General features: G+C 43.8%; 2 protein-coding genes across 6 annotated transcripts in view; one reads left to right on the top strand and one right to left on the bottom strand.

Annotated features, from left to right (window-relative positions):
* The first annotated feature begins 16,655 nt into the window (after positions 1-16,655).
* Positions 16,656-71,639, top strand: elavl2 (ELAV like neuron-specific RNA binding protein 2). 4 transcript variants are annotated; one of them, XM_029667161.2, is made up of 8 exons: positions 16,656-16,977; positions 34,533-34,623; positions 45,168-45,411; positions 51,507-51,610; positions 60,144-60,297; positions 61,741-61,966; positions 63,845-63,883; positions 69,596-71,639. In XM_029667161.2, exons 2-8 carry the CDS (start codon positions 34,552-34,554, stop codon positions 69,924-69,926), a joined length of 1,170 nt encoding a protein of 389 aa, XP_029523021.1. In that variant the 5' UTR covers positions 16,656-16,977; positions 34,533-34,551; the 3' UTR covers positions 69,927-71,639. The 4 variants fall into 4 exon arrangements, with proteins under 4 accessions (XP_029523021.1, XP_029523022.1, XP_029523023.1 ...); XM_029667162.2 differs by lacking the exon at positions 16,656-16,977 and adding an exon at positions 18,744-18,927 and having other exon boundaries at positions 61,741-61,927; XM_029667160.2 differs by lacking the exon at positions 16,656-16,977 and adding an exon at positions 18,745-18,927.
* Positions 71,640-123,081: 51,442 nt separating this feature from the next.
* LOC115133681 (glucosidase 2 subunit beta-like) overlaps positions 123,082-144,179 on the bottom strand; it is a 321,308-nt gene continuing 300,210 nt past the window's right edge. For both annotated transcript variants that reach the window (XM_065021985.1, XM_065021984.1), the window contains 2 exons: positions 127,486-127,585; positions 123,082-123,699 (listed from right to left, as the gene is read on the bottom strand). In XM_065021985.1, coding sequence (XP_064878057.1) covers positions 123,562-123,699; positions 127,486-127,585 — 238 coding nt within the window. In that variant the 3' untranslated portion in view covers positions 123,082-123,561. The remainder of the gene's footprint in view (positions 123,700-127,485; positions 127,586-144,179) is intronic.

Here is a 144,179-nt window from a genome sequence, read left to right on the forward strand (position 1 = left end):
AATGATCAGGATATCCTCAATGTCTCACAAGAGCGAGAGGGGAAGGGCAAGTGTTGAAAATGATCAGGATATCCTCAATGTCTCACAAGAGCGAGAGGGGAAGGGCAAGTGTTGAAAATGATCAGGATATCCTCAATGTCTCACAAGAGAGAGAGGGGAAGGGCAAGTGTTGAAAATGATCAGGATATCCTCAATGTCTCACAAGAGAGAGGGGAAGGGCAAGTGTTGAAAATGATCAGGATATCCTCAATGTCTCACAAGAGAGAGAGGGGAAGGGCAAGTGTTGAAAATGATCAGGATATCCTCAATGTCTCACAAGAGAGAGAGGAGAAGGGCAAGTGTTGAAAATGATCAGGATATCCTCAATGTCTCACAAGAGAGAGAGGGGAAGGGCAAGTGTTGAAAATGATCAGGATATCCTCAATGTCTCACAAGAGCGAGAGGGGAAGGGCAAGTGTTGAAAATGATCAGGATATCCTCAATGTCTCACAAGAGCGAGAGGGGAAGGGCAAGTGTTGAAAATGATCAGGATATCCTCAATGTCTCACAAGAGCGAGAGGGGAAGGGCAAGTGTTGAAAATGATCAGGATATCCTCAATGTCTCACAAGAGCGAGAGGGGAAGGGCAAGTGTTGAAAATGATCAGGATATCCTCAATGTCTCACAAGAGAGAGAGGGGAAGGGCAAGTGTTGAAAATGATCAGGATATCCTCAATGTCTCACAAGAGCGAGAGGAGAAGGGCAAGTGTTGAAAATGATCAGGATATCCTCAATGTCTCACAAGAGAGAGAGGGGAAGGGCAAGTGTTGAAAATGATCAGGATATCCTCAATGTCTCACAAGAGCGAGAGGGGAAGGGCAAGTGTTGAAAATGATCAGGATCTTCAGGATGTTTCACTGAGATTTCATGCCCTATTTACCCCACGATCCAAACACTCGCTCTTTACACCACAAGCAGGGGAATTCCCCACAAGATCAAGATGAAAGAAACTGTTTTCAGGGATTATTTGGTTGTTTCTTTAAGGACTTTTTTTTTTTTTTTATCAGAGCAGAACAGCTTTTCAATGAGATGTGCCTCTTTTATTTAGTATACAAAGTGCCTGTGTTTTTATTTTGTTTATCTGAAAGTTGCTGAATAAATTAGTCCCAATCAACTATTGATCAAGGCTCACAGGACATGGAAATAACACCAAGCTCCCATCACAATTTATTAGTCTGCATGCATGGATTTGTCAAGATGGTCACAAACATCTTTTACTGCTCGCAAGCTCTTTGATGAGGTAACTAAAGCATTTGGAAGCCCAAGGCTCCAATTTTTTAAACTGTGTCAACAAGTACTCGTCTCAACAAGTGAATAGAGCGAGGTATATATTGTATGCTGTTTTGGCATTATGATAGTCCCTGTATGCTGTTTTGGCATTATGATAGTCCCTGTATGCTGTTTTGACATTATGATAGTCCCTGTATGCTGTTTTGGCATTATGATAGTCCCTGTATGCTGTTTTGGCATTATGATAGTCCCTGTATGCTGTTTTGGCATTATGATAGTCCCTGTATGCTGTTTTGACATTATGATAGTCCCTGTATACTGTTTTGACATTATCTCAACAAGTGAATAGAGCGAGGTATATATTGTATGCTGTTTTGACATTATGGTAGTCCCTGTATGCTGTTTTGATATTATGATAGTCCCTGTATTCTGTTTTGACTGTATGATAGTCCCTGTATACTGTTGTGACATTATGATAGTCCCTGTATGCTGTTTTGACATTATGATAGTCCCTGTATGCTGTTTTGACATTATGGTAGTCCCTGTATGCTGTTTTGATATTATGATAGTCCCTGTATTCTGTTTTGACTGTATGATAGTCCCTGTATACTGTTGTGACATTATGATAGTCCCTGTATGCTGTTTTGACATTATGATAGTCCCTGTATGCTGTTTTGACATTATGATAGTCCCTGTATGCTGTTTTGACATTATGATAGTCCCTGTATGCTGTTTTGGCATTATGATAGTCCCTGTATGCTGTTTTGACATTATGATAGTCCCTGTATGCTGTTTTGGCATTATGATAGTCCCTGTATACTGTTTTGGCATTATGATAGTCCCTGTATGCTGTTTTGGCATTATGATAGTCCCTGTATGCTGTTTTGGCATTATGATAGTCCCTGTATGCTGTTTGGGCATTATGATAGTCCCTGTATGCTGTTTTGGCATTATGATAGTCCCTGTATGCTGTTTTGGCATTATGATAGTCCCTGTATGCTGTTTTGGCATTATGATAGTCCCTGTATGCTGTTTTGACTGTATGATAGTCCCTGTATTCTGTGTTGACTGTATGATAGTCCCTGTATGCTGTTTTGACTGTATGATAGTCCCTGTATGCTGTTTTGACTGTATGATAGTCCCTGTATGCTGTTTTGACTGTATGATAGTCCCTGTATGCTGTTTTGACTGTATGATAGTCCCTGTATGCTGTTTTGACCGTATGATAGTCCCTGTATGCTGTTTTGACCGTACGATAGTCCCTGTATGCTGTTTTGACCGTACGATAGTCCCTGTATGCTGTTTTGACCGTACGATAGTCCCTTAAACTATCGGTTTACCCCATGCTGTGCATTATTTGGGAAAATCCTTTACATGCTGTAGTCAAAGTCCAGGATGTCTTACAGGCCCAGGATGAATATGTTCTTCTCTGTGATACCGAGTCCTTCCTATGTAAGCAGGACAAATACAGTACAACGTATCAGATGGATAAATTACCAAAGATAACCTTGCTCTATAAAACAAATATTTATATACATGTTGCTGTATACATCAACAGATTATGTTTCCATTATACCGTTTTTCTCCATGCCGATATGATTATATTTTTCAAAAATAATGTTCAGATGCTTTTTAAAACCCCTTTGTGTTTTTTCCGCTATGCCCATATCTACTGTACTTACAGTATATTTGTGACCAGACATGCCTTCTCGCTCTCTCTCTCATCCCTGGTGTGACTTCACTCAAGCTGTCCATAATGGCCACAGTGGGAACTCTTACATCCCAGCAGGAGCCACATTGCATGTGCTACAATCAATGACATCGTCCAGCATCGACCAGACCTCCTAGGGAGTGCCATAGAAGGAAATGATCTCAGTTCCACCTCAACTCTCTGAGCCATTCAGGGTAAGGGAATAATAACGACATGAAATAGGGGCCCAGGGTCAAAGGTGACTATATAAATCAAAGCCCTGTTCTAATGTGTCCGTCCTTGTTTCCTTGATGTGAGCACATAATGCATATTCAGTGTATATACAGGAACGTATTCAGACCACTTCCCTTTTTCCTCATTTTTGTTACATTACATTATTCTAAAATGGATTAAATTAATTAATACATTTTTCCTCCTCAATCTACACACAATACCCCACAACGAAAATGCAAAAATTGCAAATGTATAAACGAAAATAAAGAAAATACCTTATTTACATAAATATTCCGACCCTTTACTATGAGACTCGAAATTGATCTAAGGTGCAGACTGTTTCCATTGATTTATCCTTGAGATGTTTCTACAACTTGATTGGAGTCCACCTGTGGTAAATTCAATTGATTGGACATGATTTGGAAAGGTACACACCTGTCTACCTGACAGTGTATGTCAGAGAAAAAAAACCAAGCCATGCGGTCGAAGGAATTCTCCAAAAAGCTCAGAGACAGGATTGTGTCGAGGCATAGATCCAGGAAAGGGTACCAAAAAATGTCTGCATCATTGAAGGTCCCCAAGAACACAGTGGCCTCAATCATTCTTAAAAGGAAGAAGTTTGGAACCACCAATACTCTTTCTAGAGCTGGCCGCCCGGCCAAACTGAGCAATCGGGGGAGAAGGGCCTTGGTCAGGGAGGTGACCAAGAATCTGATGGTCACTTTGACAGAGCTACGGAGTTCCTCTGTGGAGATGGGAAAACCTTCCAGATGGATAACCATCTCTGCAAAACTCCACCAATCAGGCCTTTTATGATAGTGGCCAGACTGAAGCCACTCCTCAGTAAAAGGTACATGACAGCCTGCTTGGAGTTTGCCAAAAGGCACCTAAAGGACTCTCAGAACATGAGAAACAAGATTCTCTGGTCTGATGAAACCAAAATTGAATCATTGGCCTGAATGCCAAGTGTCACGTCTGGAGGAAACCTGACACCATTCCTTCAGTGAAGCATGGTGGTGGCAGCATCATGCTGTGGGGATGTTTTTCAGCGGCAGGGACTGGGGGACTGGTCAGGATCGAGGGAAAGATGAACAGAGGAAAGTACAGAGAGCTCCTTGATGAAAACATGCTCCAGAGTGCTCAGGATCTCAGACTGAGGCAAAGATGCAACTTCCAAAAGGACAATGACCCTAAGCACACAGCCAAGACAAAGCATGAGTGGCTTCGGGACAAGTGTCTGAATGTCCTTGAGTGGCCTAGCCAGAGCCCCGACTTGACCCCCGATCTAACATCTCTGGAGAGACCTGAAAATAGCTGTGCAGCGACGCGCCCTCATCCAACCTGACCGAGCTTGAGAGGATCTGCAGAGAAGCAAATGGGATAAACTCTCCAAATACAGGTGTGCCAAGCTTGTAGCGTCATACTCAAGAATACTCGAGGCTGTAGTCGCTGCCAAAAGTGCTTCAACAAAGTACTGAGTAAAGGGTCTGAATACTGATGTAAATGTGATATTTCACATTTACTAACATTTCTAAAACGCTGTTTTTGCTTTGACATTATGGGGTATTGTGATGTTATTGTATGTAGATTGATGAAGGGGAGAAAAAAAAACAATTTCATCAATTTTAGAATGAGGCTGTAACGTAAACAAAATGTGGGAAAAGGTCAAGGGGTCTAAATACTTTCCAAAGGCACTGTGATTGGACACCTGAAAGTAAGGTCATTCTCCCTTTTACATTAATCAATCCAAAATACAATGTGATCTGTGATCACTTCAAGGAAGGATGCATTTCAAACAGGCCGCAAGTCATGTTTCCTTGAGTGCTGGGGCTTCCGTGAAGATGAAGATGAACATCAGGTTAAAGTTGAAATACATCTGGCATCGGGTCTCACTCACTTCATCACAACCACATTTTCTAAATCTAAACTGAATACAAAATAACCATTTTAATGTACTTGTATTTTGTCCTTCACAATGAAACTGGGCAGGGGACTGTGGATCTGTCTCGGTCCGTTCATTTGTACCGTTAGTCACACTCAGGGGGCGCCGCCGGGGATTGTGGCCACTATGAAAATATATCACATTGGGCCCCACCACCACAGGCCACACCAACCTTGCGAAATTGCTGGAACCACACACCTTCAGAACCCAATCGACCCATTCGAAGCTTTAAATAACTCCTACCTTTTGCAGGCTTGCAGCTCATCTTGTAGGTCAATATTTAATGTACGATATTTACTGACAGTGAGCTGTGAATGTATAACACTGTGCAGACATGCATGCAACAGTCTGCATACAGTGGAATTCACTAGCTGATGGAAGACTGATGCCTAAGGCCATCTTTTTATATTGTAAATGTCATTTTAATGGTAAAATGATTGAATGGGAAATTCTCTTAAGATTAATGAACAACTTAAAATAAATATAACTTTAAATATACATTAACTCCTCTTCAATAAAAATTAAATAACAATATCATCTATAGAACGATATAACAAACAAAATAATAAAATCAGCAGCAGATTTTTTTGAACTACATACCAATGAGACAATAATCAGCTGTAAAAGTGGAAATGGAAAATGAAAAGGCCTGATGGTGGCGCTAGAGGAAAGGTCAAGAGGTCACCAAACCAATGGAAATGAAAAGGCCTGATGGTGGCGCTAGAGGAAAGGTCAAGAGGTCACCAAACCAATGGAAATGAAAAGGCCTGATGGTGGCGCTAGAGGAAAGGTCAAGAGGTCACCAAACCAATGGAAAATGAAAAGGCCTGATGGTGGCGCTAGAGGAAAGGTCAAGAGGTCACCAAACCAATGGAAAATGAAAAGGCCTGATGGTGGCGCTAGAGGAAAGGTCAAGAGGTCACCAAATCAACAGGTGGCGGTCTTGATTGTGCACAGCACATTTTTATGGCAATCCAGCCATTATCTTGTTCTCAGTCTTGTTCTCAGCCTGTGGGCATTGTGTGTGTAGTGATTCAATATCCATAGCCATGCCATTAAACAGTTATCACTGGCCCTCGCTCAGCCTTTACTCACCAAGAGCCCAGCGCCGAGCCTTCTTACTAGCAAAGTCACTGATCAAGTCTTTGAAGTCCAGCTTTCTAGCTAACTGACTTTCAATGGACAGCATGGCAAGATTGCAAAGCCTGTCCAGGGACATAGTGGACCTCAAATAGTTGTTTATCAGTTTTAGCTTACTGAAAGCTCCCTCGCCACAAGCAACAGTCACGGGCAGTGTGCAAAATATCCGTAAAGCAATGCACACTTCTCCCAAAATGCTTTGCAGCTGCATCTTACAAATTGCATTCAGGAGACCAAGAGGGGACAAGTTAGGAGGGGAAAGTGTCAGCATATACAGTGTCCAGGTGTCAGGAGACCAAGAGGGGACAAGATAGGAGGGGAAAGTGTCAGCATATACAGTGTCCAGGTGTCAGGAGACCAAGAGGGGACAAGATAGGAGGGGGAAGTGGCAGCATATACAGTGTCCAGGTGTCTTACTTCCTTTTGAAACAACAAAAGTGTAAGATCTCTGGAATACTTCATGATCAGTGGTTGGTTGGCACACAGAAGGGACTTTATCCTCACTAATCTGCCCAACTTTCGGAACGGCAGGAAATTATTCTACAATTTTTTTTTTTGCAGTGGTGTTGAACCTAGTGTTCAAGTCAGTTATGATGTTGTCCATAGCAGTAAAGAACACTGTGTTCCAAAACACCGTTGCTGCACTGTCCTGAGCCGTCTCCTCTTGAGAGGTCGCATCATGGAATCTCTTCCTTTTCCTCTGGCGACTGTGTTCCTTGATAAATTGAGGTGCAACATCCATTTGCGTGGCAATCAGTGTTGCCTCAGACAGGAGAGACTCTCATCCATCTCTAAGAGCCTGCATCTCTCTTCCTTTTAAGGCTCCGATATTGGCTGCCTCTGTGTCAAGTGAGATTTTTCCTGACTGGAGAATCACATTCGTGTCCTCAATGCATTGCTGTACCTGCAATTATGCCAACTGATGTGTCATTCAACACAATGCTGCTCACCTCCTTCAGGTGGAAGTAGGGCTGGTTCAGGGGTATGGGGATGGGGAGACAGGGCTGGTTCAGGGGTATGGGTATGGGGATGGGGAGACAGGGCTGGTTCAGGGGTATGGGGATGGGGAGACGGGGCTGGTTCAGGGGTATGGGGAAGGGGAGACAGGGCTGGTTCAGGGTATGTGGAAGGGGAGACAGGGCTGGTTCAAGGGTATGGGGAAGGGGAGACCGGGCTGGTTCAGGGGTATGGGGAGACAGGGCTGGTTCAGGGGTATGAGGATGGGGAGACAGGGCTGGTTCAAGGGTATGGGGAGACAGGGCTGGTTCAGGGGTATGGGGATGGGGAGACGGGGCTGGTTCAAGGGTATGGGGATGGGGAAGGGAGACAGGGCTGGTTCAAGGGTATGGGGATGGGGAGACAGGGCTGGTTCAAGGGTATGGGGAGACAGGGCTGGTTCAGGGGATGGGGAAGGGGAGACGGGGCTGGTTCAAGGGTATGGAGATGGGGAAGGGGAGACGGGGCTGGTTCAAGGGTATGGGGATGGGGAGACGGGGCTGGTTCAGGGGTATGGGGATGGGGAGACGGTGCTGGTTCAGGGGATGGGGATGGGGAGACGGGGCTGGTTCAGGGGTATGGGGATGGGGAGACGGGGCTGGTTCAGGGGGATGGGGATGGGGGGAGACGGGGCTGGTTCAGGGGGGGGATGGGGAGACGGGGCTGGTTCAGGGGTATGGGGATGGGGAGACGGGGCTGGTTCAGGGGTATGGGGATGGGGATGGGGGATGGGGATGGGGGCTGGTTCAGGGGTATGGGGATGGGGAGACGGGGCTGGTTCAGGGGTATGGGGAGACGGGGCTGGTTCAGGAGTATGGGGATGGGGAGACAGGGCTGGTTCAGGGGTATGGGGATGGGGAGACGGGGCTGGTTCAGGGGTATGGGGATGGGGAGACGGGGCTGGTTCAGGGGTATGGGGATGGGGAGACAGGGCTGCTGAGCCTGAGGCTGTATCTGTTGGGCCTGGCACCAGGCAGGGGCAGGGAGAACTGATTTATTATGAATAGCTTGCTAAAAGTTTTCCTGCATTTTATTAAATGTCGACTAAAATAGGAGCGAAATGTAAACACTCAGAATTTTCTGTGAAGATATTAAGGAACTGAATGTCAGGGGAGCAAAAGTAGCCTATTTCACTACGGACTAAGCTATCAGGTTAATATCCACCACTCACGGACCTTCCTTTGTGAAACATTGGTTTTCCTTTCTCTCTCCTGCCTTTCCTTTTAGTTTTTGGAAGCCAGATTCTTCTTCAGGAAGCTGAGACATGATGACCCACCGGCACTCCTCACTTGCATTGCAATTCACTGCTAGCGAGTACCGCTCGCGTCTGGTTTGGGGGGCAGGACCAAACCTTTTCATGTAAATAGAGGGGAGTTGGGCAATGCAAAGACTCTCTGGATGTTAACTGTTTTGCCAAAAACAAGAACATAAAAAGAAACCGTTAGTTTTATTAGGCACCCCTAACCCCCCCATTAGGTACATAAAAATGTACCTAATGTTGTAATCATTTGATAGAATCGTCCTAAAGGCGATAACCCTAAGGTTATAGGCACCCCTAACCCCCCTCCCATACGGCACCCCTAACACACACCCCCCATACTGCACCCCTGGTCACATGCAATATCTCAGACAGGACTGGGACAAATTTCACGAAACTTGGGTGAATGGCCCAATGCAAGAGCTATGGTAATTAACAGAAATGTGTCAGTAACACTATCTCAATTGGCCCAAGTGGGAGAGGGGATACGCTGCTTCATTCATGGGAGACAATATGTTTACTATTGTCATTTGATTTTGATTTACTGTTTGTTAAGTTAATCAAATATTCTCAGAGGTCACCCATCAAAATCTATTACAGTGGGAAACCTTCTCACAGCTTTACCTTTTCAAATCTCAATTTGACGGAAATGTACGATATCTCATTTCAATTTCCCTCTGGTCTGTCTCTCCCTGTGTATAACACCCATCGTGATTATTGCCTATAAGGCAGCCAAGTAACAGGCTCTTTTTAAAAGCAGTCTTTAACAATAATTATGCTCATTATCTCCTTCAGCCTTCTCAGGGAAGGACACTGACATATTTCCCTCTGGTCCCAGTGGGGCACATTGTAATCACCTGAATGCAACACGGGAGCCATTGGCACTGAAGGGTCTCCAATACAGAGCATGCTAATGTCTCAAAAGAACGCTATTGATATTGTACCTCCTCTGCGAGAGTCTATTGGAGACGGGGGGAACGGAAAGGATGCATGAAGGATGAAAATGCTAATATAGGTACCATTGACTTGCATTGGATTTGTGACACAAATGCTGAAAGGTTAGCATTTGAAACAGTGTACTGGTAAACAAAACGAAAGCATGGGTTGTTTTCATACCTGGTTCATAAACGGCTTACAGGGTAAGAAAACCAATATGTCATTTTATTTGGGTTAACTGTCCCTTTAAATCAAATCAAATGTATTTATAAAGCCCTTCTTCATCAGCTGATATCTCAAAGTGCTGTATAGAAACCCAGCCTAAAACCCCAAACAGCAAGCAATGCAGGTGTAGAAGCATGGTGGCTAGGAAAAACTCCCTAGAAAGGCCAAAACCTAGGAAGAACCCTAGAGAGGAACCAGGCTATGAGGGGTGGCCAGTCCTCTTCTGGCTGTGCCGGGTGGCGATTATAACAGAACATGGCCAAGATGTTCAAATGTTCATAAATGACCAGCATGGTCAAATAATAATAATGACAGTAGTTGTCGAGGGTGCAGCAAGTCAGCACCTCAGGAGTAAATGTCAGTTGTCTTTTCATAGCCGATCATTCAGAGTATCTCTACCGCTCCTGCTGTCTGTAGAGAGTTTAAAACAGCAGGTCTAGGACAGGTAGCACGTCCGGTGAACATAGCCGCAGGCAGAACAGTTGAAACTGGAGCAGCAGGTGGACTGGGGACAGCAAGGAGTCATCATGCCAGGTAGTCCTGAGGCATGGTCCCATTTAACAATTGGGGTTGGGGGGGATTCTTTAAAAAACAACACCTAATAGCAGGAACAGCACCATCTAGTGGTCAGAACCTAGTAATATCAGAACGTAGGATGGGACATACACACTGTTACCGAAACACCGTTGCTGCACTGTCCTGAGCCGTCTCCTCTTGAGAGGTCGCATCATGGAATCTCTTCCTTTTCCTCTGGCGGCTGGCTAAACCCAAAAAGCTAAATGACTAATTTCTCTGAATAGGGAGGGGAAAAAGCATCACCGAATACATTACATAGGATGAAGAAACAATACTCTAAGCCGCAGCTCCATACTACTTGTAAAACATAGAGAACTGATACTGTATACTCGTTGTTGAGGTGGGATTAGAGTGGAGTGTGGGGGGTGTGTGGATGGCTTTTGACTACTTATTTGCATTCCTCATGTCTTACTCATTGTTCGAAAGATGTTTGGTCCAAATCGAATGTTAGGTACTAAAATGATTGAACATTATATGAATCCTATAACTGAAAATGGCCCATTTGGGTGCAATCAATTAGCTTAATTTCTCAGATCTTGTTATTTGTCAACAAAGAATGTTTCCGAAATGCTCATTTTGATTCCAACAACAGAAACGATTTCAGAACAATCTGAGGTGGTGGATGTGGAAATCCTCTTTATTCTGCTTTTTGAGGTGGAACGACCCACCAGTTAATGACACAAAGTGTGCAGGTACGAACTTTGGGAGAAGGGCATAGAATCAGGATGGAGCCAATGACTTATGGTGAGAGGACTGGATATGTCCATTTAACTCTTTGTTTTTTCGGGGTTTTTTCTCCATTTTTTTAACAGTGGTATTAAAAATACTGAGATCAGAAACTTTTTGATATCTCATATCGTAGACTTCGATGAACGAGGTCTGAGCATATCGCTAGCAATCCATGCGACATAGACCTTTCCTGCAGTCAATGACCCAAAACACCCTCTTTTGCCTCATGGGTGGAATGTTTATTCATATTTTTTTACAATTTCTCAATTAATAATGTTTTTTATTTTTATTTTTAACACATATGGTGTTTCTATGTCAAACAGTTTCGTTATTTTTCAGTCTTCTGTGATGTATATAAAGTGTAAAATTGGGATGTAAATTGAATACATTTCAACTCTATATATGACACAGTACAGGTGTCTTCTTTTTTAAGTCCATAACCATGCGTGTGAGGTGTGTAGTATACTTTTGTTTCAAAGTAAATTTGCTTAAGACTACCCAGAAACACTCTGTGTGACCCTGATTTAGCCCCACAGCAGTTTAATCCAATTTTTAGATGCTAACACCTCCCCCCCCAAATAAAAATCTAACAGACTCCATGTTGTGTTTTCGCTTTGCATTTCACACAAGCATTTCGCTACACCCACTAAATATGTGTACAGTATGTGACCAATAAAAGTTAATTTTGACCTCTTTGTCCGAGCTAATCAGCCTCACAGTATGGGCGCCATGCTGACAGAGACAGGAAGTATAACGGAGCATGTGACTGATCTGAAGCATCCAATTGGAGAACTGCTCTGTGATGTAAAGGTTGCCAATTTCATAATAACCGTCTACAGTCTATGGATATCTTCCCACGTGGGACACTTGCTGCTTAACAGGTACAGTTAACTCAAACCCTACTCCAATGTTATTAAGAGGGGATGTTAGTTATCATAACTGTACCTACTTAGTGCATTTATAAAGTATTCAGACCTCTTTTTCACATTTTGTTAAATTACAGCCTTATTATAAATTGATTTAAAATGTTTTTTTCCCCCTCATCAATCTACACACAATACCCCATAATGACATCACAATACCCCATAATGACATCACAATACCCCATAATGACATCACAATACCCCATAATGACACAGCAGAAACCAGGTTTTTAGACATTTTTGCAAATAAAATAAATAGACTATCGCATTTACATAAGTATTCAGACCCTTTACTCAGTACTTTTGTTGAAGCACCTTAGGCAGCGATTACAACCTTAAGTCTTGGATATGACGCTACAAACTTGGCACACCTGTATTTGGGGAGAGTCTCCCATTCTTATCTGCAAATCCTCAAGCTCTGTCGGGTGTTTTTTATACATTTAAAAATATATATATATTTCACCTTTATTTAACCAGGTAGGACAGTTGAGAACGTTTGAGAAGTTCTCGTTTACAACTGCGACCTGGCCAAGATTTTTGATTGATTTTACCTTTATTTGTAAAGCAAAGCAGTGCGACAAAAACAACAACACAGAGTTACACATGGGATAAACCAAACCTACAGTCAAATACACAACAGAAAAATCTATGTACAGTGACAGGTTGGATGGGAAGCGTGGCTGCACAGTTATTTTCAGGTCTCTCAAGAGATGTTTGATTGGGTTCAAGTCCGGGCACTGGCTGGGCCACTCAAGGACATTCAGAGACTTGTCCCGAAGCAACTTCTGCGTTGTCTTGGCTGTGCGCTTAGGGTGGTTGTCCTGTTGTAAGCTGAACCTTCGGCCCTGTCTGAGGTCCTGAGCACTCTGGAGCAGGTTTTCGTCAAGGATCTCTCTGTACTTTGCTCTGTTCCTCTTTCCCTCGATCTTGAGTAGTCTCCCAGACGTGGCGCTTGGCATTCAGGCCAAAGAGTTCAAACTTGGTTTCATCAGACCAGAGAATCTTGTGGTGGCTTCTGTCTGGCCACTTTACCATAAAGGTCTGATTGGTGGAGTGCTGCAGAGATGGTTGTCCTTCTGGAAGATTCTCCCATCTCCACAGAGGAACTCTGTCAGAGTGACCATCAGATTCTTGGTCACCTCCCTGACCAAGGCCCTTCTCCCCCGATTGCTCAGTTTGGCCGGGTGGCCAGCTCTAGGAAGATTCTTGGTGGTTCCAAACATCTTCCACTTAAGAATGATGGAGGCCACTGAGTTCTTGGGGACATTTTTGGTACCCTTCCCCAGATCTGTGCCTCGACACAATCCTGTCTCAGAGCTCTACAGACAATTCCTTTTACCTCATGGCTTGGTTTTTGCTGTGACATGCACTGTCAACTGTGGGACCTTTATATAAACAGGTATGTGCCTTTCCAAATCATGTTCAATCAATGGAATTTAACACAGGTGGACTCCAAGTTGTAGAAACATCTCAAAGATGATGGAAACGGAAACAGGATGAATGGAAACAGGAAACAGGATGAACCTGAACTAAATTTCTAGTCTCATTTCAAAGTGTCTGAATACTTATGTAAATAAGGTATTGCTATTTATTTATTTTTTAATAAATTTGCAAACATTTCTAAACCTGTTTTTCGCGTTGTTTTAATGGGGTATTGTGTGTAGATTGATGAGGATTTTTTTATTTGATTTTTTTATTATTTTAAAAAAATCCATTTTAGAATAAGACTAAGGCAACAAAATGTGGAAAAAGTCCTGGGGTCTGAATACTTTCCGAATCCACTGCACATTTGAGTCATTTAGGCAGACAGGCTATTAAAGGGTGAAGTGCCTTGCTCAAGGACACATCGACATGTTTTTTTTTTTCTTCACCAAGTCGGCTTGGGGATTCGAACCAGTGACCATTGCTCTTAAATGCTAGGCTACCTAACATCCATATTTATATACTTGTGGGGTTAACCTTTTTGAGTGTAATCAGAGAGGGTCATGGGTAAAAACAGTTGGGTGGATACCTTGATTTGACTCCTCCAATGATGAGCAGTTGGGTGGATACCTTGATTTGATAGGTTACCACTCTATCACTTTCTGAAATATAACTAACTTGTGATTTTCAAGGAAGGAGGGAAGCATTTTGAAAAACAATTCAAATGCGGTCAGATTTTCTTTCATCTTCCTATCAGCACCTTTTTTTTAAATGTCCTTTTAAACTATTTGAGAATATAGTCCAATTTGAATACTTTAAAAGTGTTTCCCAACCCTAGTCCTCCAGTACCCCCAACAGTACAAATGATAGATGTAGCCCTGGACACAAGGGCTTGATGATTAGTTGACAAGATTAATCGTGTGTGTGTGTGTGCGTGTGTGTGTGCTTGTCCAGGGTTCAAATAAAAATATATGTACTGTTTGGGGTGCTGGAGGACCAGGGTTGGGGAAACACTGCTTTAAAACATTATTTTCTCCCTTCCATGAACTAATCCCAGATTGAGCACAAATTGATAGGTGTAAACACAACCAATCCAGCCATGTCACATCAAGAATTTCTTTAAGGAAAGCAGAAAGGAGAAATGTATTCTTAAAGTATTCGAACGAGGCCATTGTGTAACATAATTCACTGTTATGGCTGTGCCAGTGGAACTTTCTGATGCAATTTGAAATTGTCATTCAGTACAACAAAGCAACGTGCAGCACTTTGACGAATTACCATCAGGTTGCATTACCTAAATAAAACACTGAGTGCTCAAATTAATTCTGATGTAAATGCAGACGAGGCTTATATTATGTAGGCCTGCTTGACGACCATCTTGAGAACATGAAAAATGCACAGGGTGATGCTGATACTCAGATTTATCACTTTAAAATGTGTCAATTGTGCTGTCGGTGCCGTCATTCTGTTACCAAACTTTGCATCTGCACTGTTCTTCAAGTAAATGTGTTTCTGTCAAATGTTCTGGGGAAATTGTTAAAGGTTCAATGCAGCCATTTTTATCTCAATATCAAATATTTTCTGGGTAACATTTAAGTACCTTACTGTGATTTTGTTTATTTTTGACCATTTTAATTTAAAACAAATAGCTTCTTAGCAAAGATCAATTTCTCAAGCAAGAATTTTGCTAGGACTGTCTGGGAGTGGTCTGAGTGGGGAGGGGAGCACTGAAAACTGTTTGGAATTCTCGTTCTTATTAGACTACTAACTAATTTACAGACAGGTGATGTCACCAGGCAGGCCAAAACTCAAACCTTCCAACAGACTTAAAAATTCCAGATGGTCTTTTCAAGCAGCTCTTACACTAAAAGGGCATTATATCATCATTTCCACAGTATTATTCCAACCTCATAGTGTGGAAATGTATATGAAACACAGGTAAATCATGTTTTGGACTGCACTGGGCCTTTACAAGTCTTCTGTGTGGATAAAGTTGTATAGTATGTTTAACTTTGCAATCACTGGTTTTTGATTGGCATACATTTTAAAGTGAAAAATCTGAGTCAATATCATTCTGTGTTGGAATTGCCCATCACTAAAAGACAAAGTAGTCCTATATATTCGGCCTTTCATAGCTGATCTAGGATCATGTTTCACGCCCTTATCCCTGCCTTTAACCATTGCACAGATAAACAACAAAACAGGTCTTGGACCTGTTGTTTGGGGGCAATAACCTATTATAGGTTATGTAGGTTTCCACACACAGTATAGTTATCCATACCATTTTTGATGATGCACAATGTAGGTCTATCCACTATTCAACATGTAGATCTTTTGAAAACGCGACTTCTACTTGTACTGGGGTAATGCTTACGTACACCTTGTTATGAATAACATAGCTAAAACGCTGTGGGGAAAGCAGTAGGCGAAATGTCTACACCCGCTTAGGAAGTACAAAGCGCATAGGAAAACCTCGTGTTCTCTGTCAGAACTGTGGTTCGCTGTCCTTGGTGCTGAAAGCTGTGGGGCTGGATGCGGATTTCAGGATTTCTTCGTGCGGTGTGCATGGAAATACGACAGCAATGCCTCTTATTCTACACACTATTTTGCGTTGGTGCAACATATTGGCTTTTATAATGTGCAGTAAAGATCTGTAGGATATAGCATTTTAATATCGTAGACATATGGCACACGGAGTAGACTAGGCTATATTGACTTTACTTCACAGCTTTTCAAGTTGGCAGTTTAGATGCCTCAACGAATAACGAAAAGTTGAGAGGGGCTTTAGATTATAGCCTACTTCATTCAATTGAAAATACGTTCCCACGTGTTGGAAATGTGTCCTTACATTGACTCTTTCAATAGGTAAAGGATCTTACTGTAACCTAATAAAACGGCAAGATTCTAAAGCGTATTTTTCTGTTCAATCCACGACAAATTAATTATCAAGCAAGACATTTTGTCATTCCTGCGTGCCAGATATTATGTGGCAAGTCAGTATTGTTAGACATCAAATTCCATATTAAGGAAAAAAAAAACTTGATCTTTTTGAATGACATCAAATAGAACCAATGAGAAGCCCGACGAGGACGCGTTATAGCCAATTACATTCAGGCACCTCGATGCATCACGGTGAACGGAGCTACTCCGGGTATACTTCCGCGTGCATGCGTGCTCGTGTGTGTAGGTTGAATGGATGAAACAACGAGAGCGGAGAGGTATAGCGTTGCTGTGATACGGCCCTATATATTTGCTGACAGGACTATCTTCCTTTTAAAGACAACCTCCTCCTTACATTGGTTTTCACTTAGTGATGTCGCGTATTTGTGTGGTGAACCTGTAAAGAGCAAGACAGGCAGAAGCCAGCTTTTTTAATTATTTGATTCATTTTATTTCTTCAGTTATTTTGATTTTATTTAATCCATTGGCTGAAAGGGACTCATTTCTGTATTTTGGTTAAATAAATATTTAATTTAATCATTTTATCTTGTTTATGTGTTGATTTCTGTTTCCAAGTTTGAACTAAGAGAAAGGCCGAATTCATCTTTTTATAGCCTATTTGCAAGTGTCTTCTTCATTCTCTATTTTTAAAGAGATTGTTTGGCTAAGGACGTCCGTAACTTTCATTTGTAGAAACGGTAAGACATTTATTCATTATTAGCCTATGTGAAATCGATATTTTGTGACTTCCAAGTTTTATAACAATATGATTGTAGGCTATTGTTTGATATCGTAGCCTGCACTCTCATCGCATGAGAACCATAGCAAAATGTTCCAGTTACATTTTTGTTGTGGTCTATTTTTTTCCAGAGATTAATTGTGTAGAATTGCGATGCATAAATATGAATATCTCGATTAGATCAATCCATCTGCGCCTAGATTCTTTGCTACCCATGTCAAGCTACATTATGTGTGAACGCGAATCTTTGGGTTTCGCATGTCTTATTGGTAACCAAGCCACGAGTGTGAATACTACAATATGCATTTGATAGGCTATAGGCAGCGCGTTGTCTTCAATAGTATTGGTTAAACTGGTTATATATTCTGTAGTCTTCTTTTCTATACAATGGGAGTGTCACATTTACTGATAAGTAAGCCGGTCTCTGCACATGGATGATTATTTATCTTATTACCAGTTTACATGATTAGGGTCGCAATCCCAGACCCTATCCTACGTAACTAGGATAGGTTATGGTCTAAACTGCACGACAAAAAAAGTGCCATAGCTTTTTTTTTGGGGGGGGGGGGGGGGTCAACTATGGATTTGGTGGTAGCCTTGCCTGCTTCATCGATTTAAAACTTGGTGCATTAATCTCTAAATACACTAATTGATAAATACAACTAAACACATGTAATTTATGCACTCACTCGTTTGACAATACGATTTGGATTGGCAATTTTAAACAGGCCCTGGAATTAATTGAAGAATCGATGATGTAGGTCTAAGGTGTGAACCATTTTGCTTGCGAATTCACGTGCGATTTGCATTTAAACCCAGACTACCTGAGACTAGCCTATGCACCACGAAGACCCACCATTCAGGTGGATGTCTACCAAAGGAGGCTGCTGAGGGGAGGTTCACTCATAATGGTTGGAACGGAGAGAATGGAATGGCATCAAACACATGGAAACCATGGAAACCATGTGTTTTGATGTATTTTATGTCATTCTACTCCAGCCATTACAATGAAGTGGTCCTCCACAATTTGAAGGTGCCACGATCTTCCTGTGATGTCTTAAAACAAGGCTGCAAATCAGAGATGCAGTGGTGGGACTTTCAAGGGCTCTATCCATTTAAAAACATAATTAAAAGTACCCCAATCCTTTCACCTGCACCCTGCTTTAAATGGGCAATCTGAGATTGATACATCGATTTTAACTTTTAAATTAATTATATAGCCATAGATGATTTAATATTGATACGTTCCCCTTAGATCAACTGTGGTACCCCATCAGAACCCAGAATACATTTGTTTACTATTGTTTGTAAACAAACACTATAACCTCAACATGGTTTAAACTATAATTTGAATTTCATGGAGGGTCCGTGTTTGTATCCATTGAATCTGTCTAAGAATTCCTCAGCTGTTAACCAAAACAGTGGCGGGAATGGGCATTGTTGTTTGCTATTGCAGATTGGCCCTTCAATTAGTCAAACAGAAGGAACTTCAAATTGTTAAAAAAAAACACACAAAAAAACACGAGGGCAAAAAATTAACAATGTATTGCACTAGGCTACAGGGTCTTCATTTTGATTCATGAATATAAAAAAACATGTTTTGCTAGTTTTTATTTTACTGTCTGGAACCTTGACCTGGATGACCCATGGTCTGTGCACCTGATGCAAATTTAAATGTGCCTCCCTTCTATTTGGGCTGATTGACAAGTGGAATATTCCAAATCCTACAAATCCAAGTAAGATAACTCTGCTATTGGCTGCCTATCTTGTCGCTTTATTTAGGATGGTTACGTTCCCGCCACTGTCCAACCATTCTCGACCTTGCAAACTTTGGAGAAGGACCGGTCATTAGTTGCATGGACTTTCGTCAATTATACAAATTGTTGTAAAACTGTGTTTATTACCCAAGGTAAGAACTGTAAATAATATTTTACTGTATCCAAAGAAGAAGCCAAACCGTAAAAACAACTAAAGAAAACGGCATGCTCTTTCAAATGCTAAAGCTTGCTAGCTAGTTTGGTGGTCGTGAGCCATCCTTTTGCAGGGACATCTCAGCGTGGCTATCCACAGTATGTATTGGTTCACTTTCTAACGTCAGCCGGCTACAATTTGCACATGCATGATGTTTTTGCCCTTTTTTTGTTGTTAGTCAATGTTTTGTACTGGTCCAGGTAGCTAGTCCATTGTAGCCGACTAACATTTAGAAAGTGAACCAATGTATGCCAGCTCACTAAATAGGTCACGTTAGCTGCCGTAGACAATATATTAACGACGTGGTCACACTAGTTAACCACATTTCAGTCACGGGTTTAGTTACCTGGTTAACTTATTTGATAGGCAACGCAGTGCTATAATGTTAGTTAGTGACCGGTCGGCTGAGGAACCTGGGTTGAAATAGTTGACTGTCTACTGCTTCGTTGAAGGCCATTTGAAACAGGCAGCGTGTTTTTAATTAGCCACGGGTCAATTGCTGGCTATGCAGTAACGTTATACCGGCATGCAGATTGTCATGCGGTTCATGTCAAGATGTGTACCCAAGAGTTGGCTTGTCACAGTCAATGCATGTAATATTAGTAGTTGTATCTAGTTTATATGCACAGACTCGAGATAACAAATCACGGGTGCACATTCACCCATAGCACACGATGTAGGAGACAATTGATTGGTAATGCAGCGCGAGGTCAGCACATTTGTTACTCGAGCGATTAACGCAGGTGGCAAAGATGAACTAATTGTAATGGCAGCTCGTCTCCCTGCATGCAGTGTGGCATTCCTCTCCGTGAAGCGCGCACCTATTGAGGTATATTCCAGCTATTGAGGTAATTGCTGGTTCTGGTTGGTTCGAACTTCCCATCTTTTATAGCTAGCTATGGTATTAAAATATAACATTATGCATCCCACCCTCATGTTATTGTAAGGCCTGTGTTCCAGGTTGACGCCTCACAATCCATGCTTTAATACAACGATAAGGCACGAGGTGTGTGTGGTATATGGCCAATATACCATGGCATGACGCAACGCCTTACCGTTATTATAAACTGGTTACCAATGTAATTCTGAGCGTTACAAATACATTATTTGTCATACCCGTGGTATACGGTTTTGTTATACCACGGCTGTCAGCCAATCAGCATTCAGGGCTTGAACCACCCAGTTTATAATTAATCTGAAATGGCCTCCAATCAGAATATGCTTGACTAGAAGTAGCACATGAAACTAACTGGGTTCAATGTCTAAACTTCTTAAAATCTAAAACGTGTTATTACTGTATTTATACATTAGTTCACTCATCTTGTTATACCATTTGTCCACACCTCTCATGAAAGTGGTGTACGGACACATGGGGAAACAACTTTTCATCTAGTGGTTTATAATTTTCTGTTAGATTCTGTTACTTATTGGTCTTCTTATAGTTCGACCAGCGAAACACTCAGTTGGCATCCCTAGTGCTCACGGTTGTTATCTGACCTTGGGTACTGAACAGGCAGTGTCTGTCGAGATGCTTCAGCATTGTCTCAGGCGTTTGTTTTCCAGTGAGTAGGCAGTCTGCAGTGAGTAATCAGTCAGAAGGTCATGAATAGATTACGAATCATCAAGGCAGCAACTGGAAACGTGGCCAGTGAATATTTACTAGGAGGCTGCTGACTCATGTGTCCTCTCTGGTCTTGTAGGGAGGGGTGGTGGGAGGGCGTGGTTCAGTGCTTCCCTCTTGTAGCTAGCTCAAGTCTCATCTCTTCTCCCTGAACAATATTGCCACACTAAGCCAGGGATTCCCAAACTCGGTCCTCAGACTGACTCCAAGAGTTGAACTTTTTTATTTTATTTTTGTCCTAGCACTACACAGCTGATTCCTGTAATCAACTAATCAAGCTTTGATAATTTGAATTGGCTGTGTAGTTTTAGGGCAAAATACAAAATGTGCACCCTCTTGGGGTCCTGAAGACTGAGTTTGTGGAAATGCTGGCTTAGGACAAAGTAGAAAAAAAAAAAATCGGTTTAAAATAATCCATTGGCAAGGTGGTAGTTGGTAAATAGAAACTAGAATTTGCTTGCTATTTTTAAGTTGACGTTCGGGGAACATAAATTGAGCTAGTTTCTTTTCGAATCTTTCCTGCAAGTCTCTAAAAGTTTCCAAGAATTGCTGTTATTCATCGGCCTAAGATGCTGTTTGGGCAATTCCCTTCCTCGTATATCTCATGTTCCTTCCATGATTTCAACAGATACTGTGAGGGACATAAGAGGGGATACGAGTGGTTGTCTTGCTGTTTTTTTTTTGAGCCCAGACATTTTAGCCTTTTCTAAATAAGACTGCTGACAGAACGCTTAAAGCGCATGAGAGTGAGTGAACTTCCAAAGGCCATGTCAGTGTGCAGCCCTGTCAAGAGAAAAGGGTTAGTTTACAGTGGGTGGTTCCAGCTGAATAATGTTATTCCCGAAAATTCGAAACAAGTTCCTGTTCAAAAATTGCCCATTTTTATGTGAACAATTTCAAAATGTGTGTGTTTTTTAAAGGACGTGTGTTACAATCACCACTGGTCAAAACCAAAAAAGGTGCAAAAATAAAGGTCCCAGCTTTTTCTCTCTGCAGTGAAGGAAGGTTGAGTCCTGTGGTGTAGATGGTATGTGGGGCTCACGCCCTCGTGCTATATGTTGGCCACAAGGTGTCCCTCCCTACAGTGTGTGCAGGTCATTACCCAAGGCCAGCAGCCGCAGTGTCCTTGGACCTGTATCTGCGTCATGGTAGACCTTCCTCAACGCATGGCATGTGGTGGACCCCCCCCCCCCCCCCCAAATGAAGCAGATGCTGTTTCAACGTATCATTATTAGCCATGACTAAACGTCTCTGCCTTCTAATGCAGTGGTCAAAGCAGGTAGCAATAGCTTTATTTTTTTCCCATCAATGTTTACATCACACACTCAAGTAGAACTTCTAGGGCTTACTTAAAAAAAAAAAAATATATATATATATATAAAATGTTTTACTTGCTTGTAAAATTATTTAGCTTAATAAGTAGAAGTTCTGCCCCCCTCCCCAAGTCTGATTCTCTACTTGAATGTAATTGTAAAGGACCTACACCTTCCAGACCCCAGCCCTGCCTCTAACCCACAATGCAATTTAATTATCCTAGAAATGTTTTAACTCTCCATTTATCAACGTCAAGTTGTTCTCTTGGCAAATATGAGTTTTATGTTAGGAAAGATGAACAAATAAAACTAAATATTAATACAGATTGGCCTGCACATAAGTGAGGCTTTACATTTTTGGGGCACCTATATTTGTTTTGACAGCGTTGGTATGACTTGAATGGCGTCTGGGAATGTCTTATGAAGCTTAGTGCAATATGCTCTAACAACCAATCATGCTCCGGACTGCTGGCCATTTCATAGTTATTTTCCCTGTACAGTCGGTGCCACTTCAGAAAACATAATTTTAAAGGAAATATTTTCTACGGGTAAAGTAGGTGTCTTTTTCTATCGTACTAAACAAAAATATAAATGCAAGTTTCTTTTATTTTTTATTTTTTTTTATACTGAGGTGAAGTTCATTATGAAATCGGTCAATTGAAGTAAATTCATTAGGCCCTAATCTACGCATTTCACATGAATGAGCAGGGGTGCAGCCCAGGCCCACCCACTGGGGAGCCAGGCCCAGCTAGTCAGAATGAGTATTTCCCCACAAAAGGGCTTTATTACAGACTGATATACTCAGTTTCATAAGCTGTCCGTGTGCCTCCCCCGCCCCCGTAGGTGAAGCCAGATTTGGATGTCCTCGGCTGGCGTGGTTATACTTGGTCTAACGTTGTGAGGCCGGTTGGACAAACTGCCAAATTCTCTAAAACATTGGTCGCGGCTTATGGTACAGAAATTAACATTCTAAACTCTGGCAACAGCTCTGGTGGACATTCCTGCTGTCAGCATGCCAATTGTATGCCCCCTCAACTTAAGACATCTGTGGCGTTGTGACAACTGCACATTTTAGTGGCCTTTTATTGTCCCCAACACAGGGTGCACCTGTGTAATGATCATGTTTAATCAGCTTCTTGATATGCCAAACCTGTCATGTGGATGGATTATCTTGGCAAAAGAGAAATGCTCTTGAACAGGGATGGAAACACATTTGTGCATTTTGAGAGAAATATGCTTTTTTTTTGTTCGTATGTAGCATTTCTAGAATTTTATTTCAGCTCATGAAACATGGGACCAACACTTTATGTGTGTGTGTCATATTTTCTTAGTCCTGTCTCTCAAAAGGTGCCATTTCTGTAACTATTGCAGTGCTGTAATAGCAAGAGTCGTGTGTGTGTGTGTGGGGCTTGGTTGTCTTAGCCAATTTGTGGTGGTAGAGTAGCTACTCCTGTGACGTGAACAAAATAAATGTCAGGGCTCATTGTAAGTGATGAAGTGCTATGCATTAATGTTCAAGGACACCCACACACACACCCACACTGAAAAGGGCCCTTTGGAACACCCTGACCTTATCAACACAAAACTATGATTCTCCCGTAGTCTAGTACGGCCTGTGCATCTGCATGCTCCTTCCATGAAGTGCCAACTGCAGTCCTAAGAGATCAATAGTGTCATTTTAGCTGAGAAACACTGAGGGGCTGGTTTTGCCGTCACTTTGAAGTGGGTGGCTGACTATCTAGTTAGCAGATGTTTGTTTCGCATCAGCATTGATTCAGAAACGTTCTTTCAGAAATATTGTATACTTAGAACATGGAACGCTGTTGAACTTGCTTAGTCCAGGCAAATTAGGCCCTTTAATCTACTTCCCCCAGAGTCTGATCTCGTGCATGACGGTTTTATGTATCTGTGTCCAGTATGAAGGACATTAGGAGGTGGTTTCGCTAGTTAGCAATTGCGCTAACGCTAGTTAGCAGCTTCCTTCAAACTGCACACAGACAAATGAAAAATGTTACCCTTGAGTTCATCTGACTGAGGAAGTAAACAAACAAAAGGTCTCGTTGCCAAAATCCTGAACTATCCCTTTAACTCAAATACCCAAGTAGACTGACTTTAACAGTGTAAACTAATAGTGCAAAACCTACTGCTAATATCTGAAACTCTGTACAATGCATTTGTACACTAACTAGATGTCAGTCAGTGGTCATTGCAAAGCACTCACCAGAGAAACGTGATTAGGCTACTCTGTTTTTCACAATCTGAAAAACAGAAAATATTAAATCCATTAAAGTTTTTATTTTCTTTCTGTTCACAGAAAATTGCCTTAATCTGCATTTGCTGTACCTGCTCATATTTCTTATTTATTTTTCTTTAAAAAAAAATCCTTGATTAGATGTGGCTTGTGTGGAAGGTGAGGTTCCTTTTTCCCACAGCATGCTCCGCTCTTTACTCTGAACTGCCTCGTGTAGTGAAATTATCTGGCCCATACGCTACCAGGGTTTTCTAAGAGAACATTAAACCTGTCTTCTTGATTATTCCTATTTACAGTTTTTACTGTTCATGTTGTCTATTAAAACCTCTCTGAACCACCCATCCCGGATCCGGGATAATTGTCATCAGCAACGCTGAATAGCATAGCGCCACAGTCAAATAATATTACTAGAAAATATTCATAAAAATATTATATCCATAATGTCCACAGAAACATGTCAAGCGTTTTTTATAATCAATCCTCGGGGTGTTTTTCAAATATCTATTCGATAATATATCAACTGGGACAGTTGGCTTTTCACTAGGACCGTGAGTAACAATGGCCGCCTTTCTCTATTGCGCACAACTCACTCTGAGAGCCCCTACCTATCCACTTACGCAATGTGGTCGTTCATGCTCATTCTTCAAAATAAAAGCCTGAAACTATGTCTAAAGGCTGACACCTTAGGGAAGCCATAGAAAAAGGAATCTGGTTGATATCCCTTTAAATGGGCAATAGGGATGCATAAGAACAGAGGTGTTTCAAAAACAGGGGCACTTCCTGATTGGATTTTCCTCAGGTTTTTAGCCTGCAATATCAGTTCTGTTTAACTCAGACAAAATTTTGACACTTTTGGAAACTTTAGTGTTGTCTATCCTAATCTGTCAATGATATGCATATTCGAGCATCTGGTCCTGAGAAATAGGCCGTTTACTTTGGGAACGTTATTTTTCCAAACATAGAAACAGTGCCCCCTAGCTTCAAGAGGTTTTAAAACAAATTGCGTAAATGGCCCGCCTTTATCTTGAAAAATTAAGTTAATGTTTAAATTGAAATGGTTTTCAGTCTTAAGCAGTGGTCTAAAGTGCAAATTTGGTCGCATATGCAACTAGATATTTTGCTTTGTGACCAGGAGTTTCTTATTTTGGGCTGTGCGACTATGGGGAAAAAAAGAGTCTCCCAGATGATTGTTGTAATGTGGATTCGCTGTAGTGTTGAGTGCCCTAGAGACGAGCAAATGCAGAGTCGTTAGCGTCTTGGTCGCTCCATTACTATAGTGAAGATGGCTTCCTTCTAGTTCAACCAGGTCAACAGATCTGACCTATATTACAGAGCGCAACATTTTTTAAACTTCCTATAGCGGCTCACTGGGACTGCTTTTTACATAGTGGGCTGTTCTAAAACTACTCATGCGTCGATGTCGTTAACACGACTGAACAAAGAGGAAACAAATGGTTATCTCGTTGGCTAACTAGCATAACCTGGTAACCTTAACAGTATTATCCATACATATGGGGGCACAGCGAGAACTTGATGTTCTTAAAGAGACAGTGTACAATTTTCTATGTAATGGCATGTCAACAGGAAATGGTGCTTTTACACAATGTAGCAACCTAATATTCCACAAATGGAATCTCAACGATGGGTATTCGTATGAACATTATGGCTCTTTATAATAAATACATGTATTTACAGGGTTACATATTCGTTTCTGGCCCACCACGTGCTTCAAAAGTAGCCTTTATTGGGCCTATATGAATTGTAGTTATCTCAATCAATAAAAATAAATCTTACTTTGGTGTTCCTTACTTTGTTGGGAGTATCAGTGCCACGTTTTTATTTATTTAGAGCCCTGGTCTTATTATATATTTATGGTTTTATGTAGCCTAAATTTAATAAATTATCATTAGGTAGGGCTCTATTAAAATCAGTTTTTGCATGATTCCATCTTGGGCTTTTCCCAAATATATAAATATATTTTTTTGTCCACAATGTTCAAACCAGGAGACCATACCATGTTGAAGGTCTGGGGATAAATATGATGAATGTAGATTTATGGGTGTAGTTAACATTTTTAATTCACACTTAGCGAGAGGCGGTTGTTGTATAGCGATGTGTTTTGTAGCGCACATTTAATGGTCGAGTTTACAAAGCAAGTACCCACTAGATTGATTTAAAATAATCATCGTCATTCTGGCAGGTAAGCGTAGGCTACTTTGTCGTTAACATTTTGAGAAGGTTAGCCTGTTTTCACTAGCGTCATCGCTAACGGCTACACAGAGGGAGACGAGAGCACCGCAGACGGCGACGTTTCTCATTGCCTCTTGAGAAAGTTGCAAGAAGTATGAATCATGGATGCATTCTGTTCATGTTTTATGATACACTTGGGCAAATTTAGTTCATTTTCAATCCATTTAGTTGGTTCCCTACTAAGAGAAATACTTTTGAGTCCTGTTTAAATGCCTTGATTCCGTCAGGGCCGTAATGGTCATATTTGGAATGAGGCTCTCCACTACCTATTGTTCCTGCAGTGATGATTTGCCACCTTCAAATGTTTTCATATTGTTTTTTTTAGCAGGTAATCGCCAACAAGTCCAGGCCTACCAGTAGCATATGCAAATTTAAGGAGCTTAAGACTGTCAGCCAATCAACATTCCGAGGCTCGAACCACCCAGTTTATAATAGTATATATCCATCCACATTGCAGGATTTGAATGGCAAAAGGGGCGTAGGAGAGAGACTATCCAATCGGACACCTTTAAAAAAAACACTTGCTGTTCACTTGTCAATCAAAGCTCAGGACAACAATAGACTGCGCCACCACTCTGTGGCTGGCTGTATGAAACGTGCTAAATAAAATGTGTCAACAATTTAGGCGTTTAGATTCATCGGTACCACTTGCATTACATAGCGTCATGCTTTCCCCCCCCCCTCCTCCGTGTAAAGAAATTGTACTGCAACCAACCACAACACCCACAAATTGTCCCGGGAGGCAGGACAGACTGCGTTTCCCTGTCATCGCTTGCTTCGACAGACGTGTGTGTGTGTGTGTGTGTACTAAACAAAAATATAAGCTCGACATGTAATGTGTCGATCCCATGTTTCATGAGCTGAAATTAAAGATCCCAGAAAATGTTCCATACGCACAATTTATAATTTCTCTCAAATGTTGTGCATATTCCTGTTAGTGAGCATTTTTCTCCTTTGCCAAGATAATGCATCCACCTGACAGGTGTGGCATATCAAGAAGCTGATTTTAAACAGTCATTGCATAAGTGCACCTTGGGCTGGGGACAAAAGGCCACTCTAACATGTGCAGTTTTGTCACACCACACAATGCCACAGATGTCATGTTTTGAGGGAGCATACAAGTGGCATGTTGACTGCAGGAACGTTTCCAGAGAATTGAATAGACATTTATCTAAAATAAGCCGCCTCCAACATTGTTTTAGAGAATTTTGGCAGAGCACTTGTATGGTGTCGTGTGGGAGAGCGGTTTGCTGATGTAAATGTTGTGAATAGATTGCCCAATGCTGGGGTAATGGTACACATTTAGCATTTTATCAATGGCAATTTGAATGTACAGAGACCCTGACCATATCCTGAGGCCCATTGTCGTGCCATTCAGCCACCGCCATCACCTCATGTTTCAGCATGATAATGCTCGGCCCCATGTCGCAAGAATCTGCACACAATTCCTAGAAGCTGAAAATGTCACAAGTTCTTCTGTGCCCTGCAGACTCACAGAATATGTCACCCATTCGCGCATGTTTGGGATGCTCCGGATCAATGTGTCGCAAGAGGAGTGAGACGACATTCCACAATCAACTCTATGCGAAGGAGATGTGTCGCGCTGCATGAGGCAAATAGTCACACCAGATACTGACTGGTTTTCTGATCCACACCCCTACTTAATAAAAAGAAAAATGAGGCATCCGTGACCAACAGATGCATATCTGTGTTAGCCGTGTGACACCCATAGGAGATTAAGGAATTTATTTCAATTGACTGATTTCCTTCTATGTACTGTAACTCAGTGAAGTCTTTTGAAATTGTCATATTTTTATAGTTCTGTTCAGTGTATTTTAGTAAGGGGTAGAAATGGCGATGGATAACTTTTTTTGCTGTCGTGAAAGCAGTCCATTTGGAGCTAATCGAGAGTTCAGAGGGATTGCAGCATCCACAGGACGCCATTGTCCCACTGTCTCTATTGATTAACTGGCATGATTCATTCAGTAGAATGTCTTTCCCACTTACAAACACCCCTGCAAAGTGTCTTCTGAACCCTATTAATTAGCCTGGAGACTAATCAATGACACAACCTGTACCCCCCCCCTTTGGCCCTCCAAGACCAGGCTTGAGTAGAGGTACGTAATCCGACTAACTGAAACGACATGTAACCTGGAGCCAGATTTCAGTAGTGCAATACTAACTTTGTATGAAAATATGACCGAGCCAGTATGTTTAGGTTCTAAAGGCAGCTGGTCATGAAATATTGACTAGTAAGAGTGTCAGAAGTAGACATCTTTTCACCTTCACCACATTTAAACGGACACATTTACGCCTTTTTAAATTAAGCTTTCTCTACAGTCTTTGCCAGGTGTTGCTTTTCATGGTGTGCATAGTCCCCCCCCCCCCCTGTGTGAAAAGGGTTCAAGAGAACCAGTAACTAAGCATGCTGCATTTTAAAGTGCGCCTGCTCAGTGAGGTAAAATTGAGGTGGATGGGTTTAGCCTAGCACACTGGTTTAAAAAAAACAAACAGCGTTTTTTTTTTTATATATATTTTTTTTAAAGAACTGCTCAGCAAGGCCTCCAGGGGGACAAGATACACCATGCTCAAATGCCAGGATGAGGCTGCTGGTTGGCTGCGCATGCACAAAGCCTGTACTGGGACAGATTTTGAGGCAGAGCCTTGCCAAGTTCCATTTTCTAAGTGTTTATCTAAATGAAATATTCGTGCCTTGTAGCATTGTCTCCAGTGGGACAATGGCCAATGTTTATACTTTGTACTTCTAATTAAAGGTGACGCTAAGAATGGGAGGTGACAAAGCAAGTCTTCCCTCAACATTTGGGTGTTTGGTGGCACCGTTGTCTGTTTTGGCCCAATTTGGAGAGACTAGGCTTTGTTTGTTGTTGGATTTGTTGGGAAGTAATGTTAACATTCTATTAGGGGAGAGCGAGTTGATATGTAAATAGCCTTCATTCCCTTGTTCTCGTCCGCACTGACCTGTAAAAGGTTGACCGGTATGAAAGCATTATGGGGTATTACCTTTCACCTGTTGCATTATTTTACACATCAGGGTCCTGTATTCAGTGTTTCACAGAAGTGCTGAACTAGGATCAGGTTCTTATGATCTAAAAGGTTAATCTGATCCTAGATTGCTGTGAATACAATGCCTGTTAAGATGTTGAGGACCGGGGGGTGGGGGGGGGGTTAGCGGTGCTTAACTTTACAACCTGATTTTCTTGGTATTCTCAGCTTAATGTATTTTTTTACATTTATTGATGGGATTTATTTCTTAACAAATCAGCCAGGTTTCAGTGGAGGCTGCCGAGAGGAGAATGGCTCATAATAATGGAATGGTATCAAGCACATTGAAACTGTGGTGGATGTATTTGATTCCGCTCCAGCCATTACATTGGGGAGGGAGGGGGAGGTTCTCTTCTGCACTGTTCAACCAATCCAGTAAATGTGGAGGAGGAGTTTGTTGTTGGACTCTGCAGAGGCTATAGCAAGAATGAAGGCAGTTTTCTGTCAACCTAGGAGATGAGATAGAGCTCTTGTGAAGTTTCAAATGAGTGGATTTGTCTATTTTGGCCGCACCCGTTGCTGACAGGTGTATAAAATCAAGCACACAGCCATGCCCTCTCCGAAGAGAAACATTGGCAGTAGAATGGCCTTAAGTGAAGAGCTCAGACTTTTTTCAATGTGGCACCGTCATAGGATGGTTACAAAAAGGCAGTTTGCCAAATGTCCCCCCCTCCCCTTTGCTAGGGCGTCCTTGGTCGACCATAAGTGCTGTTATTGTGAAGTAGAAACGTGTAGGAGCAACAACGGCTCAGCCACAAAGTGGTAGGCCACACAAGCTCACGGAATGGGACCGCTGAAGTGTTTGGCGTGTAAAAATTCTGTCCTCTGTTGGAACACTCACTACCGAGTTCCAAACTGCGTCTGGACACAACGTCAGCACAATAAATGTTTGTTGGCAGCTTCATGCATTGGGTTTCCATGGCTGAGCAGCCGCATACAAGACTAAGATCACCATGCGTAATGCAAAGCGTCGACTGGAGTGGTGTGACGCTCGCTGCCATTGGACTTTGGGACAGTGGAATCTGGGTTTGGCTGATGCAAGAAGAACACTACCTGCCCCAATGCATAGTGGCAACTGTAAAGTTTGGTGGCAGATGAATAATGGTTTGAGCCGAGCCCATAAGTTCCAGTGACTGGGAAACCTTAACGCAACAGCATGCATACAATGACATTATAGACGATTCTGTGCTTCCAACTTTGTGGCAACAGTTTTTGGTAAGTCCCTTTCCTGTTTCAGCATGACATTGCCCCCCGTGCGCAAAGTGTGGTCCGTACAGAAATGGTTTGTCGATTTGGTATGGAAGAATTTGACTGGCCTGCACAGAGCCCTGACCGAAACCTCAACGAACACCTTTGGGAAGAATTGGACCGCCGACCTCAGGCTAGGCCGAATCGCCCAACATCAGTGCCCGACCTCATGAATGGAAGCAAGTCCCTGCAGCAATGTTCCAGAATCTAGTGCAAAGCCTTCTCCACTCTTCAGGGGCTGTTATAGCAGCAAAGGGGGGACCAACTCCATATTTATACCCGTGATTTTGTAATGAGCTGTTCGATGGGATGTTCCACATACATACACACACACTACATGGCCAAAAGTGTTTTCAGTAAACAAGCCAGTTCTGACAGTCAACTTTTTAAACAAAAAAAAAAAATATATATATTCTATTGACTCAATGGATTATTAACCTTGAGGTGAAGTGTAGGCCCTACATTGATATTTGGTCTGGAGATGAAAATGAAATGAATCCATTGTTTTGATCATCTGAATGGCTGTCATTTAATGATAAAAGCCACACCAGTCAGATGAAGGGCTGTTCAAGCATGACTAAGAGCAGAAAAGCCAGAGTACACACACACCATGTTGGAAATAATTCTAGTCCCGCCATGTTCAGCCTAACTGATCTCATTATGGTGTCCTTGTGACTTGCCACTACTGTTGTAAAGAGCTGTGTAATTCTGTGCTGTCAGCTGTAGAGCCCTAGTTTAGTTACAGCATTGACCTTGGTAGAGGGGACATTACTACCTACAAGCCTGTTGATGTTGCCTCACTGTAGAAGTTTGGCATACTCTGTTGGTTTTAGGTTGACTGTCCTGGTTGCTGGCTTTGGCTTTTTTTTTGACTGCCTGAAACAGAAATCTAGGGGATAATACTCTTAAATATTCATTAGAAATGCTGCCGTCTAACAACTTGAACCTGTTGTTCAACTATAGTTATCTAACAAGAGAACACGCTAGCTTGGTTTTGTCTCATCAAAATTCAATAATTTGTAATCTTCCTCGAACACTTGTAGCCAGCCAATGGTTCGTTTCAATTGTTAAGGTACTACATCATGTGGGTTATGATGTACAGCGCTAAGAGTCATGGGTAAAAACTGAAGGTGTTTTTATTCTTTTCAGCTTTGTCCGGCTAAGTAAACATAAGTGACTATTGGAATTCATGGGAGACGAATTAAACCATTGATTTGAAAGTGTTATTTGTTTCAAACAATTCAAAGCAAGTTGGGTTGTCTTTTCATAGTTCAATGTCGGTCTGTTGCCAGTGGCAACATTGCTTCTGGATTGCACTTTTGTGCATGTATTTGAGTGGGCTGCAGATTCTCGTGTCTGTTAAACTACCCTGAGTATCGATCCATTTTGCAGTTGTGACATCAAGAGCTCAAATAGTCCTGTTCCTACCAATAAAATATTGATTTTTAAAATGCAACACAGGGGCTTAGTCTTGTGTTCATATTTACAGAAATGCATACATTAATTAACTTGTCATTATCCCAAACATCATATTGACATGTAATTGTAAATTAGAACGTGTTGGTCATCAGGGCTCAGACATAACTGTAACGTATTAGGATTTTGACGGTGTTTCTGCATTGGTTTTATTAGTCGCAAAAGGTAGTGACTTCACGATAAGAGCCCATGTGTGCTGATCGCATGTTTGCACTAAACTGAGTAGCACTTGATACATGTACATTGAACAAAAATATAAACGCAACATGTAATGCTGAAATAACAGATCCCAGAAATGTTCCAGACAAAAGAGAAGCTTATTTCTCCCCTAAAAAATGTGACATTTGTTTATCGCTGCCAAGATAATCCATCCACCTGACAGCTGTGTTATATCAAGAATCTGCTTAAACGGCATCATCAATACACAGGGGGGGACCTTGTCCTCGGGACAATTAAAAGGGCACTAAAAAGTGCAGTTTTGTTACAACGCAATGCCACAGATGTCTCAAGTTTTGAGGGCGCGTGCAATTGGCATGCTGACTACAAGAATGTCCACCGTTGAATGTTCATTTCTCTACCATAAGCCGCCTCCAATGTCGTTTTAGAGAATTTGGCAGTACCTTCAACCGGCCTCACAATCGCATATGACATCGTGTGGGTGAGCAGTTTGCTGATGTCGACATTGTGGGGAAAAATGCCCCATGGTGGGGTTACGGTATGGGGCATACATAAGCTAGACAATGAACACAATTGCATTTTATCGATGGCAATTTGAATGCACAAAGATACCTTGAGATCCTGAATCTGCCGCCATCACCTCATGTTTCAGCATGGTGAATCACGGGCCAAGGTCGCACTGCTCTGTACAACATTCCGGGACGCTGAAAATGTCAGTTCTTCCATGGCTTGCATACTCATACACCCATTGAGCATGTTTTTGATGTTCTGGATCAACGCCCATGACGGCATTTTGCAGTTCCCTCCAATATCCAGCAAAATTCGCACCGCCATTGAGGAGGGGGACAACATTCCACAGGACACAATAAACAGCCTGATCAACTCTATGCGACGGAAGTGTGACGCTGCATGAGATATGGTCACACTAGATACTGGCTGGTTTTCTGATCCACCTGACCCCTACCTTTTTTAAGGTATCTGACCAACCGATGCATATGGGTGGCAGGGTAGCCTAGTGGTTAGAGCGTTGGACTAGTAACCGGAAGGTTTCAAGTTCAAACCCCCGAGCTGACAAGGTACAAATCTGTCATTCTGCCCCTGAACAGGCAGTTAACCAACTGTTCCTAGGCCATCATTGAAAAAAAATAATTTGTTCTTAACTGACTTGCCTAGTTAAAATAAGATAAAATAGAATATCTGTATTCCCAGTCATGGGAATGGATTGGGGCCTAATTAATGTTTTAATTGACCAATTGAAAAAATAAGTTTTAAATGTTTTTATTCTATGAGCTGTAACAGCCTTTGAAATGGTTGCTTCTATTTTTTGGGGGGGGTGTCAGTGATTTAACACTTCCACTGCTTTGAGAGGTTTCCTTTTTCCAAGTCATGCTTAGCTTTGTTTTCTGGTTACATTTATGGCAGTTAAAGATCCGGTTTCTTTTTTTTTACTACGTGATGTTTCCGTTTTGACAACAGCTAAAAAAAATAAATATATATATATATATATATATATATATAATAATTTTTAATACTATAGTCTCCAGAGGGAGATCTGTCATGCTTTGTTGTGGGTGAACTGGACCTTCCTCAGACTTCGACTGTGGCGAAACGTATCCACTTTGATTATTAGTGATTTTGATGTAGCAAGGCTTAGATTTACCTGACTTGTTGTCTGGCTTAGGGTTATAAAGACCTGACTGTAGCCCAATGGGTCTCATGTGATCAAGCAAATTGTAATTTTGATTGACATCAGATTGGGGGTGCTTTTAAGTGCTTTGTGAGCTACTTGATCATTGGTTAGTGAATGTCAGCATAATAAAAAGCAGTGGCTCTATATCGGGCGAGCTTCAGATGTAAGCTGTACTGTGCAACTCTATGGGATTTTTACTCTGACGCATCCCATCCATTCAACTAATTATCATTACTGCTTGTTGTTCCTGTTTTGCGTGGCCTGATTTTTATTTTTATTTTTATTTTTTTTCTTGATTCTAACTCCCTACAGTTATTTCCTCCCATTTCATTTCTGCTCCTTCCTAAAGATGACTTACTTATTATGACCCCCCCTAACAATGAAGTGATTTCCCCCCCCCGCTTTTGTTCCGTTGAATCTAACATGCAGTGCTTCTTGTGTCCCATATTTGCAGACGGCAACTCCAAACTAACATGGCAGTCAGACTGTGCGACGTGGCTTCTCTGCTTAGAAGTGGTTCGTGGGCGACAGAGCCTTGGACTGGGGTTGGTTGCACCTTCATCTTCAATTCATTTGGGCCAATTTTTTTTAAATATATATTTTTTTAAATGCTCATCGTGTCAGGCCATACCAAGGACTGACTAGCTCTCACCAATTTTTCCAGAAATGTCTTTTGTGTTCAATATTAGGCTAATTTACGGTTGCTTTTCCACTTTGGTTACGAGAAACTTGTGGTAGTCTGTCCATTTGGTATGGTCTAAAACGGTCACTTTGATAATGACTGTGAATGTATGCACTTAAAGTAGTATAGCATTTGAAATACTTGTAGGGAGATGTAGTTTTTTTTGTAGAAGTATGACATCCTATCCCCTTGCACTTTTTTGTTTTTTGTAGTCCCAGTATTTTCACGGTTGTAGTCTAGCAACTGTATTTGTATTCACAACACTGACTTGAATGATGGAGATGACCTACTGATTTTCACGGTCCGTTAGGGCTGGGAATTGCCAGGGACGTCACGATACTTAGGTGGCGATAGGATATATTTTGCGATTTCTTTATGTATTGTGATTCAATATTGCAATTTGATGTTCCAAACATATTGCTCACTAGAGGTCTGCTGCAGAGACGTGTGATTTTGATCAGTCATGGAAATAAATGCTGAGAAAATGATGGCTCACTATTTACAAAGATGGAGAACAAGCTACAGGATGAAAAATACCTGAGTTTTGGCGAAGTTACTGCCAACTAGCGCTGGCTAACGCAACCTAGCAAAAAATGAATCAATCCTTGGAGTCAAAGTAGCGATATTTCGGCCAAAATAATATTGTGGTTTACACCCCCCCCACCCCCAATCATTACTATATATACGGTCGTGGCCAAAAATATTGGCACCCTTGACATTTTTTGTCAAATAATGCCCCATTTCTATCAGAAAACGGAAGTTCACATACAATTTACGTTGGAGTCATTAAAAATCGTTTTTCAACCACTCCACAAATTTCTGGTTAACAAACTATAGTTTTGGCAAGTTGGTTAGGACATTTTTCCAACGATTGTTTACAGACCGATTTAATTCATTATCACAATTCCAGTGGGTCAGAAGTTTACATATAGTGTGTTGACTGCCTTTTTAAACAGCTTGGAAAATTCCAGAAAATGTCTTGGCTTCTGATAGGCTAATTGACATTTGTGTCAATTGAAGGTGTACCTGTGGATGTATTTCAAGGCCTACATCTTCACAAGGTCCTTTGCTGTTATTCTGGGATTGATTTGCACTTTTCGCACCCAAGGTATGTTCATCTCTAGGAGACAGAACGCGTCTCTTTCCTGAGCGGTATGACAGCTGCGTGGTCCCATGGTGTTTATACTTGCGTACTATTGTTTGTACAGATGAACGTGGTTCCTCCAGGAGTTTGGAAATTGCTCCCAATGATGAACCAGACTTGTGGAGGTCTACAATTTATTTTTCTGAGGTCTTGGCTGATATTTTTTTATTTTTCCCATGATGTCAAGCAAAGAGGCACTACGTTTAAAGTTAGGCCTTGAAATACATCCAGGGACACCTCCAATTGACTCAAATTATGTCAATTAGCCTATCAAAAGCTTCTAAAGCCATGACATCATTTTCTGGAATTTTCCCAAGTTGTTTAAAGGCACATTCAACTTAATGAATGAACTTCTGACCCACTGGAATTGTGATACAGTGAAATAATCTGTTTTAACAATTTTGGGATAATTTGTCATGCACAAAGTAATGTCCTAACCAACTTGCCGAAACTTATAGTTTGTTAACCAGAAATTTGTAACACACAGTGCATTTTTACGTTACAACCTTATTCTAAAATGGATGAAATAATTTTTTCCCTTCCATCCACACACTAACCCATAATGACAAAGCGAAAACTGGTTTTTAAAGTTTTTGCAAATTTTTATGAAAAATGAAGACCTTTTTATTTACGTAAGTATTAAGACCCTTTGCTATGAGACTTGAAATTGAGCTCTGGTGCATCCTGTTTTCATTGATCATCCTTGATGTTTCTACAACTTGGGAGTCCACCTATGGTAAATTCAATTGTTTTGGACATGATTTGGAAGGTCCCTTAGTTGACAGTGCACGTCAGCGCAAAAACCAAGCAATGAGGTAAAAGGAATTGTCCGTAGAGCTCAGACAGGATTGTGTCGCAGTACAGATCTGGGAAAGGGTCCCAAAAAATGTCTGCAGCATTTTGAAGGTTCCCAAGAACATAGTGGCCTCCATTCTTAAATGGAATTTTGGAACCACCGAGACTCTTCCTAGAGCTGGCCGGCCAAACTGCGCAATCAGGGAAGTAGGGCCTTGGTCAGGGAATTGACCAAAAAAACTATAGTCTCTCTGACAGTTCTTCTGTGGAGATGGGAGAACCTTCCAGAAGGAAAACCATCTCTGCAACACTCTACTAATCAGGCCTTTTATGGTAGTGACCAAATGGAAGCCACTCCTCAGTAAACAGCACATGACAACCCGCTTGAAGTTTGTCCAAAAGGCACCTTAAATAAAACACTTTAATATATATACTGGGCAAATCAGTTAAGAACAAATTCTTACTTACAATGACGGCCTCATCCTGCCTAACCTGGACAATGCTGGGCCAATTGTGCGCCACCTTATAGGACTCCCAAACACGGCCGGTTGTGATACCCTATTTCAAATCCAGGCTGTCTGTAGTGATGCCTCTGGCCCTGAGATGCAGTGCCTTAGGCCGCTGCGCCACTCAGGAGCCCTAAAGGACTGTCGGACCATGAGAAACAAGATTCTGTGGTCTGATGAAACCCAAGTTGGAACTAATTGGCCTGAATGCCAAGTGTGACATCTGGAAGAAACCTAGGCACCGCACATCACCTGGCCAAAACCATCCCTACAGTGAAGCGTGGTGGCAGCATCATGCTGTGGGGATGGTTTTTCAGCTGCAGGGACTGGGAGACTTGTCAGGATAGAGGGAAAGATGAACGGTGCAAAGTACAGAGTTCTTTGCAAACCTGCTCCAGGGTGCTCTGGACCACCGACAGGGCGAAGGTTCACAACGACCCTAAGCACCCAGCCAAGACAACACAGGAGTGGGTAGTCTCTGAATGTCCCTGAGTGGCCCAGCCAGAGGCCGGATTTGAACCCGACCAAACGTCTCTTGAGACCTGAAAAATAGCTGTGCAGCGAAGCTCCAACCTGGCAGAGTTTGAGAGGATCTGCAGAGAAGAATAGGAGAAACTCCCCAAATACAGGTATACCAAGCTTGTAGCGTCATACCTAATAAGACTCAAGGCTGCCAAAGGTGCTTCAACAAAGTACTGAGTATTTCATTAAAACTTCTTTTTTTAAATGTATAGAAATGTGCAAAAAATTCTTAGCCTGTGTTTGGTGTGTAGATTAAGGGGAAAACTATTTAATCTATTTTTTTAAAATAAGTCTGTAACCTAACGATGTTGAAAAAGTCGAGGGGTCTGAATACTTTCCGTATGCAGTGTTTGTATGCATACATACTGAACAAAAAATATAAATGCAACAATTTCAAGTTATAGTTTATATATATATATACATACATTCGTCAATTTAAAATTTCATTAAGCCCTAATCTATGGATTTCACAACTGTGCAATGGGGTGCAGCCACTGGGACGCCCAGCCAATCAGATGATCCCACAGGTGAGGCCAGAAACCTGGGCTGACTTGGTTAAACGTGGTTGTGCGTTTTTAGTTGTACGTACTGCCAAATCCTCAAACAATGTTGGAGGCAGCTTATGGTTGAGACGTGAACATGAAATGATCATCCAACAGCTCTGGTGGCCATTCCTGCAGTCCGCATGGCAATTGTACCAATTGCTCTCTCAACTTCAGACATCTGTGAAATTGTGTTGTGAGACCACTGCACATTTTAGTTAACTTTTTTGTCTCCAGCACAGGGTGTACCAGTGCAATGATCATGCTGTTTAATCAGCTTCTTGATATGCCACACCTATCAGGTGGATGGTTTATCCTGGCAAAAGAGAAATGCTCACTAACAAGGATGCAAACACACATTTATACACAAAATTTGAGAGAAATAATATTTTTGTGTGTATGGAACATTTTATAGCATCTTTCAGCTAATAAAACATGGGACTTTACATGTTGCGTTTTATTCTTGGTGTGCGTGTATCTATATATCCATCTCTACTTGACCAAAAGTATGTGGACACCTGCTCATTCCAAAATCATGAGCATCAATATGGAGTTAGTCCCCCCACGTTGCTGCTGTAACAGCCTCCACTCTTCTGAGTAGGCTTTCCACTAGATGTTGGAATACTGCTGCGGGGACTTGCTTCCATTTACCCACAAGCATTAGTGAGGTCGGGCACTGATGTTGGGAGATTAGGCATGGCTCGCAGTCTGCTTTCCAATTCATCCCAGTGGTGTTCCATGGGGTTGAGGTCAGGGCTCTGCAGGCCAGTCAAGTTCTTCCACACCGATCTCGACAAACCATCTAGTATGTCACTTTTGGGACGGCAAGTAGCATAGTGGTTAGTGTTGGGCCAGTAAATGAATCCCCGAGCTGACAAGATAAAAATCTGTCGTTCTACCCCTGAACAAGGCAGTTAACCCACTGTTCCCCGGTAGGCTGTCATTGTAGATAAGAATTTGTTCTTAACTGACTTGCCTAGTTAAAGGTAAAATAATTTTAGTTAATTAACATTTCTGTATGGACCTGGTTTTGTCATGCTGAAACAGGAAAAGGCCTTCCCTAACTGTTACCACAAAGTTCGAAGCACAGAATCATCTAACATGTCTTTTTATGCTGTCGTTAGGATTTCTCTTCACTGGAACTAAGGGGCGTAGCCCGAACCATGGAAAAACAAGCCCAGACCATTATTCCTCCTCCACCAAACTTTACATTTGGCACTATGCATTGGGGCAGGTAGAGTTCTTCTGGTATCCGCCAAACCCAGATATGTCTGTCGGTGTCTGATGGTGCAGCGTGATTCATCACTCCAGAGAACGCATTTCCACTGCTCCAGAGTTCAATGGCGGCAAGCTTTACACCACTCCAGCCAATGCTTAGCATGGTGATCTTAGGCTTGTGTGCAGCTGTTCGGCCATGGAAACCCATTTCATTAAGCTCCCGACGAACAGTCCTTGTGCTAATGTTGCTTCCAGAGGAAGTTTGGAACTCTGTAGTGGGTGTTGCAACCAAGGACAGACAGTTTTTACATGCTTCAGCACTTTGCGGTCCCATTCTGAGAATTTGTGTGGCTTACCACTTCCCGGCCAAACCGTTTTTGCTCCTAGATCAAGGCTCCCCAACCACCTTCCTGGAGATCTACTGTCCTGTGGGTTTTCAGTCCAACCCTAATTTAACACACCTTGATTCTACTAATTTAGCTGCTCAACAAGACCTTAACTATCCGAATCAGATATGCTAAATTATGGTTGACTGAAAGCCCTCAGGACTGTAGATCTCCAGGAAGAGGGTTGGGCAGCCCTGTCCTAGACGTTTCCACTTCACAATAACAACACTTACGGTAGACCGTGGCAGCTCTAGCAGGGTAGAAACCTGACACTGACTTGCTGGGAAGGTGGAATCCTATGACGGTGCGACATTAAGTCACTGAGCTCTTCAGTAAGGCCATTCTACTGCCAATCGTGCCAATCGGCACCTCTCTGATTCAGAGGTTGGGCAAAATGCGGATGACAAATTTCAGTTGAAGGCATTCAGTTGTACAATTGACTAGGTATCCCCTTTTCCCTGTCACTTAATCAGGCAGGCACAGGTGCCAGTTCTCCAGCAGATTACTGTTAGTTTCCAAATAACTCGCATTTTGCAGATAGCAAGTCTTAGAAGCTGCACATATGCAATTCTGGTTAGGAAACTTTAGCTCTAATACAGTGGTGGTATACCTAGATCTGCATATTTGTGCATGTTCTGAATCGGACAGGATTTGGGAGAGAATTTTCAGTGTTCAAATGTCACTAGGGTCCCCTGGGAAACACTTCCAATCATATACTTGTTTCATTGCTATGATTCTAACAGTTCACCCAAGTTTGTTTGGAAGTGTCAATAGCGATATTTGGTCAACATTTAGTTGCAAACAACCTATTGTGCAAACCTACCACAGTGTTTCCTGCCAGCTTGATATCCGCTTGACATTACAAATGAAGATGTTCTCAAATTGGCCTCTAAGAGGAATGCGCAGCCTGCTGTAACCATTTGTTTCCCTTCACACGTCTCAAAGGCAGTGGATGCACCTCTGTCTCATATTTGAGATGCCATTTGAACGATGGGTTAGTTAAAATTGAAGGATTTATTTATTTCTGACAAGTCTTGACCAGGGCCAACTTAACTGTAATTATGGAACCAGGAAGTTGATAACTTGATTACAGTAACACATTGCACTTTTCATGGTCCTTTAAGGTCCCATCCGTGTTACACGAAGGGAAATTACACTGCTGCTAAGACTATAACCTCTGGTATAGTCTTAGAAGTGAAATTTATATAGACCCTAGGCAGAGGGTACAAATAGTTTTTGCCCTTCTGGAAACTTACTTCTCAGAACTAAGGATCCAAATCACTTTTTTACACATTCATGTTTTTCACTATGCTTTGTTCTCGCCCTCCCTTCTGAACCCTGAACCCATTTGATCGACATGAAGTACCCTATTTAAAAAAATATATATATATATATATTTAACCAGGTAGGCTAGTTGAGAACAAGTTTTCATTTGCAACTGCGACCTGGCCAAGATAAAGCATAGCAGTGTGAACAGACAACACAGTTACACATGGAGTAAACAATTAACAAGTCAATAACACAGTAGAAAAAAAAGTCTATATACATTGTGTGCAAAAGGCATGAGGTAGGCAAATAATTACAATTTTACAGATTAACACTGTACCCTAAACAATTATATATATATATATATATGATTGTTCATTCAAATCACCACCAGGTTTTTTTTCAGCTGTTCAGAAATAAATAAAAAAAATTACTACCGTTAGTGTGTCACTTAGCAATATCCTCGTTTATGTTAGCACAGCTGAAAACTGTTGTTCTGATTAAAGAAGCAATAGACTAGTTGAGTATCTGGAGCATCAGCATTTGTGGGTTCGATTACAGGCTCAAAATGTCCAGAAACTAAGTTATTTCTTCTGAAACTCGTCAGTCTACTCTTGTTCTGAGAAATGATGGCAATTCCATGCGAGAAATTGCCAAGAAACTAAAGATCTCGTACAACGCTGTGTACTACTCCCTCCACGGAACAGCGCAAACGGGCTCTAACCTGAGTAGAAAGAGTGGGAGGCCCCGGTGCATAACTGAGGCCAGCATCCCGGAGCTGCCTCTTCACTTTTGACGTTGAGACTGTTTTTTTTGCGGGTACTATTTAATGAAGCTGCCAGTTGAGGACTTGTGAGGCGTCTGTTTCTCAAACTAGACGCTCTAATGCACTTGTCCTCTTGCTCAGTTGTGCACCGGGACCTCCCACTCTCTCATGTTAGCGCCAGTTTGCACTATTTTGTGAAGGGAGTAGTACACAGCGTTGTATGAGATCTTTAGTTTCTTGGCAATTTCTCACATGGAATAGCTTTCATTTCTCAGAACAAGAATAGACTGAGTTTTAGAAGAAAGTTCTTTTTTTCTGGCCATTTAGAGCCTGCAATTGAACCCACAAATGCTGATGCTCCAGATACTCAACTAGTCTGAAGAAGGCCAGTGTTATTGCTTCTTTAATTAGCACAACAGTTTTCAGCTTTTCATAATTGCAAAAGGGTTTTCTAATTCTCAATTAGCCTTTTAAAATGATAAACTTGGATTAGCTAACACAATGTGCCATTGGAACACAGGAGTGATGGTTGCTGATAATGGGCCTATGTAGATATTCCATTTTTAAAAATCAGCCGTTTCCAGCTACAATAGTCATTTACAACATGAACAATATCTACACTGTATTTCTGATCAATTTGATATTTTAATGGACCATAAGGGCATTTCTTTCAGAAACAAGGACATTTCTAAGTGACGCCAAACTTTTGTGTGTGATGAGAACAAATATAAATGCAACATGTAAAGTGTTGGTTTCATGAGCTGAAATAAGAGCCCAGAAATTTTCCAGATGCACAAAACGTACTTCTCTCAAATGTTTTGCGCAAAAAGGTACCGTGATGAGATCTTGAGGCACATTGTCATGACCTTCATCTGCCACCATCACCTCATGTTTCAGCATGATGATGCACGGCCCCCATGTCGCAAGGATCTGTACACACTTCCTGGAAGCTGACAATGTCCCTGTTCTTCAGTGAGCTAAATGTAACCCATTGAGCATGTTTGGGATGCTCTGGATCGACGTGTACGACAGCGTGTTCCAGTTCCTGCCGATATCCAGCAACTTCGCACAGCCACTGAAGAGGTGGACAGCATTCCACAGGCCATGATCAATAGCCAGATCAACTCTGTGAAAATGTGTTGCAAATGGTGATCAAATTTCTGATCCACTCCCCTACTTTTTTTTTTTTTGTATATCCTGCACAGAAATCTGTCTTTAGTTCCACATATTCTGGAACCGCAGCCACCAAATTATATAATGGGGATACAATAGCCTATGCCTGTAACACACGGATCTGGGAGGGATGTGTTTTAAGTTATTTAGGCCTAATAGTAATAACCTTGAGTACTCTGTGATAACTAGCATAGTGTTCAATAGCCTTTTTATAAATTGGTGTTCATGTAATTCTATTCTGTTGATTTTCTTAGAGTTCAGGTCCAACTTTACTCTTCCCAAAAGTGAGGCGATAAGCGTGATATGGCTTCAGTTTGAATGCAATCCTCCATGTGAAGAGCATCCTTTAACTATCCAGCTTGCTGTTGGATTTATTAACCTTAGCTGGCTTCAAATACATGTGTATTTGAGTATCTGGTATTTAATATACCTTTTTTTTTATTTTCTCTGCGCATTTAAATATACAAGTGTTTTTATTTGAGTATTTTAAGGGTTATTTTTGAAAGTTTACCAAAATTGTATTTTACAGTTTTCAAATACTGTGGTTAACCTCTCTAGGGTATGTGGGATGCTAGTGTCACATCTGGCCAATATCCAGTGAGGTTGTAGAGCGCCAAATTCGATTACAGAAATGCTCATTTATAAAAATTCAGAAAACAAAACATATTTTACATAGGTTTAAAGATGAACTTCTTGTTAAACCAACCAGTGTCATATTTATAAAATGCTTTTTGGCGAAAAGCATACCTAGCCCCAAACATACCTAGCCCAGAACATACCTAGCCCAGAACATACCTAGCCCAGAACATACCTAGCCCAGAACATACCTAGCCCAGAACATACCTAGCCCAGAACATACCTAGCCCAGAACATACCTAGCCCAGAACATACATACCTAGCCCAGAACATACCTACCTAGCCCAGAACATACATACCTAGCCCAGAACATACATACCTAGCCCAGAACATACATACCTAGCCCAGAACATACATACCTAGCCCAGAACATACATACCTAGCCCAGAACATACATACCTAGCCCAGAACAACATACCTAGCCCAGAACATACCTAGCCCAGAACATACATACCTAGCCCAGAACGAACATACCTAGCCCAGAACATACCTAGCCCAGAACATACCTAGCCCAGAACATAGCCCAGGTTGACAAATTATTACAAACAATATCCAGCCAAGCAGAAGTGTTACAAAACTCAGAAATAGAGATAATTAATCCCTTGATCTTCATATGGTGTTAATCAGAAGACATTCATTTACTCAATAAATGTTCCTTCTGTTAGATGAAGTCTCTTTATATCCAAAAACCTCCGTTTTGTTAGCCTGTTTTCTTCAGTAATCCACAGGCTCAAACTCAGTCAAAACAGGCAGAAAAAAAATCCTAAATGTATCCGTAAAGTTCATAGAAATATGTCAAACGATGTTTATATTCAATCCTCAGGTTGTTTTTTTAGCCTAAATTATCCATAATATTTCAACCGGACAATAACGTCGTCAATATAAAAGGTAAACAAGAAATGCACATGCACCTGAAAAAACTCTGCGACACGTTAAGGTCCACTCGCTCAGACTGGTCTTACTCCCTCATTTATAAGAAGTGGTCTAGTGGAAGGCTTAGGAACTGCAAATTGACTCCTATGTCAATGGATACTGTAATGGCATTGAATAGAGAACTACAAAACCAAAACAAACAAACTTCCTGAATGGATTTTTCTCAGGTTTTCGCCTGCTAAATCAGTTCTGTTATCCTCACAGACACTATTTTAACAGTTTTGGAAACTTTTAGTGTTTTCTATCCAAATCTACCAGTTATATGCATATCATATCTTCTGGGCCCGAGTAGCAGGCCGTTTTTAATTTGGGCATGGTTTTCATCCAAAATTCCAAATGCTGCCCCCTACCCTAGAGGTAAATGCATTTTAGAATTTAAAATGCTTTCCAAGTTTTATTTACAAATTCGTTAATATAAAAAAAAAGTGTATTTTCAAATAAAAATATATGAAAACCTTGAATGTATGTAGAAATAATTCATGTTTTTGAAGTAGTGTTTGTATTTTTTTGTCTCTTTTAGCAGGTAATTGCAGCCATGGAAACACAGCTGTCCAATGGGCCCACTTGCAACAACACGAGCAACGGTCCCTCAACAATCTCAAACAACTGCTCCTCTCCGGTAGAGTCGGGGAGCATGGAGGACAGTAAAACTAACTTGATAGTAAACTACCTGCCTCAGAACATGACCCAAGAAGAGCTCAAGAGTTTGTTTGGGAGCATCGGGGAAATTGAGTCCTGTAAATTAGTTCGGGACAAAATAACAGGTAAGGAATGCAGATGCCATTGAATTGTAAACAGGTGCTCAATTGTTTTCTTTTTTGGGGGGGGTATATCAGTTGAGACAATAACCATGTGGTGGTTTATGGGTGGATGATGTCATGGGCATTTGTCTCTATTGCATACAGCCCCCCCCCTCGCTAATGTGATGCCATTTTATTCTCCAGTGTCATGAATTATGGAACGTTGTGCTTTTTATCCCCAATTAAAAGCATGGATCTTGCTTTTTAAAGATTATATTTAGTGAGGCGGTAAGTCTCTGAGCAAAATGTTATAATTAGATGGCATCTCTAAGTGAAAGCCATTATGAAACTTACCCAGCAGCAAACCAGATTGACTTACTCGAGAGAGGACAGATTTTTTTAAATGGTTAAATATCACTGGTTTAACTTGTTCTTTTAAGATGGCTTGCTCCTGTCATCCATTATGCCACAAGCAATGCCAAAGGGGAGCAACCCTTTGGGTATCTGGACATGAAACATTAGTTTTCCTTTTTAATGGAAAACGACTACTTCCTAGGCTTAACATTTTACAGGATTTTTGTCCAGAAATTTTTACCTGAGGTGACATTTCTCACTGCAATACACCTGTATTTGTTTGAATGTCTTTTCTAGGTGGAAATCTAAAATATCACCATTTTTATATCCGTGGCTGTGTGAAGGAAGGGGAAATGCTGCAGAGCTCAAAGGCACAACCACACATTGACATGACTGTAGATCACGTGCCAAACTCATTCCACTGAGGGAAGAGTGTCTGCCTGTTTTTCACTCCTCCCTTGTACTTGATTGATTGAATTAAGGTCAATGATTAGTTAGGAACTCCCCTCACCTGGTTGTCTAGGTCTTAATTGAAGGTAAATAAAAAAACAGCTAGACACTAGACCTTCCATGGAAAGAGTTTGAGACCCCCAGATGAGGCCGACGTTGCTGGGTAATGACTGCTCAGTGTATTAAGGTTACCTAGACATCTCTGCTGGTTATAACTCTCACACAGGGACTTGGTAGTGAGTCTGTAGCTATAGTGAGAATTGTATCTGTTTTTCATTTGCGTTTTGAACCTGAAATATTTACTGTGGCCTCAGTGTAGTGCGATGCCTTATACCGTTGGTAGACTCTGAGGGTCATAAGACCCCCCCCCCTGCATGTACTGTAGCCACGTGTGCACATTTTTTGTTCATATTCTGTGCTAGTTAGTGAGTTATTTTCCTTTTCCCCAGTTATAGATATTTTATAGTCAGCAATTGGGGTGCGATTGCTTCCTACAAGAGCACAAAATGTGTGCATTTCTATACTTATTTGAAAAGCAAGCTTTTTGCTTTTTGTCTTAAAGGGGTGTTGTAGTTTAATGGGCTTGAATTGGCCAATAGGAAGAGAGTAGTATAATTCGCCTTCTGTAATAATATTATGGGAATTATGAGTCTTTTATTTGGTAAAGTGTTTTTTTTTGCGTCAAACATTCAGTCACACGCCTCCCGGGTGTCACGGTGGTCTAGGGCACTGCATCGCAGCGCTAGCTGTACCACCAGCGACTCTGGGTTCGAGCCCAGGCTCTGTCGTAGCCGGCCGCGACCGGGAGGTGACGCACAATTGGCCTAGCTTCGTCCGGGTTGGGGAGGGTTTGGCCGGTAGGGATATCCATGTCTCATCGCGCACCAGCGACTCCTGTGGCAGGCCGGGCGCAGTGCGCGCTGACCAGGTTGCCAGGTGCACAGTGTTTCCTCTGACACATTGGTGCAGCTGGCTTCCGGGTTGGATGCGCGCTGTGTTAAGAAGCAGTGCAGTGCGGTTGGGTTGTGTATCGGAGGACGCATGACTTTCAACCTTCGTCTCTCCCGAGCCCGTAGGGGAGTTGTAGCGATGAGACAAGATAGTAGCTACTAAAACAATTGGATACCACGAAATTGGGGAGGAAAAAAGGGTAAAAAAAACAACAAATAATAATGAAAAAAAAACATTAATTCACTGAAGGACAAGTGGATAAACGGGTGCATGTTTTTATTTATTTTTGGGACTGTACATAGCCAATGTGGTGGTCAATGTATTAGCCAATAGTCTGTATGCTGACTGACAGAACAGCTGGTAAAATGTAATGGCATGCTTTTTCCCCATTTTTGTTTTTGATGGTAGGCCTACATGATTAAAATAGCCGTCGTTTTAACAGTGGCCAAACAGGCTACTAACATAAAAACAGCCTCCGTGTTCACAGTAAATGAGCGCTGGAAGTTGCAGATTTTTTTTACAACATTCAAGTTCTCGTTCAACACAACAAATTCGCTCCGTGCAACATATATTTGAGCAAACATTCATAAGGATGTGAATTTTAGTCCCGTGTGTGTACCTGCCTTGTCGGTTATTTTTTTTTTTTTTAAATATGGCGGGCGAGTGGTTTATTTATTTATTTTGTCAAACTCCAAGGTCCTCTGATTAATACTAGCCGCGTGCAACAGGCCTGTGTTTTACCAGACGTTCCTTTGACAGATGCTGCTGCAGTTTGAGCAAGAAAACAACTGATTTTGATAAAAGTGCTGTGCATATAGTTTGTATGAATTACCTACATTATTTTATCAAGTTTCACAGTGAGTACTTGTGTTTTTATAGGCATGTTTTATGCCAATGAACAGAAAGTAAACCTCTCCAAATCCATCAGTTTTAATTAAATGGCAATAAAAATCCCAGGTTTCCCCACTGAGGTAAACTTTTTGGAAATGGCAAGTTCACTTCCTAATAACTCCATCTCAAGCTGTTCAGCACCTCACGGGGAGGGGAGGGGGGGTCTACTGTGGCTCACTAAAGTAATGATCACACTGCCTCAAGATATTATGGGGACACCTATACATTTGGAAGCGTAGCACAAGTTATTACTGTAGCCTTATATTGTCTAGACAGGTTGTTGACGATATTCATACCCTAGAATAAAGTCTCCAGCTCATGAATCAATTGAATGAGAGGTAAAATAAAAAGTATATATTGTTTTTTACATGGTGTAGTTAGGAATAAGGCACCTGCTCGGTTAAGAGTTAAACAACCAACTTCTCTAGTAATACTAGTCCCATTGAAATAGAGCCGTAGGTGATTGTCAATGACGTTGATCTATTCCCGGTGTAGCCTGTCTTCATTAAATAGGCCTTACCTGTACACGAACAACCCTCTCCCTTCTAAAATATGAATGGTGTTAAATATTTTACCATGCTTACATATAGCTGAGAAGCTTTCAAAAGAAAGACGGGCTCCTGGTTAGGCTCCTGTGCTTCTCCGTAACTCCACCTCATAATGGTGTGTTCCAAGTCTAAAAATATCATGCTCTGTGTTTTGAGCTAAATGCATCCGTGTCCCTGCATGCCCTGGTACTACACTGTCTCTAATGAGGGATACCCATTTCTCTCTGGGGGGAAAAAAAAGCCACTCTCCATAATTATATACAATACGCAGCGAGGCTAACAACCTGTGATGTGCTTTTGTGTCATATTCGGCTTGTTCCATTTTGAAAAAGTGATGCATTTGCATGTAAACTGGCTATACTATTTCGACTGTCACGCGGGATGATGTCTGGATTAAGGCCTTTTCTCCCATGAGAGATGCTTATGGAAACCGTATGAATGCATAATGGATAGGGGGGAGGTTGGGACGATACTAGCGACGCAATACTCATTCTTGTTGTGGCAAGGGAAAAAAAACACAAAGTGGTTTTAACTTCTTCAGGAATTCGGCCCCCTAATGTTGGGGACATTGTCATCCAAGCTATAATCACACTATTTATACATACAGCAGCATTTTTTTGTTGTTGCCATGAAACAAATTGCAATACTGGCATTGTCCCGGCTCTAATAATGGACGAGGATGGAACAATCTGAAGTTACGATATTTATTATATATATATATATATTTACATGGAAGCCTTTTTCTTTTATTCTCTTGGTCATCTTCTAAAGAAACAGATCGATCTTGAGTGGTGTGTTACTTTTGACAGACAAGATTATTATGTCTGGAATACGTCTGAATTGTTAATCTGACAACTTGTCTTTAAACAATGTAACTATGAGGTGGCTAAGGACTATTATGATGGTTTGGACTAGGTGTGATTGCCTGTGTTGGTAAGCTTTTAGCTGTTGGCAAGTTGGGTATGGATTTAATTATTATTATTATTATTATTATTATTTTTTAAATCTTCAGACGAGTGTGAACAACAGGAAGTGTCTCGTGCTAGCTACCTCAAGATGTTGAATAATCACCAGACCATCCTGAGAGATTAACCTGTATGTCCTCTAGTGAAATCTCCCTGTTTTGACTGGATTGCCTGCAATATCTGGGGAACCAATTAGAGTATGGGCTCCTCAAACATCTGCCTAATCAGAACAAAAGGACTATCCCTAAGAAGCTCTGTAGTTTTCTCAACATAGCAGAATCCAGTCAGGATTTGTTTGCCCTCCAGGCTCAAATGGAAGTGTCATCTCACCAGCTCATTTCAAAGGCTCTGTGTTTCTCCTGGCTATAGCGTTCCCTGATTTTTATGCAAGGTGAATTTGAGTTTATCAACTGTTCTTCATAGCAGTTGAGGAACCCGTGCAAGCACTGACTCACGTTGATGGTCCACATTGAGCCAGAATGGGAGTGAATCTTTTAATTTTTTTATAGCATGTAAAATGACAGACTGAAGAGAGGCCTATAGAAAGTCACCCTTTTGTTGAATCTGCATCCCACATTGAAGCATTACATGTGTACGTTTTGTGCATTTAGTTTAAAGGGTCATTTGCTACCATGGGATTATGAAAATGCCCTCCCCAATATTTAAATCTAATCTCATATTAGGTTTCCATATCTTAATTTATTCATATATTTTGAAGTTGCTAGTGAACTTGACCACCGGTGGAATTGCAGACTAAATGGAGTGGGTGGAGGAAATTGAATTGACAGTGTGCCCATAAGGAGTGGGTGTCAAATCTATTGTAGATTTTGGAAATATATGATAGAGGGGAACACGTTGAACCTCGGCGCTCGTCTGTGTCAGATGACTCACTTCGAAGCAGAGGAATCTTCCGGCAATTGGTGACTTCACGACCTTTTGTCAAGATGGGCCAAGATTCTGAGCCTAGCCCTTAATAGCTGTTTCAAATATTGCCAGTTGGCTTGTGGATTGATTTTTTTTTTTTTGAATATCCTGTGGTTGAATCCATTGTTATTGAAAGACATGGGATGTCCTCTATTGTAGATATCCAGGGTACAGGGTTGAAGCTAGAAGGGGGAGGGACGTACAGGGTTGTAAACTAGAAGGGGGAGGGACGTACAGGGTTGGAAGCTAGAAGGGGAGGGACGTACAGGGTTGGAAGCAGGGTTAGAAGGGGGAGGGACGTACAGGGTTGGAAGCTAGAAGGGGGAGGGACGTACAGGGTTGGAAGCTAGAAGGGGGAGGGACGTACAGGGTTGGAAGCTAGAAGGGGGAGGGACGTACAGGGTTGGAAGCTAGAAGGGGGAGGGAGCTAGCACGAGCAGCATACGGTTTAAGCTAAATACGCTGGGCCATGGGAGACTCTAAATCACCAGCCAGTTCAAACAGAACATGAAGAGAAATGAGGCCAAAAATGTGCAGTATGTAAAGTCAAGTTATGAGAATGGGAGGCCTCCAGGACTTGTTTTCCCTCTGTGTTCAACAGACTCGGTGACATTTTCCACTTCCAAACACCTAAATCTGTGGTATTCAAAGTCGGGAATCTGGATTTTTTTTTGTGTGTGAATTTAAACTCAGAACCATTTTGAGGCTTCAAGTTCATCATAGGCTATTCAAAGTGGATAGATGTACAACAGTTCCAGTCTTTATGCATTGGTGTGTGTGTGGGTGGGGTGGCAGGTATCCTCGTGGTTAGAGCGTTGGCACAGTAACCGAAAGGTTGCTGGATCTAATCCCCTAGCTGACAAGGTAAAAATCTGTCATTCTGAACAAGGCAGTTAACCCACTTTTCCCCGGGAGGCCGTCATTGTAAATAACAATTTTGTTCTTAACTGACTTGCCCAGTTAAATAAAAGACATGCCTGATCTGCCCACAGTTTTAACTTTAGTAATTCTAATTGGTTTTGTTTTCTGATTGCAGGGCAGAGCCTAGGTTATGGATTTGTGAATTACGTGGACCCGAAAGATGCAGAGAAAGCCATTAACACATTAAATGGCCTGAGACTACAGACCAAAACCATTAAGGTAAGCAAACACCCACCGATCCCTCAAGTATCACATGGGATTCTTCATCCAATTGTCCACTATGATGGAATTTTAACCTGGTAACTTTATTCTTATTGTTCTATTCTGTTATCCTAATGTTCTATTATGTTACTCTGTTATATTCTAATGTTCTATTATGTTACTTTAGAATATAACAATGTTCTATTATGTTAATCTGTTATATTCTAATGTTCTATTATGTTACTTTAGAATATAACAATGTTCTATTATGTTACTCTGTTATATTCTAATGTTCTATTATGTTACTTTAGAATATAACAATGTTCTATTATGTTACTCTGTTATATTCTAATGTTCTATTATGTTACTTTAGAATATAACAATGTTCTATTATGTTACTCTGTTATATTCTAATGTTCTATTATGTTACTTTAGAATATAACAATGTTCTAGAATATAACAGAGTAACATAATAATGTTCTATTCTGTTATTCTAAGCCATTTCCATACGCTTAGTATCCAGTTGCAAAAAAAAGACCATTGCACGGTAATTGTGCGCTGTCCAAATGTTCTAACTTCCTGTTTGGTATTAAGTAGAGTCATTGTGAAGCAAGGAGAGGGAGCCTGTAATATGTAGAGCAGAGCTGTTTCTATGGTTGCATGTGCTGCTGTAGTGTGCCCGAGCGCCTGTGTATGATGCCGGTACAGGGAGGTGGCTCTCTTATTGGTATTCGTGTGGCAGAGCCGGTATTGATGTGCTGGAGAAACTCATTTGCTTCATGCAGTGAACGCTGGGGCTGATTTTTATTGGATGTGATTTTCCACGGTACATACACTGATCCAAGAGAGGGAGAAAATGGCTGCTTGTGAAAACGTGTTCTGCGTCTCTAAACCCCCCCCCCCACACCTCTTAAATAGGAATGGGCACATTTATTCAAATATACAAAGGGACGTTAAGTAAGTTCGTTAACAGATTCTTATTTTCAATGACAGCCCTCTGAACAATTTTTTTTTTACCTTGTCGGCTCGGGGTTTCGATCTTGCAACCTTCCGGTTACTCGTCCAACGCTCTAACCACTAGGCTACCCTGCCGCCTCTACACTCTAACCACTAGGCTACCCTGCCGCCTCTACACTCTAACCACTAGGCTAGTTGCGCGCGTTAGTCAGAGGTTCCAGTGGGAGATCGCAGATGCAAAAATAGAATTAAATAAATGAGACTGAGTTAAGTTAGCTAAATTGGGAGTAGGCTACAACAAGTAACCAACAGGGTAGCATGTTTTAATCTGAATGGCATTGTTGTAGATGAGAAGTGTAGCAAAGCAAAACCTTCCTCCAGTTAGCCTAGCTGGCTAGCTAACGTAGCGCTAAAGACTGCCTCTTACAGGTCAGTTCATAGACCACCTATGGCAGCTACAAGTATTGATCTAGCCTGGCTCTGGCTACTGTATCTCTCCTATGTCCCGTGTCACATGCCAGCCCCTGCTCATCTCCCTCTGCACCTTCTCTCCCGAGTTGCCCAGGCTGTGCAGAAAGTCCTCAATGAATGGTTTTGTAACTTCATGCATCATCCATATTTTTATTGTTTGAATAGTGGAAATGATTTTGAATACTTGTCCCTACTCTGATATTAGCACACTGGCATTAATATGGAGTTGCCCCCCTTTGCTGCAATAACAGCCTCTACTCTGTTGGGAAGGCTTTCCAATAGATGTTGGGATCATTTGCTGCGGGGACTTGCTTCTATTCAGCAACGGACATTATTGAGGTTGGGCATGGATGTTGGTGGTGATTAGTCCTGGCTCGCAGTCGGCGTTCCAATTCATCCCAAAGGTGTTCGATGGGGTTGAGGTCAGGGTTCTCTGCAGGCCAGTCAAGTTCTTCCACACTGATCTTGACAAACCATTTCTGTATGGTCTTCCTCTTTGTGCACTGGGGCATTGTCATGCTGAAACAGGAAAGGGCCTTCCCCAAACTGTTGCCACAAAGCACAGAATTGTCTAGAATGTCATTGTCTGCTGTAGCGTTAACATTTCCCTTCACTGGAACTAAGAGGCCCGAACCATGAAAACAGCCCCAGACCATTATTCCTCCTCCACCTAACTTTACAGTTGGTACTATGCATTGGGGCAGGTTGTGTTCTCCTGGCCTCTGCCAAACCCAGATTCGTCTGTCGGACTGCCAGATGGCGAGGCGTGATTATCATTACAGAGAATGTGTTTCCACTGATCCAGAGTTCAATGGCGGCGAGTTTTACACCACTCCAGCCGATGCTTGGCATTGCACATGGTTAGCTTAGGCTGGTGTGCTGCTGCTCGGACATGGAAACCCATTTCATGAAGGAAGGTGCGGCAGGTAGCCTAGTGGTTAGAGCTTTGGGCCAGTAACCCAAAGGTTGCATCTGTCCTTCTGCCCCTGAACAAGGCAGTTAACCCACAATAATAAAAAATAATTTGTTCTTAACCGATTTTTTTTTATAAGTAAAATGAAGCTCCCGACGAACAGTTCTTGTGCTGATGTTGCTTCCAGGGGTAGTTTTTACTTCACAATAACAGCACTTACAGTTTACTGGGGCAGCTCCAGCAGGGCAGAAATTTGACGAACTGACTTGTTGGAAAGGTGGCATCCTAATGACGGTGCCATATTGAAAGTCACTGAGGCCCATTCTACTGCCAGTGTTTGTCTATGGAGATTGCGTGGCTGTGCTCGATTCTATACATCGGTCAGTAACGGGGTGTGGCTGAAAACAGCAGAATCCACTATTTGGAAGGGTTGTCCACATACATCTCTATATCTCTCTCACTTTCGGTGTATCACACAATTCTCCAGCTGCACTTTCAGAAGTGCAAAAAACCCACAAAAAACATGAGCCAGTAGAATGTACTTTGTATTGGCATCAAATGCAGTGTGAAGGTGAGGATGGGGGGTGGGGGGGGATTCCTATTTGGAGTTTAATTGGAGTGAGTGACTTTTATTGATCAAATCCATTGGGCCAGATTGCGAAGCTGGTTTTGGCAGAGGACCGTTTAGCAGGTTTGACACCTAATGAAATAGGGCCGTGGTAAACTGGCCAGATCACACAGACCTGTGGGCAGCCACGAGGCAGCAACCCACACTGCTCAACCAGGTCCCCACGCTTAAACTCTCACTCTGTGTGTGTATGTGCCCTGCGTAGAAGGGGATTGGTATCCTCAGATAATGAGGTGACTTGAGGTGTGTTTTCTATTGATCTTCATGTCTAGTGGACTACCTGGTACCCTTGTGTTTTCTAGTGGGCTACCTGGTACCCTTGTGTTTTCTAGTGGACTACCTGGTACCCTTGTGTTTTCTAGTGGACTACCTGGTACCCTTGTGTTTTCTAGTGGACTACCTGGTACCCTTGTGTTTTCTAGTGGACTACCTGGTACCCTTGTGTTTTCTAGTGGACTACCTGGTACCCTTGTGTTGTCTAGTGGGCTACCTGGTACCCTTGTGGTTTCTATTGATCTTCATGTCTAGTGGACTACCTGGTACCCTTGTGGTTTCTATTGATCTTGTGGTTTCTATTGATCTTCATGTCTAGTGGACTGTCTGGTACCCTTGGGTTTCTAGTGGACTGTCTGCTACCCTTGTGGTTTCTAGTGGACTACCTGGTACCCTTGTGTTGTCTAGTGGACTACCTGGTACCCTTGTGTTGTCTAGTGGACTACCTGGTACCCTTGTGGTTTCTAGTGGACTATCTGGTACCCTTGTGGTTTCTATTGATCTTCATGTCTAGTGGACTACCTGGTACCCTTGTGGTTTCTAGTGGACTACCTGGTACCCTTGTGGTTTCTATTGATCTTCATGTCTAGTGGACTACCTGGTACCCTTGTGGTTTCTATTGATCTTCATGTCTAGTGGACTGTCTGGTACCCTTGGGTTTCTAGTGGACTGTCTGCTACCCTTGTGGTTTCTAGTGGACTACCTGGTACCCTTGTGTTGTCTAGTGGACTACCTGGTACCCTTGTGTTGTCTAGTGGACTACCTGGTACCCTTGTGTTGTCTAGTGGACTACCTGGTACCCTTGTGGTTTCTAGTGGACTACCTGGTACCCTTGTGTTGTCTAGTGGACTACCTGGTACCCTTGTGGTTTCTATTTATCTTCATGTCTAGTGGACTACCTGGTACCCTTGTGGTTTCTATTGATCTTCATGTCTAGTGGACTACCTGGTACCCTTGTGTTTTCTAGTGGACTACCTGGTACCCTTGTGTTGTCTAGTGGGCTACCTGGTACCCTTGTGGTTTCTATTGATCTTCATGTCTAGTGGACTACCTGGTACCCTTGTGGTTTCTATTGATCTTCATGTCTAGTGGACTGTCTGGTACCCTTGGGTTTCTAGTGGACTGTCTGCTACCCTTGTGGTTTCTAGTGGACTACCTGGTACCCTTGTGGTTTCTAGTGGACTACCTGGTACCCTTGTGGTGTCTAGTGGACTACCTGGTACCCTTGTGGTGTCTAGTGGACTACCTGGTACCCTTGTGGTTTCTAGTGGACTACCTGGTACCCTTGTGGTTTCTATTGATCTTCATGTCTAGTGGACTACCTGGTACCCTTGTGGTTTCTAGTGGACTACCTGGTACCCTTGTGGTTTCTAGTGGACTACCTGGTACCCTTGTGTTGTCTAGTGGACTACCTGGTACCCTTGTGGTTTCTAGTGGACTACCTGGTACCCTTGTGGTTTCTAGTGGACTGTCTGGTACCCTTGTGGTGTCTAGTGGACTGTCTGGTACCCTTGTGGTTTCTAGTGGACTATCTGGTACCCTTGTGGACTGTATGGTACCCTTGTGGTGTCTAGTGGACTGTCTGGTACCCTTGTGGTTTCTAGTGGACTGTCTGGTACCCTTGTGGTTTCTAGTGGACTGTCTGGTACCCTTGTGTTGTCTAGGGGACTACCTGGTACCCTTGTGGTTTCTAGTGGACTGTCTGGTACCCTTGTGGTTTCTTGTGGATTATCTGGTACCCTTGTGGACTATCTGGTACCCTTGTGGACTGTCTGGTACCCTTGTGGTGTCTAGTGGACTGTCTGGTACCCTTGTGGTTTCTAGTGGACTATCTGGTACCCTTGTGGTTTCTAGTGGACTACCTGGTACCCTTGTGGTTTCTATTGATCTTCATGTCTAGTGGACTACCTGGTACCCTTGTGGTTTCTATTGATCTTCATGTCTAGTGGACTGTCTGGTACCCTTGGGTTTCTAGTGGACTGTCTGCTACCCTTGTGGTTTCTAGTGGACTACCTGGTACCCTTGTGTTGTCTAGTGGACTACCTGGTACCCTTGTGTTGTCTAGTGGACTACCTGGTACCCTTGTGTTGTCTAGTGGACTACCTGGTACCCTTGTGGTTTCTAGTGGACTATCTGGTACCCTTGTGGTTTCTATTGATCTTCATGTCTAGTGGACTACCTGGTACCCTTGTGGTTTCTATTGATCTTCATATCTAGTGGACTACCTGGTACCCTTGTGGTTTCTAGTGGACTACCTGGTACCCTTGTGGTTTCTATTGATCTTCATGTCTAGTGGACTACCTGGTACCCTTGTGGTTTCTATTGATCTTCATGTCTAGTGGACTACCTGGTACCCTTGTGGTTTCTAGTGGACTACCTGGTACCCTTGTGGTTTCTATTGATCTTCATGTCTAGTGGACTACCTGGTACCCTTGTGGTTTCTAGTGGACTACCTGGTACCCTTGTGGTTTCTATTGATCTTCATGTCTAGTGGACTACCTGGTACCCTTGTGGTTTCTATTGATCTTCATGTCTAGTGGACTACCTGGTACCCTTGTGGTTTCTATTGATCTTCATGTCTAGTGGACTACCTGGTACCCTTGTGGTTTCTATTGATCTTCATGTCTAGTGGACTACCTGGTACCCTTGTGTTGTCTAGTGGACTACCTGGTACCCTTGTGGTTTCTAGTGGACTACCTGGTACCCTTGTGGTGTCTAGTGGACTACCTGGTACCCTTGTGGTTTCTAGTGGACTACCTGGTACCCTTGTGGTTTCTAGTGGACTACCTGGTACCCTTGTGGTTTCTAGTGGACTACCTGGTACCCTTGTGGTTTCTAGTGGACTACCTGGTACCCTTGTGGTTTCTAGTGGACTACCTGGTACCCTTGTGGTTTCTAGTGGACTACCTGGTACCCTTGTGGTTTCTAGTGGACTACCTGGTACCCTTGTGGTTTCTAGTGGACTGTCTGGTACCCTTGTGGACTGTCTGGTACCCTTGTGGACTGTCTGGTACCCTTGTGGTGTCTAGTGGACTGTCTGGTACCCTTGTGGACTGTCTGGTACCCTTGTGTTGTCTAGTGGACTACCTGGTACCCTTGTGGTTTCTAGTGGATTGTCTGGTACCCTTGTGGATTATCTGGTACCCTTGTGGACTGTCTGGTACCCTTGTGGACTGTCTGGTACCCTTGTGGTGTCTAGTGGACTGTCTGGTACCCTTGTGGACTGTCTGGTACCCTTGTGTTGTCTAGTGGACTACCTGGTACCCTTGTGGTTTCTAGTGGACTGTCTGGTACCCTTGTGGTTTCTAGTGGACTATCTGGTACCCTTGTGGACTGTCTGGTACCCTTGTGGTGTCTAGTGGACTGTCTGGTACCCTTGTGGTTTCTAGTGGACTGTCTGGTACCCTTGTGGTTTCTAGTGGACTGTCTGGTACCCTTGCGGTTTCTAGTGGACTGTCTGGTACCCTTGTGGTGTCTAGTGGACTGTCTGGTACCCTTGTGGTGTCTAGTGGACTGTCTGGTACCCTTGTGTTGTCTAGGGGACTACCTGGTACCCTTGTGGTGTCTAGTGGACTGTCTGGTACCCTTGTGGTGTCTAGTGGACTGTCTGGTACCCTTGTGGTGTCTAGTGGACTGTCTGGTACCCTTGTTTCTATTACATGGATGTGTTTTTCAAAAACACACACACACACACATTCTTCTGGCTAACCCGGAGCAGTTAGTTTTGGTCCCAGTGTTCAGGCGAAACACACCTACAGGTTGTGTACAGAAGAACTTGGATGGATGAGTGCGAGCCTATAATTGCTATTTTGAAGTTAGTGCATCGCTGCCCCCCCAGGTAACCGGGTAACCGCCATAAATAAGGAAACATGCTGTCTTTTTTTATTGGGCGTTTGGGCCACCAGAACAGCCGCAATGCAAGTTGACATATATTCTACAACTGGAACTCTATTCTTCAGGCGCCCCTTCAGATTCTCCCTGCCCCCCCTAGGTCCTACGCCCCTTCAGATTCTCCCTGCCCCTCCCCTAGGTCCTACGCCCCTTCGGATTCTCCCTGCCCTCCCTAGGTCCTACGCCCCTTCGGATTCTCCCTGCCCTCCCTAGGTCCTACGCCCCTTCAGATTCTCCCTGGCCCCCTAGGTCCTACGCCCCTTCAGATTCTCCCTGCCCCCCCCCCTAGGTCCTACGCCCCTTCAGATTCTCCCTGCCCCTCCCCTAGGTCCTACGCCCCTTCAGATTCTCCCTGCCCCTCCCCTAGGTCCTACGCCCCTTCAGATTCTCCCTGCCCCTCCCCTAGGTCCTACGCCCCTTCGGATTCTCCCTGCCCTCCCTAGGTCCTACGCCCCTTCAGATTCTCCCTGCCCCCCTAGGTCCTACGCCCCTTCAGATTCTCCCTGCCCCCTAGGTCCTACGCCCCTTCAGATTCTCCCTGCCCCCTAGGTCCTACGCCCCTTCAGATTCTCCCTGCCCCCCCCTAGGTCCTACGCCCCTTCGGATTCTCCCTACGCCCCTTCAGATTCTGGACCAGGGGGTCCCTATGTGAGGCTTCACCCCTAACATACACAACCAAGTTGGAAAACGCTGTCTCAGGCGTCGCTCCAGAAACTCCCATACATGTTCAATTGGTTTGAGATCTGTTGACTGAGATGGTCATGTGGTTTACATGGTTTTCATGCTCATGGAAACCATTCAGAGACTACTCGTGCCCTTTGGATGGGGGCTTTGTCATCCTATGGGGGCATACCCATGGTAGTCAAAATAATGGCCCACAGAGCATTTGAATAAGTGACTCTAAGCATTATGGGATGTTAATTGCTTAATCAACTTGGGAACCACCTGCTTTCAATACACTATTGTGGTGTAATATGTGTGTGACAGACGATGTCACAAGGATAATACAATTTAATAATTTATTTGTTTTTTTTTGTTAAATGGGTCTAACAAATAAACTCAATCAAGTGATCAAATACTAACATCCTTTTTGGATATTTGAATAATGTGCCCATCCCTAATACAACCTCACGAAAAAGCTCACTTAACATTAATATTCTCCTACAATACTTTTTATATCAAACAAGCCTACTGTTTACAAAAAAGCCTTGAACCTGACATTTTTCATTAGTGCAGAAAACACTTGATGTCACTCCCACCCTGGTTCTCAAGGCTGTCGTCACCGTTTTCTGTAAGGGCACTAGTGGTATTCTTCACTGTGAACTGTCATTGGTTAGTGTCCTCTTCAATACACCAGTCTGTAGTTGGTGTATTGAAGAGGACACTTAGCCAGTCTCTTGTAATTGCTCCCGCTCTAGGTGTCCTACGCTCGTCCAAGCTCGGCCTCCATTAGAGATGCAAATTTGTACGTCAGTGGCTTACCAAAAACCATGACTCAGAAAGAACTAGAGCAGCTCTTCTCTCAGTACGGACGAATCATTACCTCACGCATTCTGGTGGACCAAGTGACTGGTGAGTAGGAAGCCCCCACTCGCTCTCTGTGTTTTTTTTTGTTCCAGTACCCCCCCTCCCTCCCAGCCTGGCCTCAGGAATGAATCTGAGGAACCACTGGGTCCCAACATTCCATTGTACTGCTGCAGCCTTTCATAAATGTACATAGCTGGATAAAATACGAAATTGATTGTAGAGTAGAAAGATATAAGTGTAGTAATTTAATAGTATGTACGTCTTCCCTCTATCTCTACAACTTCCTTCTGCCCTCCCCTTGCTCGCTCTCTGCCCTGCCCTCCCCTCGCTTTCTGCCCTGCCCTCCCCTCGCTCTCTGCCCTGCCCTCCCCTCGCTCTCTGCCCTGCCCTCCCCTCGCTCTCTGCCCTGCCCTGCCCCCTCGCTCTCTGCCCTGCCCTCGCCTCTGCCCTGCTTTCTGCCCTGCCCCCTCCCTGCTCTCTGCCCTGCCCTCCCCCTCTGCTCCCTGCCCTGCCCTCCCCTGCCCTGCCCTCCCTCGCTGCCCTGCCCTCCCCTCCTGCCCCCTCCCCTCGCTCTCTGCCCTGCCCTCCCCTCTGCCCTCTCTGCCCTGCCCTCCCCTCGCTCTCTGCCCTGCCCTCCCCTCTCCCGCCCTCCCTGCCCTGCCCCCCTCCCCTCGCTCCCTCCCTGCCCTCCCCTCGCTCCCTGCCCTCCCCTCGCCCTCTGCCCTGCCCTCCCCTCGCCCCCTGCCCTCCCCTCGCCCTCCCTGCCCTCCTCCCTCCCTCCGTATTGCCCCTGAAGGTGTAGCTGTAGTCCACTAGATAGTCCATGTTTCATGGCTTGAAATCATATAAATATTATAATCGCCTCCGTTTCCAAACTGCCATGTGGAAATGGAATCTGTACGCTCCTTATGAAATACTAATAAACAGAACCTCTCTGCTGTAGAAATGTATAATATTCAGTCAAGGGCTAGGGACAAGGCTTCCAAATGTAATTTGTTGCCAATACAATTTATATATTTTTGTTGTTGTTGTTGTAAGGATGTGTGCCAACAGGTTTTGGAGAAGGAATCTTATTCATGCTTCTGCGGATAGGTTCAATCAGTTAGCTTATTGACCAAATGATATCGTTGCCTAATGGGATTTGTTGTGCTGATTTTTGAAAAATAACGACATTTTCTAATAGCAGTTGTAGGGTTGATGTTTTGATGACCACAAATGTCTGTTATACAGCTCTTTTTCTTCCTTTTTTCCCCCAAGTATATTGACATTGCCTTGCAATAAACTAGCAGTGTTTCTTATTCACGGTCCTGGCAACTAGCGTGTTCACTCGTGTCCTGTCCAGGCGGTGTACTTGTACGTCAGGATGTCTCACTTTTTCCACAGTTCTGGCTCAGACTAGACTTACTTACTAATATGACGTGTAGCTAACCAAGTCAGAGAGCGCCACAATATTGCCACCTGTCTAAACATGATGTTTGTGTTTCCCAGGTGTCTCCAGAGGGGTGGGTTTTATCCGGTTTGACCGGCGAATCGAAGCAGAAGAAGCCATCAAGGGCCTGAATGGCCAGAAGCCACCGGGCGCCACAGAGCCCATCACCGTGAAGTTCGCCAACAACCCCAGCCAGAAGACGAGCCAGGCTCTGCTCTCCCAGCTGTACCAGTCGCCCAATCGAAGGTACCCCGGACCCCTCGCACAGCAGGCACAGCGCTTCAGGTAAAAGGGGTATACCAAAAAACAAACCCACTTACCACCGCAGGCACAGCGCGTCAGGTAAAGGGGTATACCAAAAACAAACCCACCTACCATAGCAGGCACAGCGCGTCAGGTAAAGGGGTATACCAAAAACAAACCCACCTACCATAGCAGGCACAGCGCGTCAGGTAAAGGGGTATACCAAAAACAAACCCACCTACCATAGCAGGCACAGCGCGTCAGGTAAAGGGGTATACCAAAAAGACCCACCTACCATAGCAGGCACAGCGCGTCAGGTAAAGGGGTATACCAAAAAGACCCACCTACCATAGCAGGCACAGCGCTTCAGGTAAAGGGGTATACCAAAAAGACCCACCTACCATAGCAGGCACAGCGCTTCAGGTAAAGGGGTATACCAAAAAGACCCACCTACCATAGCAGGCACAGCGCTTCAGGTAAAGGGGTATACCAAAAAGACCCACCTACCATAGCAGGTACAGCGCTTCAGGTAAAGGGGTATACCAAAAACAAACCCACCTACCATAGCAGGCACAGCGCTTCAGGTAAATGGGTATACCAAAAACAAACCCTCCTACTGCGTTTATGATTAGAGCCAAGTCATAGCCTACCTACAATGACATGAAATCCATGTATTCCTCAGGGGAAAAACATTTTAAAAACCTCATTTGAATTGTCTCATTTTACATTGCAATACTCTAGACTGCATGACGCTATAACGTTCTGTTTTTACTTACTATCAAAACATCCCAGAGTTAATCAAAAATTATTACGCTATTCACATTTTTACTTTGTACTCCTCCTGTTGCAAATATCTAATCTTGTTGAATGTGGGTCTGAGGGATTTTAGTTTTCTGGTCATTAAAACACCTAACTATTTGAACCCCCCCCCCCCCCCCCCCCCCACCTCAAGGAAAAACCTAATTAGCTTATGTTTTGTATTGCCACCCTTCCTATTGCTGCTGAATGACTTCTTATTGAGCTGTCCAAATGCACATTTGTGTCAGTCTTGGTATAAGAAATGTAGTGTATTCTAACTATCATGAAAACTGAATATTTATTTTAAGGGACAATGCAGCCTTAATAAAAAAAAAAGGGAAAAAAAGAAACTGAATATCAAACCACTTCTGGGGAATTATTTAAGTACCTTACTGTAATTTTTGTTTGCAATTAAAGTGATATTAAAAAATAAAAAGCCTTTAGCTAGGACTGAGTGGGCATGACAAGAGAGAACATTTGTTGTTATTGGTCGAGGTTTGGAACTCTCTCTTATTGGTCATTTAGCTCATTTACTGCATGGTGATTGGTGGTCACTATGCAAAGCCAAAACTCCGTCCCACCAAAACGGGCAGAGAATCCAGGCGGTCTTTTCAAACACAAAAATGGCATTATGATAATTTCCAGAGTATTATTCTGTCCTTCATAGTGTGGAATTGTGTATATAAAACACAGGAAAATCACATTTGACTGCACTGGGACTTTTAACAATACTTATCTTCCCTAGTGACCTTTTTTTTTTTTTTTTTAATTGCCCTTTTTAAATTATATATTTTTTAAATTTCATGTGTTTCACTTTTGTAGTGCACAATGGTTTTGTATTTCTTTTCATTATTCTTGTTAAACCATATAATGGCATGCGCTTGTCCTTTTCTACATCAACATTAGTGCATCTATACCACACAATGTAAACAAAGCCATTTGGATGTAATTTCCCTGGGGATTCCCAGCGAGTTAAATTGTTTAGCTCACGTAGCCAGTCAATTATGAGAGACGATCTCTGAAAACAACATATGCTCATTGGGTATCTGAATGTGTTGATCTTCATCAATGTTCTGCAGACTGTGTAGTATTTGCTACAACTGAACTCCACTTTCCTTTCAGGTTGGACAATCTGCTAAACATGGCATATGGAGTCAAGAGGTAATTAATCTATTACTACAGTTGCAGTTTTGCATTATGAAATTCTTTGGGACACATTTGGGTGTTTTCCATCCGAGGTGAGGCCTAGATTATTTTCCATGACCTGTTTTCAGCTGTTCCCTGAACCCCATACTGACTAGAATTTTGAGGTTGTCGGTCAAATATTCTGGCATTTTGTGTAAACCCAGTGTGAGGGCTTTGGGGGGGGTTGTGTGTGTTAGTGGAGTGTGGGTCAGCTGTTTGTTCCTCAACCACCCGACTAGATGTGTCAATCCGAGGGCTGCACCCGACCCCTAACCCTCTAATATAGAACATGTTCTGTAGGCTACAGTCGGATGGCGGGATGATTTTGACAGGGGGATGCAGGATTTTGTTGGCCTGATTTAGATATTTTTCTGCTTATAACTTCCAGTATTTTTTGGGAAAGCTATTTAGTCAACTTGACTATAATTTAGATATACATGCAGCATTCTCTTTTGTCATAATGTTGCCCTGCAAGACTAAATAAACCCTTGCTCACCAGAATGATAGAATGAATGCTTCAATCTAGTTCACATCTGCAACGTTCTGTGATCTCTGCTTCTTTCGCTGAACAAAGACATTTAGGGACCGGGGAGAAAATGCACAAATTAAATAAAATAAAAAAATGTTGTTGCAAAATGACATCAGTTTGACCGGTTGTAAAGGTCATGGAAAGCTTTGAAAATGACCCAACATGTTTCTGATAAGATTTCAGTTTGGCTTGGATACATATTTTATGTGTTTTAGTATTTTTCAATCGGCTTTTATGATGCCGATAAAAGTTGCACGTCAACACAGATGTTTAGGAACTAAACATTCTAAATGTTGAATGAAGTAAACCTTTTTCTCCTGTTCCAGAGTCAAAACATTTGGTGTAAAATGCTTAATTCTGCAGGAGTTAATATTAAGGCTGAGAGTTTATAGACCTTCAGTCAGTGTCCAGATATCAGTTTCCATTTTAACCCATCTGAACAGTAGGCTACAGTTCCCTTAAGGTGCCGTAGGCCTGTTTGAAGTTTGAACCCATCTTGATTGTTAAATTCGTATAGCGCCTCACAATCATCACACATAAAAATAGGCACCGCCATCATCCTCTTTTACCCCTTAAAATCCTTCCCCAAACATTACTGTTCTGAGCCTCCTAGATAGAAATTGCACAAGAACGTGATGTTTTTCGGAGTTATTTTTTTTTCGAGATTTGACTCGCCCCACGGATATCACCGTGGGAACTGCGGGTCAACCCGCGCATCGTGTGTGTGTGAGAAGGAGAGCCGGTCAGGGGCGAACACGCTGCTGGGTTCTGAGGGTGATTCACGCTGGCAGGAGAGATGCCAGTGAAGGGTCACATGTCAGACAGTGAGTGGGCCTACCTGATCCTATAAGCCCGGGCACTCTTTCTGCCTCTCCCACTCCTCCTTTCTCTCTCGCTCTCACTCCGCCTTTCTCTCTTGCTTGCGCGCGCTCTACCTCTCGCGCTCTTACCTTGATCCATTATTGACAATCGTGTCCCGTTTTTAAACAACCGAGACTGCAGTGTCAGCCGCCTCTCAGGAACTTGACTCCAATCTGGCATTTTGTTTCCGCTTCATTTCACCCCCCCCTCCCCTTTCTTCCTGAAGTCTGATTGAAGTTCAACCCTTCTGAAGGCTCTCCTTTCCTTCACTGGTAGACTTGTGATTTCTTACTGCTCGTGGGCTGGTGTCTTGGTTCCGTGATGCTCTGAGCACACCTGTCATGATGCATGTTCCCAGAGAGGACAACTGAAGCAGCTCATCTCATCTGACAACTGCGGAAATAATTCATGCTCTCCTGTGCACTTTGCTTCTTTTTTTTCTCTCTCTCTCTCTCTCTCTCTCTTTCTCTCTCTCTTTCTCTCTCTCTTTTTCTCTTTCTCTTTCTCTCTCTCTTTCTCTCTCTCTTTCTCTCTCTCTTTCTCTCTCTCTTTCTCTCTCTCAAACTGCAAAACCACGATTACCTACGAGCTGAGATTTCAGGGGACTTCATTATTGTCTTTGTAACCTGAAATCTAATTTCTTATGGTGGGATTTCCTTCCTGGTTTTTCAGGAAATTCTTCAACTGTGCTATTTAGGAAGTATCCCATTTTTTTTCTTCTCCCCCCCCCTTAAGGTGGTCAAGTGGCAATGAGAAAGTAGGGTTATGGTGGTTTAATCGGTTAGTCACCGAAAATACATTTGCTTTTGGGTTCATATGCATAATTTAGTGAAGTTAAATTGACGTGTGTATTTTTGCTAATCTTCATGCATTTTTATCTATCACACGCACAGCATACAGAGCCTAATTTGAGAGGATTATTACCTGTCAGACCGTGTACAGAGCCTAGTTATAAACTCAGCAAAAAAATAAATATCCTCTCACTGTCAACTGTTTATTTTCAGCAAACTTAACGTAAATATTTGTATGAACATAAGATTCAACAACTGAGAGAAACTCAAAGTTCCACAGACATGTGAGTAACAGAAATGGAATAATGTGTCCCTGAACAAAGTGGGGGTCAAAATCAAAAGTAACAGTCAGTATCTGGTGTGGACACCAGCTGCATTAAGTACTGCAGTGCATCTCCTCCTCATGGACTGCACCAGATTTGCCAGTTCTTGCTGTGAGATGTTACCCCACTCTTCTACCAAGGCACCTGCAAGTTCGCTGATATTTCTGGGGGGAATGGCCTTAGCCCTCACCCTCCGATCCAACACGTCCCAGACGTGCTCAATGGGATTGAGATCCGGGCTCCTCGCTGGCCATGGCAGAACACTGACATTCCTGTCTTGCAGGAAATCACACACAGAACGAGCAGCATGGCTGGTGGCATTGTCATGCTGGAGGGTCATGTCAGGATGAGCCTGTAGGAAGGGTACCACATGAGGGAGGAGGATGTCTTCCCTGTAACGCACAGCATTGATTGCCTGCAATGACAACAAGCTCAGTCCGATGATGCTGTGACAACATGACGGACCCTCCACCTCCAAATCGATCCTGCTTCAGAGTACAGGCCACGGTGTAACGCTCATTCCTTTGACGATGAACGCAAATCTGACCATCACCCCTGGTGAAACAAAACCACGACTCGTCAGAGAAGAGCACCCTTTGCCAATCCTGTCTGGTCCAGCTACGGTGGTTTTGTGCCGATAGACGACGACGTTGCCGGTGAAGTCTGGTGAGGACCTGCCTTACAACCGGCCTATAAGCCCTCAGTCCAGCCTCTCTCAGCCTATTGCGGACAGGCTGAGCACTGATGGAGGGATTGTGTGTTCCTGGTGTAACTTGGACAGTTGTTGTTGCCATCCTGTATCTGTCCCGCAGGTGTGATGTACCGATCCTGTGCAGGTGTTACACGTGGCCTGCCACTGCGAGGACGATCAGCTGTCTGTCCTGTCTCCATGTAGTGCTATCTTGGGTGTCTCACAGTACGGACATTGCAATTTATTGCCCTGGCCACATCTGCAGTCCTCATGCCTCCTTGCAGCATGCCTAAGGCATGTTCACGCAGATGAGCAGGGAATCTTTCTGGTTGGTGTTTTTCAGAGTCAGTAGGAAGGCCTCTAGTGTCCTAAGTGTTCATAACTGTGAGCTTAATTGCCTACTGTCTGTAAGCTGTTAGTGTCTTAACGACCGTTCTACAGGTGCATGTTCATTCATTGTTTATGGTTCATTGAACAAGCATGGGAAACGGTGTTTAAACCCTTTACAATGAAGATCTGTGAAGTTATTTGGATTTTTACGAATTATCTTTGAAAGACAGGGTCCTGAAAAAGGGATGTTTCTTTTCTTTGAGTTGAGGAGAGGAATAGTCTACCAACTGTCAGACAGAGACTAGTTATAGTAGAGGAATAGTCTACCAACTGTCAGACAGAGACTAGTTATAGTAGAGGAATAGTCTACCAACTGTCAGACAGAGACTAGTTATAGTAGAGGAATAGTCTACCAACTGTCAGACAGAGACTAGTTATAGTAGAGGAATAGTCTACCAACTGTCAGACAGAGACTAGTTATAGGAGAGGAATAGTCTACCAACTGTCAGACAGAGACTAGTTATAGTAGAGGAATAGTCTACCAACTGTCAGACAGAGACTAGTTATAGTAGAGGAATAGTCTACCAACTGTCAGACAGAGACTAGTTATAGTAGAGGAATAGTCTACCAACTGTCAGACAGAGACTAGTTATAGTAGAGGAATAGTCTACCAACTGTCAGACAGAGACTAGTTATAGTAGAGGAATAGTCTACCAACTGTCAGACAGAGACTAGTTATAGTAGAGGAATAGTCTACCAACTGTCAGACAGAGACTAGTTATAGTAGAGGAATAGTCTACCAACTGTCAGAGACTAGTTATAGTAGAGGATTAGTCTACCAACTGTCAGACAGCATACAGACTAGTTATAGTAGAGGATTAGTCTACCAACTGTCAGACAGCATACAGACTAGTTATAGTAGAGGAATAGTCTACCAACTGTCAGACCGCACCAGAGTAGATCTTCAAAAGGTCTGTAGGCTACTGTAGTGAAGTCTGCTTTTGTATGCCCAGTCATTGGTCAGCCCAGTCATTGGTCAGCCCAGTCATTGGTCAGCCCAGTCATTGGTCAGCCCAGTCATTGGTCAGCCCAGTCATTGGTCAGCCCAGTCATTGGTCAGCCCAGTCATTGGTCAGCCCAGTCATTGGTCAGCCCAGTCATTGGTCTGATCATTGATCATGATTTTTTTATTTTTTTAAAGAGTCATTTATTATTTTTCAGTCTCAACTTGTAATTAAACCACGTCTCCCATTCGACTGAATAGGGTTGCAACCATAGCCTGCCTACCGTTGACTCTCAGTGCATCATCCACTGCTCGACCGCTTTGCACTGGGAGCTTGAGGCAGTGTAATTGTTTTAAAACCTCACCGTTTTACTTTACTTGAAATAAGTAGCCTAGTGAAAGTCCATCCACAGAAACGTGGAGGCGATTTTTATAATGCCATTTAACCGGCAGATCAACGTTCTTTCATTGTCCAGAAGCCAAAGGCACAATCCTGGTCGTATTAGCAACCCATCGTAGTTTTTTGGTATTAGATTCCTCTAATATTTCTAACTGAGATTTTCATGTCACGTGGAATTACTCGTGTTGTTGTTTTTAGACCGTGGTCTTCCTCTACGTTGCATTTTGACATGCTTAATACTAGGCTATATAGCCTTTTAACTAAGACCGATAGGCTTGCTATTGTTGCTGGTTTCTATTAAGCTGTTTGTCCAGTCCATGTATACACGCATAGTATCAGAGAGGGCGAAGCGAGAGGTTTTCATGCTCACCAAAATCTGTCCAGAAATAAGCTCATTTGTGTTTCTATAGGCTTACTTTTGGGGCCTAAGCTTGTCACCTGCCCTTCCTCCTTGGGTCGGGAAACATTAAGCATCGTGTCATTTATATACAGGTCTCTGATTTAGTATTTTCTGTTGGTCACTTCATTTTTACTGTTGACTGGTTTTAATGAGGGTCAGTTTTGTCGGCAGTGAAATTGACAAATGGTCAAAGTTTTTGTGCAGTTATATAAACCTAAAAGCTATTTTAATGAGTTCAATGAAAAGTCACTGAAATGCAGTACTGTATTTCATGACAAATATTACTGTCACCAACTTCAATGATGCTTGTCTGCTGTCTGGGTTTTTATTGACCCGTGCTTGTCTTTTGTTTTTTTACAGCCGGTTCTCCCCCATGGCCATCGATGGGGTGACCAGCCTGGCTGGCATCAACATCCCAGGGCACGCGGGCACCGGCTGGTGCATCTTCGTCTATAACCTGGCTCCGGATGCAGACGAAAGCATTCTGTGGCAGATGTTTGGGCCGTTTGGCGCCGTCACAAACGTCAAGGTCATCCGGGACTTCAACACAAACAAGTGCAAAGGGTTCGGATTTGTCACCATGACTAACTACGACGAGGCAGCCATGGCCATCGCCAGCTTGAACGGATACCGCCTCGGGGACAGAGTTCTGCAAGTCTCGTTCAAAACCAACAAAACGCACAAAGCCTAATCTCCATCGCGGATTGTTTATAGAAAACTCTACAAGAAAATGGAAAAACCTAAAATGGAAACCTACCGACCGCAAAACTTTCTACATTAGTAAAAAACATCTTTGTAAATCAGTGTTACGAAGGGAAACTATACTTAGCGTCCGAAAGTGTGTTTCTTTCTTTTCCTTCATTGCTAGGCTTTAAAACTTCTTAAAATACTTTACGGTAAAACCAGAAAAAAATACTGCAGGTTTTCACGCCTGTCTTTAAAGCTGGACCTTTTAAAATGTTACTAAAGGGTTGTTTTTTTGTTTTTGTTTTGTTGCACATCTGCTGTAAAAAAACAAAAACAGGAAGTTTTGTAAAGGCTTTGTGTAGTGATATTTTTCTTTTTCTATTTTTTTTTTCTGTGTCTTGATTTGCCTTGGTGCTTTTTGCGTCTTAAGTGGTTAACGAAGTATTTATTTTTGATTATTCCGTTTAAAAAAAATATATTAAAAAAAATGTTTAGTATTATGTTTATTGTAATATGAGTTAGTTAGTTATTGGTTGGCTGCATAATATTGCTTATTGTAAAGTTAATGGAGAAAAACACACAAAAAAATGTCTTAAAGCAGTACCTTGCCAAAGAGCTAAGAACCTCTTTGATGTGGGTTTAAAAAGCATCTATTTTTATAAAAAGACAAATTTGGAGAAACTTTTTACTGGACCTGGAAAAAATATTTTGACTTGGATACTTTGAGAAATATCTTCATATGACACCTTACCAGGAAGTTTGCAGTGGTTGACATTTCTGGAGAGATTTCTGATGTAAAAAGATACCTTTTTGAGATCTTTGTATTATCTTTCGATTCTAGAATCAATGGCAGTGATGGTTTCATTTGTATAATCATCTGTGGCTTGTCCGATCATCCTGGCTATTATGACTAGCAACTCCCATTCACTTTTGATTTTGGAAATACAGACAGAAAAAAAATACAAAGGTTTATTTGCAAAAGTGCATGCAAAATTATACTGGAAATATCTTCAAGGTAAAGGGGGGTGAGGGATTTAAAAAAAAAAATCAGTTCTTCCTAAAGAATTCCCTTCAGACAGAGCTCATGGTGGTTTGTGGTGTACTTACTATATAATTTACTCCATTTTGTCTTTACATTAAACAAAGGTTTTTACCTTACTTTGTATGAAAGGAGGGAGACAAGCTGACGAAGGCAGCTGATTAAGTAAACTAGTTTGAATGAACGATGGGGAAGATTACTCCTGGACTTTAGCGCAATGTAAATAAGTCCTTTTTTATGTTGACTATTTAGTATATTTGTTCTTTTTTGGGGGGGACTTTATGGCAAAGTGCTTTTTTTATTTGATTAACTACAGTGTGATTTATTGATTTTTTTCAGGGGAGATATTGCCTTTGATTTCAGTTCGACTTTGAAAGTTCACATTCAGTTAAAATACTTGATTTGTTGTCCTATGGACTAGCATTACAGTGTCAGATTTGTTGGTGATTTGGTCTTTAGATGGTCTTGCTTCTGCTATTAAGAAAACTATAGACATTTAAGTTGGTTTGTTTTATATATATATATATATATATATATATATGTATATAAACATTATAGATATATATATTTATGTGGTAAAGAATGGCTATAAACCCATTTTTTAGCTTTCTGATTTACTTTCTTTCATTCATATATACGTAATGCATAATAACCTGTCTTTAAAAATCGTAAAAGGTGTGTGTGTGTGTATATATTGCTCTATTCACTTGAAGTGGTTCCGTGACCATATCAGAAAGGGTTGCAACAGATTGCCGAACAACATCTTGCTTCTCTCGAAACAGAGGCTGATCAAGCCCTTAGATGCACTGAGTACTGCACCTGCATCCTGCTTTGTCTTGAGCTCATTACTAGTCATGCGTCTCCTTATCGAGCAGTGTGCTGTGCATTATTTATATATATATATATATATATATACATTTATATATTTACCAACTGCTTTTCTTAGACTTTTATTTATTTTTTTTTGATTTTTTTTTTGGTTACTTGTACAAGTTCAATTTTGATTATAGATTAGCTGTGACATTGCTGCTGTGGGGGAGGGGCGCCCATTTTGTTCATGCCCGGCCTCTCACGGGTCTTGATTGAGGATAACTTAACGGACCCGAGGGGGCTCTCTGACGATCTAGGCATGGCAAAATGAGCCCCCCCCCACTTTATTTAAATTCTAAATGTGAGAATTACTATTTATTTGAAGTTGTACAGTATTACTTGGTTCCACAGCGTTTTTTGGGGGGGATAGAATATATCTTGAGTATTTAAGAGGATGTACATGTTATTTTCTTTGTTTGGAATACTTTGTATTTTTTTTTTTCATGTTCAGTACATCAATAAATACGTTGAAGGGAAGTGCAGCCCTGTGGATGGACCCTATGTGTTCAGCACAACCCCCCCACACACATGTCTCATATTACACTACACGACCAACAGTATGTTGACACCTGCTCGTCAAAAAACTCTCATTCCAAAACCACGGGCATTAATATGGCGTTGGTCCCTCCCCTTGGCAGCTATAACATCCTCCACCCCACTAGGTGCTGGAACATTGCTGTTGTGGACAGCAACAAGAGCGTTAGTGATGTCGGGGATTGATGTTGGGGCGATTTACGACTGGCTCAAAATCAGCATTCCAATTCCTCCACGAAGGGGGTTAAAGTCAGGGCTCTGTGCAGGCCAGTCAAGTTATTCCACACCGATCTTGACAAACCATTTCTGTTTGGACCTCACTTCGTCATTGAGTGGAAATCCCTATCAGTAGCAGGTGTAGCTGAAATGGCCGACTACTGCTTGGCTACGGAAACACATTTCATTGAAGCTCCCGACGAACAGTTCTGGTTTCGGGTTGTTGCTTCAAGGCAGTTCGGGAACTCCTATAGTGAGTTGGACAACAACAAAAATTACACGCTTCGTTTTACTTCGGGTTGTCCCCGTTCTTTGAGCTCGTGTGGCCTAATTCTTCGCGGATGAGCCGTTGTGCCGATGTTGCCAATTTTTCGCAATAACAGTACTTAACTGTTGACCAGGGCAGGAATTTGACAAACGGGACTTGTTGGAAAGATGGCGTTCCTGTGACGTTGCCACGTTGGAATGTCACTGAGCTCTTTTCAGTAAGGCCATTCTACTACCAATGTTTCTATGGAGATTGCATGGTTGTGTGCTCAATTTTGTACCCCTATCAGTAGCAGCTGAAATGGCCGACTACTAATTCTGAAAGGGCGTCCACATACTTTAGTGTGTATTGAGTGGAAAATACCATCTAGACGCAATGCGTTGCAAAGCATGTCCATGTGGATTTGACTTTATTGTTGGTTGTGATTGATCTCCATCCCTTCATTACTCTGTTTTATAATGCTTTTTACCACAAAGGGAACAGCTGGTGCCTGGCCAGTAGACACTGCAGAGCAGGTAGGAAGACCGCCGTGGTAGATACAAGGTAGATAGTTAGACTCAATGATCCCTGGCCACAGCAAAATGCACTCAACCTTCTTGGAGGTCATTAGTTTGAGGTATTTTTGTTGTTGTTGCTAATAATATAAATGTTTTTGTTTCACTTTTTTGTTGTTGGTAGGTACAGTTCTAAAGATCACTGTCTTAGTGTCCTTCCTACTCTTAGTGTCCCTGGCCCTGAGGGTGTGAAACATATCACAAGGTTGCAGGCGTCGGACCACAACCCATATGGAAGTGTGTGTTCAGGCTACCTGAGAAATGACCATGTTACTGTAGCCCCCTGTATCAGCAGGTTACTGTAGCCCCCTGTATCAGCAGGTTACTGTAGCCCCCCTGTATCAGCAGGTTACTGTAGCCCCCTGTATCAGCAGGTTACTGTAGCCCCCTGTATCAGCAGGTTACTGTAGCCCCCTGTATCAGCAGGTTACTGTAGCCCCCCTGTATCAGCAGGTTACTGTAGCCCCCCTGTATCAGCAGGTTACTGTAGCCTCCCCTGTATCAGCAGGTTACTGTAGCCCCCCGTATCAGCAGGTTACTGTAGCCCCCCGTATCAGCAGGTTACTGTAGGCCCCCTGTATCAGCAGGTTACTGTAGCCTCCCCTGTATCAGCAGGTTACTGTAGCCCCCCGTATCAGCAGGTTACTGTAGCCCCCCGTATCAGCAGGTTACTGTAGGCCCCCTCCCCCTGTATCAGCAGGTTACTGTAGGCCCCCCGTATCAGCAGGTTACTGTAGCCCCCCCCGTATCAGCAGGTTACTGTAGGCCCCCTTTATCAGCAGGTTACTGTAGCCCCCCGTATCAGCAGGTTACTGTAGCCCCCCGTATCAGCAGGTTACTGTAGGCCCCCCGTATCAGCAGGTTACTGTAGGCCCCCCTTTATCAGCAGGTTACTGTAGCCCCCCGTATCAGCAGGTTACTGTAGCCCCCGTATCAGCAGGTTACTGTAGGCCCCCTCCCCCTGTATCAGCAGGTTACTGTAGCCCCCTGTATCAGCAGGTTACTGTAGCCCCCCGTATCAGCAGGTTACTGTAGGCCCCCCTGTATCAGCAGGTTACTGTAGGCCCCCCTGTATCAGCAGGTTACTGTAGGCCCCCCTGTATCAGCAGGTTACTGTAGCCCCCCGTATCAGCAGGTTACTGTAGGCCCCCTGTATCAGCAGGTTACTGTAGCCCCCTGTATCCGCAGGTTACTGTAGCCCCCCGTATCAGCAGGTTACTGTAGCCCCCCGTATCAGCAGGTTACTGTAGCCCCCGTATCAGCAGGTTACTGTAGCCCCCGTATCAGCAGGTTACTGTAGCCCCCGTATCAGCAGGTTACTGTAGCCCCCGTATCAGCAGGTTACTGTAGCCCCCCGTATCAGCAGGTTACTGTAGCCCCCCGTATCAGCAGGTTACTGTAGCCCCCCGTATCAGCAGGTTACTGTAGCCCCCCCGTATCAGCAGGTTACTGTAGCCCCCCGTATCAGCAGGTTACTGTAGGTCCCCCCTGTATCAGCAGGTTACTGTAGGTCCCCCCTGTATCAGCAGGTTACTGTAGGTCTCCCCCTGTATCAGCAGGTTACTGTAGCCCCCTGTATCAGCAGGTTACTGTAGGTCCCCCTGTATCAGCAGGTTACTGTAGCCCCCTGTATCAGCAGGTTACTGTAGCCCCCCTGTATCAGCAGGTTACTGTAGGTCCCCTCCCTGTATCAGCAGGTTACTGTAGCCCCCTGTATCAGCAGGTTACTGTAGCCCCCTCCCTGTATCAGCAGGTTACTGTAGCCCCCTCCCTGTATCAGCAGGTTACTGTAGCCCCCCGTATCAGCAGGTTACTGTAGCCCCCCGTATCAGCAGGTTACTGTAGCCCCCGTATCAGCAGGTTACTGTAGCCCCCCGTATCAGCAGGTTACTGTAGGCCCCCTGTATCAGCAGGTTACTGTAGGTCCCCCCGTATCAGCAGGTTACTGTAGGTCCCCCTGTATCAGCAGGTTACTGTAGGTCCCCCGTATCAGCAGGTTACTGTAGCCTCCCCCGTATCAGCAGGTTACTGTAGGGTCCCCCTATAGCGCCGGACAACTGTAGTTCCTGTGACACCTTTTTGAAGTAATGGTGATCACTCCCATGTGCTGTGTTTAGAGCGACAGTCTTGGATTTGGAAAACTGTCCATTGGTCATGTCTGTCCTTGATATTTTCCCATTGTTTCTTGACGAAAAACGAATACATGCATCATGAGCGGAACACAACGGTCTTCAAAATGACCCAAAATATAAACTTTTATAAATCCATTGTCCCCCCCCCCCCCAAAAAAAAAAAAAAATATGTAAACTATAGTTTCAAAATAGGGTTTAAAACGATCTCCGGATGTGATGAGTTGTCAATCCTTGCATCGAGAGCGCTGTCTGAATTTGAGCGGGTTCACATTTCCACTACCCTCTTAATACCCAGCTGTATACCAAAACAAGTGGGGAACACCGTTTTATTTTGTTGCTTTTCAAATGGCAGACTGTAGCTTTAAGTTTCTCAGGTCATTCACGTATCGAGGCTACGCTGTTATGACAGGTCTTTTTTCACTGGTGGTCATTGTGGTGAGGTAATCACTTAAAAACCGCTAAGTTTCACTCTGACTGGAGGTGCATGATGGACATTTGCAACAATTGTAGAAATGTAATCTCCCATGGTGGAATGTTTTATCTTGTGAACACTGTTGATTTTGTCATTTTGTCTGGCAAAGATTCTATCCAAAGAAGCAGTGTGAATGGTGGACATTAGAGAATGCCAATCATTGCTCTGCTTTGATTAGAGGGCTGCTTTGACTTCAACTTGGATGTCTGTGAACATCCCAAATGTATTTTTATAGCCCTTCTTACATCAGCTGATATCTCAAAGTGCTGTACAGAAACCCAGCCTAAAACCCCCAAACAGCAAGCAATGCAGGTGTAGAAGCACGGTGGCTAGGAAAAACCTCCTACTAAGGCCGGAACCTAGGAAGAAACCTAGAGAGTAACCAGGCTATGAGGGGTGGCCAGTCCTCTTCTGGCTGTGCCGGGTGGAGATTATAACAGAACATGGCCAAGATGTTCATAAATGCCCAGCATGGTCAAATAATAATAATCACAGTAGTTGTGGAGGGTGCAACAAGTCAGCACCTCAGGAGTAAATGTCAGTTGGCTTTTCATAGCCGATCATTAAGAGTATCTCTACCGCTCCTGCTGTCTAGAGAGTTCAAAACAGCAGGTCTGGGACAGGGAGCACGTCCAGTGAACAGGTCAGGGTTCCATAGCCGCAGGCAGAACAGTTGAAACTGGAGCAGCAGCATGGCCAGGTGGACTGGAGACAGCAAGGAGTCATCATGCCAGGTAGTCCTGAGGCATGGTCCTAGGGCTCAGGTCCTCCGAGAGAGAGAAAGAAAGAATTAGAGAGAGCATACTTAAATTCAAACAGGACACCGGATAAGACAGGAGAAGTACTCCAGATATAACAGACTGACCCTAGCCCCCCGACACATAAACTACTGCAGCATAAATACTGGAGGCTGAGACCGGAGGGGTCAGGAGACACTGTGGCCCCATCCGATGATACCCCCGGACAGGGCCAAACGGGCAGGATATAACCCCACCCACTGTGCCAAAGCACAGCCCCCATACGACTAGAGGGATATCTTCAACCACCAACTTACCATCCTGAGACGGCACCCTATGGGTCATGGTCAAAAGTAGTGGACTATACATGGAGTGAGGTTCCATTTTGGAACGTAGTCCTAGAAAACTCCCAACTGTTTTTACGAGCTGCCCCCCAACAGTTAATTGAAGTATAGTTCAGGCACCAGAATGCACTGCTGCTGTCACCGAGCCAGGCACAAAAAAAGGGGCTGTAGGAAAGCTTGATATAGAGCATTGATTTTCCTTATCTCACACTCCACTTGAGGGCCAACCACTTCTGCAATGAAATGACCTGCTTTGAAGTGCGCTTCCCCGCTGCCCGCCTGTCATTTAAGTGGCATTGGACGGATGCAGGGATACAACAGCTGTCGTAAACAGTTCTTTTTATTAAAAACATATCATTTTTCGGGGGGGGGGATAGAACTTCCTTCAGCTGTTCCATAAAACACGTTGGGGTGAATTATTTTGTGTTCTGAAACCCAGATTGCCCCTTAAGCAAAGGGTGTGTCGGCGGGGGGGGGGGGGAGTTTAAAAGAGCCAAACCACTTTAGTTTAATGAAGACAATATTTACCTTGTGCTCAATCATGAAGTCATCTTAGTGTTTCTGCATGGCTGGCAAAGGATACGGGATCTAATCTGTGTGCTTTTAGGGCCTTTTAAAGCATCCTCAAACACACTGGTCCATTTGAAGTCTGCTTGTGGCAACAGAAGTGATCATATCTGAGGTCTTTGACTGACTCCGTGTGTACCCTTATTCCAGCGCTTGTTCACAGCTGTGGACTCTCCTTACCATGACCAGACTGGCGGAAATCAATGTGATTGAGGTACTACAGGATAGCTATGTCTTGATTTACACGGTGACAGGATTGTGCGAATACCACTACAGAGGCTAAACAGCAGCTCACAGGGTTAGTTTTTAAGTTGATATCCTTTTGACGTATGGTAATATATTGTGAGAGTGATTTCTCTACCTGTACTCTATAAAGATACTTTTTTTAAATATAGTTTTCTTTCAGCGAGTAGACATTCAGATGGTGTTAGCCACAGAAGTGAATCATGAGTAAGTGTAAGGGCTAGAATGGGTTTTTAAAATGTAAGAGCTCGCCAATTTACTTTCTGTGACCCTCCTTTAAGCGCACGCAGCAAGGGGCCAAAATATGACATTGTGTTTGGATTGAAAGCCATGTTTAGTTTTAAACTAGCCAAGACCATTGGGCTAAACTGCATTCAGTATCTTATTTATTTTCTACTACATGTGCCTTCCAGAAACTATTCGCGCACCTTGACTTTTTCCCACATTTTATTGTGATACAGCATGAATTTAAAAAATAATAATAATTACACCCCAAAACCCAATGTCAAAGTTGAAATGTTTTTAGACATTTTTTTGTAAATTTAATTTAAAATAAGAAGCTGAAATGTCTTGTCATTAAGTATTCAACCCCTTTTGATAGGGCTTTAAATAAGTTCAGGAGTAAAAAAATGTGCTTAAGTCACAAATTGCATGGACTCTGTGTGCAATATTGTTTAACATTTTATTTTTGAATGACTACCTCATCTCTCTACCCCACACAAGTATCTAGCTGTAAGGTCCCTCAGTCGAGCAGTGAATTTCAGACAAATTCAGGAATGTTTTCCAATGCCTCACAAAAAAGGGAACCTATGGGGGAGATGGGTAAAATAAAATAAATAAGGTTGATATTGAATATCCCTTTGAGCATGATGATGTTACTATGTACGCTTCGGATGGTGTATCAACACACCCAGTCACTACAAAGATACAGCCATCCTTCCTAACTCAGTGTATCAATACACCCCAGTCACTACAAAGATACAGCCATCCTTCCTAACTCAGTGTATCAATACACCCCAGTCACTACAAAGATACAGGCGTCCTTCCTAACTCAGTGTATCAATACACCCCAGTCACTACAAAGATACAGGCGTCCTTCCTAACTTAGTGTATCAATACACCCCAGTCACTACAAAGATACAGGCGTCCTTCCTAACTCAGTGTATCAATACACCCCAGTCACTACAAAGATACAGGTGTCCTTCCTAACTCCGTTGCCAGAGAGGAAGGAAACCGCTCGGGGATTTCACAATAATGCCAACGGTGACTTTAAATCAGAGTTTAATGGCTGTGATGGGAGAAAAGTGATGGTGGATCAATGTTGTAGTTACTCCACAATACTAACCTAATTGACAGCGTGAAAAGGAAACCTTAACAGAATATAAATATTTTTTATCCTGTTCGCAACAAGGCACTGAAGTAAAATCCAATGCAACACATTACTGAGTATCGCTCCATATTTAAGCATATTGGTGGCTGCGTCATGTTACAGGTATGCTTGTAATCGTTAAGGACCGGGAAGTTTTTCAGGATGAAGAAAGAAACTGAATGGCCCTAAGAACAGGCAAAATCCTAGAGGAAAACCTGGTTGTCTGCTTTCCACCAGACAGTGGGATATGAATTCACCTTTCAGCAGGACAATGAGGCCAAATCGACACGAGTTGCGTATCAAGAAGGCAGTGAACGTTCCTGAGTGGCCGAGTTACTGTTTTGACTTAAATCTACTTGAAAATCTATGGCAAGACATAATGGTTGTCTAGCAATGATCATCAACCAATTATGACAGCGTTTGAACATTTTTTAAAATAATAATGGGGAAATGTTGCACAATCTAGGTGTGGAAAGCTCTTAGACTTAACCAGAAAGACTCACAGCTGTAATCGCTGCCAAAAGATGCTTCTCTAGAAAGTATAGAGCCCCACTGTGGGCGTGTCATAATACCCATAAATACCTAGTTGTTAAACAAGGAAATGGTTCTAAACAGTTTTTCCACCATTCATTTTTTTCCATAGGGGATTTTAGAAAAACTAAAAATAGGGGCTGTGTTTCGTATAGGCTTTACGCTGGAGTGATGTTTTGATAACCGTGTAAATCTCTTGGACAAGGTGACTTTTATCAATGTATTTGGCTCTATTTCCTCTCAGATTATAAAATTGGCTAATTAGTGTCAAAGTAGACATCATGCAAAACTACAAATCCCTGCAAGCTCCTACACGTCATCTCTTGCTGACTGACAGCTTTGCTAACAGCGTAAATTTAAAACTTGCGCAAGACAGTTCACAGACTTGTCCATTTTTTAAAGAATGTATTCATTACTACATTCAGGTAACGTTAGCTGCTGTAGTTAATCCAGAGATTCTTACCTTTTCCTCGATTCGGCAGTCTCGTTCAGATCATCATGGTATTTGTAGTTCTTTATGATAGCCACTTTAGCAGCTAATTAGCATTTCATTTTTGTTGGGGGGGGGGGGTGAATACAGGTTAATGTACAGGGGTGTGAATACTTATGTAAACTATATAATTCTGTATTTAATTTTCAATACATTTGCAAACATTTCTAAAAACATTTTTTCACTTTGTCATTATGAGGTACTGTGTGTAGATGGGTGATGAAATAATATTTTAATGTTGTATTCAGGCTGTAACGCAACAAAATGCTAAATTAGTTAAGGGGGTATCAATACTTTCTGAAGGCACTATCTTCATGGGACAAATGTTTTATTAGAATGTGCATGTACTGTATCTGTGGTTCTGAAGCATTTTGATTAATCATCAGGGTCATGTAGAGTGGACTAGAAATACAGTACATAGTTTATCCACGTTGAAGTTTATAAATGCAGCTAGGCTACTAACATTAAGCTTGTCTCTAGATCACTGCACCCATATGGGTGAGGCATGTGGTTCTCTCTCTCGTTCACTCTGTGTCTCTGTCTCTCCTCATAGCCATATTTAAGATTCAGTGATAATGGAGGACGATAAGGGTCACAGATGTTTTATCCATTGTCAACCCCTCCCATCCCTTCTACCCCTCCTCCTAGCTCACCATCCCTTACTACTACCCCTACCATCCCTCCTATCCCTCCCCCTAACTCCCCTCCCATCCCTTCTACCCCTCCTTGCGCTCCTCCCATCCCTTACTACTACCCCTCCCATCCCTTCTACCTCTCCTCCTAGCTCCCATCCCTTCTACCTCTCCTCCTAGCTCCCATCCCTTCTACCTCTCCTAGCTCCCATCCCTTCTATCCCTCCTCCTAGCTCCCCTCCCATCCCTTCTACCCCCCTCCTTCTAGCTCCCCTACCATCCCTTCTATCCCTCCTCCTAGCTCCCATCCCTTCTACCCCTCCTCCTAGCTCCCATCCCTTCTATCCCTCCTTCTAGCTCCCATCCCTTCTACCCCTCCTCCTAGCTCCCATCCCTTCTACCCCTCCTCCTAGCTCCCATCCCTTCTACCCCTCCTTCTAGCTCCCATCCCTTCTATCCCTCCTTCTAGCTCCCATCCCTTCTACCCCTCCTTCTAGCTCCCATCCCTTCTACCCCTCCTTCTACCTCCCATCCCTTCTACCCCTCCTTCTACCTCCCATCCCTTCTACCCCTCCTCCTAGCTCCCATCCCTTCTACCCCTCCTCCTAGCTCCCATCCCCTCCCATCCCTTCTATCCCTCCCCCTAGCTCCCCTCCCATTGAACTTCCGGCGCCGACAGAGATGGCCGCCTCGCTTCGCGTTCCTAAGAAACTATGCAGTTTTTTGTTTTTTATGTGTTATTTCTTACATTAGTACCCCAGGTCATCTTAGGTTTCATTACATACAGTCGAGAAGAACTACTGAATATAAGATCAGCGTCAACTCACCATCAGTACGACCAAGAATATGTTTTCCGCGACGCGGATCCTGTGTTCTGCCTTACAAACAGGACAACGGAATGGATCGCATGCAGCGACCCAAGAAAACGACTCCGAAAAAGAGGGAAACGTAGCGGTCTTCTGGTCAGACTCCGGACAAGGGCACATCGCGCACCACTCCCCAGCATTCTTCTTGCCAATGTCCAGTCTCTTGACAACAAGGTTGATGAAATCCGAGCAAGGGTAGCATTCCAGAGGGACATCAGAGACTGCAACGTTCTCTGCTTCACGGAAACATGGCTTACTGGGAAGACGCTATCCGATGCGGTGCAGCCAACGGGTTTCTCCACGCATCGCACCGACAGAAACAAACATCTTCCTGGTAAGAAGACTGGTGGGGGCGTATGCCTCATGACTAACGAGACATGGTGTGATGAAGGAAACATACAGGAACTCAAATCCTTCTGTTCACCTGATTTAGAATTCCTCACAATCAAATGTAGACCGCATTATCTTCCAAGAGAATTCTCTTCGATTATAATCACAGCCGTATATATCCCCCCCCAAGCAGACACATCGATGGCTCTGAACAAACTTTATTTAACTCTTTGCAAACTGGAAACCATTTATCCGGAGGCTGCATTCATTGTAGCTGGGGATTTTAACAAAGCTAATCTGAAAACAAGACTCCCTAAATTTTATCAGCATATCGATTGCGCAACCAGGGGTGGTAAAACCTTGGATCATTGTTACTCTAACTTCCGCGACGCATATAAGGCCCTGCCCCGCCCCCCTTTCGGAAAAGCTGACCACGACTCAATTTTGTTGATCCCTGCCTACAGACAGAAACTAAAACAAGAGGCTCCCACGCTGAGGTCTGTCCAACGCTGGTCAGACCAAGCTGACTCCACACTCCAAGACTGCTTCCATCACGTGGACTGGGACATGTTTCGTATTGCGTCAGATAACAATATTGACGAATACGCTGATTCGGTGTGCGAGTTCATTAGAACGTGCGTTGAAGATGTCGTTCCCATAGCAACGAAAAAAACATTCCCTAACCAGAAACCGTGGATTGATGGCAGCATTCGCGTGAAACTGAAAGCGCGAACCACTGCTTTTAATCAGGGCAAGGTGTCTGGCAACATGACCGAATACAAACAGTGCAGCTATTCCCTCCGCAAGGCTATTAAACAAGCTAAGCGTCAGTACAGAGACAAAGTAGAATCTCAATTCAACGGCTCAGACACAAGAGGCATGTGGCAGGGTCTACAGTCAATCACGGACTACAAGAAGAAACCCAGCCCAGTCACAGACCAGGATGTCTTGCTCCCAGGCAGACTAAATAACTTTTTTGCCCGCTTTGAGGACAATACAGTGCCACTGACACGGCCTGCAACGAAAACATGCGGTCTCTCCTTCACTGCAGCCGAGGTGAGTAAGACATTTAAACGTGTTAACCCTCGCAAGGCTGCAGGCCCAGACGGCATCCCCAGCCGCGCCCTCAGAGCATGCGCAGACCAGCTGGCCGGTGTGTTTACGGACATATTCAATCAATCCCTATACCAGTCTGCTGTTCCCACATGCTTCAAGAGGGCCACCATTGTTCCTGTTCCCAAGAAAGCTAAGGTAACTGAGCTAAACGACTACCGCCCGTAGCACTCACTTCCGTCATCATGAAGTGCTTTGAGAGACTAGTCAAGGACCATATCACCTCCACCCTACCTGACACCCTAGACCCACTCCAATTTGCTTACCGCCCAAATAGGTCCACAGACGATGCAATCTCAACCACACTGCACACTGCCCTAACCCACCTGGACAAGAGGAATACCTATGTGAGAATGCTGTTCATCGACTACAGCTCGGCATTCAACACCATAGTACCCTCCAAGCTCGTCATCAAGCTCGAGACCCTGGGTCTCGACCCCGCCCTGTGCAACTGGGTACTGGACTTCCTGACGGGCCGCCCCCAGGTGGTGAGGGTAGGCAACAACATCTCCTCCCCGCTGATCCTCAACACGGGGCCCCACAAGGGTGCGTTCTGAGCCCTCTCCTGTACTCCCTGTTCACCCACGACTGCGTGGCCACGCACGCCTCCAACTCAATCATCAAGTTTGCGGACGACACAACAGTGGTAGGCTTGATTACCAACAATGACGAGACGGCCTACAGGGAGGAGGTGAGGGCCCTCGGAGTGTGGTGTCAGGAAAATAACCTCACACTCAACGTCAACAAAACTAAGGAGATGATTGTGGACTTCAGGAAACAGCAGAGGGAACACCCCCCTATCCACATTGATGGAACAGTAGTGGAGAGGGTAGCAAGTTTTAAGTTCCTCGGCATACACATCACAGACAAACTGAATTGGTCCACCCACACAGACAGCGTCATGAAGAAGGCGCAGCAGCGACCTCTTCAACCTCAGGAGGCTGAAGAAATTCTGCTTGTCACCAAAAGCGCTCACAAACTTCTACAGATGCACAATCGAGAGCATCCTGGCGGGCTGTATCACCGCCTGGTACGGCAACTGCTCCGCCCTCAACCGTAAGGCTCTCCAGAGGGTAGTGAGGTCTGCACAACGCATCACCGGGGGCAAACTACCTGCCCTCCAGGACACCTACACCACCCGATGTTACAGGAAGGCCATAAAGATCATCAAGGACATCAACCACCCGAACCACTGCCTGTTCACCCCGCTATCATCCAGAAGGCGAGGTCAGTACAGGTGCATCAAAGCTGGGACCGAGAGACTGAAAAACAGCTTCTATCTCAAGGCCATCAGACTGTTAAACAGCCACCACTAACATTGAGTGGCTGCTGCCAACACACTGTCATTGACACTGACCCAACTCCAGCCACTTTAATAATGGGAATTGATGGGAAATGATGTTAATATATCACTAGCCACTTTAAACAATGCTACCTTATATAATGTTACTTACCCTACATTATTCATCTCATATGCATACGTATATACTGTACTCTACATCATCGACTGCATCCTTATGTAATACATGTATCACTAGCCACTTTAACTATGCCACTTTGTTTACTTTGTCTACATACTCATCTCATATGTATATACTGTACTCGATACCATCTACTGTATGCTGCTCTGTACCATCACTCATTCATATATCCTTATGTACATATTCTTTATCCCCTTACACTGTGTATAAGACAGCAGTTTTGGAATTGTTAGTTAGATTACTTGTTGGTAATCACTGCATTGTCGGAACTAGAAGCACAAGCATTTCGCTACACTCGCATTAACATCTGCTAACCATGTGTATGTGACAAATACAATTTGATTTGATTTGATCCCTTCTACCCCTCCTCCTAGCTCCCCTCCCATCCCTTCTACCCCTCCCCCTAGCTCCCCTCCATCCCTTCTATCCCTCCCATCCCTTCTATCCCTCCTCCTACCTCCCATCCCTTCTATCCCTCCTCCTACCTCCCATCCCTTCTATCCCTCCTCCTACCTCCCATCCCTTCTATCCCTCCTCCTACCTCCCATCCCTTCTATCCCTCCTAGCTCCCCTCCCATCCCTTCTATCCCTCCTAGCTCCCCTCCCATCCCTTCTACCCCTCCTCCTAGCTCCCTCCCATCCCTTCTACCCTCCTCCTAGCTCCCCTCCCATCCCCTACCCCTCCTCCTAGCTCCCATCCCTTCTACCCCTCCTCCTAGCTCCCATCCCTTCTACCCCTCCTTCTAGCTCCTCCCCTAGCTCCTCCCCTAGGTCCTCCCCCTAGCTCCCCTCCCATCCCTTCTACCCCTCCTCCTAGCTCTCCTCCCATCCCTTCTACCCCTCCTAGCTCCCCTCCCATCCCTTCTACCCCTCCTCCTAGCTCCCTCCCATCCCTTCTACCCCTCCTCCTAGCTCCCCTCCCATCCCTTCTACCCCTCCTAGCTCCCATCCCTTCTACCCCTCCTAGCTCCCATCCCTTACTACTACCCCTCCTCCTAGCTCCCATCCCTTACTACTACCCCTCCCATCCCTTCTATCCCTCCCTAACTCCCATCCCTTACTACTACCCTATCCCTCCCCCTAACTCCCCTCCCATCCCTTCTACCCCTCCTCCTAGCTCCCATCCCACCCCTCCTCCTAACTCTCCTCCCATCCTTTACTACCCCTCCTATCTCCCATCCCAACCCTTACTAACCCTCCTCCCCCTCCCCTAGCTGTCCTCCCATCTTACTTCCCCCTAGCTCCTCTCCCATCCCTTTACTACCCCTCCTATCTCCCATCCCAACCCTTACTAACCCTCCTCCCCCTCCCCTAGCTCCTCTCCCATCCCAACCCTTACTAACCCTCCTCCCCCCTCCCCTAGCTCCTCTCCCATCCCAACCCTTACTAACCCTCCTCCCCCTCACCTAGCTCCTCCCCCTCCCCTAGCTCCTCTCCCTCCCCTAGCTCCTCTCCCCTCCCCTAGCTCCTCCCCCTCCCCTAGCTCCTCTCCCATCCCTTTTTACCCCTCCTCTCCCCCTCCCCTAGCTCAAATCACAGTCGGGGGGGTGGAATGGGACATGTCAGTAAATTCGGTCTGGCGCCGCTGTCAGTAAGACGCCGTAAACACATTTACATGCGGCTGTCTGTCGACGTGATATATGGTTCGCCGGATTTTCTATTACACTCATTTATAGCACCTATCTTCCTGTCAACAACACTGCTCGGCAGACGAACGACAATGAAGCCATTTTCGTCTCCTCTTTTCTCTACAGGTGGGTGTTACTACAGTGGCTTCAGAAAGTAGTCCCATCCCATGGCCCCTTTTTTCCACTGGCTTACACACAATACCCCGTAATGTCGAAGTGGAATTTGTTTATGAAATTTCTACTAATTAATTAAAAATGAAAAGCTGAAGAAAAAAAAAAGCTGTATTCAACTCCTATTTATTATGGTAAGCCTCAATAAGTTTAGGAGTAAAAGTCTGCTTAACAAGTCACAAGTTGCATGAACTCAGTGCGTACAATAATAGTGTTTAACATTAGTTTTAATGACTACCTCTGTACCCCACACATACAGTACAGTACAGTTATCTGTAAGGTCCCTCGGTCGAGCAGTACATTTCAAACACAGATTCGACCATAAAGACCAGTGAGGTTCTTCCAATGCTTCGCAAAGGACACCTATTGGTAGATGGTTTAAAAATTGTTTTTATTTTTAAAGGAGACATTGAATATCCCTTTGAGCATGGTGAAGTTATTAATTACACTTTGGATGGTGTATCAATACACCCAGTCACTACAAAGATACAGGCGTCCTTCCTATCGCAGTTGCCGGTGAGTAAGGAAATCGCTCAGGGATTTCACCATGAGTTCAATGGTGACCTTAAAACAGTTACAATGTTTAATGGCTGTGACAGGAGAAAAGTGAGGATTGATCAACAACATTAGTTGCTCCACAATACTAAACTAAATGACAGAGTGAAAAGAAGAATAAAGTTCATCAACCGATTTGACAGAGCTTGAAGAATTTTGAAAAAAATAATTGGCAAATGTTGAACAATCCAGGTGTAGAGACTTACCCCGAAAGACTTCTGCAAAGTATTGCGTAAATTAGACATTTCTGTATTTCATTTTTAATAAAATTACAAACATGTCTAAAAACATCTTTTCACTTGGTCATTATGGTTATTGTGTGTAGATGGGTGAGAAATAAAAACAGTAATCAATTTTGAATTCAGGCTGTAACACAACAAAATCTGGAATTAGTCAAGGGTATGAATATAGTCTGAAGGCATATATTAAAACAAATGAATGGGGTTTGGAAAAGCTATATTCTGTGCATAAAGAGCATCCTCCTACAATACAATAGTGGTCTAATGATTAGGTGAGAATGTATGCATTAATGAGTAATTCAAATTCCATAAAATGTATGTATCCTATTTGGATATAGGAGAAAGGATCAAATGGAAACATTGTTACGCAGCCCAGTATAACAAAAATATGAATGATACCGGCCACCACCATGTCCAAAACTATATTTGTATGAATCATCCAGTGGGGAAAGATGGGCAGACCAATCTATTTCCTTGACTCCCTCAGGTTCATCCTGAAGTTATCAATACACTTGTAACATTTTTAAAGGTGTCACTGTTTCAGTGCAAATGCCATCGTACCCCATGGATACAGCTACCACAAAGCTTGACAATCTTATTTTGTCCAGTGAACAAGAGATATTTTGGCATGGAATCCCAACAGCAAGGGGCCCGTTATTCAATAATAAATAAGTGGTAGTTTCAGGAGCTAAACAAAATGTAATTCCTTTCGTTGAAAAGGGTTCATGCTTGAATACATAACCGGTTGCATAGGCTATTTGTATTGATCAAATAACTCAATGGATTTTCATTTGTAGCAGGGTGGCAGGTAGCCTAGTGGTTAGAGTGTAGGGGCGGCAGGTAGCCTAGTGGTTAGAGTGTAGGGGCGGCAGGTAGCCTAGTGGTTAGAGTGTAGGGGCGGCAGGTAGCCTAGTGGTTAGAGTGTAGGGGCGGCAGGTAGCCTAGTGGTTAGAGTGTAGGGGCGGCAGGTAGCCTAGTGGTTAGAGCTTTGGGCCAGTAACCGAAAGGTTGCTGGATCGAATCCCTGTCATTCTGCACCTGAACAAGGCAGGTAACCCACTGTTCCCCGGTAGGCCGTCATTGTAAATAAGAACCAAATTCTTAACAGACTTGCCTAGTTAAATAAATACATTTTTAAAAAAGCAGAGGATGAAACCCTATTCCCAGAGGGTCTCAATGGGCGTGTCACAAATGGAACCCTATTCACTATATACCGTAGTGCACTACTGTTGACCAGAGCTCTACAAAACGGCTGTTCATTAAAAAAAATGTGGCCTAATACAAATGTCTTTCATCTGCCGGTTTAACACTTGAACGTATTAAATGAAAAGACCTTAAGTGGATGACATTGAGTGGTCCTTTCTAATGGCAAAGTATCACAGATACTTCAACGATACATTCACAAGGGCCCTCTCTGCAGTGATTTTTCAACAAGCACCTTCTGAAACATCCTTTTTGAAGTAATTAACGACCGAGGTTTAGACATTTTCATGCAGGTTTAAAAAGGATAATTGCCTAATGCTTTGGGGTTCACACTCTATGGTTGTTGTCAATTTTAGGCCAATCATAAATGAGAGGTGACAGTTTAAAACGTGTACACCATGCAGGCCATAGTAAAATGATGGATAGGATGGTCACAGTTCTGTGGAACAACCTTTTTGCTCTAGTGACTGAAATGATTAATTTGTTCCATACAGAACTACAGAATTCACATTCACATACTGTATTCATGCCAGTCAGTGGCACTGTCTCCGTCCTATAGCCCTCCGTAGTCTAAGTGATCAAGGATCCGACTGGCCAACAGTTGGAGTAATATGGTGCGGAGCCATTACCTCCACTTTGGTTTGCACCTACTGTCAGAAGTAGTGCCCGCCTTTCAGATGTAGTGCCCGGCCATCGGATGTAGCGCCCCGGCCATCGGATGTAGCCCCCCGGCCTTCGGCTGTAGCGCCCCGGCCATCTGATGTAGCGCCCCGGCCATCTGATGTAGCGCCCCGGCCATCTGATGTAGCGCCCCGGCCATCGGATGTAGCGCCCCGGCCATCGGATGTAGCGCCCCGGCCATCGGATGTAGCGCCCCGGCCATCGGATGTAGCGCCCCGGCCTTCGGATGTAGCGCCCCGGCCTTCGGATGTAGCCCCCCGGCCATCGGATGTAGCCCCCCGGCCATCGGCTGTAGCGACCCGGCCATCGGATGTAGCGCCCCGGCCATCGGATGTAGCGCCCCGGCCATCGGATGTAGCGCCCCGGCCATCGGATGTAGCCCCCCGGCCTTCGGCTGTAGCGACCCGGCCTTCGGCTGTAGCGCCCCGGCCATCGGATGTAGCGCCCCGGCCATCGGATGTAGCGCCCCGGCCATCGGATGTAGCGACTGGCCATCGGCTGTAGAGCCCGGCATGGAATGTAGCGCCCCGGCCTTCTGATGTAGCCCTCCGGCCTTCTGATGTAGCGACCGGCCTTCGGATGTAGCGATCACCTTCAGTGAGGAAGAAGCATGTGTTTTTAGAAAGCACTCGAGCTGTGCTCTGTACTGTAACTCTCTGAGGTCTTGGCACCTCCATTTCATAATGAGGCTATGAAGAAAAGAGGGGAAGATTAGAATAACATCCTTAACTAATCCATATCAGGCCGATGAGGCGGCGCGTGTGGGGGGAAAGCATGTCATTTCCCATTTCGCAGTGTGACTGAAAAATCCCCCCCCCCACGCAAAAAAAAACAAGCCCAGAGAAGAAACATTCTGTGGTGGAAGACCGCTGGCGCAAGGACAGCATCAACAAAACAGCCCTTTCCTCTCCTCCTCTCTCGCAATATCGGTAGTTGGGAAATAGAGAAGAAATGCATTCCTCTGACAGCTGCCCATCAGTAATCATCCCAGATGTTTTAAGCAAGGGGGGGGGGGCTACTGTGAGGGCTATTCCAATGCTCATTATCAACAAGTCTTCCTCAAGGGTTCAGCTGGTGTTCTCAAGGAAGAACAGGGGACATGTCGACTGTCGTTCAGTCTTCGTGGTGAAGGGACGGCCGGGATGATTGTGGTCTCCTATTCATTACTCTTCTGCTTTTGGGATCGGCAAGCATGTCAAGATAAGCAACCATTTTTCATGGTACTATTAGACGGCCTATAACTTCCATAGATGGCATGGAATAATGACAGTTGGTGTAACTAGTGTGTTTAACTTAGGAAGTAGAGTGGCAGCCTTACAGTAATCAAGTCATCATACCTACATGTCAAGATCTACCGAATGGTGGAGGAGGCCGCTGCTCTTTTCCTTCCGGGATGCAAACACTGACCTGAATGACAATGGAGGCAGCATTACTCTGACCTCTACAGTACGAGGCAGCGTCACTCGGACCTCTACGGTACGAGGCAGCGTCACTCGGACCTCTACGGTACGAGGCAGCGTCACTCGAACCTCTACGGTACGAGGCAGCGTCACTCGGACCTCTACGGTACGAGGCAGCGTCACTCGGACCTCTACGGTACGAGGCAGCGTCACTCGGACCTCTACGGTACGAGCAGCGTCACTCGAACCTCTACGGTGCGAGGCAGCGTCACTCGGACCTCTACGGTACGAGGCAGCGTCACTCGGACCTCTACGGTACGAGGCAGCGTCACTCGAACCTCTACGGTACGAGGCAGCGTCACTCGGACCTCTACGGTACGAGGCAGCGTCACTCGGACCTCTACGGTACGAGGCAGCGTCACTCGGACCTCTACGGTACGAGGCAGCGTCACTCGGACCTCTACGGTACGAGGCAGCGTCACTCGGACCTCTACGGTGCGAGGCAGCGTCACTCGGACCTCTACGGTACGAGGCAGCGTCACTCGGACCTCTACGGTGCGAGGCAGCGTCACTCGGACCTCTACGGTACGAGGCAGCGTCACTCGAACCTCTACGGTACGAGGCAGCGTCACTCGGACCTCTACGGTACGAGGCAGCGTCACTCGGACCTCTACGGTACGAGGCAGCGTCACTCGGACCTCTACGGTACGAGGCAGCGTCACTCGGACCTCTACGGTACGAGGCAGCGTCACTCGAACCTCTACGGTACGAGGCAGCGTCACTCGGACCTCTACGGTACGAGGCAGCGTCACTCGGACCTCTACGGTACGAGGCAGCGTCACTCGGACCTCTACGGTACGAGGCAGCGTCAGGTTTATTATATGAATTCAATACACCGCTTCTTCTGAGGACTCACACTGTGACCGCACACGACAACAGCTGACACACCAGTCATTCTCTCATACAGCCTAGTGGAACAATACAAACGCATAATAGAATGTCTGTTTCACAGCTACTGTACAAGTACTGTAGGTGTATCCGTGGGGCATTGTGCAGTGCGGGTCCCTGTGTGCCACCGATTTAAAAAATAAATAAATAAAATAAAAAAGCCAAAGTCCTTGTTTTTGTCCCACTGTGCATTGGCCCCTGACAGAGAAAGAGTCACACACCGGGAGCCCCGTGAGTACCTGCCGCCGATGCCCATTCCATTTCCTCGGCACACACAGCCGGGCCCCTGTAAAACGTAATTGAGGGCCCGAGGAGACTAGAGAGAGAGTTGGGGAGGCGAAGCTGACAGTTTTTTTCCTCCCTCCATGGCAGACAGAACGGACACTCTTATAGATTGCACTAGTTGGGGCCATAACCCTCCCATGGTGTGTTGATACACTATATGTACAAAACTACGTGGATAAATTAGTGGATTTGGCTATTTCAGCCACACCTGTTGCTGACAGGTGTGTAATCTCCATAGACGAACATTGGCAGTAGAAGGACCTTACTGAAGAGCTCAGTGACTTTCAACGTGGTACCGTCATAGGACGCCACCTTTCCAACAAGACAAATTTGTAAAATTTCTGCCCTGCTACAGCTGCCCCGGTCAACTGTAATTGCTGTTATTGTGAAGTGGAAATGTCTAGGAGCAACAAGGTCACAGAACGGGACCACCGAGTGCTGAAGCTCGGTTGGTTGCAGCAATCACTACTGAGTTCCAGACTGTATCTGGATGCAACATCAGCACAAGAACTGTTAGTTGGGAGCTTCACGAAATGGGTCTCCATGTCCGAGCAGCTGCACACAAGCCCAAGTGTCGGTTGGAGGTGTGTAAAAGCTCACCGCCATTGGACCCTGGAACAGTGGAAACGCGTTCTCTGGAGTGATGCATCACGCTTCCCCATCTTTCAGTCCTAGGGATGAGTCTGGGTTTGGCGGATGTCTAGGAGAACGCTACCTGCCCCAATGCATAGTGCCAACTATAACATTTCGTGAACGGGGTATAATAGTCAGGGACTGTTTTTCCATGGCCCCTTAGTTCCAAGCAAGGGATATCCTGTTTCAGCATGACAATGCCCCAGTGCACAAAGCAAGGTCCATAAAGAAATGGTTTGTCAATAATGGTGTGGAAGAACTCGACTGGCCTGCACAGAGCCCTGACCTCAACCCTATCAAACACTTTTGGGATAAATTGGAACATCGACTGCGAGCCAGGCCTAATCGCCCAACATCAGTGCCCGTCCTCACTAATGCTCTTGTGGCTGAATGGAAGAATTTCCCTGCCACAATGTTCCAACATCGAGTGGAAAGCCTTCCCAGAAGGGTGGAGGCTGTTGTAGCAGCAATGTTCCAACATCTAGTGGAAAGCCTTCCCAGAAGAGTGGAGGCTGTTATAGCAGCAATGTTCCAACATCGAGTGGAAAGCCTTCCCAGAAGGGTGGAGGCTGTTGTAGCAGCAATGTTCCAACATCTAGTGGAAAGCCTTCCCAGAAGGGTGGAGGCTGTTATAGCAGCAATGTTCCAACATCGAGTGGAAAGCCTTCCCAGAAGGGTGTAGACTGTTGTAGCAGCAAAGGGGGGACCATCTCTACATTAATGTCCATGATTTTGGAATGAGATGTTCGACGAGCAGGTGTTCACATACTTTTGGTCATGTAGTGTGTGTGTGTGTATACTGTGAGGCAAACAAGTATTTAGTCAGCCACCAATTGTGCAAGTTCTGCCACTTAAAAATATGAGAGGCCTGTAATTTTGTTCATAGGTACACTTCAACAATGACAGACAAAATGAGAAAAAAAATCCTGAAAATCACATTGTAGGATTTTTTATGAATTTATTTGCAAATGATGGTGGAAAATGTGTATTTGGTCAATAACAAAAGTGTATCTCAATACTTTGTTATATACCCTTTGTTGGCAATGACAGAGGTCAAACGTTTTCTGTACGTCTTCACAAGGTTCACACACACTGTTGCTGGTATTTTGGCCCATTCCTCCATGCAGATCTCCTCTAGAGCAGTGATGTTTTGGGGCTGTTGCTGGGAAACACGGACTTTCAACTCCCTCCAAAGATGTTCTATGGGGTTGTGATCTGGAGACTGGCTAGGCCACTCCAGGACCTTGAAATGCTTCTTACGAAGCCACTCCTTTGTTGCACGGGCAGTGTGTTTGGGATCATTGTCATGCTGAAAGACCCAGCCACGTTTCATCTTCAATGCCCTTGCTGATGGAAGGAGGTTTTCCCTCAAATTTTATTTTATTTTATTTTATTTCACCTTTATTTAACCAGGTAGGCTAGTTGAGAACAAGTTCTCATTTGCAACTGCGACCTGGCCAAGATAAAGCATAGCAGTGTGAACAGACAACACAGAGTTACACATGGAGTAAACAATTAACAAGTCAATAACACAGTAGAAAAAAAATGGGCAGTCTATATACAATGTGTGCAAAAGGCATGAGGTAGGCGAATAATAAAATTTTGCAGATTAACACTGGAGTGATAAATGATCAGATGGTCATGTACAGGTAGAGATATTGGTGTGCAAAAGAGCAGAAAAGTAAATAAATAAAAAAAGAAAACAGTATAAAAACAGTATGGGAATGAGGTAGGTGAAAATGGGTGGGCTATTTACCAATAGACTATGTACAGCTGCAGCGATCGGTTAGCTGCTCGGATAGCTGATGTTTGAAGTTGGTGAGGGAGATAAAAGTCTCCAACTTCAGCGATTTTTGCAGTTCGTTCCAGTCGCAGGCAGCAGAGTACTGGAACGAAAGGTGGCCAAATGAGGTGTTGGCTTTAGGGATGATCAGTGAGATACACCTGCTGGAGCGCGTGCTACGGATGGGTGTTGCCATCGTGACCAGTGAACTGAGATCAGGCGGAGCTTTACCTAGCATGGACTTGTAGATGACCTGGAGCCAGTGGGTCTGGCGACGAATATGTAGCGAGGGCCAGCCGACTAGAGCATACAAGTTGCAGTGGTGGGTGGTATAAGGTGCTTTGGTGACAAAACGGATGGCACTGTGATAGACTGCATCCAGTTTGCTGAGTAGAGTGTTGGAAGCCATTTTGTAGATGACATCGCCGAAGTCGAGGATCGGTAGGATAGTCAGTTTTACTAGGGTAAGCTTGGCGGCGTGAGTGAAGGAGGCTTTGTTGCGGAATAGAAAGCCGACTCTTGATTTGATTTTCGATTGGAGATGTTTGATGTGAGTCTGGAAGGAGAGTTTGCAGTCTAGCCAGACACCTAGGTACTTATAGATGTCCACATATTCAAGGTCGGAACCATCCAGGGTGGTGATGCTAGTCGGGCATGCGGGTGCAGGCAGCGATCGGTTGAAAAGCATGCATTTGGTTTTACTCGCGTTTAAGAGCAGTTGGAGGCCACGGAAGGAGTGCTGTATGGCATTGAAGCTCGTTTGGAGGTTAGATAGCACAGTGTCCAATGACGGGCCGAAAGTATATAGAATGGTGTCGTCTGCGTAGAGGTGGATCAGGGAATCGCCCGCAGCAAGAGCAACATCATTGATATATACAGAGAAAAAGAGTCGGCCCGAGAATTGAACCCTGTGGCACCCCATAGACTGCCAGAGGACCGGACAGCATGCCCTCCGATTTGACACACTGAACTCTGTCTGCAAAGTAATTGGTGAACCAGGCAAGGCAGTCATCCGAGAAACCGAGGCTATTGAGTCTGCCGATAAGAATATGGTGATTGACAGAGTCGAAAGCCTTGGCGAGGTCGATGAAGACGGCTGCACAGTACTGTCTTTTATCGATGGCGGTTATGATATCGTTTAGTACCTTGAGCGTGGCTGAGGTGCACCCGTGACCGGCTCGGAAACCAGATTGCACAGCGGAGAAGGTACGGTGGGATTCGAGATGGTCAGTGACCTGTTTGTTGACTTGGCTTTCGAAGACCTTAGATAGGCAGGGCAGGATGGATATAGGTCTATAGCAGTTTGGGTCCAGGGTGTCTCCCCCTTTGAAGAGGGGGATGACTGCGGCAGCTTTCCAATCCTTGGGGATCTCAGACGATATGAAAGAGGTTGAACAGGCTGGTAATAGGGGTTGCGACAATGGCGGCAGATAGTTTCAGAAATAGAGGGTCCAGATTGTCAAGCCCAGCTGATTTGTACGGGTCTAGGTTTTGCAGCTCTTTCAGAACATCTGCTATCTGGATTTGGGTAAAGGAGAACCTGGAGAGGCTTGGGCGAGGAGCTGCGGGGGGGGCGGAGCTGTTGGCCGAGGTTGGAGTAGCCAGGCGGAAGGCATGGCCAGCCGTTGAGAAGTGCTTATTGAAGCTTTCGATAATCGTGGATTTATCGGTGGAGACCGTGTTGAACAGTTGCATATCACGGGGGCTATTCGATGCTATTACAGTCCGCCACAGGATGTTTTTGTGCTAGTCGAGGGCAGTCAGGTCTGGAGTGAACCAAGGGCTGTATCTGTTCTTGGTTCTGCATTTTTTGAACGGAGCATGCTTATCTAAAATGGTGAGGAAGTTACTTTTAAAGAATGACCAGGCATCCTCAACTGACGAGATGAGGTCAATGTCCTTCCAGGATACCCGGGCCAGGTCGATTAGAAAGGCCTGCTCACAGAAGTGTTTTAGGGAGCGTTTGACAGTGATGAGGGGTGGTCGTTTGACTGCGGCTCCGTGGCGGATACAGGCAATGAGGCAGTGATCGCTGAGATCCTGGTTGAAGACAGCGGAGGTGTATTTGGAGGGCCAGTTGGTCAGGATGACGTCTATGAGGGTGCCCTTGTTTACAGAGTTAGGGTTGTACCTGGTGGGTTCCTTGATGATTTGAGTGAGATTGAGGGCATCTAGCTTACATTGTAGGACTGCCGGGGTGTTAAGCATATCCCAGTTTAGGTCACCTAACAGAACAAACTCTGAAGCTAGATGGGGGGGCGATCAATTCACAAATGGTGTCCAGGGCACAGCTGGGAGCTGAGGGTGGTCGGTAGCAGGCGGCAACAGTGAGAGACTTATTTCTGGAGAGAGTAATTTTCAAAATTAGTAGTTCGAACTGTTTGGGTATGGACCTGGAAAGTATGACATTACTTTGCAGGCTATCTCTGCAGTAGACTGCAACTCCGCCCCCTTTGGCAGTTCTATCTTGACGGAAGATGTTATAGTTGGGTATGGAAATCTCTGAATTTTTGGTGGCCTTCCTGAGCCAGGATTCAGACACGGCAAGGATATCAGGGTTAGCAGAGTGTGCTAAAGCAGTGAGTAAAACAAACTTAGGGAGGAGGCTTCTGATGTTGACATGCATAAAACCAAGGCTTTTTCGATCACAGAAGTCAACAAATGAGGGTACCTGGGGACATACAGGGCCTGGGTTTACCTCCACATCACCCGCGGAACAGAGAAGGAGTAGTATGAGGGTGCGGCTAAAGGCTATCAAAACTGGTCGCCTAGAGCGTTGGGGGCAGAGGATAAGAGAAGCAGGTTTCTGGGCATGGTAGAATATATTCAGGGCATAATGCGCAGACAGGGGTATGGTGGGGTGCGGGTACAGCGGAGGTAGGCCCAGGCACTGGGTGATGAGAGAGGTTGTATCTCTGGACATGCTGGTTGTAATGGGTGAGGTCACCGCATGTGTGGGAGGTGGGACAAAGGAGGTAACAGGGGTATGCAGAGTGGGTCTAGGGGCTCCATTGTGAACTAAAACAATGATAACTAACCTGAACAACAGTATACAAGGCATATTGACATCTGAAAGAGACATACAGCGAGGCATACAGTAATCACAGGTGTTGAATTTGGAAAGCTAGCTAAAAACAGTAGGCGAGGCTAATCCGCTAGCACAACAAACAGCAGGTAAAATGGCATTGACTAGGCAACGGGGCCGACAGGTAAGACAAACAAGCAGAAAGGAGTACCGTGATTAATGGACAGTCCAGCGTGCGTCAGCTATGTAGCCAAGAGATCAGTGTCCAGGGGGCAGCGGTGGATGGGCAGGGAGGCTGGGCTGGCGAGTGTTATCCAGGTTTTTAAAAAACTAACAATGACTAAATAGCTTGTTAGCTGGTTAGCGTCTGGAGGTTCTTGAGTGTGTCATAAAAATAAGAGTAAAAGTAATAGCGATTCCGTATCACATTGGGTGAGGCAGGTTTCCGGAAGGTATAAACAAATTAAAAATCAAAAGGAGATAGAAAGTAAATGGGGTCAGAGAGTGATTGGGACGCGGTGGTTCAGACGGTTAGCAGGCCTGTGCTAACAAGCTAACAGTTCGTAGGCCCGAGCTAGACAAGGTAGCAGTTAGCGGACCGGAGCTTGACAAGCTAGCCGTTAGCAGGCCGAATTAGCAAGCAGGGAGATAGCGAGGGCTAGAGAGTTAACCTTTGGGGGACGTCGCGATGGGGTGAGTCTGTTTATTCCTCTTCATGCGGTGAGCTGGAGATACAGCGATTCAGAAAGCTCGCGGGCCTTGGCCAGCAGATGGATCTTTGGCGATGTCGCAGCGGAAAAGCCTGTTGAAACCCACTCGGACGATTATGTCGGCGGACCAGTCGTGATGGATCGGCGGGGCTCCGTGTCGGCAGTAGAGGGTCCAGGCCAATTGGCAAAATAGGTATTGTTGGACCTCTTCGGCTAGTCGGGAGATGGGCTTAGCTCGAGGCTAGCTCCAGGCTAACTGGTGCTTGCTCTGGGACAGAGACGTTAGCCAGGAGTAGCCACTTGGATTGCAGCTAGCTAGTTGCGATGATCCGGTGTAAAGGTTCAGAGCTTGCGGTAGGAATCCGGAGATGTGGTAGAGAAAAAGCAGTCTGATATGCTTTGGGTAGATGTCGCGCTGGTGTCCTAGTTAGCGTTGAAGACCGCTAGCAGTGGCTAGCTACTAGCTAGTAGCTAGTTAGCTGGCTAGCTTCTGATGAGGGTTCCGGTTCTAAAGTATAGAAAAAGCAGATCCGTACCACATTGGGTGATGCGGGTTGCAGGAGAGTATATTCAGCCTGTAGTTGGAAAGTGAGATTAAAATATGTACGAAATATATACAGAAAAAAACGAGGAAAAAACTATATTTACACTATACAGGACGGGACACGACAAAACACACGTCCGACTGCTACGCCATCTTGGAGACATCCGATACATGGCCCCATTCATTCTAGAAGGTTTGGGAAAATGACAGGCCTCATCTTTTTAAGTGGGAGAACTTGCACAATTGGTGGCTGACTAAATACTTTTTTGCATCTGTGTATATATATATATATATATATATATATATATATATATTCAAGGATTTTTCTTTTAATATTTTCTACATTGTAGAATAATAGTGAAGACCTCAACCCAAAAAATTATTTATATATATTTTTTAGATTCTTCAAAGTAGCCACCCTTTGTCTTGATGACAGCTTTACACACTCTTGGCATTCTCTCAACCAGCTTCACCTGGAATATTTTCCAATAGTCTTGAAGGATTTCCCACATTGCTTAGCACTTGTTGGCTGCTTTTCCTTCACTCTGCGGTCCAAATCATCCCAAACCTTCTCAATTAGGTTGAGGTCAGGTGATTGTTGAGGCCAGGTCATCTTATGCAGCACTACATCACCCTCCTTCTGGTCAAATAGCCCTTACACGGGCTGGAGGTGTGTTGGGTCGTTGTCCCACTAAGCACAAACTAGATATGATGGGATATTACTGTAGAATTCTGTGGTAGCCATTCTGGTTAAGTGTGCATTGAATTCTAAATAAATCAGACAGTGTCACCAGCAAACCACCCCCACACTATCACACCTCCTCCTCCATGCTTCACAGTGGGAACCACACATGCGGAGATCATCCGTTCACCTACTCTGCGTCTCACAACGACACGGCGGTTGGAACCATAAATCTCAAATTTGGACTCATCAGACCAAAGGACAGATTTCCACCGGTCTAATGCTCGTGTTTCTTGGCACAACAAGTTTCTTCTTATTATTGGTGTCCTTTAGTAGTGGTTTCTTTGCAGCAATTCGACCATGAAGGCCTGATTCACGTAGTCTCCTCTGAACAGTTGATGTTAAGATGTGCCTGTTACTTGAACCCTGTGAAGCCTTTATTTGGGCTGCCATTTCTGAGGCTTGTAACTCTAATGAACTTATCCTCTGCAGTAGAGGTAACTCTGGGTCTTCCTTTTCCTGTGGCGGTCCTCATGAGAGCCATATTCATCATAATGCTTCATGGTTTTTGCGACTGCACTCGAAGAATCTCAAAGTTCTTGACATGTTCCGGATTGACTGACCTTCATGTCTTAAAGTAATGAAGTACTGTCGTTTGTCTTTCCTTATTTTATCAAATAGGGCTTTCTTCTGTATACCAAATAGGGCTTTCTTCTGTATACCACCCCTCCCTTGTCATGACAACAACTGATTGGCTCAAACGCAGAAGGAAGGAAATTCCACAAATTAACATCTGTTAATTTAAATGCATTATAGGTGTCTACCTCATGAAGCTGGTTGAGAGAATGCAAAGAGTGTGCAAAGCTGTCATCAAGGCAAAGTGTGGCTACTTTGAAGAATCTCAAATGTAAAATATATTTTGATTTGTTTAACATTATGTTGGGTTACTACATGATTCCATATGTTATTTCATAGTTTTGATGTCTTCACTATTATTCTACAATGTAGAAAAAAGTACAAATAAAGAAAAACCCTTGAATCAGTAGGTGTCCAAACCTTTGACTGGTACTGTGTGTCCTTATTATGTGTCCTTGCTTAAGGCAAAGCATGTATTGTTTTTTTTTTTTTGGGGGTCAGTGGGGCCCCCTAGCGGCTGCTAATGTCACTTATGCCTGGAGCCGGCCCTGTGTGTTGAGTATTGAGGCTGCTAGTCGCTCCTGCTTTCATCTCCTAATAAGAGCTGAATTAAGGATGCCCAAACATCACCAGGAGGGAGGCTTCTCCTCTCCTTTACTCAGCGTTGAACCAAGATATCATCTTCTCCAAATATTTGGTCAGGAAATAATGTTTGATTTGACTCACAGCGAGGTGTGCCTCTAAGGGCTATTTACTCTCACTGCCCCCCTTGCTACCAGTAGGACAGAAACACCAGGAGAGTACATCCCACTAGTGGTTATTTGTGAGGACCAGCTGAAGGATGGATCCATGCAGTGCACCACTAGGCCAATACACTGCAGAGAGAGAGCTGTAGGCCTATGCAGTAGAATTGTAATTAGGTTAGTGTGAGTTAAGCTCTGAGCTACCTAGTCTATAAGCATCACATGAGCTGAATTTTTACTTCCTATTCTGATAAACTCAGCAGTTCAAGTCAGACATTAGACATCGCATCATTGTATCTGTACAATCATGGCTTCTGTGAGAGCGTGGGTATCGCTATTGAGGCAGTCTCCATTTTCGGCAAGGTTGGCGATTTTTAGTACCACCTGCAGTTATGGAATGTTTGCTCACGAGCATTCCTTGGCTGATTTCCCCCGATGACCCGGATGGAATCATGTGATCCTTAACCCATAGGAAGGCCCTCCCAGTTGACTTACTTCAAAATGGTGGAAGTCCTCAATGGCGCTGCTCATGGTAAAACTGAGTTCTGTGCACTAGAGTCCTCAATCTATTGCTATGAGTCAAGCGGTAGCCAAATATATGGATGCATTCTGAAAAGAAAATACCATAATCTGGAAGTCAGTACCTTTTTTTTATTTGGTGCCAGAGAAACACAGGGACTATGGATAATGAACCCCAGCACTATTATCTGCTAATTATTCACTGTAACATCCAGAGATGTTCAACTCTAAATCCCGGGTTGCGTTTTTTTTCTTCTTCTGTCTTTGCCACTGCCGGAAATTAAAAGCGGGGCCTAGTTAGCGTCTGCTGTCAAAGCTTCATTGAACAATCAGAAATGATTACCTCCATTGGGGTAAACTGCTCTCACAGGGGCTTACAGAGAGAGGGGAAGAAAAAAAACAGCAGTAATTTGTTCCTGGGTATTAATTAGTTTGGTTTTGCTGACAACACACTTTATTACAATTTCCAATCTGACTGTAATGTATTGCAGCTAATCAAAGTTAAACTGGAGCCCAGAGGCCTCCTGGGAGTTTTCTCTCTCAGCAGCCCGGCTCAAATTCTTCTGACACCCTAAAAAGGTGAAACACAGTGGTACTATTTATCTCATAATATTTATGTACCTCTCTCTGACTGCTAGACATTAGCATTAGCGTAGCCTGTCAAATTCAAGCTAATATTGAGACAATACTTATCTCTTGACTTTTTAATCACAATGGCAATACCACAAGGTATTGTAACATTGTTTATGACTTCACAATCAGAAAGCAATAGGCATTCCTGATACTGGAGAGAACAGCAAATGGATTGTCTTTTGCTTCCCCTGAAATGTAATTGCAAATCACAAATGTATTTTTGTACAGTTAATGTCTTGAGTGTAGGCTACAGTAGCGCAAATGCATTTACAAATTAAAACACTGCAGCACTAAACTTGATTTTTTTTTTTTTTGGAACGTATACAGAGAAGCCAAGGCTTATTTCAATGTGTATGGAACGCTGTGACTGTGGTACCATACATTTTGGAAGTTGTTTTACAACCCTGCCATCTTGACACGCTTCAGGAGGGAAACTTGGACCGGAGCCATTTTACCAGCAGCTTGATGAGAGTGCAGTGAGGCAAGTTAATTAATACAACATCCCTAGCCCGGAGGCAAGGCTGCAAACTGAGGGACAGCTAGGCCAGCGGGATGGGGGAAACCTGTGGGTTTAGGGAACACTATAGGTCAGACAGAAAAAAGAGACACCACAGTGATGACTCATCCTCGAGATCTATGAGAGTCTTGAACTTGGTCAAAACTGGATTGTATCGATCGATTTAAAACCGAGTTGATGGTTTGGAGTTGTTAGGTTATTGGTTTGATTTTATATCCACCACTGTTTTGGTTGCTTTAGTTATCAAAATGTGTTTATTATGTGTCCTTGCTTAAGGCAAAGCACCACTCTAGATTTTCTTACATAGTCTTATAATTATTATTAAATGTATCCCACCCGATCTAGCTAAAACCATTTAAGATATTAAAATGAAACCAACTTCCAAATGTCCAGACTGCCCCAACTTTTAATAAATAGCTTGAGAAAATATTTTTGATAGCATTTAACTATAACAATATATTGTAGACCTATCTTCCTCTTTAAACTGTTCAGCGATCAACTCAAAACCAACGTTGAGATGTTCAGACTACCCCTACTTAGACTGATTGTCAAAGGATTTTTGACACTAGGTATACTTTCTGAACTATTACGATTTAAAATGAACATGGGTTCAAATGCGAACCGTGGGAATACTAGCCTCATACGAACCATCCTGATCTTGTGAGCTTAAACTATTTCGCTACACGGATAGATTTGAGAGATCAGGATGCCATACATTTGCATGTAATAACTCAATTTATTGATTTATTTATCCGTTATTTTACCAGGTAAGTTGACTGAGAACACGTTCTCATTTGCAGCAACGACCTGGGGAATAGTTACAGGGGAGAGGAGCGGGATGAATGAGCCAATTGTAAGTCGCTCTGGATAAGAGCGTCTGCTAAATGACTTAAATGTAAACTGGGGATTATTAGGTGACCGTGATGGTTTGAGGGCCAGATTGGGAATTTAGCCAGGACACCAGGGTTAACACCGCTACTCTTACGTGCCATGGGATCTTTAATGACCGCAGAGAGTCAATAACAGTAATGCTTGAACCATTCAAGCTAGAGACACCAATCCAACTTTTTCATGTTCAGACCATTGGAACTCCAAATTCTTTAAAATCTTTAACAACGGTAACTATACAGATGTGCAGAAAATAATTATTGAACCGTTCAAGCTTGAGACACCAAACCAACTTTCACATCTTCAGTCTATCCTATCAATCAATCCTTCACAAGCTATTAAGCACACCACATTTGTGATATTGTGTTGTGATATTTATTAATGCATAGATGCTGAACGACTTTGATTTTCTTCTACTATAACAGATTTGGCAAACTGCAGATGTTTTACCCTGGGGGCATAATTGTCGTTTCCCCCTTCACGTTACCTCAGTCTGTTGAGCTCCATCAAACAACAGAAATCTTGCCTGGAGATAGGAGAGTCCATGGGGAGATAGGAGAGTCCATGGGGAGATAGGAGAGTCCATGGCGAGATAGGAGAGTCCATGGCGAGATAGGAGAGTCCATGGCGAGATAGGAGAGTCCATGGCGAGATAGGAGAGTCCATGGCGAGATAGGAGAGTCCATGGGGAGATAGGAGAGTCCATGGGGAGATAGGAGAGTCCATGGGGAGATAGGAGAGTCCATGGCGAGATAGGAGAGTCCATGGCGAGATAGGAGAGTCCATGGGGAGATAGGAGAGTCCATGGGGAGATAGGAGAGTCCATGGCGATAATGTAAACACATAGTAGTGCTGTAAACCCAGGGAAGGACTGGACTAAAGAGCATACATCAGTTACAAACGGTCCTCTGATATACTAGACAATGACCGCTTCATTATTCAGCATTCTTGTTCAAAGCGGACGTTTTGGATTGAGCTTATCTTTTACAAATCGACCAAATGAGCAGAACAAAAATAATTGGCTCATCTGCCTACACACCAAAAATATATAGCTATAAATACACCATAAAGATTCCCAATGTAAAAGAAATATGCATTCTGCTAGCACAGAAGCCGAATCCTTTTAAATGATGTAGCTGGCTGTCCCTAAGAATACATTTTAGAATTCACTTAATAATTAGGTGTGCTTGCTGAAGGCAAAGCACAACTCTAGATTTATTATTTATTTTTTACAGTACATACTGTTATTGTTTATTATTCTATTTATTCCACCCACTAGAGATTATACAATTGAAGCTATTAACACAAAACTAACTTCGCAAATGTCCAGACTGCCCCAACTTAGATTGCTTAAGAAAATATTTTAGATTTTTGTATTTACACTTTTTTTTAAACTATAACAATATTTAAACGAAACCATTTCAGTGGTTTAAAAAAAAAGGGGCCATAGACTTGAACTAAGATTGCTTGTCAAAGGGTTTTGGATGCTGTGTATACTTTTTGAACTATACATTTTTTAATTATCATAAATGAACATGGGTTTGAATGAGAACCATAGGAATACTGTGTTAGCTGTTCAAAATGGTCCTGCTTCTTGGCCAATTAACCTACAAGAATAATTGTTTAAAAAAATCAGGCCATCCCAACTTAATAACTATACCTATATACACGTGCATCATTTGCATACATGACTTGTCAACCGTAACTGTTGGACTGTTCAAGCTAGACACAGCAAACCAAATTTAACATGTTCAGACTATCCTATCCTTTTTATCAATCAATCAATCTGACCACAACTACTGACCACAACCACACAGCTAATGACCATAACCACACAGCTAATGACCACAACCACACAGCTAATGACCACAACTATAGACATCAACCTAAAAACTACTGACCACAACTACTGAACCACACAACTACTGACCACAACTAATGAACCACACAACTACTGACCACGACCTAAAAACATCTGACCACAAATACTAACCACAAGCAAAGATCTACTGATCACAACTACTGACCACAACCAAATAACTACTGATCACAACTACTGACCACAAGCAAAGAACTACTGACCACAACCAAATAACTACTGAACACAACTACTGACCACAAGCAAAGAACTACTGACCACAACCAAAGAACTACTGATCACAACTATTGCTCTGGTTCACACTTGCACACCATTACAGACAATTCAACAAACATGAGCCCATCAAATTGAGTTTGATCAGACAGATAGTTAGCAAACCATTTAACTGCATGCTCCTAAAGACCCACGTTCGACAATATCTGCATCAGTATAGCATGATCAACTGTATCAAAAGCCTTAGAGAGATCAATAAAAGTGAGACACAGTGCGGTTTTTTGTCAAGGGCTTCAGTGATATCATTTAAAACCTTCATGGATGCTGTAATTGTGCTGTGCTTCTTTCTGAAGCTCGATTGGTACATTGATAAAATAGAGTTAGTATATAAAAACTATGTTAGCTGTTCACTAACAACGGTTTGAAGTACTTCGACAGGGGTGACAGCTTTGAGATTGGCCTATAATGATTTAATAGTTTTGGATCTCCCCCTTTTAAAAGTCGTAGGACAAATGCTGATTTCCAGAACTTTGGAATTTCATTACATTCCACAGTTAGATGGAACAGATCTGTCAGTGGTTCAGCTATGAAATCAGCTGCCAGATTTAAAAAGCAGGGATCCAAAAGATCAGGACCTGCAGGCTTTCTCTGATCTAAGGATTTTAGGGCTTTATGTACCACCTGCACTGAGAATGGCTAAAAGTTTGACCAGCTCTCACTGGTTCATCCACACAGGGTTGTACAGAGACAGAGGACACTGAATCAAACAGCCTACCAGATGATACAAAGTGCTCATTGAAACAATTCAGCATTTCCGTTTTGTCCCCCCTTTGCTGCTATAACAGCCTCAAATCTTCTGGGAAGGCTTTCCACTATATGTTGGAGCATTGCTGTGGGGACTTGCCTCCATTGAGCCACAACAGCATTAGTGAGGTCCGGGCTCTGTGCAGGCCAGTTAAGTTCTTCCACACTGATCTCGACAAACCATTTCTGTATGGACATCGCTTTGTGCACGGGGGCATTGTCATGCTGAAGCAGAAAAGGGGCTTCCCCAAACTGTTGCCACAAAGCACAGAATAGTTTAGAATGTCATTTTCTGCTGTAGTGTTCCCTTCACTGGAACTAATGGGCCCAAACCATGAAAAACAGTCCCAGACCATTATTCCTCCTAACCCTAATGACAAGAAGTACATTTATTGACAGAGGAGGGAGCGTACTGAATCAATGCATAAGGTAAGGGCTGTAACATTAGCTAGCTACATTGCTAAGCAAGCCAGGTTGACTAGTGTATGGAGTAACATTAGCTAACGTTAACGTTAGATGAGTAATGCCCACTGCATGCATTATAAATGAGCAGCGTGGCGGTTTCCTAACGTTTGGTGTTGTCCATGGACTTTACTTAGCTAACTGTGCTTTGTGAAAGAATGTGGGAAATATTGTCAACATAGAGATCTGTCCATACATCTAATGTTACATCCGTGTTGGCTTGTAGCTAGCTAATGTTTACTGGCTAACGTGTGCTTATTAGTTTATGCTCTTATTACACACAAGTGTCAAGGCCAACAGTTTACATAGATGACTTCAGACGTGAAAAACCTTCCATAGGATAATATAGCTTCCTTTGCTTGTAGCTTGCCTCTCATTCGACTGGTGTTATAAGCTAGCTACTAGCGCGGTTGCTGTGCAACCCAAGTGCTTTGGTCCGGTTTTAGAACTCTTGAGATTTTGTCTGAAAATATGTTAGCATTGTCAGAGAAGCTACAAAAAAGGTAGAACATTATTGGTTCTTAATGAACAGAAATTAGGACATGAGAGCGATTTTAAATTATAAATGTCATCAAAACAGTCAGAACGGTGTCAAGTCTAACAGTCACTTTTATATATGCTGTTCTTATCTGAAGCCTAGATGTTGGAGCTAGGCTTAATGCTAATGCTAACAACCACGTTAAACATCCGGCAGGTGGTTCTCGGTTACGGCCGTACGGCTCACGATTGTTGCGTACCGCCAATCAAGTTGATTTGCGAATTTTCATCAACAATGTCAAATTGGCTTAGATATGACGGTAGGGAGATTTGAATGTAACGTTGAGCGTTAACCAATACCACAGCCCCCCACAATAATATCTAGAAATAACGCAATATTTAATCCCCCCTCCCTCTCCCTGCCTTTAATACAGTTGTGAGAGGAGGCAATTATTTTAAACCTCTTCCTGTGTTAATCCTTATGGTTTCATGTTAGCAGAGAGACTAGCAGCAGTGTAGCCCTCTGCGGCTCCCTCTGTTACTCCCCATTTAGGATTGATTGGGAAAGCACAATCTATGACACAATGGGTGCATTCATGAAACAAACGTGTCATACTTCAGTACTACTATATGCATAAGTTGTGCTTTTATGCAAACAAAATACAATTTCAATCTGTGTTGCTGTATTGGTTGGTAAAGCGTTTAATTCAATGTCTTGTGAATTGTACATCTTTCGGTCAGAGTCAGAGCTACAGTGCTGTGAAATTTGCTCTCTTTCTAATTTTCTCTATTTTTGATACTGAATGTTATCAGATCTATAACCAAAAGCTACAATTAGATACAGTGAGCCTGAGTTTACAAATAACCCCCCCCCCCAAAAAATGATACTTTATTTGATTAAAGTTGATTTATTATTTATTTAATTAAAAAAGTTACGCAACACCCAATTCCCCTGTGAGAAAAAGTATTTGTCCCCTTACACTCAATAACTGGTTGTGACACCTTTTGCTGCAATGACTGCAACCAAACCCTTCCTGTAACTTTATCAGTCTCTCACATCGCATGGAGGAATTTTGGACCATTCTTACATGCAGAACTGCTTTCACTCAGTGACATTTGTGGGTTTTCAAGCATGAACTGCTGGTTTTCAGTCCTGCCACAACATCTCAATTGGGATTAGGTCTGGACCTTGACGAGGCCAAAACGTCAAATGTGTTGATTTTTAGCCATTTTGATGTAGACCTGATTGTGTGTTTAGGATCAATGTCTTGCTGCATGACCCAGCTGCGTTTCAGCATCAGCTCACAGACGGATGGCCTGACATTCTCCTGTAGAATTCTCTGATACAGAGCAGAATTCATGGTTCCTTCTATTAAGGCAAGTCGTCCAGGTCCTGAGGCAGCAAAGCATCCTCAAACCATCACACTACCACCACCATGCTACTGTACCACCACCAGGTTCTTACTGTGGAATGCAGTGTTATGTTCTCTACAGACATAATGGGACCCATCTAATCCAAAAGGTTGACTCAAGTTTGCCAAAAATTATCATCAAGAATCTTGGAAGAATGTTCTATGGACAGATGAGGTTGGTGGTTTCAAGCAGATTTAAGTAAAAACTGTTAACTCGGCCACTCAGGAACATTCCACTGTCTTCATGGTAAGCAACTCCAGTGTAGATTCGGCCTTGTGTTTTAAGATATTGTCCTGCTGAAAGGTGAATTCATCTTCCAGTGTCTGGTGGATAGCAGACTGAACCACGTTTTCCTCTAGGATTTTACCTGTGCTTAGCTCTATGTTTCTTTTTTTATCCTGAAAAACTGCCAATTTCTTAACGATTACAAGCATACCCATAACATGATGCAACCACCACTATGCTTGAAAATATGGAGAGTGGTACTCAGTAATGTGTTGGATTTGACCCAAACTTTGCATTCAGGACAAAAAGTGAATTGCCACATTTTTTGCAGTATTACTTTCGTGCCTTGTTGCAAACAGGAAGCACGTTTTGTAATATTTGTATTCTTTACAGGCTTGCTTCTTTTCACTCTGTCAATTAGGTTAGTATTGTGGAGTAACTACAATGTTGTTGATCCATCCTCACTTTTCGCCTATCACAGCAATTAAACTCTGCAGCTGTTTTAAAGACACCATTGGCTTCATGGTGAAATCCCTAAATGGTTTCCTTCTTCTCCGGCAACTGAGTTAGGAAAGACGCCTGTATCTTTGTAGTGACGGTGTCTTGATACACCATCCAAAATGTAATTAATAACTTAACCATGCTTAAAGGGATATTTAATGTCTGCTGTTTTTTTTAACCATCTACCAATAGGTGCCCTTCTTTGCGAGGCATTGGAAAACCTCCCTGGTCTTTGTGGTTGAATCGGTGGTTGGAATTCACTGCTCGACGGAGGAACCTTACAGATAATTATATGTGTGGGGGTTACAGAGATGAGGTAGTCATTCAAAAATCATGTTAAACACAGAGGGAGTCCATGCAACTTACTATATGACTTGTTAAACACATTTTTCCTGTTAGGCATAACAAAGGGGATGAACATTAAATGATTCAAGACATTTCAGATTTTCATTTTTTATTCATTTATAAAATTAAAAAAAAACAAACAACATAATTCCACTTTGACATTATGGGGTATTGTGGGTAGGCCAGTGAGGACAAACATCTTAATTGAATTCAAATTCAGGCTGTAACACAACAAAATGTGGGGAAAAGTTCAGGGGTCTGAACACTTTCTGAAGACTCTGTATGGCCTCAAAAAAGAGAAAAGCACCGGCTATTCACAGGGATGAATCTTTGTTCATTCGAAGGGCAACGTCCATGTTTGTAAGGTCTTTTTGATACCATATCTAAACACACCGGGTAGAGATAGCTGAAGTGGGTTCATACGGATATGTCCTGGATAGTACAAGGCTTTTGAGATGGTTCGTTATTTGCAGTTGTGAATGTGGGGTTACCTGTGTGTATGTGTATACGGTACGTTATGTATAGATGTGCTTATGCGTTGGTGTTTGTGTGTATCAATCAAGCTGAATGATAGGCTTTCCCACTGTGGCATTATCAATTGGTATTCTATCAGACTGCTGTAGTCTGGCCGACTGGCTGTCTCCTCAGATTAAGACCAAATGGTATCATATTCTCTATTTAGTAGTGAACTACAGGGAATAGGTGGTCTTTTGGGACAGTCTCACCTGCTAATGAAGGCCCAAGAAGTCCTCTGCACAGCCCAGTCCTGTAAAATGGATGACTTGCCTCCTCAGAGGGAGCTAACACACATGCCCGAGGGTGGTTCTCTCACACACACACACACTCTCTGTTTCTCTCTTGCTATCACCATCTCCTCTCTCGCTCTCCAGCACACACACACACACACTCTCTCTCTCTGTTTCTCTCTTGCTATCACCATCTCCTCTCTCGCTCTCCAGCACACTCACACACACACACTCTCTGTTTCTCTCTTGCTATCACCATCTCTCTCGCTCTCCAGCACACATACACACATTTAGGATTCACGTTAGCTCTGCAGGAAGCACTTTGTTTATTTGTCCTTTATTTGTTAGAGATAATAGTCGTGCCAGACCAGAGTAAACATTCAACCAAGGTTGTAGTCCCCATCACCTGCTTATAAACTATGATAACGCATGTCAGTCTTGTTCACAATGTGTCTCAGATTGAATCCCAGTTGGTGTTTTGTTCGTTACATATCAGGACATTTTCAGGATTCTAAGCGATACAAATATCTCTGAAGCTATGATGGTATTTTTTTAGTTGCGTGAGGTTTTGATATTTCTGCATACCAATATTTTTGTATTTCCCCTTAAATATTATACATGATATAATATTCTAATAATTACAGCCACAGTTGTATGGCACGTTTGAAATTTAAAGTGTGCAATTGAGAGCCCCAAACTACTGCTCCGGTAATAATTTGCCATAATTGTATAAGTATGTGGAAACTGCGATGTAAAATGGAGCAATGACTATTATCAGGTTGATAACCAATAATTACTTCCAAACTCGTCGGTCATTAAACAGGCTCCTGTGGAGAGACAGAGACCAAGCTGAATATACAGTAGCCATCTCTCCCTGGGATTCTACTGCTCTCTCTCTCCCTGGGATTCTACTGCTCCCTCTCTCTCCCTGGGATTCTACTGCTCCCTCTCTCTCCCTGGGATTCTACTGCTCTCTCTCTCCCCCTGGGATTCTACTGCTCTCTCTCTCTCCCTGGGATTCTACTGCTCTCTCTCTCTCCCTGGGATTCTACTGCTCTCTCTCTCCCCCTGGGATTCTACTGCTCTCTCTCTCTCCCTGGGATTCTACTGCTCTCTCTCTCTCCCTGGGATTCTACTGCTCTCTCTCTCTCCCTGGGATTCTACTGTTCACCCTCTCTCCCTGGGATTATACTGCTCTCTCTCTCCCTGGGATTATACTGCTCTCTCTCTCTCCCTGGGATTCTACTGCTCTCTCTCTCCCTGGGATTCTACTGCTCTCTCTCTCCCTGGGATTCTACTCCTCTCTCTCTCCCTGGGATTCTACTGCTCTCTCTCTCCCTGGGATTCTACTGCTCCCTCTCTCTCCCTGGGATTCTACTGCTCCCTCTCTCTCCGTGGGATTCTACTGCTCCCTCTCTCCCTGGGATTCTACTGCTCCCTCTCTCCCTGGGATTCTACTGCTCCCTCTCTCCCTGGGATTCTACTGCTCCCTCTCTCTCCCTGGGATTCTACTGCTCCCTCTCTCTCCCTGGGATTCTACTGCTCCCTCTCCCTCCCTGGGATTCTACTGCTCTCGCTCTCTCCCTGGGATTCTACTGCTCCCTCTCTCTCCCTGGGATTCTACTGCTCTCTCTCTCCCTGGGATTCTACTGCTCTCTCTCTCTCTCCCTGGGATTTTACTGCTCCCTCTCTCTCCCTGGGATTCTACTGCTCCCTCTCTCTCCCTGGGATTCTACTGCTCCCTCTCTCTCCCTGGGATTCTACTGCTCCCTCTCTCTCCCTGGGATTCTACTGCTCCCTCTCTCTCCCTGGGATTCTACTGCTCCCTCTCTCTCCCTGGGATTCTACTGCCCTCTCTCTCTCCCTGGGATTCTACTGCCCTCTCTCTCTCCCTGGGATTCTGCTGCTCTCTCTCTCTCTCCCTGGGATTCTGCTGCTCTCTCTCTCTCTCCCTGGGATTCCGCTGCTCCCTCCCTCCCTGGGATTCTGCTGCTCTCTCTCTCTCTCCCTGGGATTCCGCTGCTCCCTCCCTCCCTGGGATTCTACTGTTCTCTCGCTCCCTGGGATTCTACTGCTCTCTCTCTCTCCCTGGGATTCTACTGTTCTCTCTCTCCCTGGAATTCTACTGCTCTCTCGCTCCCTGGGATTCTACTGCTCTCTCTCTCCCTGGGATTCTGCTGCTCTCTCTCTCTCCAAGGGATTCTGCTGCTCTCTCACTCTCCCTGGGATTCTGCTGCTCTCTCTCTCTCCCTGGAATTCTGCTGCTCTCTCTCCATGGGATTCTACTGCTCTCCTTCTCTCTCCCTGGGATTCTACTGCTGTGTCTCTGTCTCTCCCTCTCTTTTAATATCAGTGCCCTAATGCCTATTCTCTCTCCACTCCTCCCTTTCTCTCGCTTCATCTCCACTGTGTATTTCTGTGCTTCTCATGCTTCCTCTCCTCCCTCCACTCTCTCCTCATCTCTTTAATCTATCTGAAAGATGAACCATCCTCTCATCTTAATGTATTTATACCAGGTGAGACAGCCTGAGAAGTGATGAGGGAAGGGCTTCAACTGAGTTGTCCCGGAGCTCTAGCCAGTGTCCCGAGCATTATTTACATTGAGCCACTGAGATCCACCCCCCAGGGCTGAAGTTGTCATCTGCAAGGCTAGCCTCCCCTCCTCAGCCAGGGAAGGACAAGCTGGATTTGATGTGTTCCAGTCAGAATTTGAATCTGTTCGGTCCACGAGCACAGCGGCCTGGTGTTGTGAACTCTGTCGTCCAGGTGCTGTGGTTATTAGTAAGATGCAACCATCACATGGACAAAGTTACACATAACTGTGGATAAACTGTACCTTTTAGATTGTGCAAAAACAGATAGTTATGTGGAGGATTGTAAGCATATAGATTTGGAGGGGCAGACAGCCTCATGGATGGATGGGCAGATGTACAGACGATAATATTAGTACTAGATTATAGATCTAGGTCAAGGAAGTCCCTCTAGTTGAGAGTGTTATCCAAGAGAAAGGCCTGCTGGCCCCAGTCTGGAGCAGAGAGCTCTCCCAGGCAGGATGTGTCATCTATGGGAGTCCCTGCCACCCTGGGGCCCGTATGCTATCACAGCTAGGCCCTCCGACCTATCACAGCAAGGCCTTCCGACCTATCACAGCAAGGCCCTCGCGCTCACCTCACACACTCTTCCACCCAGCAGGGGAAGTGTTGGACCTCATTCCCCCCTGACGTGACAAACAGCCCTATTGTATAATATACAACATTATTACACTCTCTTCTTCCTTAAACTTACCTTCTTTCTCTCTCCCCCATGTCATTCTGTCTGTGTGTTACCTCTCTCTCTCTCTCTCTCTCTCCTGCTCTCTCTTTCTATTTCTTTCTCTCTGTGTCTGTTTCTGTGCAGAGGCACTAAGCTGTGGAAGCAGCCCTCTCGTTAAGATAAAACATGACTAGGACATGGAGCAGATGGTCTACTGTATTCACCTGCTGTATTCACCTGCTGTATTAACATGCTGTCGCTGTATTAACATGCTGTATTAACCTGCTGTATTAACCTGCTGTGTTAACCTGCTGTATTAACCTGCTGTATTAACATGCTGTATCAACATGCTGTCACTGTATTAACCTGCTGTCACTGTATTAACCTGCTGTATTATCCTGTTCACGTGTTACTGTATATTATCCTGTTCACGTGTTACTGTATATTATCCTGTTCACGTGTTACTGTATATTATCCTGTTCACGTGTTACTGTATATTATCCTGTTCACGTGTTACTGTATATTATCCTGTTCACGTGTTACTGTATATTATCCTGTTCACGTGTTACTGTATATTATCCTGTTCACGTGTTACTGTATATTATCCTGTTCACTCGTTACTGTATATTATCCTGTTCACGTGTTACTGTATATTATCCTGTTCACGTGTTACTGTAACGCTATCTTGTTCATGTCTTACTGTATATTATCCTGTTCATGTGTTACTGTATATTATCCTGTTCACGTGTTACTGTAACGCTATCTTGTTCATGTCTTACTGTATATTATCCTGTTCATGTGTTACTGTATATTATCCTGTTCATGTGTTACTGTATATTATCCTGTTCGCGTGTTACTGTAACGCTATCTTGTTCACGTGTTACTGTATATTATCCTGTTCACGTGTTACTGTATATTATCCTGTTCACGTGTTACTGTATATTATCCTGTTCACGTGTTACTGTATATTATCCTGTTCACGTGTTACTGTATATTATCCTGTTCACGTGTTACTGTATATTATCCTGTTCACGTGTTACTGTATATTATCCTGTTCACGTGTTACTGTATATTATCCTGTTCACGCGTTACTGTATATTATCCTGTTCACGTGTTACTGTATATTATCCTGTTCACGTGTTACTGTATATTATCCTGTTCACGCGTTACTGTATATTATCCTGTTCACGCGTTACTGTATATTATCCTGTTCACGTGTTACTGTATATTATCCTGTTCACGTGTTACTGTATATTATCCTGTTCACGTGTTACTGTATATTATCCTGTTCATGTGTTACTGTATATTATCCTGTTCACGTGTTACTGTAACGCTATCTTGTTCATGTCTTACTGTATATTATCCTGTTCATGTGTTACTGTATATTATCCTGTTCATGTGTTACTGTATATTATCCTGTTCGCGTGTTACTGTAACGCTATCTTGTTCACGTGTTACTGTATATTATCCTGTTCACGTGTTACTGTATATTATCCTGTTCACGTGTTACTGTATATTATCCTGTTCACGTGTTACTGTATATTATCCTGTTCACGTGTTACTGTATATTATCCTGTTCACGTGTTACTGTATATTATCCTGTTCACGTGTTACTGTATATTATCCTGTTCACGTGTTACTGTATATTATCCTGTTCACGTGTTACTGTATATTATCCTGTTCACGTGTTACTGTATATTATCCTGTTCACGTGTTACTGTATATTATCCTGTTCACGCGTTACTGTATATTATCCTGTTCACGCGTTACTGTATATTATCCTGTTCACGTGTTACTGTATATTATCCTGTTCACGTGTTACTGTATATTATCCTGTTCACGTGTTACTGTATATTATCCTGTTCACGTGTTACTGTATATTATCCTGTTCACGTGTTACTGTATATTATCCTGTTCACGTGTTACTGAATATTATCCTGTTCACGTGTTACTGTATATTATCCTGTTCACGTGTTACTGTTACTGTATATTATCCTGTTCACGCGTTACTGTATATTATCCTGTTCACGTGTTACTGTATATTATCCTGTTCACGTGTTACTGTATATTATCCTGTTCACGTGTTACTGTATATTATCCTGTTCACGTGTTACTGTATATTATCATGTTCACGTGTTACTGTATATTATCCTGTTCACGTCTTACTGTAACTCTATCCTGTTCACGTCTTACTGTAACTCTATCCTGTTCACTCGTTACTGTATATTATCCTGTTCACTCGTTACTGTATATTATCCTGTTCACTCGTTACTGTATATTATCCTGTTCACGTGTTACTGTATATTATCCTGTTCACTCGTTACTGTATATTATCCTGTTGACGTTACTGTATATTATCCTGTTCACGTGTTACTGTATATTATCCTGTTAACGTGTTACTGTATATTATCCTGTTAACGTGTTACTGTATATTATCCTGTTCACGTGTTACTGTATATTATCCTGTTCACGTGTTACTGTATATTATCCTGTTCACGTGTTACTGTATATTATCCTGTTCACGCGTTACTGTATTATCCTGTTCACGTCATTTTAGTTAATTGAAGATGAGCTGAGCATTAGGCGATAAAGCTTTTTACTGGAACTACAAAATAGACTGCTGTAGCAGTTGTCAATGGTCAGACATGAATTGTACGATTCTATCCCAAAAACCCACGTTTCATTCTTAGTCGAGAAAAGGTGGATCTTTGCACGTTTCCACTGGAACTTTAAATCTTTAGATGCACTACTGCTCCACTGGATGTCATAAGGTGAAAGCACCAATTTGTAAGTCGCTCTGGATAAGAGCGTCTGCTAAATGACTTAAATGTAAATGTTAAATGTTAAATAGATTATAATGTATTATGGAAGTGTCGTGGATCGACCGGGGTTGACTTTTCAACATTCTGTGAGAGTATCGTGACTACATCCAGTGGCACTGGAAGACGCATGGGGAGATGGATGTCACTGTCGCACGCCGACTCAAACAAGCCTTTCTTCCCCTCACACCCCGGGGGGGCGGAACTGGCCTTTAACAACAAACAAAAAAAAATCCAAAGAGGAGTGTGTTGCCTATTGCAGTGGGAGTTCAGTTCCTGCTCTTTCTCCTTAGCCAGAACAGGTACTGTTGGAACTAGTTTCAACAGAGCTGAGGAGTAGGGCTTTTAATGCAATGGTGAAGTCTTTGTGCAGGTAGCTTAGTGGTTAGAGCGTTGGGCCAGTAACCGAACGGTTGCTAGATCGAATCGAGCTGACAAGGTAAAAATCTGTGCTTCTGCCCGCTGAACAAGGCAGTTAACCCACTGTTCCTAGGCCGTCATTGTAAATAAGAATTTGTTCTTAACTGACTTTCTCAGTCAACACACAAACATGCCCATGCTTTGACTGTGGAAAGACTTCCTATCCTTCTCCTTCATGTGCTGACTGGAGGTGTGCTTCAGTCCCACTGAACCCTCCATGGCTTGGTCCCACTAAACCCTCCACGGCTTGGTCCCACTGAACCCTCCACGGCTTGGTCCCATTATAGCCTGGTCAGTGTTATGTTACCTCACGTTGTTTATTATAGCTTGGTCAGTGCTGTGGTACCTGACGTTGTTTATTATAGCCTGGTCAGTGCTGTGGTACCTGACGTTGTTTATTATAGCTTGGTCAGTGTTATGTTACCTAACGTTGTTTATTATAGCCTGGTCAGTGCTGTGTTACCTTGACGTGTCCTTCAGGGACACCACCATATTTTCTGCCACCTGCAGAATAGTAGCTTCCTATTTGGCAATAGATTTGATAAATTAAGTCTAGTACACAAATGACCGTGACAGTGAACCACAACACCTCTCAGATCATGGCAGTTCCCCTGATTCTCGCTTCTAAATGTCAGAGTTTTCCGTTCGAGCGCAAACACCTTCCTCCCACTCACTCTATCCCTAAGCACAAAACTGACAATTATCCTGCAAACCGGAGGCGAAATGCGAGACAGGGATTTCCCATCAAACAGAGGCCTGCATGGGAGCCGAATCTAGATAAATAAGAGTAGCAGTCTCTATGGATACAGGGCCTAGGGCCATTGCCTTGCTACCAGGCAAAAGTCCCACCAGGACATTGATGCTGGACAACCTGACAGTTGACTAACCCAACACTTAATAGGGAGAAGAGGTCTCCATCAGGGCCTTAATAGGGAGAAGAGGCCTCCAGCAGGGCCTTAATAGGGAGAAGAGGCCTCCAGCAGGGCCTTAATAGGGAGAAGAGGCCTCCAGCAGGGCCTTAATAGGGAGAAGAGGCCTCCATCAGGGCCTTAATAGGGAGAAGAGGCCTCCAGCAGGGCCTTAATAGGGAGAAGAGGCCTCTATCAGGGCCTTAATAGGGAGAAGAGGCCTCCATCAGGGCCTTAATAGGGAGAAGAGGCCTCCATCAGGGCCTTAATAGGGAGAAGAGGCCTCTATCAGGGCCTTAATAGGGAGAAGAGGCCTCCGGCAGGGCCTTAATAGAGAGGCCTCCGGCAGTGCTTTAATAGGGAGAAAAGAGGCCTCCGGCAGGGCCTTAATAGGGAGAAGAGGCCTCCGGCAGGGCCTTAATAGGGAGAAGAGGCCTCCGGCAGGGCCTTAATAGGGAGAAGAGGCCTCCGGCAGCCTCCATCAGGGCCTTAATAGGGAGAAGAGGCCTCAGGGCCGGCCTCTATCAGGGCCTTAATAGGGAGAAGAGGCCTCCTTGCAATAGAGAGGCCTCCGGCAGGGCCTTAATAGGGAGAAGGGGCCTAATAGGGAGAGGGAGAAGAGGCCTCCGGCAGGGCCTTAATAGGGAGAAGAGGCCTCCGGCAGGGCCTTAATAGGGAGAAGAGGCCTCCGGCAGGGCCTTAATAGGGAGAAGAGGCCTCCGGCAGGGCCTACTACTGTATGTACTACTGGACTAGTTATATGTTGTGGTATTAATGTGGCAGAATATAAACAGTGTAGTTATTCACTCCGCAAGGCAATCAAACAAGATAAAACGTCAATATAGAGATAAAGTGGAGTCGCAATTCAATGGCTCAGACGTATGTTTAAAAAAAATTAAACTAGGCAAGTCTGTTAATAACAAATTCTTATTTTCAATGACGGCCTAGGAACAGTGGGTTAACTGCCTGTTCAGGGGCAAAACGACAGATTTTTTACTTTGTCAGCTCGGGGTTTCAATGTAACCACTAGGCTACCTGCCGCCCCAGGGACCACAGACAAACAGGGACCACAGACAATCAGGGACTATAGACAATCAGGGACCACAGACAATCAGGGACCACAGACAATCAGTGACTATAGACAATCAGGGACTATAGACAATCAGGGACCACAGACAATCAGGGACCACAGACAATCAGGGACCACAGACAATCAGGGACTATAGACAATCAGGGACTATAGACAATCAGGGACCACAGACAATCAGGGACTATAGACAATCAGGGACTATAGACAATCAGGGACCACAGACAATCAGGGACCACAGACAATCAGTGACTATAGACAATCAGGGACTATAGACAATCAGGGACCACAGACAATCAGGGACCACAGACAATCAGGGACTATAGACAATCAGGGACTATAGACAATCAGGGACCACAGACAATCAGGGACTATAGACAATCAGGGACTATAGACAATCAGGGACCACAGACAATCAGGGACCACAGACAATCAGGGACTATAGACAATCAGAGACCACAGACAATCAGGGACCACAGACAATCAGGGACTATAGACAATCAGGGACCACAGACAATCAGGGACCATAGACAATCAGGGACTATAGACAATCAGGGACCACAGACAATCAGGGACTATAGACAATCAGGGACCACAGACAATCAGGGACTATAGACAATCAGGGACTATAGACAATCAGGGACCACAGACAATCAGGGACTATAGACAATCAGGGACTATAGACAATCAGGGACTATAGACAATCAGGGACCATAGACAATCAGGGACCACAGACAATCAGGGACCACAGACAATCAGGGACCACAGACAATCAGGGACTATAGACAATCAGGGACCACAGACAATCAGGGACCACAGACAATCAGGGACCACAGACAATCAGGGACTATAGACAATCAGGGACCACAGACAATCAGGGACTATAGACAATCAGGGACCACAGACAATCAGGGACTATAGACAATCAGGGACCACAGACAATCAGGGACTACAGTGCCACCAACGTGGCCCGCTACCAAGGACTGTGGGCTCTCCTCCGTGGCCGACGTGACTAAAACATTTAAATGTGTTAACCCTCGCAAAACTTATGGCCTATATGGCATCCTTAGCCGCGTCCTCAGAGCATGTGCAGACCAGCTGGCTGGTGTGTTTACGGGCATATTCAATCTCTCCCTATCCCAGTCTGCTGTCCCCACATGCTTCAAGATGGCCACCATTGTTCCTCAAGAAGGCAAAGGTAACTGAACTAAATGACTATCGCCCCATAGCACTCACCTCTGTCATAATGAAGTGCTTTGAAAGACTAGTCAAGGATCATATCACCTCCACCTTACCTGCCACCCTAGCCACTTCAATTTGCTTACGGCCCCAATAGATCCACAGACGATGCAATCGCCATCACTCTGCATACTGCCCTATCCCATCTGGACAAGAGGAATACCTATGTAAGAATGCTGTTCTTTGACTATAGCTTTGCGTTCAACACCATAGTACCCTCCAAGCTCATCATCAAGCGCGGGTCCTGGGTCTGAACCCCGCCCTGTGCAACTGGGTCCTGGACTTCCTGACGGGCCGCCCCGAGGTGGTGAAGGTAGGAAACATCACCTCCACTCCGCCGATCCTCAACACTGGGGCCCCACAAGGGTGCATGCTCAGCCCCCTCCTGTACTCTCTGTTCACCCATGACTTCGTGGCCAAGCATGCCTCCAACTCAATCATCAAGTTTGCAGATGACACAAAAGCAGTAGGCTTGATTACCAACGATGACGAGACAGCCTACAGAGAGGAGGTGAGGGCTCTGGGAGTGTGGTGCCTGGAAAACAACCTCTTACTCAACGTCAACAAAAAAAAGGAGATGATCGTGGACTTCAGGAAACAGCAGAGGGTGCACCCCCCATCCACATTGATGGGACCGCAGTGGAGCAGGTGGAAAGCTTCAAGTTCCTTGGCGTACACATCACTGACAATCTGAAATGGACCACCCACACAGATAGTGTGGAGAAGACGGCGCAATGGAGCCTCTTCAACCTCAGGAGGCTATAGAAATGTGGCTTGTCACCTAATACTCTCATAAACTTTTACAGATGCACAATTGAGAGCATCCTCTTGGGCTGTATGACCGCCTGATGCGGCAACTGCACCGCCCGCAACCGCCAAGGCTCTCTAAAGGGCGGTACGGTCTGCCCAACACATTACTGGGGGCAAACTACCCGCCCTCCAGGACACCTGCAGCACCCGATGTCACAGGAAGGCCAAAAAGATCATCAAGGACATCAACCACCCGAGCCGCAGCCTGTTCACCACCGCAATCATTCAGAAGGCGAGGTCAGTAGAGGTGCATCAAAGCCAGGAGCAAGAGACTAAACAACATTCTATTTCAAGGCCATCAGACTGTTAAACAGCCATCACTAGCACATTAGAGGCTGCTGCCTATAGGCATAGACTAGGACTCCCTGGCCACTTTAAGGAATGGAACACTAGTCACTTAATGTTTACATATCTGGCATTATTCATCTCATATTTATATACTGTATTTATATACTGTATATTTATATACATCTCATACATATATACTGTATTCTATACTATTCTACGGTATCTTAGTCACTTAATAATGTTTACTTATCTGGCATTACTCATCTCATATGTATATACTGTTTTCTATACTATTCTACAGTATCTTAGTTCGTTCCGTCTGACATGGCTCAGCCATAGTCTTAATTCATTCATACTAGATTTGTATGTATTAGGTAGTTGTTGTGAAATTGTTAGATTACTTGTTAGATATTACAGTACTTTCAGAGCTAGAAGCACAAGCATTTTGCTACACTCACAATAACATCTGCTAACCATCTGTATGTGACCAATACAATTTGATTTGTTGTGTTATATGTTGTGGTATTATACAGTACCAGTCAAAAGTTTGGACACACCTACTCATTCAAGGGTTTTTCTTTATCGTAACTATTTTCTACATTGTAGAATAATAGTGAATACATCAAAACTATGAAATAACACATATGGAATCATGTAGCAAACCCCCCACCCCAAAACAAACAAACAACCCTTACAGAGCCTGGAGGTGTTTTTTGGATCATTGTCCTGTTAAAAACAAATGATAGTCCCTCTAAGAGCAAACCAGATGGGATGGTGTATCGCTGCAGAATGCTGTGGTAGCCATGCTTGTTAATTGTGCCTAGAATTCTAAATAAATCAGACAGTGTCACCAGCAAAGCACCCCCACACCATTACACCTCCTCCTCCATGCTTCATGGTAGGAACCACACATGCGGTGATCATCCGTTCACCTACTCTGAGTCTCACAAAGACACAGCGTTTAGAACCAAAACTCTCCAATTTGAACTCGTCAGACCAAAGAACCTAAATTGTAATTACTTTGCTACTATGACCTATTTATTGCTTACCTCCTCACGCCATTTGCACACACTGTATGTTTGTTTACTCCATGTGTAACTCTGTGTTGTTCTGTCACACTGCTTTGCTTTATCTTGGCCAGGTCGCAGTTGTAAATGAAAACTTGTTCTCAACTAGCCTTCCTGGTTAAATAAAGGTGAAATAAAATAAAAAGATTTCCACTGATCTAATGTACATTGCTCGTGTTTCTTGGCCCAAGCAAGTCTCTTGTTCTTATTGGTGTCCTTTAGTAGTGGTTTCTTTGCAGCAATTCGACCATGAAGGCCTGATTCATGCAGTCTCCTCTGAACAGTTCAGATGTGTCTGTTACTTGAACTCTGTGAAGCATTTAATAAGGCTGCAATCTGAGGTGCAGTTAACTCTAATGAACGTATCCTCTGCAGCAGAGGTAACTCTGAGTCTTCCTTTCCTGTGGCGTTCCTCATGAGAGCCAGTTTCATCATAGCTCTTGATGGTTTTTGCGACTGCACTTGAAGAAATGTATTGAAATATTCCGTATTGACTGACCTTCATGTCTTAAAGTAATGATGGACTGTCGTTTCTCTTTGCTTATTTGAGCTGATCTTGCCATAATATGGACTTGGTATTTTACCAAATAAGGCTATCTTTTGTATACCACCCCTACCTTGTCACAACACAACTGATTGGCTCAAACGCATTAACAAGGAAAGAAATTCCACAAATGAACCTTTAACAAGGCACACCTGTTAATTGAAATGCATTCCAGGTGACTACCTCATGTAACTGGTTGAGAGAATGCCAAGATGTCATCAAGGCAAAGGGTGGCAACTTTGAAGAATCTAAAATATATGTCGATTTGTTTAAAAAGAAATTGGTTACTACATGTGTTATTTCGTAGTTTTAATGTCTAATGAGGAGGTGTGTCCAAACATTTGACTGGTACTGTATATTTTGTTATACAGTATGTTGTGTTGTTTTTGTGCAAATACTCTTGCAAAAATAGTGTTAGTAACCGATGATACTATTTGAAAAGGCATTGCTGCTATCCAAAATAGTCCCTTTATTTTCATTCAAATCAGAGTCATTTCTTTGTTACAAAGATCATAGATTGACTTAATGCTGTCATTAGACAGTGTTTGGAAACTACTGTGATTATAATTGTTTTAACAGGAATGACAGAGAAGCTGTACTGCAAAGCGTAAAACCTAACACACACAGCAAGTGTAATTAAAATGTCTACATTTCTAGAACAACATTTTACATGAAAAGACTCCTTCAATTCCTCAATTCCACAAAGCTCAACGAAACACAATGGAAATTAACAGCGTGACAGTCAGGAGGAACAAAAACACCATGGTAACAAGACAACGGAAGACAAAAACATATTATAAAGCTACAGCAATTATTGCGATATGTGTTCTGACACAAAGGCAGAGGACACCGGGGCCCGAGTGGCCCCGAAACAAAGTCTGTCACCAGCGGCATGGGGGCTGCATGGCTCCCTCCCTTGGTCCCGGGGGTCAAAGTTCACTGTGTATGCCCCGCTGCCTCAGTGCCGGCTGACAGGACGCGGGAGTCTGAAGCTCCATGACGTACTGGCATTTGCTGGGCTCCTTTACCGATCTCAAGGCTGTCTCTGTCCCACATATCAACATGACCTAGAAAAACAAACGAGGCAATGGAGGGAGATAGTCACGGAGAAGAAGTGAATAGAAGAGAGAGACATTGTTAAGTCAAGAGGCTTGTCGTTTGCCTCTCGTAAAAGGACTGTGTGGAGAAGCACCAGATATGTGGCATTTCTGCTGTGTATTTTAAGAAGCTTTACATTTGTGTCTCTACACATTCGTTGTATGGATGTTGTTGTTGTTGATATAGAATTACTGTCGTGATACCGTGGTAGAATAAGAGGAACTAATGATCAAATTAGGCCCAACACTTAAATTGTAGTTCGTTCAGAATTCTTTTTTTCAACAACACATTCAGACACACACAAATTACGCTACCACTTTACTCGACACCCAGCGTCATAACCATGCCATGATATGTCATAACTGCTGTTATAACAGCTGTCATGACCCATAAATTGTGTTATTTTACGGCTGGTTATGACACCTACATAAGAGTGTCAAAACACACAAAACCGACCACACGAGGCAGAACCTTCCAGAACCTTCCATTACACCATAGGCTAGGTGTCAACAGTGTGTTCATGTTGTATTTTCTGAAATGGGACCACAGTAAATGACAGTACTAATGTTTTGGTTGCGATAGGTTTCATTATTGACCCACCACAGTGATTTAGGACTTCTATAACCTCTTTTATACATTGTGTGTTTGAGCTACAGACTTCTGAGTCGTACCCTTTGGATTCGTCTATTTTCCTCTGCATTAGTCTGAGTAACGGGGGGCTGCGCTAGAGTGGTGTTAGTGAGACAAAGGAGGATCCTGGGAATGTTAAGGAAAACACCCGTAGAGTCTGAACTGTTTCAGCCACACACTAATTAAAACCATCTAAGAAAAGCAGAGACTCTCACGAGCACGTTTTGCTCTATGACCTCACAAGCTACAGAAGAGTTATTAACATAAGAGGTTCTTCTACATAGACTATAGGACATCCCAGGACATAGTGTCTATAATACTGTAAGAGGTTCTTCTACATAGATCATAGTAAATCCCAGGGCATAGTGTCTATAATACTGTAAGGGGCTCTTCTACATAGACTATAGGACATCCCAGGACATAGTGTCTATAATACTGTAAGGGGCTCTTCTACATAGACTATAGGACATCCCAGGACATAGTGTCTATAATACTGTAAGGGGTTCTTCTACATAGAAGACCATAGGACATCCCAGGTCATAGTGTCTATAATACTGTAAGGGGTTCTTCTACATAGACTATAGGACATCCCAGGTCATAGTGTCTATAATACTGTAAGAGGTTCTTCTACATAGATCATAGTAAATCCCAGGTCATAGTGTCTATAATACTGTAAGGGGTTCTTCTACATAGACTATAGGACATCCCAGGTCATGGTGTCTATAATACTGTAAGGGGTACTTCTACATAGGACATCCCAGGTCATAGTGTCTATAATACTGTAAGAGGTTCTTCTACATAGATCATAGGACATCCCAGGTCATAGTGTCTATAATACTGTAACGCCACGTTGCACCACAGACTGTCCAGGAGTTGGCGGATGCTTTAGTCCAGGTCTGGGAGGAGATCCCTCAGGAGACCATCCACCACCTCATCAGGAGCATGCCCAGGCATTGTAGGGAGGTCATACAGGCACGTGGAGGCCACACACACTACTGAGCCTCATTTTGACTTGTTTTAAGGACATTACATCAAAGTTGGATCAGCCTGTAGTGTGGTTTTCCACTTTAATTTTGAGTGTGACTCCAAATCCAGACCTCCATGGGTTGATACATTTGATTAAATTTGATTTCCATTGATCATTTTTGTGTGATTTTGTTGTCAGCACATTCAACTATGTAAAGAAAAAAGTATTTAATAAGAATATTTCATTCATTCAGATCTAGGATGTGTTATTTTAGTTTTCCTTTATTTTTTTGAGCAGTGTATATATATATATATATATATATATATGGTATATCTACAATATATTCCAGTTAGAGACCAAATCCACGGTCCATAACACACACATTAGCCCGAGCCTTTTGAATCTAATTAATAAACACTAAGTCCGACCCTTCCAGTGTTGCAGTGTCTTTTAACAGGCACACCGCACGGGTCCCTTTTGGCTTTGAATTAGTTTCATACCCGGCATTGAAACAATGCCGTCCACTGCCCGCATTACCATTCTCCCGCTAAGGGGTAGAGAAGCCTCTTTTCACCGAGGTAAAAGAGCAAAGCCGGCTTCAGCATTTCAAATATAATGAGGGACGACTTCTTCTCGCGGAGACTTCATTTATGCCGTATGCACACGTTTTGGAAAAGGGAGTGTTATCAAAGGAATTCAATTGAGGCTTTTCAAAGGGCCTCTGGATGGTAGGAACATATATTTACAGATGATTGGAAACCATTTAAACTGTTGAAGGGGTTGGGGGAAGAAGGGGTTGGGGGAAGGGGGGAGGGAAGAAGGGGTTGGGGGGGAGAATGGGTTGGGGGAGAGAAGGGGTTGGGGGGAGAAGGGGTTGGGGGAGAAGGTTGGGGGAAGAAGGGGTTGGGGGGAGAAAGGGTTGGGGGGGAGGGGGGTTGAAGGACGCTGTAAAAAATGAGATGATTAAACATGCTACATTTTTAATTGAACAAATTCCTGCTGTTAGAGACGAGACATTGTGAACTCTGTGAGAGAGAAGTGACTGGAGACATTGTGAACTCTGTGAGAGAGAGAGAGAAAGAGAGAGAGTGAAGTGACAGGACGGACAGAGAAATGTAGGTGAAGAGTACGTCTGCTACTGTCTTCAGCCCTGTTTTTGTTTCACTTTTTATGGGACTTCAGTAATCGGTGGTTTCACAAAGTGTCTTTCTACTAGTGAATAGTGTACAACGATAGCATGAGGATGAAAATGGCATCTATCGCTGTCTGTCTGTCTGCCTATCCATGTCTTCCTACCTCTTTGCCTGCCTGCCTGTCTGCCTGTCTGTCTGTCTGTCTGTCTGTCTGTCTGTCTGTCTGTCTGTCTGTCTGTCTGTCTGTCTGCCTGTCTGCCTGCATGTCTGTCTTCCTATGTCACCTGCCTGCCTGCCTGTCTGTGTCTGTCTGTCTGTCTGCCTATCTGTGTCTTCCTACCTCTTTGTCTGTCTGTCTGCCTGTATGTCTGTCTGTCTGCCTATCTGTGTCTTCCTACCTCTTTGTCTGTCTGTCTGCCTATCTGTGTCTTCCTAACTCTTTGTCTCTGTCTTTCTGCCTGTCTGTGTTTTCCTACCTCTGTCTGTCTGCCTACGTCGTCTGCCTGCCTGCCTGTCTGTGTCTGTCTGTCTGTCTGCCTGTATGTCTGTCTTCCTGTCTTCCTGTCTACCTGCCTGTCTGTGTCTTCCTCCTCTTCCTCCACCTCTTTAAGGAATACCTAGGATAGGATAAAGTAATCCTTCTCACCCCCCCCCTTAAAATATTTAGATGCACTACTGTAAAGTGGCTGCTCCACTGGATGTCATAAGGTGAATGCACCAATTTGTAAGTCGCTCTGGATAAGAGCGTCTGCTAAATGACTTAAATGTAATGTAAATGTTCCTACCTCGTCTGTCTGTCTGTCTGTCTGTGTCTTCCTACCTCGTCTGTCTGTCTGCCTGTCTGTCTGTCTGTCTGTCTGTCTGTCTGTCTGTCTGTCTGTCTGTCTGTCTGTCTGTCTGTCTGTCTGCCTGTCTGTGTCTTCCTACCTCGCCTGCCTGCCTGCCTGCCTGCCTCCCTCCCTCCCTCTAAGGCTCTCTGTTTCTGTGCCCTTTACAGTACAGTAACATCCCATTAATGTACTTACCATGGTGTTTCTGGTAGGGCCTTGCCAGCAGGGCTCTCCACTCTCATACCTCATCTGGCAATAGGGGCTCTCTGGTGGCCCCGCCCATGACCCCCACTTCCTGAAACAGACAGAGAGCAGATATAAAGTCCATTCATTATTATAATCCCAAATTCCTGATAAATATTGAGACAAAATGTTGACATCACTTAGCACCAGGTTTACTAACTGGGCAAAACAAAAGTCTAGCGGAGGTGGCTGCAGTGCCCTCTGCTAGTCCCTGGTGCCTGGCGCTGTCTGTCTCTCCTCCGACAAAACATATGAATTACCATTTGTGTGAGTTAATTCTCTGTACTGTTCTGCACAGAGAGGGAGGGGAGAACAATAATACTGAACCAGATACCAAATAAGGCGTTTCCTTCCCGATGGCCAAATACATTTTACCTCAGCTTAATGGTTCTAGTTAATATGGTTCTGACTCTCCAATTTTTTGACATTTTAATTTTATTTCACCTTTTATTTAACCAGGTAGGCCAGTTGAGAACAAGCTCTCATTTACAACTGTGACCTGGCCAAGATAAAGCAAAGCAGTGCGACACAACAGTAAATAGTGAACCTCAATGATTGTTGGTTAGAGTGACAGGGTTGTGATTCTGATTCCAGTCTGTTTCTGAATAGGCCTACTGAGTTAAAAGGGGCAATCAGCAGTTGAAACAATAACGAGTTCTCGGGTAAAAAAAAAAAGCTGAGGGACGGGGCTGGAGAAAATGTAACCACTCTCAAAATCATAGACAGAGCTCCAAGGACTGATCATCCACGGAATATCAAATGTGTAGTTTTAAACCATGTTTTGAGGCTATACAGCGATTGTTTACATTTGCATTGTTTACAAACATTGGCCTAGAACAAGCTTATATGTCGGGTTCTAAATGTGGGGCGACAGTTGAACGAAAGCTCATGAGGCATTTATACTTTATATTAATCACAAATCAATGCGTACATATAATTCATTTATTAATCCAAAATGGCTGTAGCTAAATGGATTGCCCCTTCAAGAGTAAGTCGCATTGGACAAAAGAGACCATATATATAAACATGTGATTGCATATCATCTCAGATTTTATTATTTATTTAGACATCAAACAGAAATCACGATTAATATTAAATGTCAGACCTTGCTGAAAATAATGACACAGAAAAGGAGATTATTGGATGATCACTGAGGGATAAATATAGAGAGAAACACAAAACCCTTTTCAGTAGAAATGTACACGCACTGGGTCCCCTTCCAGGACTCATATCTGTCTAATAGCACTCATCTGTCCTCATAGGCAACAAGCCCATTCTATGACATTTCAACATTCTTTATCCTTGTCCAGATTGAGAGACACGGACAGCGGGTCCTATCTTAAGGTCCCTGAGTTCACTAGCTCCTTTCCCGGCATCCATGTATCCATATCACCATGCCTCCATATCACCATATCACCATGCCTCCATATCACCATATCACCATGCCTCCATATCACCATGCCTCCATATCACCATGCCTCCATATCACCATGCCTCCATATCACCATGTCTCCATATCACCATGTCTCCATATCACCATGTGTCCATATCACCATGCCTCCATATCACCATGTCTCCATATCACCATGTCTCCATATCACCATGCCTCCATATCACCATCTCCATATCATGTCTCCATATCACTCCATATCACCATGTCTCCATATCACCATGCCTCCATATCACCATGCCTCCATATCACCATATCACCATGTCTCCATATCCATATCACCATGCCTCCATATCACCATGTCTCCATATCACCATGCCTCCATATCACCATGCCTCCATATCACCATGTCTCCATATCACCATGTCTCCATATCACCATGCCTCCATATCACCATGCCTCCATATCACCATGCCTCCATATCACCATGTCTCCATATCACCATATCACCATGCCTCCATATCACCATGTCTCCATATCACCATGCCTCCATGTCTCCATATCACCATGTCTCCATATCACCATGCCTCCATATCACCATGCCTCCATATCACCATGTCTCCATATCACCATGTCTCCATATCACCATGTCTCCATATCACCATGTCTCCATATCACCATGTCTCCATATCACCATGCCTCCATATCACCATGCCTCCATATCACCATGCCTCCATATCACCATGTCTCCATATCACCATGCCTCCATATCACCATGTCACCATATCACCATGCCTCCATATCACCATGCCTCCATATCACCATGCCTCCATATCACCATGTCTCCATATCACCATGCCTCCATATCACCATGTGTCCATGTCTCCATATCACCATGTCTCCATATCACCATGCCTCCATATCACCATGTGTCTATGTCTCCATATCACCATGCCTCCATATCACCATGCCTCCATATCACCATATCACCATGCCTCCATATCACCATGTCTCCATATCACCATGCCTCCATATCATCTCCATATCACCATGCCTCCATATCACCATGCCTCCATATCACCATGTCTCCATATCACCATGTCTCCATATCACCATATCACCATGCCTCCATATCACCATGTCTCCATATCACCATGCCTCCATATCTCCATATCACCATGTCTCCATATCACCATGCCTCCATATCACCATGCCTCCATATCACCATGTCTCCATATCACCATGCCTCCATATCACCATGTCTCCATATCACCATGTCTCCATATCACCATGCCTCCATATCACCATGCCTCCATATCACCATGCCTCCATATCACCATGTCTCCATATCACCATCTCCATATCACCATGTCTCCATATCACCATGTGTCTATGTCTCCATATCACCATGCCTCCATATCACCATGCCTCCATATCACCATATTCCATATCAATATCACCATGCCTCCATATCATGCCTCCATATCACCATGTCTCCATACCATGTCTCCATATCACCATGCTCCTCCATCCATATCACCATGTCTCCATATCACCATGTCTCCATATCACCATGTCTCCATATCACCATGCCTCCATATCACCATGCCTCCATATCACCATATCACCATGCCTCACCATATCACCCATGTCTCCATATCACCATGTCTCCTCCATATCACCATGCCTCCATATCACCATGTCTCCATATCACCATGTCTCCATATCACCATGCCTCCATATCACCATATCACCATATCACCATGTCTCCATATCACCATGCCTCCATATCACCATGTCTCCATATCACCATGTCTCCATATCACCATATCACCATGCCTCCATATCACCATGTCTCCATATCACCATGCCTCCATATCACCATATCTCCATGTGTCTATGCCTCCATATCACCATGCCTCCATGTCACCATGTCTCCATATCACCATGTCACCATGTCTCCATATCACCATGTCTCCATATCACCATGCCTCCATATCACCATGCCTCCATATCACCATGTCTCCATATCACCATGTCTCCATATCACCATGTCTCCATATCACCATGCCTCTCACCATCTCCATATCACCATGCCTCCATATCACCATGCCTCCATATCACCATGTCTCCATATCCATATCGCCTCCATAATCACCATGTCTCCATATCACCATGTCTCCATATCACCATGTCTCCATATCCATATCCATGTCTCCATATCACCATGTCTCCATATCACCATGTCATATCCCCATATCACCATGTCTCCATATCACCATGTCTCCATATCACCATGCCTCCATATCACCATATCTCCATATCACCATGCCTCCATATCACCATGTCCTCCATATCACCATGCCTCCATATCACCATGTGTCCATGTCTCCATATCACCATGTCTCCATATCACCATACCTCCATATCACCATATCACCATGCCTCCATATCACCATGTCTCCATATCACCATGCCTCCATATCACCATATCTCCATGTCTCCTCTCCATATCCACCATGTCCATATCACCATGTCACCATGTCTCCATATCACCATGTCTCCATATCACCATGTCTCCATATCAACATGTCTCCATATCACCATGTCTCCATATCACCATGCCTCCATATCACCATGCCTCACCATGCCTCCATATCACCATGCCTCACCATGTCTCCATATCACCATGCCTCCATATCACCATATCTCCATATCACCATGCCTCCATATCACCATGCCATATCACCATATCTCCATGTGTCCATGTCTCCATATCACCATGCCTCCATGTCCATATCACCATATCTCCATATCACCATGCCTCCATATCACCATGTCCTCACATGCCTCCATATCACCATGTCTCCATATCACCATGTCACCATGCCTCCATATCACCATATCACCATGTCTCCATATCACCATGCCTCCATATCACCATGTCTCCATATCACCATGTCTCCATATCACCATGTCTCCATATCACCATGCCTCCATATCACCATGCCTCCATATCACCATGTCTCCATATCATGCCTCCATATCACCATGCCTCCATATCACCATGTCTCCATGTCTCCATATCACCATGTCTCCATGTCACCATGCCTCCTCCATATCACCATGTCTCCATATCCATATCCATGTATCCATGTCTCCATATCACCATCATGCCTCCATATCACCATGCCTCCATATCACCATGTGTCCATGTCTCCATATCACCATGCCATATCTCCATATCACCATGTCTCCATATGCCATGCCTCCATATCACCTCCATGTCTCCATATCACCATGTCTCCATATCACCATGCCTCCATATCACCATGCTCCATATCCATATCACCATGCCTCCATATCACCATATCCACCATGTCTCCATATCACCATATCACCATGCCTCCATATCACCATGTCTCCATATCATCACCATGCATGTCTCCATATCACCATGCCTCCATATCACCATGTCTCCATATCACCATGTCTCCATATCACCATGCCTCCATATCACCATGCCTCCATATCACCATGCCTCCATATCACCATGCCTCCATATCACCATATCACCATGCCTCCATATCACCATGCCTCCATATCACCATGCCTCCATATCACCATGCCTCCATATCACCATGTCTCCATATCACCATGTCTCCATATCACCATGTCACCATATCACCATGCCTCCATATCACCATGTCTCCATATCACCATGTCTCCATATCACCATGCCTCCATATCACCCTCCATATCACCATCCATATCACCATGTCTCCATATCACCATGTCTCCATATCACCATGCCTCCATATCACCATGCCTCCATATCACCATGTCTCCATATCACCATGCCTCCATATCCATATCACCATGCCTCCATATCACCATGCCTCCATATCACCATGTGTCTATGTCTCCATATCACCATGCCTCCATATCACCACCATGTCTCCATATCACCATGTCTCCATATCACCATGCCTCCATATCACCATGTCCATATCACCATGTCTCCATATCACCATGTCTCCATATCACCATGCCTCCATATCACCATGTGTCTATGTCTCCATATCACCATGTCTCCATATCACCATGCCTCCATATCACCATGCCTCCATATCACCATGTCTCCATATCACCATGCCTCCATGCCTCCATATCACCATGCCTCCATATCACCATATCACCATGCCTCCATATCACCATGTCTCCATATCACCATGTCTCCATATCACCATATCACCATATCACCATGTCTCCATATCACCATGTCTCCATATCACCATATCACCATATCACCTCCATATCACCATGCCTCCATATCACCATGCCTCCATATCACCATGTCTCCATATCACCATGTCTCCATATCACCATGTCTCCATATCACCATGCCTCCATATCACCATGCCTCCATATCACCATGTCTCCATATCACCATGCCTCCATATCACCATGCCTCCATATCACCATGCCTCCATATCACCATATCTCCATGTGTCCATGTCTCCATATCACCATCACCATATCCTCACCATGTCTCCATATCACCATGTCTCCATATCACCATATCACCATGCCTCCATATCACCATGTCTCCATATCACCATGCCTCCATATCACCATATCTCCATGTGTCTATGCCTCCATATCACCATGCCTCCATGTCACCATGTCTCCATATCACCATGTCTCCATATCAACATGTCTCCATATCACCATGCCTCCATATCACCATATCACCATGCCTCCATATCACCATGCCTCACCATGCCTCCATATCACCATGCCTCACCATGCCTCCATATCACCATGCCTCACCATGTCTCCATATCACCATGCCTCCATATCACCATGTCTCCATATCACCATGTCACCATGCCTCCATATCACCATATCACCATGTCTCCATATCACCATGTCACCATGCCTCCATATCACCATGTCACCATATCACCATGTCTCCATATCACCATGTCTCCATATCACCATGTCTGTCCATCACCATGTCTCCATCACCATCACCATGTCTCCATATCACCATGCCTCCATATCACCATGTCCATATCCATATCACCATGTCTATGTCTCCATATCACCATGTCTCCATATCACCATGTCTCCATATCACCATGTCTCCATATCACCATGTCTCCATATCACCATGTGCCTCCATATCACCATGTCTCCATATCACCATGTCTCCATATCACCATGCCTCCATATCACCATGCCTCCATATCACCATGTGTCTATGTCTCCATATCACCATGTCTCCATATCACCATGCCTCCATATCACCATGCCTCCATATCACCATGTCCATGTCTCCATATGCCATATCACCATCTCATATCACCATGCCTCCATATCACCATATCACCATGTCACCATGTCTCCATATCACCATGCCTCCATATCACCATGCCTCCATATCACCATGTCTCCATATCACCATATCACCATGTCTCCATATCACCATGCCTCCATGTCTCCATATCACCATGTCTCCATATCACCATGCCTCCATATCACCATGTCACCATATCACCATGTCTCCATATCACCATATCTCCATATCACCATGCCTCCATATCTCCATGTGTCTATGTCTCCATATCACCATGTCTCCATATCACCATATCACCATCTCCATATCACCCATATCTCCATCACCATGTCTCCACCATGCCTCCATATCACCATGTCACCATGCCTCCATATCCATGTCTCCATATCACCATGTCTCCATATCACCATGTCTCCATATCACCATGTCTCCATATCACCATGCCTCCATATCACCATGTGTCCATGTCTCCATATCACCATGCCTCCATATCACCATGCCTCCATATCACCATGTGTCTATGTCTCCATATCACCATGCCTCCATATCACCATATCACCATGCCTCCATATCACCATGTCTCCATATCACCATGTCTCCATATCACCATGCCTCCATATCACCATATCTCCATATCATGTCTCCATATCCATGCCTCCATATCACCATGCCTCCATATCACCATGCCTCCATATCACCATGTCCTCCATATCACCATATCTCCATGCCTCATATCACCATGCCTCCATATCACCATGTCTCCATATCACCATGCCTCCATATCACCATCATATCACCATGTCTCTCCATATCACCATGTCCTCACATGTGTCTATGTCTCCATATCACCATGCCTCCATATCATGCCTCCATATCCATATCACCATGCCTCCATATCACCATGCCTCCATATCCATATCCATGTGTCCATGTCTCCATATCACCATGCCTCCATATCACCATCCATATCACCATGTCTCCATATCTCCATGTCTCCATATCATACCATGCCTCCATATCCATGTCTCCATATCACCATGCCTCCATATCATCTCCCATGCCTCCATATCACCATGCCTCCATGTCACCATGCCTCCATATCTCCATCACCATGCCTCCATATCACCATGTCTCCATATCACCATGTCTCCATATCACCATGTCTCCATATCACCATGCCTCCATATCACCATGCCTCCATATCACCATGCCTCCATATCACCATGTCTCCATATCACCATGTCTCCATATCACCATGCCTCCATATCACCATGCCTCCATATCACCATGCCTCCATATCACCATGTCTCCATATCACCATGTCTCCATATCACCATGCCTCCATATCACCATGTCTCCATATCACCATGCCTCCCTCCATATCATGTCTCCATGTCTCCATATCACCATGTCTCCATATCACCATGCCTCCATATCACCATGCCTCCATATCACCATGCCTCCATATCACCATGCCTCCATATCACCATGCCTCCATATCACCATGCCTCCATATCACCATGTCTCCATATCACCATGCCTCCATATCACCATGCCTCCATATCACCATGTCTCCATATCACCATGCCTCCATATCACCATGCCTCCATATCACCATGCCTCCATATCACCATGCCTCCATATCACCATGTCTCTCCATATCACCATGTCTCCATATCACCATGTCATGCCATATCACCATGTCCACCATATCACCATGCCTCCATATCACCATGTCACCATATCACCATGTCTCCTCCATATCCATCACCATGCCTCCATATCACCATGTCTCCATATCACCATGCCTCCATGTCTCCATATCACCATGCCTCCATATCACCATGCCTCCATATCACCATGCCTCCTCCATGCCTCCACCATGCCTCCATATCACCATGCCTCCATATCACCATGTTCCATATCACCATGCCTCCATATCACCATGTCATGTCTCCATATCACCATGTCTCCATATCACCATGCCTCCTATGTCTCCATATCACCATGCCTCCATATCACCATGCCTCCATGCCTCCATATCACCATATCCCATGCCTCCATATCACCATGTCTCCTCCATATCACCATGCCTCCATATCACCATGTCTCCATATCACCATGCCTCCATATCACCATGTCTCCATATCACCATGCCTCCATATCACCATGTCTCCATGTCTCCATATCACCATGTCTCCATATCACCATGCCTCCATATCACCATGCCTCCATATCACCATGTCCTCCATATCACCATGCCTCCATATCACCATGTCTCCATGTCTCCATATCATGTCTCCATATCACCATGTCTCCATATCACCTCCATCACCACCATATCACCATGCCTCCATATCACCATGCCTCCATATCACCATGCCTCCATATCACCATGTCTCCATATCACCATGCCTCCATATCACCATATCTCCATGTGTCTATGCCTCCATATCACCATGCCTCCATGTCACCATGTCTCCATATCACCATGTCTCCATATCACCATGTCTCCATATCACCATGCCTCCATATCACCATGCCTCACCATGCCTCCATATCACCATGCCTCACCATGTCTCCATATCACCATGCCTCACCATGTCTCCATATCACCATGCCTCACCATGCCTCCATATCACCATGCCTCACCATGCCTCCATATCACCATGCCTCACCATGTCTCCATATCACCATGCCTCCATATCACCATGTCTCCATATCACCATGTCACCATGCCTCCATATCACCATATCACCATGCCTCCATATCACCATGTCTCCATATCACCATGTCTCCATATCACCATGTCTCCATATCACCATGTCTCCATATCACCATGCCTCCATATCACCATATCACCATGTCTCCATATCACCATGCCTCCATATCACCATGTCACCATATCACCATGTCTCCATATCACCATGTCTCCATATCACCATGCCTCCATATCACCATGTCTCCATATCACCATGTCTCCATATCACCATGCCTCCATATCACCATGTCTCCATATCACCATGTCTCCATATCACCATGCCTCCATATCACCATGCCTCCATATCACCATGCCTCCATATCACCATGTGTCTATGTCTCCATATCACCATGCCTCCATATCACCATGTCTCTATGCCTCCATATCACCATATCACCATGTCTCCATATCACCATGTCCTCCATATCACCATCTCCATATCACCATGCCTCCATATCACCATGCCTCCATATCACCATGTGTCTATGTCTCCATATCACCACGCCTCCATATCACCATGCCTCCATGTCTCCATATCACCATGTCTCCATATCACCATGTCTCCATATCACCATGCCTCCATATCACCCATGTCTCCATATCACCATGTCTCCATATCACCATGTCTCCATATCACCATGCCTCCATATCACCATGTGTCTATGTCTCCATATCACCATGTCTCCATATCACCATGTGTCTATGTCTCCATATCACCATGTCTCCATATCACCATGCCTCCATATCACCATGTCTCCATATCACCATGCCTCCATATCACCATGCCTCCATATCACCATGCCTCCATATCACCATATCTCCATGTGTCCATGTCTCCATATCACCATGCCTCCATATCACCATGTGTCCATGTCTCCATATCACCATGTCTCCATATCACCATGCCTCCATATCACCATGTGTCTATGTCTCCATATCACCATGCCTCCATATCACCATGCCTCCATATCACCATGTCTCCATATCACCATGCCTCCATATCACCATATCTCCATGTGTCTATGCCTCCATATCACCATGCCTCCATATCACCATATCACCATGCCTCCATATCACCATGTCTCCATATCACCATGCCTCCATATCACCATGCCTCCATATCACCATGTCTCCATATCACCATGCCTCCATATCACCATATCTCCATGTGTCTATGCCTCCATATCACCATGCCTCCATCACCATGCCTCCATATCACCATGCCTCCATATCACCATGTCTCCATATCACCATGCCTCCATATCACCATGCCTCCATATCACCATGTCTCCATATCACCATGCCTCCATATCACCATGCCTCCATATCACCATGCCTCCATATCACCATGCCTCCATATCACCATGTCTCCATATATCCTCCATATCACCATGTCTCCATATCACCATGCCTCCATATCACCATGCCTCCATATCACCATGCCTCCATATCACCATGCCTCCATATCACCATGTCTCCATATCACCATGCCTCCATATCACCATGTCTCCATATCACCATGCCTCCATATCACCATGCCTCCATATCACCATCCATATCACCATGTCTCCATATCACCATGCCTCCATATCACCATGCCTCCATATCACCATGCCTCCATATCACCATGTCTCCATATCACCATGTCTCCATGTCTCCATATCACCATGCCTCCATATCACCATGCCTCCATATCACCATGCCTCCATATCATGCCTCCATATCACCATGCCTCCATATCACTGTCTCCATATCACCACCATGTCTCCATATCACCATGCCTCCATATCACCATGCCTCCATATCACCATGCCTCCATATCACCATGTCTCCATATCACCATGCCTCCATATCACCATGCCTCCATATCACCATGTCTCCATATCACCATGCCTCCATATCACCATGCCTCCATATCACCATGCCTCCATATCTCCATGCCTCCATATCACCATGTGTCTATGCCTCCATATCCATGTCTCCATGTCAGGGAACCTCTAATGGATTGCTGTCAGGGCCAGGGTACAGAGGGGTCTAAGAGAGTGTCAGTGCTGGCCTCTTTCCACCAGTGTGATCCCTACTGTGCTCTCCCTTATGTCCCACCTCTCTCACCCCCCACCCTGGTTCTGTCCTTTGCCTTGTCAGATCTCCATTCTCGCCTCTCTCAGTACTACCCATGCCCCAGGAGGCAGGAGAGGCCCTGTCAATTAGGCCCCAGTTATCACGGACACTTGCGCTATAGACTCCAGTCATTTAGGGCTCACAGGAGTATCCGGATGGAGCCGTATTGACAAACCACTCCTTGTAATAATACCCGACAGTCTATTGACTGGCCCGTTCTTTGGAGCTATCATACAGCCGCGTGACATTCATCCAATGTGACGACCATGTTTCCTCTAACTCAATGTGTTATTTTCTTCTATATTATTCAATCTATCATTCAGGGAGAAAATGCTCTTAGCATTTTTTCATTTAAAAACTCTGGAGTAAATATTGTTACAGTTCGTCTGTTAACTACCCGTTACCTACCAGTTACTCTGTTACCTAGCTGTTACCTGTTACATACCTGTTACTCTGTTACATACCAGTTCCTCGGTTACCTATCAGTTCCTCTGTTAATTACCTGTTACTCTGTTAACTAGCTGTTACCTGTTACATACCTGTTACTCTGTTACCTACCTGTTACTCTGTTACATACCTGTTACTCTGTTACCTACCTGTTACTCTGTTAACTACCAGTTACTCTGTTAACTACCTGTTACTCTGTTACCTACCAGTTACTCTGTTACCTACCTGTTACTCTGTTACCTACCTGTTACTCTGTTAACTACCAGTTACTCTGTTAACTACCAGTTACTCTGTTACCTACCTGTTACTCTGTTACCTACCTGTTACTCTGTTACCTACCCGTTACTCTGTTAACTAGCTGTTACTCTGTTAACTACCTGTTACTCTGTTAACTAGCTGTTACTCTGTTAACTACCTGTTACTCTGTTAACTACCCGTTACTCTGTTAACTAACTGTTACTCTGTTACCTACCTGTTACCTGTTACCTACCAGTTACTCTGTTAACTACCTGTTACTCTGTTACCTACCTGTTACTTACCAGTTCCTCGGTTACCTACCAGTTACTCTGTTACCTACCTGTTACACTGTTAACTAGCTGTTACTCTGTTACATACCAGTTCCTCGGTTACCTATCAGTTCCTCTGTTAACTACCTGTTAACTGCCTGTTACTCTGTTACATACCTGTTACTCTGTTACCTACCTGTTACTCTGTTAACTAGCTGTTACTCTGTTAACTAGCTGTTACTCTGTTACATACCAGTTACTCTGTTACCTACCTGTTACTCTGTTAACTACCTGTTAACTAGCTGTTACTCTGTTAACTAGCTGTTACTCTGTTACATACAAGTTACTCTGTTACCTACCTGTTACTCTGTTAACTACCTGTTACTCTGTTACCTACATGTTACTCTGTTACCTACCTGTTACTCTGTTACCTACCTGTTACTTACCAGTTCCTCGGTTACATACCTGTTACACTGTTAACTAGCTGTTACTCTGTTAACTAGCTGTTACTCTGTTACATACCAGTTACTCTGTTACCTACCTGTTACTCTGTTAACTACCTGTTACTCTGTTAACTAGCTGTTACTCTGTTACATACCAGTTACTCTGTTACCTACCTGTTACTCTGTTACATACCAGTTACTCTGTTACCTACCTGTTACTCTGTTAACTACCTGTTACTCTGTTACCTACATGTTACTCTGTTACCTACCTGTTACTCTGTTACCTACCTGTTACTTACCAGTTCCTCGGTTACATACCTGTTACACTGTTAACTAGCTGTTACTCTGTTAACTAGCTGTTACTCTGTTACATACCAGTTACTCTGTTACCTACCTGTTACTCTGTTAACTACCTGTTAACTAGCTGTTACTCTGTTAACTAGCTGTTACTCTGTTACATACCAGTTACTCTTTTACCTACCTGTTACTCTGTTAACTACCTGTTACTCTGTTACCTACCTGTTACTGTTACCTACCTGTTACTCTGTTACCTACCTGTTACTTACCAGTTCCTCGGTTACATACCAGTTACTCTGTTAACTACCTGTTACTCTGTTAACTACCTGTTACCTACCTGTTATTCTGTTACATACCTGTTACTCTGTTAACTACCTGTTACCTACCTGTTATTCTGTTACCTACCTGTTACTCTGTTAACTACCTGTTATTCTGTTACATACCTGTTACTCTGTTACATACCTGTTACTCTGTTAACTACCAGTTCCTCTGTTAACTACCAGTTCCTCTGTTAACTACCTGTTACTCTGTTACCTACCTGTTACTCTGTTACCTACCAGTTACTCTGTTAACTACCTGTTACTCTGTTACCTACCTGTTACTCTGTTACCTACCAGTTACTCTGTTACCTACCAGTTACTCTGTTACCTACCTGTTACTTACCAGTTCCTTGGTTACCTACCAGTTACTCTGTTAACTACCTGTTACTCTGTTACCTACCAGTTACTCTGTTAACTACCTGTTACTCTGTTACCTACCTGTTACTCTGTTACCTACCTGTTACTCTGTTACCTACCAGTTACTCTGTTAACTACCTGTTACTCTGTTACCTACCAGTTACTCTGTTACTTACCAGTTCCTTGGTTACCTACCAGTTACTCTGTTAACTACCTGTTACTCTGTTACCTACCAGTTACTCTGTTACCTACCTGTTACTTACCAGTTCCTCTGTTACCTACCAGTTACTCTGTTACCTACCTGTTACACTGTTAACTAGCTGTTACTCTGTTACCTACCAGTTCCTCGGTTACCTACCTGTTACTCTGTTACCTACCAGTTCCTCGGTTACCTATCAGTTCCTCTGTTAACTACCTGTTAACTGCCTGTTACCTGTTAACTGCCTGTTACTCTGTTAACTGCCTGTTACTCTGTTAACTGCCTGTTACTCTGTTAACTACCTGTTAACTGCCTGTTACTCTGTTAACTACCTGTTACATACCTGTTACTCTGTTACCTACCTGTTACTCACCGACCCCTTGACATACAGTACCAGTCAAAGGTTTGGACACACCTACTCATTGCAGGATTTTTCTAATATTTTTACTATTTTCTACATTGTAGAATAATAGTGAACAGATCAAACGGTATCTAATGACTTAAGTCAAACTATGATCTTAGTAACAAAGAAATGACTCTGATTTGAATGAATATTAATGAATATTAAAGGGGCTATTTTGGATAGCAGCAATGCCTTTTCAATTATTCAAAAAGTATGGTTGGTTACCAACAGCTTTTTGCAAGAGTATTTGCACAAAAACACAACATATAGAATGCTATTCATTGACTACAGCTCCGCGTTCAACACCATAGCGCCCTCAAAGGTCATCACTAAGCTAAGGACCCTGGGACTAAACACCTCCCTCTGCAACTGTATACTGAACTTCCTGACAGGCTGCCCCCAGGTGGTAAGGGTAGGTAACAACACATCCGCCACTCTGATCCGCCACACTAGAGCCCCCCCAGGGGTGCCTGCTCAGTCCCCTCCTGTACTCCCTGTTCACTCATGACTGCACGACCAACTCCAAAACCAGCATTTAGTTTGCTAATGACACAACAGTGGTAGGCCCGATCACCGAGAACGACGAGACAGCCTAAAAAACTGAAAAGTGGTACGTACATATGTATTCACCCCTTTTGCTACGAAGCCCCTAAATAAGATCTGGTGCAACCAATTACCTTCAGTTAAATAAAGTCCACCTGTGTGCAATGATCTGTCACATGATCTCAGTATATATATACACCTGTTCTGAAAGGCCCCAGAGTCTGCAACATCACTAAGCAAGGCGCACCACCAAGCAAGTGGCACCACGATGACCAAGGAGCTCTCCAAACAGGTCAGGGACAAAGTTGTGGAGAAGTACAGATCAGGGTTGGGTTATAAAAAATATCAGAAACTTTGAACATCCCACGGAGCACCATTAAATCCATGATTAAAAAATGGAAAGAATACAGCACCACAACAAACCTGTCAAGAGGGGGCCGCCCACCAAAACTCATGGACCAGGCAAGGAGGGCATTAATCAGAGAAGCAACAAAGAGACCAAAGATAACCCTGAAGGCGTTGCAAAGCTCCACAGCGGATATTGGAGTATCTGTCCATAGGACCACTTTCAACTGTACACTCCACAGAGCTGGGCCCCTGAACAAGGCAGTTAACCCACTGTTCCCCGGTAGGCCGTCATTGTAAATAAGAATTTGTTCTTAACTGACTTGCCTAGATAAATAAAGGTTCAATTAAAATGTAAAAAAAATTGAGAAGAGTGGCCAGAAAAAAAGCCATTGCTTAAAGAAAAAAATAAGCAAACACATTTGATGTTCGCCAAAATGTTGGAAACTCCCCAAACAGATGGAAGAAGATACTCTGGTCAGATGAGACTAAAATTTAGCTTTTTGGCCATCAAGGAAAACGCTATGTCGGGTGCAAGCCCAATACCTCTCATCACCCCGAGAACAACATCCCCACAGTGAAGTATGGTAGTGGTGTGAGGAAGTTTTTCATCGGCAGGGACTTGGAAACTGGTCAGAATTGAAGGAATGATGGATGGCGCCAAATACAGGGAAGTTCTTGCGGGAAACCTGTTTCAGTCTTCCAGAGATTTGAGACTGGGAAGGACGGTTCATCTTCCAGCAGGACAATGACCCTAAGTATACTGCTAAAGCAACACTAGAGCAGTTTGAGAGGAAACATTTAAATGTCTTGGAATGGCCTCGTCAAAGCTCAGACCTCAATCCGATTGAGAATCTGTGGTATGACTTAAAGATTGCTGTACACCAGCAGAACCGATCCAACTTGAAGGAGCTGTACTAGTTTTGCTTTGAAGAATGGGAAAAAATCCCAGTGGCTAGATCTGCCAAGCTTATAGAGACATACCCCCAGGATACTTGCAGCTGTAATTGTAGCAAAAGGTGTCTCTACAAAGTACTGACCTTAGCAACCAAAAAAGTGAAACAAATTTAAATACATTTTATATTTTAAATTCTTCAAAGTCGCCACCCTTCACCTTGATGACAGTTTTGCACACTCTTGGCATTCTCTCAA

The sequence above is a fragment of the Oncorhynchus nerka genome, linkage group LG8 (genome assembly GCF_034236695.1).
Source record: "Oncorhynchus nerka isolate Pitt River linkage group LG8, Oner_Uvic_2.0, whole genome shotgun sequence".
NCBI classification, from domain to species: Eukaryota; Metazoa; Chordata; class Actinopteri; order Salmoniformes; family Salmonidae; genus Oncorhynchus; species Oncorhynchus nerka.

Bases quoted from the DNA above. Each gene is read 5' to 3' on its own strand.
- elavl2 (XM_029667161.2), top strand. From the start codon at position 34,552: ATGGCAGTCAGACTGTGCGACGTGGCTTCTCTGCTTAGAAGTGGTTCG. The intron at 51,611-60,143 runs GTAAGCAAACAC...CTCCCGCTCTAG, and splicing joins TACAGACCAAAACCATTAAG to GTGTCCTACGCTCGTCCAAG. The intron at 63,884-69,595 runs GTAATTAATCTA...GTTTTTTTACAG, and splicing joins ATGGCATATGGAGTCAAGAG to CCGGTTCTCCCCCATGGCCA.